Here is a 142,724-nt window from a genome sequence, read left to right as displayed (position 1 = left end):
TAGCCACCAAAAAGAGATGATACAAAAACATGGCTGAAAATGTTTCCAGGAACTTCATGTGCCCTGAAATACCCATTAGCCACCAACACTTGTGATTTTATAAAAATGTTTTCCATTTGAAAATTTGTTTCAATGCCTCCATTGCCTAGTGAAAGACATGCACACACAGAGCAGACCACGAAGGAGGAACCAGTGGAACTTCCTGTATCTGAAGTGCTGTCAACTATACAACATCAGGCTTGAAGATGGCAATCTTAGGTCATTTCTAAAAACAGTAATTTCCAGCAAAGGTTTGATTTTGAAAGAATAATATCACATCTAAGAGGTTATGAAAGAAATAGTTGTTCCTTTGGTGGAAGCAGAAGCTACCCACTTGCTGGCCTATCTCAGCAACTCCACAGAGCGTTTGTTATGAAAATGCTGCTCTACTGACGGAGAAGAGGTAACCGCTGTAACAGGACGAACAGTTAGTTACCTTTTACTTTCGGGTTCACTGGGTACATGATCTGCTCTGACGGTCCTCTTTCATTCTTCCTGGAGCGACGGCTGGAATATTCTGCTGCGAACAAATAGCATAAAAGGGATCACAGGGGATCAGGTGAGCCTGAGGCCGCAAGCAATGCTGTGTAACCAGGAATGGCTGATACTGCGCCAGTCAACTTCTCATGCAGTCAAGGTGATGGTATCAGCATGAATATTTTACCCCCTTCCACTTTTCCTTTGATCCCTGGGCAAACTGGGTCAGGGATCCCTTCCCGCTGTCTTCTGGGATTCAGGGGGCCCTTCCACTACCCTGGGCTCTGAGCACCCACAGTATCTGGCTGCTGTACCGTCTTAACCTACCCGGGAATTAGGACAACGCTGCCGTCCCCTTCTTACAAATGGGGCACAGAGGAACAGCCAGACTGTTCCACAAATTCTTAGTTGTGCTTAATCGGGTTTTGGCACTTTACTATGGGCTCCCCCTCAGCATCACTTCTTGTCTCTAAGGCTTCAGCTGTGAGTTAGCCTCACCTCTTCGGCTACTGGCATAAATGACTTCTTCAGTGCCACATGCAGAGAACATGGGAAGGCTGGATCCAACACTGTCATTCTTGGGCTAATTAAAAGCAGATTCTGTCATGAAAAAATCTCCCCTTTGAGATTGTGTGCCTCACAAATAGTAGTAGTATAACCATAAAGCAGGATTTTCTTGCAAGATCAAGGTAGATGTCATCTACCTTGACCTTAGCAAGGCTTTTGACACTGTCTCCCATAACATCCTCATTAGGAAGCTGAGGAAGTATGGGCTAGACGAGGTGACAGTGAGGTGGATCGAGAGCTGGCTGAGTGACAGAACCCAGAGGGTTGTGATCAGCGGCACAGAGTCCAGTTGGAGGCCTGTAACGAGTGGTGTCCCTCAGGGGTCAATACTTGGACCAATTTTGTTCAGCATATTCATTAATGACCTAGATGAGGGGACAGAGTGTATCCTCAGCAAGTTTGCTGATGATACCAAGCTGGGAGGGGTGGCCGACACTCCAGAGGGCCGTGCTGCCATCCAGCGTGACCTGGACAGGCTGGAGAGCTGGGCAGAGAAGAACCTAATGAGGTTCAACAAAAGCAAGTGTAGGGTCCTGCACCTGGGAAGGAAGAATGCCAAACACCAGTATAGGTTAGGGGCGGACATGCTGGGAAGCAGCTCTGAGGAGAAGGACCTGGGGGTCCTGGTAGACAGCAAATTATCCATGAGCCAGCAGTGTGCCCTTGTCACCAAGAAGGCCAATGGCATCCTGGGCTGCATAGGGAAGACTGTGGCCAGTAGGTCGAGGGAGGTCATTCTTCCCCTCTACTCTGCACTGGTGAGGCCACAACTGGAGTACTGTGTCCAGTTCTGGGCTCCCCAGTTCAAGAGGGACAGGGAACTACTGGAGCGAGTCCAGCGAAGGGCAACCAAGATGATTGTGGGACTGGAGCACCTCCCTTATGAGGAAAGGCTGAAAGAGCTGGGACTCTTTAGCCTGGAGAAGAGAAGGTTGAGGGGGGACCTGATTAATGTTTACAAGTATCTAAAGGGTGGGTTTAAGGAGGACGGAGCCAGGCTCTTTTCAATGGTTCCCAGCGACAGGACAAGGGGCAATGGGCACAAGCTAGAACATAGGAAGTTCCGTTCAAATACACGGAAAAACTTCTTTACAGTGAGGGTGACAGAGCACTGGAACAGGCTGCCCAGGGAGGTTGTGGAGTCCCCTTCTCTGGAGATTTTCAAGACCCGCCTGGATGCAGCCCTGAGGGATGTGGTTTAGGCAATCCTGCTCTAGCAGGGGAGTTGGACTAGATGATCTCTAGAGGTCCCTTCCAACTCTGAAGATTCCGTGATTCCGTGATTCCGTGATCGTGTACTACATTAAAAACAGATTCATATGTTCTAAGGAGAGAAGAGAGAGGTTAAAAAGCAGAATAAATAAGACTGACTAAAAAGAAGCATGCAGTGTGGTATTCAAAAAAAAGCTCAGCAGCAGCTTAACACTGCTTTCAAATTTGTGAAAGGCAGAGAGGAACTCAAATAATTTTAGTCATTATTGCCCATTAAGGCTACGCCTTAATGGCAAAAAAAGCACGTTTTTACACTGAATTGGTTATCCAGCTTGAATCAGGCACATTGTACAGGCACTTTACCCGATCTTTACTTATATGATCCCGTGTCTGTCTTCCACTCTGCTCCACTCAGTCTACAAGGCAGAGATGCAGAGGAACTTACTCTGACCCACCAGATCAGATGAGTCCTATTAGTTCCAAGTCAAGCGCACAGAATGAATCAAAGTGCCTTTTTCAAACAGAAGAGCTCTGCCAGAAAGAACAGTGGGAAGAAATATTGCTCAGGAGAAAACCGAGCCTGAAGACCGGGCAGGAATATTATTAAGTTAATAAGAAAAGCAAACAGAGAGGTCTCGGGGAGAGACGGAAGGAATTTATGCATTAACTTGCCCCATCACTGTGGGGTTTGTCCATTTGTAGGCACTTGGACCACAGTCTTCCTCCCCTCAAAGTCAATCGTAAAACCTCCCTTTGATGCACCGATGCAGGATCAGCGCATCATAAATTGCAATTTATGCCTTGGAATGTACAAGTTAATTAATCCTTCCAGTCTTGGTGAGGCAAGAGATGTCTACATGGCCAAAAGGCTCTCTCTACCACTAGGGAAACTGAAAAAGAGAGAACTGACTTTCTCCAGGTGACTAACTACGTCCTTGGCAGAATTGGGTGGAGGGGAGGGGGCTCAGAATACTGTGGGGTGCAGAAATCCCAGTTCTGAGCTCAGACCATGCATAAATAAATCATAATTTTTAATGTCTGCTGCCAGTCACACTGACAGATGGGTTCTGGGATCTGCTGACTTTGTGTCCTGGCAGTTCCTCTGACAGACTCGGTGCTCCCCTCCCCATGCCATCAATTCACCTGGCAGCAGCAGAACAGTTTCAGGGTAACGAGGAGATATGCAAACAAGGTCATCAGCCCTCCAACTATGAGAAAGGAGAGAAAAAAATATTAAAGTGAAGCATGAGCTAACACACAAGGTTACTGTAGCTTCCCAAGTGCAGGCGGTGCAAGAAACTACTCCATGTTTGCTACAAACAGATATCTCTGTTTATACAGCCTGCCAGATGCACCTAAAATAGACACCTACAAATTATACTCCTGTCTAAAATGAGATGCAATGACGCTCAGCTGGGCAGGTATAATTTTATTTTATACATACCTGGAACTAAACTCAGCCCAGTTGCATGTCAACATATATAAAGTGTCTACCGTGAAGGGTCCTCCTAGAGCTGCAAGGATGGGAGCAGTCAGCGTCATCCCAGTCTGAATTCGTTCAGCAGGGAGATACAGGGACCTTAATGTGGAACACACTCTGCACTGGAAAGGACAACAGGGACACGTTGTCAGCTAGGACATCAGTAACACTGCTAAAAAGCAATCATTTGGCAGCACATGAGCACATAGGTGCCAGAAGAGCTATCATCTGCCACTGTATTTAGAATAGGAAGTAACCATGGTGTATTTTTTTAATAGCAGCCAGTATAGATAGTTAAAACCATAGAACATAGCAGAAAAAAAACCCCTCACTCTAATACCTATCTCTCTTCCCAGATATCACTGTACAATTTAGACGGCGACATTAAATCTTTGCTTGCACACAGCAAGCCCTACACAACAGCCCATAGAAAAACAGGGACACTCCGAGAAAGTGACTTTATTCCCTCTCGTTTATTATTCCGCTTGACTGAATGTCAGCCACATGCCTGTCAGTCTCATCTCTCTGTTGCGTGGACACACATACACACAAAGAAACTGCAAAGAAACCTCTTGGGCTATTCTTAAGTAGCCCGTCCTAGACACAGAAACACAGAGGGCATTAATAGCGCAGATGATAGCAGAAAGAATCCCATTTGCTGCAACTTTCTGAAGTTTCTGGTGATTTATGAGCTGTTTCAGCAGATGGAGCCATTGCAGTATACACCATGAAGTGTGAACTAGGCCAATTCAGCATGTTCAAAGGGAAAAAAGCTTCTGCCTGCTACGAGGATATTTTCAAAAGAATCCTTGGCTGTATCCAGGCAAATGTGCGTCATCCAGGCAACTACATGGTCTTTTAGCAAATGGATTGGCTTGCCCCAAATCTCCTAGGACTGATTTTTAGATCTGCAGGATCATTAGTAATTATACATTAGTATCACAACCTAAGTTTATGGTTTTAACGTGCATTTGAAAGCTGGCAGGTCCCCAAATCAGGCCCACTCAGTAATTCTGGTACACACAGACCCGCCTTTCCCATGATGATCGGCCGGTTCCCCTTACTGGTGCCAAAATCCGTTTTTTAAAAGGTCAGATGTCACTCCCATGGAAACAGCAGGCAGCTGCAGTTGCTGAATTGGTATATTGCAGGATACCCCCAGCTGATGGAGTGAGGCTTTCAGAGTGTTTACACACACACACATATTGAGGAAAGTAATACAAATAAGAATACAACAGTTCAAGTTTCCAGCAATACATTCGTTTTTGAGTGTGGCGCTCTAAAGGTTCTAGGAAGGTAACTACGATCATAAATTTAGGCATAAAACAGCGAGCAATTCACGGTACAATTAGGATTTGAGATAAATGGATTAATAATCTCCTGCTTAAGCGTCTAATTAAGAAGAAGCTGCATTCATCAAAGGCTTCTGTTGACATTATACGTTACTGAAGGGAAATCAGGATTTAACATCTCCTTGGTGTGCAAACTCATTACCATTTTCCCAGATGGAGGCTACACACATATACAAGGGGCAGAGATTATTACACTTAATATAGAAAGACAGAATATAGATAGATATAGATAGAATAGATATAGATAGATATAGATAGGATATAGAAAGATAGAAATACAGAACGCCTTCAAGAATTGACCCCTTATGCTTTCTGTGGTTCACAGACCTGCTTATAAGCTACACAAGAGTTACTTTGCAAGCCTGCCCCATATACTTTTAAATGCTTTGTAATTTCGAGTGTTAAAGGTAGTACAGCAGCTCTTGTACAGCGACAATCGCATTAGTTCTGGGACACGTTGTCATTGTGCTGATGGGCTGACGGTAAATCAGGGTAACACTTCTAGCCCCAGTCTCTCCCTGAATTTATGGCTTTCACTCTACAGACCATGACAGCAGGGAACGTTACAGTGAAAGCAAGTTGAGGCTGCGACACCAAGCCTACGCCTTCATCACCACAAACCCAGGAGGAACATGAATGGTGTGTTACTACATTGCCCAGGGACAGCTTGGCCTTATGAGTTGTAATAAGTAACTAAAGGTGATTTGCTGATCGAACAAGTTAAGCAAGAGGAACGAACCCATTGTGGCAGTCTTGAGAACTCCCTGTTTAACCAGAAGAGACATGTCCACAATGTTATCTTGCTACATCAACATGGGAACTCCTGTTTGACAAAAAGCTTAACCACAATGTTATCAGAATGTATTGTTTTGAGCTGATTCTGTGACCAACATTTTATCTAAACTACCTCAAGCAAGAAGCTACAGAGGGGCGTACCGAAGATGTCGAAACCGACCTCCGTGAAGATAAAAAGAGCTGCTCAGCTTGCTTGAATTTGCGAGCCTTTGGTGGAGCTGTGACTCCCCGGCCGCCCAGCGCTGCTTTTGCCTTCCTACCTCAATAAATATTTATTGAATCTATTTTGGACTCGATTTATTTTAAATTCAACTATAACAAATTTGGTGCCGTGACTTGGATCCAGACAGCCGACTCGGAATTCAACTCTGGGAGGGCGCCCCATCTTCGGATGGTCCCAGAGGAGATTCCGACTTAGCTCACCTGGATTTTCCGAACTGAGATAGGAAAGCAAAAAGAAAAGAGAAAGGAGATACTGCAGTTCCCCGTAATTTTTGTGCACGAAGAGCCGGACGAAGACTCGGGAGTGAGTAAGTATATTGCGGTTCCGTTCGGTCGGGGATTGGGTACCTGGGTGCGAGTGACTGAGACGTCCACTGGGCTTAGTAGCCCACCGGACGAAGTGAGTGTGGACCTCCTAATAGTGCGGTTCCCATTGTCCGCGAGGGCGTGGGCAATGAACGGAGGGAAGTGAGTGAATTTTGAGTGAAAGAAGGCACTTTCGGAAGATGGGACAGAAGAAAAGTAGGACTTCTGGTTCCATGCAGGAGATACGGGGTGGGGGTGGGCTCCCCGATATACCCCAAGATAGCCCGTTAGGCCTAATGATTAGATATTGGGATAGTTCCCCTTCTCGAAAAGGGAAGTCCAAGGAGAAATTGGTCTATTATTGTATGGAGGTATGGGGAAGAAAACAGATAAGAAAAGATTTATATTGGCCAATTCATGGATCCTTAGAGGATTGGATATGCCAACAATTAAACATATATGTTAACAACAAACGACCATTTAATGAGGAGAGCGAATACGCCTTTTTATGGATCCTGGGCACGGCTCAGGCCACTAATTTTTTTCCATTAAAAGAAAAGAAAAATGATAGAAAGAAAAGGTGGGATGTAGACGAACCTCCAGCGTCTCCCCCACCCTATGTCCCCCCTCCGCAAGGTCCTGAGCAAGATCTCCCTCCAACAGCCCCCACAGAACCTGGGGAAGAGGCTCCTCCTTCTAATCGAAGAATAACTAGAAGTCAAACTAGAGAAAGGAGGGAGGAAAACTTGTTGTATCCCTTAAGGGAGACTGCTATGGGGGGACCACAACCCGGAGTTGGATTTGTATCTGTACCCCTCAGCTCCAGGGATGTGAGGGAATTTAAGAAAGAAATGGGACACTTGTTAGAGGACCCATTAGGGGTAGCAGAACGTTTTGATCAATTCCTCGGGCCTAACATTTATACTTGGGACGAGATGGAGTCTATTTTAAAGATCTTGCTCACAAACGAAGAACGAGGAATGATCAGAATGGCAGGCATGAGGCATTGGGATCAGAGGCATCAGCATGGTCCCGCCGGAGATGTAAAATGGCCCTTACAGCGGCCCATTTGGGACAATCAAGACCCCGCACATAGAAATAACATGATTGATCTCCGGGATATGATAATTCAGGGGATTAGAGATTCTGTACCCAGAGGGCAAAATATTAATAAGGCCTTTAATGAACAACAAAAGAAAGATGAAACCCCCACCGAATGGCTGGAAAGATTGAGAAAAAGTTTACAGCTATATTCTGGGTTAGACCCCGATAGCCAAGTGGGTCAAGCCCTGCTGAAAACTCAATTTGTAGCTAAATCTTGGACAGATATAAGGAAAAAGTTAGAGAAAGTAGAAGACTGGCAGGAAAGGGGGTTAGATGAATTATTACGAGAAGCTCAGAAAGTGTATGTGAGAAGGGAAGAAGAAAATCAGAAGAAACAAGCCAGAATCCTGATGGCAGCTGTAAGGGAAGGACAAAATCAGGGCAGGAGAGGAGAAAGTCCCCGGAAGGGCCCAGTAGAACTGAGAAGAAGAAGATCTAGTTCGCAGGACATAGAATGTTTTTATTGTCGCAAGAAGGGACATCTACAGAGAAATTGTCGGAAAAGAATGCAGGATGAGGAGATTTTTAAGGAAGATTAGGGGGGTCAGGGGCTCTATTTGCTGGGGACCCCTAAGGTTACTGAGCCCTTGATAAAATTGAAATTGGGTCCTCAGCACGAAGTGTTCGAGTTCCTTGTGGACTCCGATGCCGAAAGATCAACAGTCCAAAAGTTACCATCTGGATGCGTTGAATCAAAGGATAAACTCCAAGTAATTGGTGCAAAGGGGGAACCTTTTAAGGTGCCCCTGATAAGGAATGTAACAATAGAAGCCCCAAATAAATATGGAGTGGGAACATTTTTATTGGTCCCAGAAGCTGAGTATAACCTCTTGGGACGAGACCTGATGGTGGAATTAGGAATCAATTTGGAAGTAGAGCAAGAGAAATTAAAAGTAAGATTATGCTTATTAACTGCAGAAGATGAAGCCAAGATTAATCCAGAAACTTGGTATAGCCCAGGGTCGGTGGGAAAATTAAATATCAAACCGATCACGGTCTCCATAAAAGACCCAGACCAGCCAATTAGGATAAAACAGTATCCCATCTCTAGAGAGGGGAGAGAAGGGTTGCAGCCAGTAATTGAGAGACTTTTGGCCCAAGGGCTTTTGGAACCCTGTATGTCTCCCCACAATACTCCCATATTGCCCGTAAAGAAGCCGGATGGGTCCTATCGTTTAGTACAAGATCTGAGAGCCATAAATGAACGAACCATTACCCGGTTCCCTGTGGTGGCTAACCCGCACACTATACTTAATCAGTTAAGTCCAGATTATAAATGGTATAGTGTTATAGATTTAAAAGATGCTTTTTGGGCTTGTCCCTTAGAAGGAAAATGTAGGGACTATTTTGCTTTCGAGTGGGAGAAACCCAAGACCCATAGAAAACAACAATTACGGTGGACCGTTTTGCCCCAGGGATTTACAGAGTCTCCGAACTTGTTTGGACAAGCTCTGGAACAGTTACTGGAATCTTATGAATTAAGTCAGGGACTAATTCTAATACAATATACGTGGATGATTTATTGATCACTGGAAAAACTCAAGAAGGAGTCAGAAATGAGAGCATCAAATTATTGAACTTTTTAGGCGTCAAGGGATTAAAGGTTTCTAAGTCCAAATTACAGTTTACTGAAGAAGAGGTAAAATATTTGGGGCATTGGCTCATAAAGGGACACAAGAAATTAGATCCCGAAAGAGTAAAAGGAATTTTGTCTCTAACAGCGCCCACTAATAAAAGACAGATAAGACAGTTATTGGGATTATTAGGGTATTGTCGACAGTGGATAGAGAATTACAGCAGTAAAGTAAAATTCTTGTACGAAAAATTAACTAAAAACGGGTTGGTAAAATGGTCCCCTGAAGATGAGAATCGTTGGGAAAATATAAAAAGAGATCTGGTAGAAGCACCTGTCCTCAGTTTACCTGATATCCGTAAACCCTTTCAACTCTTTATCAATGTAGATAACGGGACAGCTTATGGGGTTCTGACCCAAGGATGGGCAGGGCAGAGAAAGCCTGTAGGATATTATTCTAAAATACTGGATCCTGTAAGCCGCGGGTGGCCCACCTGCTTGCAAGCAATAGTGGCCACTGCATTAGTAGTAGAAGAAGTTGGAAAAGTCACCTTAGGAGGTGAACTAAAAGTATACACCCCCCATAACATTCGAGGAGTATTGCAACAACGGGCTGATAAGTGGCTTACAGATAGTCGACTGCTAAAATATGAGGGAATTTTAATTAACTCCCCTCGACTAGAAATGGAAACCACTTCTATTCAGAATCCTGCCCAAGTTTTATACGGAGAACCTAAAGAAGATTTGACACATGACTGCCTCCAACTAATAAATTTGCAGACTAAAATAAGGGAGGACTTAGAAGACGATGAATTAGACGAAGGAGAAAAATTATTTGTGGATGGCTCCTCACGAGTGGTTGAAGGACAACGGAAATCAGGTTATGCTATTGTGGATGGGTATACTTTTAAGATAAAAGAATCAGGACCATTAAGTAAAGCCTGGTCCGCACAAGCGTGTGAGTTATATGCTATGCTAAGGGCATTAAAGCTCTTAGAAAATAAAGTTGGAACTATTTATACAGATTCAAAGTATACCTTTGGGGTGGTACATACTTTTGGAAAAGTTTGGGAAGAGAGAGGCTTAATTAACACCCAGGGAAAAGGATTAGTCCATGAAAAGCTAATCTTAGAAGTTTTAAAGGCATTAAGAGGTCCACTAAAGATAGCCATAGTCCATGTAAAAGGACATCAGAAGGGACTAACCCATACTGTAAGAGGAAACAATCTAGCCGACGCGGAGGCAAAACGGCTGCATTATTAATGGTTCAGACCTTGAGCGAGGAACCTGAAAGGCTAAAATTAGATAAAACTTTCACTCTCCAAGAATTGGATAAGCTAAAACAAATTGGAGCAAAAAGAGATGGTGATAAATGGCTGCTACCAGACGGCAGGGAAATTCTTCCAAAAGGATTAGTTCGGGGAATACTGAATAAATTACACCATAAAACTCATTGGGGAATTCAAGCTTTAGTGGATCAGTTTGAGACAAACTATGCCTGTGTCGGAATATACGGTCTAGCTAAAAGGATTTTAGAGGGATGTTTAACCTGTCACAAAGTGAATAAACGACAACTTAGGGAAAAGGTTCAAGGAGGTCGTGAATTGGCTAAAAGACCCTTTGAGAAAATACAGGTGGATTTTACCGAATTGCCAAAGGTGGGGAGATATCAGTAGTTATTGGTCTTGGTTGATCACCTTATGCACTTTGTAGAAGCCTTTCCAGTGGTAAGAGCTACTGCAAAGACAGTTATTAAGATTCTCTTGGAAGAAATTATTCCAAGATATGGGACTGTTGTGGTAATTGACTCAGACCGAGGTCCACATTTCACATCCAAAGTAATTAAAGAGACAACTGAATTGTTCGATACAAAATGGGAATACCATACTCCCTGGCACCCACAGAGTTCTGGGAAAGTAGAAAGAATGAATGGGGAGATAAAGAAACACCTAACCAAACTTATGGTGGAAACAAAAATTAATTGGGTTAAATGTTTACCATTGGCTTTGCTTTACATTAGAACTCAGCCAAGAACAGATACTGGTATATCCCCCTTTGAAATGTTGTATGGAATGCCTTATGACTTTGGGTTATTAGTGGAACACCCAAAAGTCGAGGATAAACTTTTAACAGAATATATTTTAGAACTTACAAAAAGAAGACAGGAACTAAGAAAGAAGGGCTTGGTAGTACAAAGACCTCCCTTGGACATTTCCATACACCGAATCCAGCCCGGAGACCAGGTACTAATCAAAACCTGGAAAGAAACCTCCCTAACATCCCGTTGGGAAGGACCCTTTGTTGTTTTACTTACCACAGATATGGCTGTACGGACAGCAGAAAAAGGATGGACTCACGCTAGTAGGATTAAGGGACCTATCTTCCCAGAGAAGTGGACTGTGACGTCAGAACCAGGAGATCTTCGAGTAAAGATAAGGAAAAGCGAGACCGGTAAACAAACCACTCCAGAAGGGAAGTAAGAGATAGTTTATATCAATGGTTCCAAATACCACCAGGAAATACTCTACGAAAGGTATATTTTGCACCTTGGAGTGAAGAAAGGATACCGGACCAAACGGGGGGGGGGTGGATTATACAAACTAACAGGAACTCCCCAGGTTTTTCCATTTTGTTGCAAAACAGAGATGGAGATATCCGAATCACCCAGAATAGGAGATCTCTGGGGAATACCCTGCTTAAAACACCCTACTTCCGGACATTTATGTTGGGTTGTTTGCCGATGTCTAAATTGTAATAGAGATTGGTCCTGTGTTTCATTTAAGAGACAACCCTACTGTATGAAATGTCGCAATGATTTGATACATGCCAGGGGACCAGAGGATTCAGTGGAAATTCGTAAATTATTTTGTGGGTGGGAACTGTCAGTACCTGAACTTTGGGAAGTACATGAAACAGACTGGTATAGAGTTTTAAGACAGTGTGCTATAAGATTCGCCTGGAAACGGGCACAACAACCACATAGGTGGAAATAGATTTGAGAGATAACTAACTCTTTAGACCTTGGAAATTATTGACAGGATAACAGCAAAATTCCCCTGAAGACTATCTGCTGCTGCCGAGAAGATCTTGATATCCCGTTGCTCTCTGCAAAGGAGTAGACGAGGAAGGCAGAGAGGTACTAAACAGTGGGGAAATGAAAGCTGGTATCCTATTAATGGTATTGATTACCATGACTTTAGAAAATGAACATCAACCCTTCAATTGGACCTTAGGTCGATGGGAAGATTCAATGGAAGTTCGGTATAATGTGACAGCCGGAACCCCAGAATTCCAAGTTAAATTGGAAGATTTAGTCTTTTATGAACTAGACCCACCTGGCCGACGAGAAAGAGCAATAAAACCTTTTTATCTCTGCCCCAGTTCGAATCCAGGGAAAAGCTATTGCAATTTCCCTAATCACTATTACTGTGCATATTGGGGATGTGAAACCATAGCTTCAAACTGGGACGCAGCCATTAAAGATAGATTTTTAACTATAACATGGGGACCCAGAGGATGCAACCCGCCAGCTCCTAGCTGGGATGGACACATAGAGGGCCCCCACCTTGGCAACTGTAAGCATGTTATACTAGAAATCCTGCAGCCTAATGACCACGGATGGTTATTTGGACGAACCTGGGGAATGCGATATTGGGAATCTGGAACTGATAGAGGAGGACTAATATTCATTCAAAAACGTGAAGTTAAAATGCCACAAGCGGTAGGGCCCAATCGAGTCATCATAAAGCAAAAAGGGAAAAAGAAGAAGCCAAAGGTAGGAAACTCCACAGCCTCAGTCACCCCAGGGACATACCTAACCTCTACAAATAAAGTGGAGAAAATACCCAAAGACAGTGAACCCTTATGGGCTGTAATGCAGGCAGCCTATCAAGCTTTAAATACAACAAATCCAAATTTTACCATTTCCTGTTGGTTATGTTATGACATAAAGCCCCCTTTTTATGAGGGGATAGCTGTGTCATCTCCTTTTAATACCTCTACCGAGGACAATCCCTCCAGATGTAATTGGAAGGAACGGAAGGCAGGGATTACTCTCCAACAGGTCAGAGGGAGTGGTTGGTGTATAGGAAAGGTAACGAACAAGAGAAGAACTCTATGTACTAACCAGACTCAAAACTTTACATCTAATACTAAATGGGTTCTGCCTAGTCCTGGGGCATGGTGGGTCTGCTCCATAACCGGATTAACACCGTGTTTTGTCCACTGCTGTTCTCAAGAAAAGTATCTCAGAATTTTGTGTACAGGTTACCATGGTACCTAGAATCCTCTTACATGGGGAAGAAACTATGTATTTACATTGGAGCAATTTAGGACATAAAATCAACAAAAGAGAGTCAATATCTACAATTACTATAGCTACTCTACTTGGTTTAGGGGTCGCTGGGACCGCCACTGGCATAACCTCCTTGGTGCAACAACAGCAGAGTCTAACATCTCTAAGAGCTGCAGTAGACGAAGATTTGGCCCGAATAGAAAAATCTATTTCCTATTTAGAGAAATCATTGACCTCATTGTCGGAAGTAGTTTTACAGAATCGAAGAGGATTGGACCTTTTGTTCTTGCAAAACGGAGGATTATGTGCTGCCCTAGGTGAAGAATGTTGCTTTTATGCTGACCATACAGGGGTAGTAAGAGATTTGTTAGCTAAACTGAGAGAGGGATTAGAGGAAAGAAAACGAGAGCGAGAGGCTCAGTCCTTCTGGTATGAATCTTGGTTTAATCAGTCACCATGGCTGACTACCTTAATTTCTACTTTGGCGGGACCCCTCATGATGTTGCTATTGGCTCTGACTTTTGGACCCTGTGTCATTAATAAATTTGTAACCTTTGTTGAAAGCAGGTTAGAAAAAGTGCAGCTAATGGTGATGAAGCAATCAGAACTGGAAATGAAAATTATACCGAACGAAAATCCTGAATTAGATGCAGCTTGTGAGGTATTGTCTAGGTTTGATCAGCAAATCACTTATAAATAAAAGAAGGGGGGGATTGTAATAAGTAACTAAAGGTGATTTGCTGATCGAACAAGTTAAGCAAGAGGAACGAACCCATTGTGGCAGTCTTGAGAACTCCCTGTTTAACCAGAAGAGACATGTCCACAATGTTATCTTGCTACATCAACATGGGAACTCCTGTTTGACAAAAAGCTTAACCACAATGTTATCAGAATGTATTGTTTTGAGCTGATTCTGTGACCAACATTTTATCTAAACTACCTCAAGCAAGAAGCTACAGAGGGGCGTACCGAAAGATGTCGAAACCGACCTCCGTGAAGATAAAAAGAGCTGCTCAGCTTGCTTGAATTTGCGAGCCTTTGGTGGAGCTGTGACTCCCCGGCCGCCCAGCGCTGCTTTTGCCTTCCTACCTCAATAAATATTTATTGAATCTATTTTGGACTCGATTTATTTTAAATTCAACTATAACATGAGTAACGTGCCATAAATCAAGGGGAATTTGGTGAAATCAAGTGCTCGCAGAAGGGTTGGACAGAGATGAGAGTCAGGCATGCAAGGAACTTCCGCCATGCTGTCGTGGTTTGGCCTCAGATGGCAACAAAGAATCACGTGGCCGCTCTCTCAAACTCCTCCACCAGGGGGAAGAATTGGAAGAAAAAGGCAAAACCTGTGGGTTGAGACAATGGCAGTTTAACAGAACAGCAAAGGGAACAAGAAAACAACAACAACACTAATGCGGATAGAGGAATGTACAAACACGATTACGGAACCACCGCTCACAGACCAGACCCGGGATGCCCAAGCCCATTCCCAAGCAGCGACTCCTGCCCCCTCCCCCGGCAGCTCAGCCTGGGCATGGCTCCCATGGGATGGAATACCTGTGTCCCTGCCGGAGCCTGGGGAGAATTAACCCTGTCCCCACCAGAACCAGGACACATGCATTTCTACTAAAGGCTGGAGGTCTAGCTTCTAATGTATCATTCAGTCCCAGGCTCCAAATCAAAGCCTTCTCACTGCATCAACTCCTGCAGTAGTTTTGGATTGAAACAGCTATTGAAATTGAGGCCACAAAACCCTGCTCACTGGGGAATAAATTTAGACCCTAATCTTCAAATGAATGTATGAAGATGATCCACCTCAGTGCATTGCTAATGTTCTTTACAAATATTTTATGTCTTACAGGCATTTTATTTCCCTCAGTGTATATGTGGCAAAGAGTCGGATTAAAAGGATGGATTTTGCTAGAAATACCCATCATTATACAGAGCAAGCACACAGAATCACAGAATGGTAGGGGTTGGAAGGGACCTCTGGAGATCATCCTGTCCAACCCCCTGCCAGAGCAGGGTCACCCACAGCAGGTGGCACAGGAACGCGTCCAGGCGGGTTTGGGATGTCTCCAGAGACGGAGACTCCACCACCTCTCTGGGCAGCCTGGGCCAGGGCTCTGCCACCCTCACAGGAAAGAAGTTCCTCCTCGTGTTTAGGTGGAACTTCCCACGTTCAAGTTTGTGCCCGTTCCCCCTTGTCCTGTCGCTGGGCACCACTAGAAAGAGCCTGGCCCCATCCTCCTGACACCCACCCTTTAAGTGTTTATAAGCGTTGATAAGATCCCCCCTCAGCCGTCTTTTTTCCAGACTGAACTGCCCCAAATCCTTCAGCCTTTATTATTTCACAATTAATAAGGAACCAGTTCACCCAGCTTTTTAAAATACCTTTCTATAAAAACTGCAGGAAGCCCAAGCAAAAGAGAAGCTGAAAAGAAGGAAATAATAAACCATCAAGAAATAACTGTATTATACACTGGTGTGAAGACACCGGTGATATGTATGCTCAGAGGCTGGGCTAGGCTGAACTTGCTGGCAGCAATGGCAAACTATAACTTCTTTGGGGATCACCAGTCAGGCTGCTGACAAGTCAGGAGTTGCATTTATGGAGCTGAAGCTTCTGAGTCCATGGTCTCAAAAGAAGTTACCTAGAACCGACACAGTGAAACGGTTAGACTGCGAATAAGACAAAGCATATGCACGGTCAGCTCCTGTAGCTGAAAACTACTAAAGTGCTAAAAACAGGAGCTAAACTGCTCCTGTAGAGTTGTCTGTGTAGTCGAGGACGGGCTCTTCAAACCTTTTGGCACCAGCCTCTTGAAGTAGGGAAGGGAATCAATGCCATCGCTCTGACATCGCAGGAGGCTGGGTTTCCGTGAGACATTAACTCTGAAACCTAAATGCTGATTTTAATTCGCCGTCTTTAAGGGTGTCACTCCTAATCGGCTTTGCGGAAAGAGCTAACTGTTTTGGTGTGGACAGTCAGAGCAAACTGCGATTATCCCATTACCTTCTCAACTAATTATTCGGAAGGAAACTGAATGCAAGGAAACATTTAGAAGTAGAGGAAGATTCTGCAATAAAAATGTAACAAGATGAGCAATGTTTATTAGGAACAGGAGCTAAGTGTCTGTTTTCTAGTGCTTGGGATGGGCTGACTTCAGCCAGCAGCCAAACACCCACCCAGCCTCTTGCTTACTCCCCTCTCCTGCGGGATGGGGAAAAAATAGAAGGAAGCTGAAAAGACTCATGGATCAAGTTTAATAGGCAAAGCAATGCCAAAAAGAGGAATTCATTCACTATTTCGTGTTGACAGGCAGATGTCCAGTCACTGCCTGGGAAGCAAGGTCTCAGCACGCATAACCATTGCTTGAGAAGATAAAACACCGTGACCACAAACATACCCCCTTCCACCGCCTTTCCCTGAGCTTTTATTGGGGAGCACAGTATTATACGGTGTGGCATATCCCTTTGGTCGGCTGTTCCAGCCATGTCCCTTTCCCCATCTCTTGCCCACCCCCAGCTTACTCACTGGAGGAGGGAGCAGAAAAAGCCTTGCCACTGTGAAAGCACTATCAATAGCCAAAATACTGGTCTGTGCAACATAGGCTACTATGAAGAAAGTTAACTCCATCCCAGCCACACCCAGTACAATGCTCTGTAATAAAATTATTCCTAATGTTTAAAGCCAGTGTAGGCTTGAATGCAAAGGATGTTATAAACAACCGGCTGCAATTTTAAGCAATTGCATCAGACCTTTATCTTCAAGGTCTGACTTGCGCATTTCACATATGCTAACTATGTCTGTGTTGCCACCCTTGGTGGAAAAGGGGCAGCAAACTGCTGTGTGCATCAAGACGTTCCCAGATGCATCCCAGTTCACCAGCCATTCTGACACTGGCCCAAACTGTCTCTGCCAAGACACACCAGCAGGCTGAGATTTTCATCTCCTTTATTTGGTTCTGTTTGTTCTATCATGTGAACAAAGCTCAGCCTTATAGTAAACCAATAAGCCATAGCTACAGAGCTGTGAAGTCCTTCTTCGGTACACCTCGTGTCCTGTTGATAATTACCTCCTAACAGAGTCAGGCGTCTAAGAACTGTTGCAGAAGTGAGCCTTGGTCTGTGGAATGAGCTTGTTAGGAACCACAAACCCCATCATGTTTCACCTGACATTAAAAAACAACTATCGTCCAGTCTGACGTCTCTACTGGAAAGCCATAGAAGTGCGGACATTTAGAAATGAAGCAGAGAAACAACTCTGTACTGCATACCAGTCTCAGAAAGGACATAAGGGAAAGGCTAAAATGTATACGAGACATTACTTAATGCACTCAGAGGCTCCAGGATGGAGACTATTAGTCAAAAGAGAAGAAAAGCAACACATTCACTTCGAAGCACCAATCAAAGAAGGTTTCAGTCTCTTTAAGGACTGATAATTGTAATATTGAAAGATGCTATTGACAAAAAAAAAATCCTAATGGGTGAATGGATATAACTGCACTTTCTGTAGTGGATTTACATCTATTTATGCCATGGAGATATTTGGCCCTGAAATTCTGTGAGGAGATAAGATTTTTGAACTCCATATTTTGAAAATAAGGTCTAAAATCATCACTCGTTTCAATGAGATTACTCTGGGTTCGCCAAACCTTCCCCACTGAATGTGCTTTTCTGCTATTTTACTGGCTGTGCTTGTAAATACAGGATTATAAGAAAATCAAAAGATAGGCGGTCTCTCCTAGAAGAGGTTAAAACCCTGCTAAAAATCCACATCTGAGTTGGTGCGATAAAACCTGCCACTGAGTCCAAGCCACAAAGTCCAGAGAAAACACATTTGCTTTAAAAATACCTCATAGAGTTTTGTCACTTTTGAATATAACATTCACGGAGATTTAGCCGATGACACCTGCACACTGCTGACTTACCAGCAATGAGATATATTGATGGCCAGTTACCAGGAGTTACAGGATCAAAGAGTAGTCCATGCCTGAAAGAGAAAAGCTGTTGGATTTGAGTATACGCTGTGATGTATCCTCAGACGTTCTCCAAAGTACAGAGCCACTCCACTGTCAGATGATGCAAACTGCCTGTCTTGTCTCTTCTCCACACTCCCCCACACTCTGAAGCGCTGGACTTCTTCCACACCGGATGTTCAAAATGAACTGAAACCCCTTAATCCTTTGACCCCAAGGGTTAATATCGCAAACTCTCCCCACGCGCTTCGCAAGCTCCCACCACCTGGGACCACTGGCCTGGTCTGGCAAGTGAGAGTGGGTAGAGAGGGTGGATCCTGCAGGACTCCACCGGCATCCTTTCACCAGCTCAGAAAATGCTGCTATCAGCCCGCCTCTTGAACGGTTTCCTCTCGTTCACAGTTGGTACCCCTCTGTCTCCCAAAGGCACCAGGAACGCAAGCAAGAAACTCTGGTTTTGCTCTGCTCCTCGTGGACCTCCTAGCTGTTTTTATACCAATAGTCTTTCCCACTGGGGCACAGAATTTTTGGTGTGCTGACTATAATCTGACTATAATCCCATTATATTAGCCAAATTCTCAGTGTGTATTTAGTGTAATCTGACATCTCTACAGCATTTTTTACATTGAAGGATAAAAAAAAGCCTTTTCACAAACTACGAACAAGATTCTCTGCTTTTTGACATGACGCAGTGTGCTCCAGAAGGTGCTGCTAGATTGCACTTCCTGTATATGATCAGAGAAGAAACAGTTTGGATCTTTTCCTATTCTAGCAGGCCTCAAAAATGTGGGACAGCCTGACCAGATACCCACAGTCCAGAAATGAAAAGCAGAAGCCAACAGGCAATCATATTTAATACATTCAGAGATTCTGCTGGCCAAAGAGAGCAAGCCATGGGCCAAAAGGAGCATTCACATGGTGACAAAGCAAATGGAGATGCTGTTTCTAAGAATCCTGTAATATCAGCATTCTGCTCACCTAATGCTGACGAATGGAGTAATGCTGGTGACGCTGAAACTATGGTTCAAAGAGCACAGGCAGTTGAAAACATGGCATGACTCTTCATGCTAGTGATCCTGGGATGACATGGCAGATAAACGGGGAAAAAAAAAAAGCCAGAAACAAGAAATCTGAATGAAGGAGGTGAAGAAATCTGTTGCGTTCATGTTTTGGTAACTTACTGATCAACTATTAATTACCTATTAATTGGTAACTTACACTTAAGTGAATTGATATGAACCTGCTCTCCCTGCAATTCAGAATTCAAGCTCTTAATCTAGATCTTGAGAAATACGTAATGTTGCCTTTTTTTTCAGTAACTCATTTAAAACTCTCCAGACTAACGTGAATAAGAGTGAGAACCTAGAATGAAAAAAAGATTATCAGGATATAAAGAGAAAATATTAAAAATGTATGTAGTCAGATATTACAATTGCTTATTTGAGTCTGAAAGACAAAGAATAATCTTTTGTTTTCTTTACAGGGGTAAAATTTGCAAACTTTAGCTTGCTTTTACAGGAAATGTCCTGGATAGCTCAGAAAAAAAGCCCAACATCATTTAAAAAGTGAAGCTCATATAGGACCCCACCCCCGTATCTTCCTTTTAAAAAGGTCATCAGTTTCTAGTTTTTATGCAATTTCTTAAAAAAAATAAATGCTTTCTTCTGTGCACAAAGATTGATTCATTAGATGTTTTTTTGTCTCTGGGCATTGAGCAGCCTTTTGCTGAGTGGAGTTGGAGTGCATGCAACTTAACTGGAAGAACATAATTTCCAACATCTCCCTGGGATATTTACTGCAAATAGTGAGACATAAGAAAAAGGAAATTGCTGATGGTTTAATATTTTACACTGGAAAGGATTAATTGTTTTGCTCAGCAGCTTAAGCACTTCACAGGTAGGAAAGGGTCTACCTCTCAAGAATGAACACAGTACTTAACTTTTCTTTCATCCAAGTCATGTGAGTGGATGTGAATGAAATAAAAATACATGTGAGTTTTCTACTCAGATCATCACAGTCACCCTGAGACATCAAAAGTTCAAGAAATCTCACCCCTTTTGAATTTCCTGCAGATATACAATTGTGCGCAGTAATCAGCAAGGTCATTAATTTCTTGCTGAAGGCAGTTACCACAATTATAGTTTTCAGAGAATTGTTGAATGGTTCAGGTTAGAAGGGACCTTAAAGATCATCCAGTTCCAACCCCCCTGCCCTGGGCAGGGACACCTCCCACCACACCAGGTTGCTCCAAGCCCCATCCAGCCTGGCCTTGAACACCTCCAGGGATGGGTCAGCCACAGCTTCTCTGGGCAACCTGGGCCAGGGGCTCACCACCCTCACAGCAAAGAATTTCTTCCCAATATCTCATCTAAATCTCCCTTCTTCCAGTTTAAAACAGTTACTCCTCATCCTATCGCTTCACTCCCTCATAAAGAGTCCTTCTCCATCTCTCCTGTAGGCCCCCTTCAGGTACTGGAAGGCCGCTATAAGTTCTCCCTGGAGCTTTCTCTTCTCCAGGCTGAACAACCCAACTCTCTCAGCCTGTCCTCACAGCAGAGGGGCCCCAGCCCTCGGATCGTTTTTGTGGCCCTCCTCTGGCCCCGCTCCAACAGGTCCATGTCCTTCTTGTGCTGAGGGCTCCAGAGCTGGACACAGTACTCCAGATGGGTCTCACCAGAGCAGAGTAGAGGGACAGAATCCCCTCTCTGGATCTGCTGGCCACGCTTCTTTTGATGCAGCCCAGGATGCGATTGGCCTTCTGGGCTACAGGCGCACATTGCTGGCTCATGTCCAGCTTTTCATCCACCAGCACCCCCAAGGCCTTTTCCGCAGGGCTGCTCTCTATCACACCATCCCCCAGCCTGTATTGATGACGAGGATTGTCCCGACCCAGGTGTAGGACCTTGCACTTGGCCTGGTTGAACTTCATGAGTTTTGCTCGGGCCCACCTCTCCAGCTCGTCCAGGTCCCTCTGGATGGCATCCTGTCCCTCTGGCTTGTCAACCGCACCACTCAGCTTGGTTTCGTCTGCAAACTTGATGAGGGTGCATTTGATCCCACTGTCTATGTCATTGATGAAGATGTTGAACAGCACCGGTCCCAGTATGGATCCCTAAGGGAGACCACTTGTCACCCCTCTCCATCAAGCCATTGACCACCACCCTGTGGATGCGACCATCCAGCCAGTTCCTTATCCACCGAACAGTCCACCCATCAAATCCATATCTCACCAACTTAGAGAGAAGGATGTTGTGGAGGATCGTGACAAAGGCCTTGCAGAAGTCCAGACAGATGATATCCGTTGCTTTTCCCTTGTCCACTGATGCAGTCACTCCATTGTAGAAAGCCACCAGTTTCGTCAGACAGGACTTGCCCCTGGTGAAGCCATGCTGGCTGTCTCGAATCACCTCCCTGTCCTCCATGTGCCTTAGCATAGCTTCTAGGAGGATCTGTTACAAGATATTCCCAGGCACAGAGGTGAGGCTGACAGGGCGGTAGTTCCCAGGGTCCTCCTTTCTATCGTTTTTAAAAATGGGTGCAATGTTTCCCTTTTTCCAGTCACCAGGGACTTCACCTGACTTCCATGACTTTTCAAATATCACGGAGAGTGGCTTGGCAACTACATCAGCCAATTCCCTCAGGACTCTGGGGTGCATCTCGTCAGGTCCCATAGACTTGTATATGTTCATGTTCCTCAGGTGGTCAAGAACCTTGTCTTCCCTTACAGTGGGAAGGACTTTGTCCCACAGGTCCCCGTCTTGTGGTCCTTCAACTTGCAAGGCATGAGGAGAGAGGCTGGCAGTGAAGACCGAGGCAAAAAAGTTGTTGAGAACGCCAGCCTTCTCCTCGTCTGTTGTTACCAGTTTGCCATTCTTAGTCATCAGGGAGGGCACGCTTTCTTTGACCTTCCTTTTGTGGTTGATGTACCTGTAGAAGCCCTTCTTGTTATTCTTAGCATCCCTTGCCAAGTTCAGCTCCAGCTGCGCCTTGGCCTTCCTGACCTCATCCCTACATACCTGGGCAGCATCCCTATACTCTTCCCAGGACACCTGATCCTGCTTGAACTGCCTGTGCAGTTCCTGCTTGCCTTTTAGTTTGACCAGCAGGTCCCAGCTCAGCCATGCTGGTCTCCTCCCTTTCTTGCTTGATTTCTTACACCTGGGGATCAAGAGCTCTTGTGCTCTATTGAAAGCGTCCTTGAAGATCTGCCAGCTCTGTTCTGCCCCCTTGTCCCTGAGGACCATTACCCGGGGGGTCCTGCTAACTCCTTGAAGAGCTGGAGGTTTGCTTTCCTAAAATTCAGGGTCCTGACTAGGCTCCTCGTCTGGCACGTATCCCTCAGGAGCATGAACTCCACCATCAGGACCAAATCCCCTCCCTTGCCCTGCTGGCCACTTTTCTTTTGATGCAGCCCAGGACGCAGTTGGCTTTCTGGGCTGGGAGCTCACATTGCCGGCTCATGTTGAGCTTCTCATCCACCAGCACCCCCAAGTCCTTCTCCTCAGGGCTGCTCTCAATCCATTCTCCGCCCAGCCTGGATTTGTGCCTGGGATTGCCCCAACCCAGGTGCAGGACCCCTGTCGTGGTTTAGCCTCAGACGGCAAGAAAGAACCACGTGCCGCTCGCTCGTGCCTTCCAAATACAGGAAGAATCGTAAGAAAAGGCAAGACTCTTGGGTTGAGACAAAGGCAGTTTAACAGAACAGCAAAGGGAACAGGCAAACAACAACAACAACAACAACACGGATAGGGGAATATACAAACGCGATTACGGAACCGCCGCTCGCCGCTCGCCGGCCGGACCCGGGCCGCCCCAGCCCGCTTTTAAGCAGCAACTTCCTGCCCCCTCCCCCGGCAGCTCAGGGTGGGCGTGGCTCACATGGCATGGAATACCAGGAAAAGTTAACCCTATCCCCACCGGAACCAGGACATTATCCACCCCTTATTCCATACCATCTATGCCATGCCCAGCAGGTTCCAATGAATTGCCACCACTTTCCCCTGTTATATATATATATATACACACACATATAATGCCCTTAGTTTATGGGTCATCCCTCCAAAGTGTCCGTTGAGTTCTTTTAATCCACGGCTTTGGGCTCCATCTGTTAGAACAGTCTCTCAGGGCAGGTGAGATGCTGGGTGGTGCTGGTCTGTTGCATGCTGTATTTTTTCGGAGCTTGTGACTGGTGCACCTGGTGTGGCTCATGCACGCAGTCCGTGGGCTGAAGATGTAGATCTTGAGGAAACTGCTGGGCGCCGGCTGCTGAGATCAGTTCTTATCCCATCATCCCTGTGCCTTACTTGTAGTACAACTGATAGTAATTATAGCAATGAGGACATACAGTGACAGTGTTACTTAGCAATTAACAGCACACAATCTGATTCATTGGCTATTCTCGCCCAAAATCAGATCTCCATGAGGTACACATCGGACTTCCCCATCCTTCCGCATCACCCACCAAGTGCACCCAGGTCCTTGGGCAAAAGCAATCCCACGGATGGGTTTGCCTTTGCCTGAGGCAGGACTAACCCAGACTGTCTTCCCTAACATATTCTTCATGTGCACTACGGGGACTTTATCCCCTTCTACAGTACGTGGAAGTTTTGATTGGGCAGGGCCAGCCCGATTGTTAGATCCCCTGGTGTTAACTAGCCAGGTAGCTTTTGCTAAATGCGTATCCCAGTGTTTGAAAGTCCCACCACCCATTGCTCTCAGTGTAGTTTTTAACAGTCCATTGTATCGTTCTATCTTCCCAGAGGCTGGGGCGTGATAGGGGATGTGATACACCCACTCGATACCATGCTCTTTGGCCCAGGTGTCTATGAGGCTGTTTCGGAAATGAGTCCCATTGTCCGACTCAATTCTCTCTGGGGTACCATGTCGCCACAGGACTTGCTTTTCAAGGCCCAGGATAGTGTTCCGGGCAGTGGCATGGGGCACAGGGTATGTTTCCAGCCATCCAGTGGTTGCTTCCACCATTGTGAGCACATAGCGCTTGCCTTGACGGGTTTGTGGCAGTGTGATATAATCAATCTGCCAGGCCTCCCCATATTTGTATTTCAGCCATCGCCCTCCATACCAAAGAGGCTTCAAACGCTTGGCTTGTTTGATCGCAGCGCATGTCTTACATTCATGGATGACCTGTGCAATAGTGTCCATGGTCAAGTCCACCCCTCGGTCACGAGCCCATCTATATGTCGCATCTCTCCCTTGATGGCCTGAGGAGTCATGGGCCCACCGAGCTATGAATAGTTCACCCTTATGTTGCCAGTCCAGATCCACCTGAGCCACTTCAATCCTAGCGGCCCGATCCACCTGCTGGTTGTTCTGATGTTCCTCCGTGGCCCGATTCTTCGGTACGTGGGCATCTACATGGCGTACTTTCACAACCAGATTCTCTATCCGGGCAGCAATATCTTGCCATAGGTCAGCAGCCCAGATGGGTTTGCCTCTGCGCTGCCAGTTGCCCTGCTTCCACTGCTGTAACCACCCCCACAGAGCATTTGCCACCATCCATGAGTCAGTGTAGAGATAAAGTACTGGCCATTTTTCTCGCTCAGCAATGTCCAAAGCCAGCTGAATAGCCTTCACCTCTGCAAACTGGCTCGATTCACCCTGTCCCTCACTGGCTTCTGCAACCCGTCGTGTAGGACTCCACACAGCAGCCTTCCACTTTCGATGCTTTCCCACAATACGGCAGGACCCATCAGTGAACAGGGCATATTTCTTCTCATTTTCTGGCAGTTTATTATATGGTGGGGCCTCTTCTGCACGCGTCACCTCCTCCTCTGGTGATATTCCGAAATCCTTGCCTTCTGGCCAGTCCATGATCACTTCCAGAATTCCTGGGCGACTGGGGTTTCCCATTCGAGTTCGCTGCGTGATCAGTGCAATCCACTTACTCCATGTAGCATCGGTTGCATGCATGATGTGTGGTGGGGACCCTTTCTTTGAACATCCAACCCAGCACCGGCAGTCGAGGTGCTAAGAGGAGCTGTGCTTCTGTACCAACTACTTCCGAAGCAGCTCGAACCCCTTCATATGCTGCCAATATCTCTTTTTCTGTTGGAGTGTAGCGGGCTTCGGATCCTCTGTATCCACGACTCCAAAACCCTAGGGGTCGACCTCGAGTCTCCCCTGGTGCTTTCTGCCAGAGGCTCCAGGTAGGGCCGTTCTCCCCGGCTGCAGTGTAGAGCACATTTTTAACATCTTGTCCTGCCCGGACTGGCCCCAGGGCCACTGCATGGACTATTTCCTGTTTGATTTGTTCAAAAGCTTGTCGTTGCTCAGGACCCCATTTAAAATCATTCTTCTTCCAGGTTACTTGATACAGAGGGCTTACAATTTGACTGTAATCTGGGATATGCATTCTCCAAAAACCCACAATACCTAAGAAAGCCTGTGTTTCCTTTTTACTAGTTGGTGGAGACATAGCTGCTATTTTGTTGATCACATCCATTGGAATCTGACGGCGTCCGTCTTGCCATTTTATTCCTAAAAACTGGATCTCCTGCGCAGGTCCCTTGACCTTACTTCGCTTTATAGCAAAACCAGCGTTCAGAAGGATTTGGACTATTTTACTCCCTTTCTCAAAAACTTCTTCTGCTGTGTTTCCCCATACAATGATGTCATCAATGTACTGCAGATGTTCTGGAGCTTCACCCTGTTCCAGTGCAGTCTGGATCAGTCCATGGCAAATGGTGGGGCTGTGTTTCCACCCCTGGGGCAGTCGATTCCAGGTGTATTGGATGCCCCTCCAAGTGAAAGCAAACTGTGGCCTGCACTCTGCTGCCAAAGGGATTGAGAAGAATGCATTCGCTATATCAATCGTGGCATACCACTTGGCTGCCTTGGACTCCAGTTCGTACTGGAGTTCTAGCATGTCCGGCACAGCAGCACTCAACGGTGGCGTGACTTCATTCAGACCACGATAGTCTACAGTTAGCCTCCACTCTCCATTAGATTTTCGCACCGGCCATATGGGACTGTTAAAGGGTGAGCGAGTCTTGCTGATCACTCCTTGAACCTCTAGTTGACGAATCAGCTCATGGATGGGAATCAGAGAGTCTCGGTTAGTGCGATACTGCCGCCGATGCACCGTTGTGGTAGCAATCGGCACCTGTTGTTCTTTGACCCTCAACAACCCCACAACAGAAGAATCCTCCGAGAGACCAGGCAAGGCAGACAACTGTTTAACTTCCTCTGTCTCCAAAGCAGCTATGCCAAAGGCCCAGCGGTACCCTTTTGGGTCCTTAAAATACCCTCTCCTGAGGTAATCTATACCAAGGATGCATGGAGCCTCTGGGCCAGTCACAATGGGATGCTTTTGCCACTCATTCCCAGTTAGGCTCACTTCCGCCTCCAGTACAGTCAACTCTTGGGATCCCCCTGTCACCCCAGAAATACAAATGGGTTCTGCCCCTCTATAGCTTGATGGTATTAAAGTACACTGCGCACCCGTGTCCACTAGAGCCTTATACTCCTGTGGGTCTGATGTGCCAGGCCATCGAATCCACACCGTCCAATAAACCCGGTTGTCCCTTTCCTCCACCTGGCCGGAGGCAGGGCCCCCCTAATACTGATCATAGTATCCATTACTCACTTCTTGCATAAATGACTTGGAAGTTCCTTCAAGAGGATCAGAAGCAAGATCAGGCCTTCTGCTTTGTCTGGGGAACGGCCCACTGGAAACTGGGGCGGCACTTTTCCTGGAGGGATCCCCTTTTGTGGTTGTCCTTCCTTGCAACTCCTGTACCCGTGTCCGCAGGATCGAAGTAGGTTGTCCATCCCACTTCCTCATGTCCTCTCCGTGGTCCCGCAGGTAGAACCACAGGGTGCCTCGTGGTGTGTACCCTCTGTACTCTCTCTCTTGAGTGGGGAAATGCCTGCTTCTAATAGCTGAGATGCTGGCCCGTGCAGGTGGGGAGTAGAACATATTCTCTTCAAGTTGCTGGACCTTCCGCGACAGTTTCTCCACAGCTGAGACAAGGGGGGAAGAGAGACTTTCTTCATATCGCCGGAGCCGGCCAGCTACCTCATCCACCGTTGGTCCCTCTTCACCTTTCCATTCCATTACTGCCAGGGAGTTGGCATATGACGATGGTGCGCTCCGTACAAACTTCCGCCACATGGGCCTTGTGCATCGCACCTCATCAGGGTCTGTGGGTAAGTCTGCATTGTCCAAGTCATAATAAATCATCTCCCGCACGGCTAATTCTCTCAGGTACTGGATACCTCTTTCCATGGTAGTCCACTTGCTTGGCTGACATACAACATCCTCGCTGAAGGGGTACCTCTCCCTCACGCCTAACAGGAGTCGTTTCCAGAGGCTGAGGGCTTGGGTCTTTTTCCCGATCGCCTTGTCAATGCCGCCTTCCCTAGACAGGGATCCCAGCTGCCTGGCCTCCCTACCCTCTAATTCCAGGCTACTGGCCCCATTATCCCAGCACCGGAGCAGCCAGGTGACAATGTGCTCGCCTGAAAGTCGGCTAAAATCTTTTCGCATATCCCGCAGCTCACTCAAGGATAGGGATCGAGTAATTATCTCTGGTTCTGCCTCTTCCTCCTGCTCTCGTGATGGCCCTGGTTCATCATCATCTCTTACTAAGCGAACTGATTTCTTTGTGTACTTCTTCTTCTGTATGGGGGCAACTGATACTGGCATGGGTTGGTTCCCTGGTTCAGTGGCAGTGGCTGCTATGGGGGTTGGAGTAACTGCAGTGGCTACCACGGGGGTTGCAGTAGCCGCAGTGTCTGTCGCAAGGATTGCAGTAGCCGCAGGGGCCGCCGCAGGGGCTGCAGCAGCCGCAGGGGCCGCCGCAGGGGCCGCCGCAGGGGCTGCAGCAGCCGCAGGGGCCGCCGGTCTGGTTTCCATCTCTTCCCCTTGAGGGTGCTGCATAATTCTGAGCAGTGCCTGGTAGATACTGGCCAGGGCCCAGCACAGCGCGGTGAGTTGTGCCTCTCTAGAATAGCCACAGCATTTTCCCTTCAAATATTCTACCACTTTATCAGGGTCCTGTAATTGTTCAGTGGTGAAGTCCCAGACCATTGGAGGTGAGTAGTTCTCTAGGTACCTGCCCATGCTCTCCCACATGCCATGCCACCCCTGACTATCCAGCCTCGGAGCAGATCTCCGGGTGGTAGTCTTAAATAGTCGCTTAACCCTAAATAAGACCTGGAACGTATTCAGGAGACATAGCACTAGGAACACGCTAGTTTGAGTATCCCAAGGATATTCAAAATTCTCAAAAGCTGTCATACCTGACCCGAAGGAGAAAAGGGAGGCAAAAGGGCTGGGGAAATTATTAACAAATTCTGAGAGACGGTGTCCAATGTACGGACAGGACAGAAAAACCACATAAACACCCCAAAATAGCCGTCTGAACAGTGATGTTATCATATCATAAACAGATATCGCACAGGACAGCAGAATGATAATCCTCATCCCTTTTCCAGACATGGTAAACAGCATCGCAGGGAGTACATAAGCCATATAGGAATTTATGTAACACAGCCATGAAAACAAACCAAGCAACATGATGACCAGTGACTACTTACCTAATAAAATAAATGCATACAAAAAAAAACCAAAACCGTTTTTTCCACGTTCTAGTTGGATTCTGTCGTTATCTCAACCCTTCGAGCCCCACGTTGGGCGCCAAAAAGGACTGTCGTGGTTTAGCCTCAGACGGCAAGAAAGAACCACGTGCCGCTCGCTCGTGCCTTCCAAATACAGGAAGAATCGTAAGAAAAGGCAAGACTCTTGGGTTGAGACAAAGGCAGTTTAACAGAACAGCAAAGGGAACAGGCAAACAACAACAACAACAACAACACGGATAGGGGAATATACAAACGCCATTACGGAACCGCCGCTCCCCCGCCGCTCGCCGCTCGCTGGCCGGACCCGGGCCGCCCCAGCCCGCTTTTAAGCAGCAACTTCCTGCCCCCTCCCCCGGCAGCTCAGGGTGGGCGTGGCTCACATGGCATGGAATACCAGGAAAAGTTAACCCTATCCCCACCGGAACCAGGACAACCCCGCACTTGGCCTGGTTGAACTTCATGAGGTTCACACAGGCCCACCTCTCCAGCCTGTCGAGGTCCCTCTGGATGGCATCCCTTCCCTCCAGCGTGTCAACTGTGCCACACAGCTTGGTGTCATCAGCAAATTGGCTGAGGGTGCACTCAATCCCACTGCCCATGTCTCCGACAAAGATGTTAAACAGCACTGGTCCCAGTACCCACCCCTGAGGAACGCCACTCGTCACTGGTCACTCGTCACTTTCCCACACTTCTAAACAAAAACAATAGTAATTTGCCATCTAGGGAGTTCCAAATGCAAGAAACACCACCAATTTTGGCAATATTCCCATCTAAACCATAAAAAGTTTTAGCAAAATGGCACCACTCCTTAAAACAAGAAACCTTCATCAAATGCCTGCCGCTGATTTAACTGTGACTTTCCACTCACAGGCAAAACTACACAACGACTAAAAATGCCTTGGAAATTGCTGAATCCACTCCCGCATAATAACAGAGATTCACAGAGGGAATGACAGCTGGGAAAAAAAATATTGAAGAGTTCTAGAAATGCTTCTGTTTTCACTTTGGTTGCCAAAAATGCTGTTTGCAATACCAGCTATAGTATCCGGTTTATCTTATCACTTCAATACTCCTGTTCAGTAAGTGCTTAAAAGGTTTTGAAATGCATACTACAGGCTGTATGGAGTCCCTGCTGACATTGCTGCCTTCTGGCTAAGAGACCCTTGGCTAGAAACTGAAAGCCAGCAGACCCTTCCCATAGGATGCTTGGTTACTGTAAATCCCTCTGGTGCTTCTGTGGCTGTTCTCCTCTCTGCAAAATGTGACACAGTCCTCCTCCCTTCCTCCACGGGGAAAGGAACGATACTTTGAGATGTAAATACAAATATGGTGTTTCCTTAATACTGTCACTGAATCTCCCACATTTACAGACACACTGAACAGGAAAGTGATTACCTCCTTGGTATAACTACTGCAAAAAATAAAGTTGTACTGGACTGCAGAATCTGTCCCTTGGAGAGCAGTATTTATTCATACGATGCAGCACTTAACTCTCTTATGATAATCCTACTGAAGCCAATTGGCTTACTTGAGTTATATGCCTACATTTGCACAACAAAGGGATTTGCAAAAGCTTGTATCAAAGACACAGTACAGCATTACTTGCAAATAAGAACTCCCACTGCTGCAGGCAAGTTAGCTGATTAGGAAATGCAAATTTGTTGAGCAAAAGTTCCAGGAGGGAAAGGAATGATCTAAATAGCATCAGAAAGGCCAGGGATATGGGTGAAGGATAGGTACTACAGTGTGTTGCCTTCTATCAGCTGGACACCACAAAACAGAAAGCTCCGCTCTCACAAGTGTGCACACCACGTGCCTGAGTTACTTGTGCACTCAGGATCCTTTTGGCCAGGATTAAACAGTGAGATTCTGGCTCCACTGAAGTTAGTCGTCTCATCTAGGGGTCTTAAGACAGCGAAAAACCCTGCCAGCATTTCTTATTACTTGATAACAAACACAAATAAGAAAAGCAAGTTATACTATAATCCTGTACGGTAACTGAGATTCTACGTGAGAGGGGACAATGGCTCAATATCAACCTTAGTTTGTGCTGGGGTTTAGTCCAATATGTAGAGAATGATGATTCCCCTCTCACCTTGGCCTTAAAAACTAAAGTCAAAGGGAGTGGTACTTCCTGCTCCCATCAACATCTTGCAGCTTTTTCAGTTGTCTTAAAGTTACCCATGATGGCGCTATCAGATGGCTCTGTCATCACATACACATGCAGTCATGACACATCTCAGCAACTGCGCAACACACGCAGACATCAGCCTGCTCTGGTCAAATGAAAGTCCCTGGAAGAAGCAAGGAACATAATTTTCCTTCCCTGAATTGATCCGAGACACCGAATTGGCTGAGTTTTGCAGTATTCAAGATTTAAGAAGTACATAGATGGGATGTAACAGCTGTCCCTTGATTTCTAAGTTTTCATTCTTTCCCATACTTTGCAGTCCTGTCTGTATCTACTGTACTGGAAGTGTATCTACGGTCTATTGTATCTGTATCTATCTACTGTATACTGTATCTATCTACTGTATCTATCTGCTGTATACTGTATCTATCTACTGTATCTACCAGTATTCTATCTACTGTACCTGAAAGTAATTTGGGTTTTACCCATCACAGCTCAAACCCACTTCTGTAGTATTTCGCTCTGACATTACTCAGTTTTTGGTCAATGCCTTCGCCTCCTGCCTCTTTCGCTCCACCACCACCTTCTCTCAACATCTCTTTCCCTTTCTTCTTCTCAAACACTTTTGCTCCTTTCTTTACTGTGGTTATTGAGGGATTCTGTTATTCTTTGTCTCTGTAAAGCTACAGGGCCTGATCCCCCTCTCAGACTACATCTGCTAGGGTAGGTCCATGTGACAGAGAGAGTTTTGACTTCACCCAAATGCAGGAAGAGAATGAAGTCTCCAGTTTACAAATCCTCCAAGTAGAAACAGGCTCAGTTACGACACAGGACATTTCTTTTCTTTCAGGAAAGTCTTAAAATCATATTTATGAAAATATAGTAATGTTTTAGGATGCTGGGCTCATTATGCATATTTTTATACTAGGATTCACACACAAATGTTCAAGAATAAGAACCTGCCTAGTACCTTTCTCAGGATGAGAAGGCAAACGTACCGCAAAAAGGGGTGACATAATTCTGGGTACCAAACCCATCATTCTTTAAAATTCTCACAGAAGAAAAATTCTTCAGCTCATTTTACAGTGAGTGTAAAACTCTCTCCCTTTGCCCAGTACCTCAGGCTTTCCACACCTCTGTGCCATATTTCAGTATGACATGCTACAGGCTGAGGCATTCTGGGACACAGGGAAACAGTGTTTTTGTTTCTTCTTTTTCCAGGTGTCTTACTTCTGCACCCTAGAAAAAGAGCATATTCCATTTGCATAGTTGTCTCTTCTCGCTCACAGTGCAAGCTTTCATATTTAGCATATAGATTTGTTTCCTAAATCTGATTAAGTAGGGGATATTTTTTACTAATCCCATTCTGCAAATCATAATTTTACCAGGACTGCCTTTTAGAAAGAGTTTTTGGACATTTCCCTGTAATTTATTTGGAATAGAAGGATTTCTTTTCCAATCAGAACGACTTCATCTCTCATTAAAAACCCACAAAAACAACACAGGACAATAGTTAACAGTGCTAACTCTAACATAATGTCTGTTTTCTGTACCATAGATAAAAATTCAGCATCTTACAAGAAATTACCTTTTGCACTAAGTCTCTTTTCAGAAGCATGCATTTTCCTTACAGCTGTTGTCAGGATTTAATGTACCTGACTAATGGGAAAAGGAGACATTCTAACATCAGCGGCGTGTGGGTGTCACGTTATAAAACACACGTGCATACATTTCTTGTGCTCCTGGGTCTCTATTTCTGATACCTGTCTAACAAATTAACGACATTTAGATTTTCACAACTCCAGCACACTACAGGTCACAAAAAGCTTGCCGTTTCTTTGCTGGCTGGATTTTTGTAGCATATACTGCCATGGTAGCTAAGGGATGTGTAAGTGACGGAAGTACATCATCCTAAGGTCTCAGCCTCCACTGCCTGTGCTTTATTTTTCTTAGTAAGAAATATGATAGTACAAGATCTAATAAACTGGTGCAAATTTGATTACTTTTGCATGTGTTTGATCAAGATATTAAACTACCAGCATGCAGACAGAGCAGTACCAAATCACAATGCATCCAGCTTGAGCAAACAGCAGCATGAAAAATGCTGAGGAGGTAAGAATTAAAAGATAATTGAAGAGGCATTGGCTTATGCCTTAGTCATGGACTGAAAATGTCATTAAACAGATCATCAAATCCCCTATAAATAACTCTGTCATTATTTTTCAGGGATATTGGCAGGTCTCTTGGATTTCAGCCCTGCTTGTTTTTTTGTTTTTCTTCCTTAGCAGAACAAAGACAGAAATATTTACTAGATTATTAAAATGTCATTTTACAGATCACCCTACATAGAAAGGGTAATGCTTTCGGCATATACAGTTTAGGGAACAGCAACAAAACTAACGTGATGAAAAATGAACGAATTTTGAAACAGCAAAACAATAAGGAAAAAAACCCAAACAACAGAAGGCCAGGTTCTAATATGAAAATTCAGATAAAAATGGGGGTAACCACACTTTTTACACTTACACAATCAAACCCAGAATTTAGCACAGGGCATTTGATTCTCCCACCAAAATATGACTTTATTACTTATTTTATAGCACTAAAATAAATTACTTTGAGATGTAGCCTCCCTTTGAAATCTACAGTGTACATAGCTCATTAATACTGACTTCTGACTACCCAGCGCAGCCACGGCTGCCACTCTCATCTACCCCACAAGATGACCCGTGCCTTTAATTGCCAAAAAGAAATCATGGGGATAACTAACCACACAAACAGCACTCGCATGGCTTTCCACAGAGCTAACTGGTAAGTTCAGACTCCTGTATTTAAGCCGCAGGGCAACCCCTTGGCCTGCCAGAATAGCCTCGGAGGGGCCAGACGTGGCAGCGGGCCAGCCCTGGTGGCCATCCGGAGCGTCCTGCTGGGGAATGGGGGCTTTTGTCACCCAGCCACGACCTGGGCACGCCGCTGTCAGGGAGCACCGCTGCAAATTCAGCCTGGTGCCTGTATTTAACAGAGATACGCCTTCGAGACGGCCCTTTTGCGGAGGTCTGCCTGAAAGGCTGAGGGGGAATGGGGGCCGCAGGGAACTGCTCGGGGCCCGATCTGAAAGCAAGCCGGCGCCCTGCCACAGCCGGCCCCTGCTACAAAGGCTGTTGGCGGTGGACACCCGCCGACGCGCTGACTGGGGGCCACGCCGGCGGGACAGGACAAGGCCGCATCGGGCCCGGGGCTCGGCTGCTCGCTGACGAAGGCTGAGGCCTGGCCTCCCCCGGGCGCAGCTCGGCAGCGCGCCCGCCCGGGCCCTGGGGCCGCCGGGCGGCAGGACCGCCCAGGCCGCTGCGCTGCCGGGGGTACCGCGGACACGTGTGCCGGTGCGGCTATGAGGGACAGCCCCGGCGGCAGGGCAGCGCCGCGCCGGGAAAGCCCCGCAGCGCACGGGCAGCGCCACGGCGCATGCGCGGCGGCGAGAGGCGCTTGAGTGGCTGCGCGGGAGCCCGGCGGCGCTCGAGTCGTTGCGGTGCTCGTTCGCCCGGCCATGTGCGAGGCGTATTTCCCCGTGGGCCCCGGCCTGGGCCTGGAGGAGAATTTCCTGTCACTGGACGACATCCTGATGTCGCAGGAGAAGCTGCCGGGCCGCGCCGAGAGCGCCCTGCCGCGCCTGGCCTTCGCGCTGGGCCAGGGGGCCGGCACCGGCGACTCCATCCCCGAGGTAAACGGCGGGGGGGGGGGGAGGAGGAAAACACTACAACTCCCAGCAGCCACCGCGCGGGTTGGCCCGGCGCGGGCGGGCGCGGCGGCGGCGCAGGGGGTGCTGGGAGCTGTAGGCGCGCGTCCCCTCCCGCGGCGTCCGGGGCCGTGGGGGGCTGCCGCGGCCCGCACCGTCCCTTGCCCGTCCCGGGCCCCAGCCGGCACCTCGGTTTTGGGATCACGGCAAGGAAATTTATACTTCTGGCTGCTTTTGTAAAAGTTATTTTTACTTTTATTGCATGCATTTTGCATGGCTTTTTTTTTTTTCTTCCGGTATTTAATAATCTGACGATTATTAGATTATGCAACAGCAATAAACACTTTCAGAGCGTTGCAGTAATAATGAGTGCCTCTAAAACGTGTCTGGTTTATCCTGCTATTACAGTAGGCTGTTCTGAAAACAAAATTGACTTTTTTGTAGCACTGGATTTTCATTAATAAAGTTCACTGTCTTTGGGCTTGATTTACATCTATTTTTGTGGTGAGGACAACTTCCGTTTTTTTCATTCATGCAGGGATCAAAGCTGGAAGTACCTCTGTGGCTTGCTAAAGGTCTACATGACAGCAAAAGAAGAATAATTTCTGTGGAACTGCCAAAGATTTACAAGGAAGCCTGGAGGACAGTGTTCAGCGCTGATGCTAATGTAGTTGATCTACATAAAATGGGGCCATACTATTACGGGTTTGGCTCCCAGCTCCTGAATTTTGACAATCCAGAGAATCCTGAGATAGCTCAGACTATCCTGCAGGCAAGTATCTGAACTAAATCTTGTAATTTGTTTTTACTTTTTTCCGTCTGGCTCTTGTTCTGAGCTGCTCAGCAGTCTTCGGGGAAAATATCCTGTTTTAATCCAAACGACTTCTGTATTGAATATGGATTTCTAGATCAGATGACCCTTTTGGCGGCTGCACAGTCTAGGGGTGGAAGCCTCAAGTATGCATCCAGGAGTGTGATTTTTAGCTTGGAGTTTCCACACTGTAAATATGGTATTTCATAAAATCCTGTGAAACAGGACTAGAGGAGATGGAAGATTATTTAATTACGCATGTGCTGCGGGGCAGAATTAATTCACCATCTATTACTTAAATTTTTCTACCCTGTTTTTAAAGCTCTGTAACGAGGAGACTTCCCACTGCTCTGGGCAGTCTGTTTCAGTGCTTCGCCATCCTGATCTTAGAAGGTTTCCTCTAATGTCTAAACTAAAGCTCCTTTACAGCAGTGCAAGCTCTGTTCTGTTTGTCTCATGCAAAGTAAATGCTGAGGACAGATTATTCTCCTCCTTCCTGCAGCAGGCCCAATTTGTTTGGTATCTCTTTCTGGGTCCTGCTTTCTGACCTCTGATTGTAGTTGTTGTGCACTGCTAGTATCTTTCCAGTTGATCTGCATCCACTGTGACATGCAGTGCCCTCAACAGCGTGCGGCCGCCTGCCCAGGACTTGCCCTGATGATAACAAAAAGATTACTCTGTGAATATTGTACGCCACGATGTTCTTTGCTCATTGTGGTGCAGCGTCTTGTTTTTCACGGTAGAGTGACATAGATACGCATTCAGTTTGTTTTCAAACCACCTGTTTGTTTTCACACCAACTTTGTCGGGATCATTATGAATTAAGAGTTCTGCTCCCCAGCATGCCTGCGGTCATCCCTCCTCCTTCTCCTGCATGTTATTTGCTAATTTAATAAGCGTGACTTCTGTTCCTTTAGTAAACTTGTTAATTTATATTTCAAACAGTACTCGGTTCCGGATAGACCCCTGCTGAACTTCACTCTTTCCCTCTCTTCCCTCCTGACAGGAGCGATGGATAATTGTCTTTACCAACCACCTACGGGTGGTTTAGCTGAATCTTGCAAGAACGCCCCATGACAGATCCCTATCTGCTGCTTTTCCTCCCTTTGTAAGACTTAGCATCCTGCCACAATAGGAGGCTAGGCTGGTCTTGCAGAGTTTGTTCTTGGCAAGTCCCTGTTGGCTGTTGCTCTTCTCTCTATTTTCTTGCAGAAGTTTATGTATAGTTTATTTGTTCCAGTATGTTTCCAGGAATTGATACTGATGGATTGATAATTCCCTGGCTCTTCCTTCCTCCCTCTCCATCTACCCTTTCTCTTTTAAAAGAGAGGTACCATCTTTGCCAGTTTCCGGACTTCTGCGCTCCTTGAGCTTTTAAAGATAACCACTAACAGCTCTCATCACGAGATTTCTTCAGCCAGCTCTCTAAGTAGTCTGGGATGATTGCTATTCTTTTTTTTTTTTTTTTTTTTTTTTTCTTTATTTCTCCATTTGATAAATGAAGGCTGATGCAGAGAGGCTTTAAAGCACTGCTGCTTTCTTGGCGTTGTCCACTGAAAGCTTGCTTTCTGCATTGAGGAGGTGACCACACCTTTCCTTGTCTTTTCTCTTTCTGCTAATGGACATCTTAGGAAAAAAGCCACATCAGCACGCATCACTTGTTGACAGAAAGATCAAAGCACACAAGGTGTGCTTTCTCTTTATTAAAAGCAAACAAGGAGGGAGTTGTGCTGACTTAAACAAAAACACCAAAAAACCCACTCTCCCAAATATTCAGGAACTATAAATGTATAACTATGTGGTGACAAAGCCAAAATTATTAATTTATAATGCATTTATTCTAGAAGTAAATCTCTAAAACACTACAGTTCTAGTAATCGGCTTCTGAAATAACAAAGTACAGTTTTCAAAGAATTTTGACCTCTTTGGTTTTTTTTTTTTATTCCCAAAAGCAAAAGTAAGGGGGGAAATAAAAATCCTTAAATGTGTCTTGTTGCTTAGCTTTTTAAAATGCTATTTATTAGTTGTAGATTTGTTTTTTTCTATTTTTTTCATGGTTAAGTGTTTTTTTAGCATACTGAGTGCTTTACAGTGGCGGTTTGGCTTAACTTCCAGGCCGTGCACCGGCTGCAGCCTGCATGTTACTGCAGCAGCTGCTGTGGCATGAGATTTGTTCCACCCGCTCTAAGGCAACGGTTGCTTGTGAAGTGAGGTGGAATAGAGCATATTTGTGTTGTACCCTGTGGTCTTCTCAAGCCTGTCATTAGGAAGCGGCCAAAATCTAATTCTCTGCTTGCTTCCCATCCGGTGTACCACGCACTCGCTCTCCCAGCTCAGGCAGGAGATGGTTTGTCTTTGTGTCCAAGGCTAAGAAGTGCTACGCTGTTCGCAGACACTTGGCTAGTTGTGAACTACAGCTTACACCTTTGGCTTTTTGGTCTCGACAGCTCAGACCTCTAGAATGTGAGCTGAAGAAGCCCCTGTGTTACCTGTCACTAATGCTGCTTATCTTCTTTAGACATTTATTAGCCGTTTTCGTCGTATCATGGACTCCTCTCAGAATGCCTATAATGAAGACACATCAGCGCTGGTGGCTCGGCTGGATGAATTGGAACGAGCCTTATTTCGAGCTGGCCAGAAGGGGCTGAATGACTTCCAGTGCTGGGAAAAGGGACAGGCTTCTCAAATCACAGCATCCAGTCTGGTCCAGAATTACGGGAAAAGAAAGTTCACAGATATGGATGGTTGAAAACCTGAAGAACGTGCGGCTACAGCTGGGGACACCGAGGGATTTAGAGTCTGTCTGTCACAGGAGAGGAAGATGAATCAGCTTAGGGGAAGGACAGGCTCCCTGTTCATTAATGGGAATTCTTCTGTGTAACATCTTCGGATTAGACTAGTGCAAATTTTAAAGGCAGGTGGCAAAGATATAAAAAATAGATGACATCCCATCACTGGATAGCTCTACAGCTTACTCATACGACTCCTGAGGATTTGCAGTTAAAGTGTTTGCTAGGTGGCTGAAAGGGTATGAAAGGATTTTCTAAAAGGGTAATTAATATTTATTATTCTTTATCTTCCAAACCGATACAATTACAATACCAGATCTGTTTGGAAAAAAGTGTAATTCTAAGTATTTCATCTTGTCCTTCCCATTCCAACCTCCTGGGAACGGCTGCTTCCAGGTTTCCTGTTCTTTGGAGAACCTCAATGATGTGAACAAAAAAAAAGGTGGTACAAACTGCATTGAGTTTTCCCCATTTCTTTTACGCTGAGGTGGAATAGGTACTTTTTGTGAGGCAGGAACGTTTTTCTTTGCTGACTTTTGTACACAGTGCCCCAGAGAAAAATCCCTCTTTTAGCCCATGTAGCAAGTGAAGTGGCTGTGCAGGTCTCACGTGCCACCTCATCCTCTCTCTCCCTTTCAGCCCTTGTGGGCTTGATGCTGCATGGGGTAGAGAACATTCTCATTTGATGCGAGTGGCTTTTGTGATGATGTGTCTTTATGACAGGTGTTAAGCTCCTCTGCTTTCTTACAGAGAAGGCAACAAAGAGTTAGTCCGGACCAGATCAGAAGCAGCAACTTTAATGGAAACTCTACCCCATTATCAACCTTTGAGCCATCTGTTTTCCCATGAAAAATTCTGAGTACAAAATTTGGTTAGTAGGAGGGACAGAGCAAGTGAACTGAGTTTCCTTCCTTCTGATCCATCTAAATGATCCTAGCAAATTGATCCTAGTAGATGTCCTACTGGAGCTGGAACTTGCTAAACAGCACAGTGATTATCGTCCTGTGTGGATGCCCTTAAACGTAGATGATCTGAAGTCCCGTTGGATTGGAGACAGAGAACAGGTGGTTATCTCTGTAGGACTTAGTTCCTGCAGTCATCAGGATGGTCATCCTTTGGAAGCAGGTGTTAGAGGTCTTATGGATGCTTGTAAGCGTTTGTAGAAGGTGGACCTTGCAGAGCACCTAAGTGGAGGAGCCCAGAGGGTGATGATACTGAGCGCTTCCTCTTCTGTGGGAATCACTGGGAGGTGACGGGAAGATCCGAATCATGGAGGAGTTATTACTGGACTTGTGGATGCACTTGGATATCGGATACTTCAAACTGGAAACCTCAAGTACAAAGGGTGCATGGCCATTACTTGGCTGGAGGTGGTGAGAGGGGACAGCGTGCTGGCTTCTTCAGACCTTGGCATCTCCGCCTCCTGCCACAGGAGACTAATTGGAAGCTGTGCCTGACAAAGCGTTTAAAGTGTGTGCCAGATCAAATGCTGCTACACTTAATGGCACGTAGTAGCCTGTGCATTTTCATGAAGCTTTTGTCTGTTGTCCATTTCTGGATTTTTATGTTGAATAAATATTTTGTAAGGGAAGACTCGTAATGCAAAAGGTCTGTTGTTAATTGCCGTGCAGCAAAGAAATTAATGATCGAGTGGAAAGCACGAGTCTTGACAAAACTGTGGCCATGATAGATAATGCAGCCCTGCTTGTATTGTTCCCCTTGTAGGGAACACCATTGGGAGCTACATTTGTGCAGTCACACGAGTGTAGAAGTAGTTCCTGTCTGACTTCGCCCATGTGGGCGATAGCTGTTGGCTCGAATTGTGGGAGAGACGCTGCCAACCAATCAGTAAGCTGCTGATTTTCTGAATTTCATTTTTATGAATCACAGGATGGATGGAGGTGATTCTGTGTTGCCTGGGCTTTGTGGCAGCGTAGTGGGTAGCGGGTGGAAGTCAGCGCTCTCTGTGTGCATATGCTGCTGCTCCAAGCACTGTAGCGCAGACTTCGCGCAGCGTTGTCAAAGCTGCGTTCAGTGCTTCAGCTGCCAGAGGAGCAAGCCCATCTGCGATGAGACGCATTTTTGAATTGGAAAGATTATTTTAATGAGATGGGGGCTTTGAGATCTAGTTGGTTTACAACCAAAATCACTAGTTCATCAGTTTCTGGACTGGTTTTGGTGACTATCCAGACTCATTTGCCTACGTTTGTAAGAACGTTTTTCTTCTTCTCTACTGCTGAGTGCAAAATCCAAGCAGAGGGTTGCTCATTTGCCAACACTTTGTGCAGCTACTTTCAGAGTGGGGAGGAAAAAAATCCCTGAAGTAGTCCTCAGTGTCACTGGCTTTTTGTAAGGAGGCAACGTCACTTTTAGTATCCCTGAGTGTTTAGGAATAAACACCAGTAAGACCTTTTAAAAATCTGATCCTGTAACTTTAAATTACAGCCTTTGGTTGTATTTGGTACAGATTTGGTATTCTGTTGATTTTTTTTTTGGTTTTTGTTTTTTTTTTTCCTTGTTGGCTGGAATGTTTTTGGTTTTTTTGTTTTCTGTCCAGAAATACAACAAAAGAGTGCTCTGTACTTTTTTAAACAGACTGTTCTTTATGATTGCACTGCAGCAAGCTGTAAGTTAGAGAAGTTTGAACATGTGTATTTTCAGAATGGCACAATAAATCATCATTACAGAACTAGACAAAAGAGGTCTGAAAAGGACTTCCAAGTGTCACTTCTCCCCACTTCCATCAGCTTTTGAACTGGAGGACTACTGATGTTTATGGGAAAGCACTCCATAGACACATTTTACAGTATTGCCACAATGGTTTTCATTGCAATCAATTTTGAAATGTTGATTAGTTCTATGTTCACATAAGAATAGCTATTTAGGTTTTTATGGCCTGTTTTTTTGAAAAGAGGTATGAGCTGACTTGGCCCAGCCCTTCCCCTAAAGCGAGGAGCTGGACTCAATGATCCTTACAGGTCGCTTCCAACTTGAGATATTCTGTGATTAGCCCCGTCTAACCCATCTCAGGATGATTGTCCAGCCAGGCCTTTAGAAGCTGCCTCTGCAGGAGAACCCACAGTCTCGCTAGGTAGTGTGCTCCCGTGCCTGACTGCAATGTGCAACGAACAAAGTTGGAGCTGCGCATTCACTGACACCGCAGAAGACAACAGTCAGTCGAGCTTCCCAAGTTGGAATGGTTAGTGAAACTGAAACATTTTCTTCACCTAAGTTTTACATGAACTTCTCGTAAAACTCTCAGCTCCGCTTGTTTATCTCTTCTGTGTTATTTTTTAAGCAGGTGAGGCAGCTGGAGAGGTTTAACCCCCAGTTAAATGCAAATAGTTTTGCAACCAGCACATACACACTTTCTCACCTATCTAACCCTTTCACAAAACATTCATATTTCTTCCTTAGTCTCCTTTGCTCTAAACAATGTCTTAGTTTGTCCTCTGGCATTGGTTTATTTTTGGTCGGTAGAATGAAGCAGTTGATTGCTTCTGCCAGCCTGGAAGCAATAGGTGGTGTCATTTGGACGAAGAGCAACCAGGAGGAGCGGCAGCAAGAAGCGTTTTGAGAACTGACCTACTATAACACCAGATGTTATTTTTATGAGAGAAACAGTGGTACTAACTGAGGTAAGATCGCAAGGCTTTCTGATCTTGATCAGTGATTTTTCTACCTGGTTTTTGGTGACCGGCTATTACAAGAGCTTCATTCAAAATTTTAATTAAACCAGCTACTTAACAGAGATGCGATGTAATCGTCAGAGGCGCAATGTGAATGCTTTCTTCATGTAGAGCTGCTTCTGTTCCCGGATGTGCTTTTTATAAAACACATTGTCTGGTAGCACAGCATATGGCTCAGGAGCTTGTGGTTTTATTTAAAAAACACAATTCATCTAGTGCTGCCTCTGCCTGGCAGGAGGCAACTCAAAGCTGTTCCTTGCCTCAGGTTCCTTTTCTGACAAAGGAAGGTAACACTCCCTCATCAAGAGTGTGTTTTGTCCTCTGGATTGTAGGCAGCGTCTTTGTTACAGCAAATATGCCAGCCAGATTTTCCCAGCTGTGCTGCATCTGCCAGAGCTTAGATGCTTATTTGATAAGTGCTTGTCAGAGCTAAAAGATTCCCCTTTTCAGAAATCACTGTGGTTTCCATGGTCAGTCTGATCAGAAACCCTTACTGCTAAGCTTCTTCAAGACTGCCATATATCTGATAAATTATAAGATAAGTGCTTTTCCCACCCTCCGCCCTTCTCTCATACCTGAACAGCTGCTTGGTCCTGCAGAAGGTGGCTGAGTGGGCAGTTCTAAGCCCAACATTTCTCCCGTTTTCCTGATCTTACCGGCTCAGAAGTGCTTTCACTATAGTTGACGGCAGCCTAAGCGCTAAGTGCTGAGTAGAATTGTTGGTGGGACTTTGGTGCAAAAACTGGTGGAAGGATAGCAGATTGCCCTGATTTCATCATGTCACACGAGTGAGTGGTGGGGGAAGACCATGCACGCTTCCAGCTTATGTATGATGGTTTTGCTTTGCAAGAACTGGCTTTGGGAGTTGAACTCTAGTGGGTGTAACGTGCTTTTCTTTTTTTTGTGCTGACAAGACAATGTGATTCAAGTCTGGGGCAAGCAGGTGCTGCTTTTGAAAGAAGCTGTGCCAGTTTGTGCTTCCCTTGAACATGTCTTCTGGGTCAATCTGAGTACTTCCCTTGAGCTGTATCTTCTACTGCAGTGTTGCTAACTGAGAGATGCTTCTTATTTCTAGGCCCAGAGGGCTTTTGGGAACAGCCTGATGGCTTTTGTTCTGCAACTAAACCTGACAGTGGTGTCAGCAGGACCTTGAGGATGGTGTGAACCTGTTAACATCATGAGTACGTTGCTACAGACAGGATGCCAACCTACTGTGGCTGGGTTAGAGCTGAACATACATGTTCATAGAATCATAGGATCATTTAGGTTGGAAAAGACCCTTGGGATCATTGAGTCCAACCATCAACTCCACTCTACAAAGTTCTCCCTTACACCATATCCCTTAACACCACATCTAAACGAGTCTTAAACACATTCAGGGATGGTGACTCCACCACCTCCCTGGGCAGCCTATTCCAGTGTCTGACCACTCTTTCTGTGAAGAATTTTTTCCTAATGTCCCGTCTAAACCTACCTAGTTGCAGCTTGCAGCCATTCCCTCTTGTTCTGTCGCTAATTACCTGTGAGAAGAGACCAGCACCAACCTCTCTACAATGTCCTTTCCAGTAGTTGTAGAGAGTGATGAGGTCTCCCCTCAGCCTCCTCTTCCTCAAACTAAACAGTCCCAGCTCCTTCAATCGCTCCTCGTAAGATTTCTTCTCCAGGCCCTTCACCAGCTTTGTTGCCCTCCTCTGCACTCGCTCCAGCACCTCGATATCTCTCTCGTATTGAGGTGCCCAAAACTGGACGCAGTACTCAAGGTGCGGCCTCACCAGTGCTGAGTACAGGGGGACAATCACCTCCCCACTTCTGCTGGTCACACTATTTCTAATACAAGCCAGGATGCCATTGGCTTTCTTGGCCACCTGGGCACACTGCTGGCTCATATTCAGCCGCTTGTCAGTTAGAACCCCCAGGTCCTTTTCTGCCAGGCAGCTCTCCAGCCACACTTCCCCAAGCCTGTAGCGATGTTACTAGTGTATTGAATTTTTACCTAGTTTATTGTGTCCTCTGACCCTACGTGCGCAAATCAATCTCTTCAGCACTAAGATATTTCTGTAATGAATCGGGGTCAATGAAGCAGGAAGCTTCGTAGTGCGCTCTCTGCTCAAACAATATTGTCATCTCAGCCTACGTTAGATACACGGTCGGGTTGGAGCTTTGTATCCTGCTGGTGTCGTGCAGTTTTAGAGACACCATCTTGTTCCTTCTCTGCCAGAGTCTGCGGTAACCTCCCTGCTGCTGGCTGAAATGCACATGGTGGGGCTTTCCTAGTAGTTCCTCTGCGAGTTTGAAACGATGACCGCAGGAAGGCCCCTGGGAGGACCTGTGCATGCACAGCTTCTCAGCAGCCAGGAGAGGGGGCACTGAGCTTAAGGCGCTGTTTTTGCGCAGGTCCTGCTGTAACTGCTTCCAGTTGTAGGTGGTGAGAATCCTCTTTGGCCTACGAGATCAAACTAGGTGTCCAAGTGACTTGCTGTTGTATCTGCCAGGCGCAAACACAAGTCAAGTTAGAGTCAAAGCGGAGTTCAGGTCGCGCTACCTTGTGCTAGGTTTGAGCGTACAAGAAGAGTGGATGTCACGGTTGGCAGAGGCAATGAAAATGAAGTACCACTGATTGCTGCGTAAGGAGGGAAGTGGTGAGAAAGCTGCCAAGAAAGAGTGGCAGAGGAGGAGATGGACAGACACTTGCCTGTGCCACTTCAGTCGATATCCCAAGCAACGCTACAACCCCAAGCAACGCTACAGGCTTGGGGCAGAGTGGCTGGAAAGCTGCCCAGCAGAAAAGGACCTGGGGGTGCTGGTGGACAGCCAGCTTAACATGAGCCAGCAGTGTGCCCAGGTGGCCAAGAAGGCCAACAGCATTCTGGCTTGTATCAGGAACAGCGTGGCCAGCAGGAGTAGGGAAGTGATGGTGCCTCTGTACTCAGCACTGGTGAGGCCTCACCTCGAGTGCTGTGTTCAGTTCTGGGCCCCTCTGTACAAGAGGGACATTGAAGTGCTGGAGCGTGTCCAGAGGAGAGCTACCAGGCTGGTGAGGGGTCTGGAGACCAGGTAATATGAGGAGAGGCTGAGGGAACTGGGCATGCTTAGCTTGGAGAAGAGGAGGCTGAGGGGAGACCTCATTGCCCTCTACAACTACCTGAAAGGAGGTTGTAGAGAGGTGGGTGTTGGCCTCTTCTCCCAAGTGAATAATGACAGGACCAGAGGAAATGGTCTGAAGTTGCGGCAGGGGAGGTTTAGATTAGATGTTAGGAAGAATTAGTTTACTGCAAGAGTGGTCAGGCACTGGAACAGGCTGCGCAGGGAGGTGGTTGAGTCACCATCCCTAGAGGTATTTAAGAAACATCTAGATTTGGTACTTCAGGGCATGCTTTGATGGGCAGAGATTGTAGGTTGTTGGTTTTTGGGTTTTTTTGGTTTTTGTTGTTTTTTTGTGTGTGTGTATGGTTGGACTCGATGATCTCAAAGGCCCTTTCCAACCGCGAAGATTCTATGATTCTATGATATGAGACGTGCTGAGCACGCAGCGTGCTGGGTACTACTGGAGCGGGTGCAGGACTTGCTTGGTGCTGGGGTGGTCCTGCGGCACAGCGGTAGGCTGGGAGGTAGTTGGCGCCCTGGCTTCTTGCTGCCTTCTCACAAAGACCTGCTCGCTTATTCCTCCCATTGGAAAGCCTGAGAAGTGGAGTTAGGATTGAGCGTGTGTTTAAAGGCTGTGATTCACAGAGATTGGAAAGGGAAGAGACCAGCAGGTTGTCCGCACGTCTGCTCTCTGTCTGCCAGCCCGAGCCCAGTGCTCAACACGTACCATCTAGAAATTCAAAGCCCTTCTGCCAGGGACAAATTTGACATCCTGTGGGCCCTGGCTGCGGTGGATAGAGCTGTGGCTGTTCTCATTTCTATAATACGCCCTCATGAATTTTTTCGGACAACGAGAGGCAGGGAGAAGAAGTAAAGTTGTATCTGCCCTCTTACCCCCACCACTTGTTTGAGGGAGCTCTCCTAGCTGCCAAGGAGCAAGAAAAGCAGCCTTGGAGAAGTTGCCACCCGTGGTAGCTGTGGAAGCATCTGGCCATGGGAGCAGCGTGCCTGGGAAGGCAGCCGGCCCCAAGGAGTAAGGCAGGGGTTGGAAGCCACAGTGGTCCCTTTGGGTCTGCTTGGGCAGGAGGTGAGAGGAGCAGTATCCAGAGGCTCTCAGGAAGCAGATCAGCGTTCAGTGGGGTCCTCCTTCATTTGAAGGAGTCCCAAAGTGCCTCCACTTTACACCGTAAAGAGTGTAACATCTCAGGGAATAAACTGCAGGCCCATTTCCAGGCTGTGCATCGTTGCATGGTTTGTCTGAGACCAAAGGCTGGGGCAAAGAGAGCTGGAGATGAGAGCTGGGGTGAGGAGGTAAAGGGCAGGAGGAAGAGGAGGAGGTGGCAGGAGCTTGAGGGGAGCTCAGGGAGTGAAAGAGAACCCAGAAGGGGCTTGAGACAAGAGGGAAGAGGAAAACAGTGGGCTTCTACCTCCCCCAGGCACTATTTCCATTGAGTACACTTAATGGATTTTGGTTCACAGAGGAAATTGCTCCTGGGAACCTCTTCTTCCCTGGGCGGGAGGGCTGGCTGGGCTTCCTGCGCAGGTGCCAAGCGTGCCGGGAGCTGGGCAGAGCTGACCCCTCTCCGCTGCTCTTGGGGGGGGTTGCATGCAGGAGTGGGCAAAGAACAGCGCGCTGCCGCTGCCGGGCCGCTCCTCGGCTCTTGTGGAAAATTACAAAGCCCCCAAAAAGCCAAGGCATTTGTTCTGGTTTTCGAAACACTTCATTAATGTCATTGACAATACCAGCAGGTTTCTGAGATTAGCACGCTTCTATTTTTGAAGAGTTATTTCTCATGGCAGGCTGCCAAGCAGTGCCAGCGGCCTTAGTATCCTTCCTATCTGGATTGGCCAGACAAACTGTGGTCTCTCGCCCTTCATTAGCCTCTGGTGGAGCCGTATAGCTGCAGCTCTTTGCTGTGCTGCCCCGCACCTTGGGGGAAACGCACCTTCTTGAGGTTTTCCAGCTAGCCCTGTGGCAAGGCAGAAACCCCTTGTGTTTTAAGATGGAATCCGTGTTTCCTCTAGGTGCTGGTTTGCTGGCAAGGCACAGGCTGAGCAGGGTTTGGGGTGCAAGGAGCGTGTGGGGACATAGACGGAGTTTGCAGAGTGCAGTGTGTACAGCCTGGGGGTGCTCTCTGGCTGTGACGGGGTCTAGGTGCGGAGTTTCAGGCGCAGCTTCTCAGGGGAACGGCACGCCGTGCTGATGGAGCAGGTGAGGGATGTGGCTGCCTCGGTGCACGTTCCTGGGCAGGGCCACAGCTGCAGCACCGCATCCCACAGTGGCATGGCAGGAGTCACGGAGAAAGCAGCTGGCGTTCCCTGGGGGAAGGTGAGGTCGCTCTGCTCGTCAGCTCAGCCTCCTGGGAAACACAAACCTTGGGGCCTGCTTCTCCCCAGCTCCAGCTGGAAGGTGTAGGAGTACAGCAGCACCCCAGGACCAAACCCGTTTCATGCTGGTACTCTCTCCTACGTGTGTCTTTAATGCCTGATGTTGTGACACCAGAGCTGTGCTTCAGTCGTGGCACTCGGATGCATTGCAGACTGCTTTTGCCCCTGTTCCAGGCTCAGGTTCTTGTTGACAACTACTCATTAAAAGTGTTTTACTTTCAATTAGCCTATGAAATGGAGGGGGAACCCCAAGGGTGAAGATTGCTTTAAAGCTTGGAAGCCATCTTCTGTTTGTGCTGGGATCCTGTGAGATCACAGAAAAATAGTTTCGCCATAAGAAATCCCAGTTTGCCTTACCCCAGCCTTATCCCCCTCCAGGTTTCTCTGTGCCTAGAAATGGGCAGTGGTAAGGAGATGCCTCATGAAGGTTGTCGTGGTGCTGTTCCATCTTATTCTGATGCTGTGATGCAAAAAAATTTGGCAAAAAGCAAATGGAGGTTGCAAAAGCCCGACCTGCGCTTGCAGCTTGTGTGGCATATCAGGCTGGGCCTGTCTCTGGCTGTCCTGTTGGTCCCTCAAGGGCTCCAGATTCTTGCTAGGTAAAGCAGAAGCACGAGGAGGATTATTAGATATTCACAAGTCCATGGGCCCCGATGGGATGTACCCAAGAGTGCTGAGGGAGCTGGCAGAAGTCATTGCTGGGCCGCTCTCCATCATCTTTGAAAGGTCACGGAGAACAGGCGAGGTGCCTGAGGACTGGAGGAAAGCCAACTCACTCCAGTCTTCAAAAAAGGCAAGAAGGAGGAGCCAGGGAACTACAGGCTGGTCAGCCTCACCTCCATACCTGGAAAGATGATGGAACAGCTCGTTCTGGGCATCATCTCAAGGCATGTGGAGGAAAAGAAAGCTATCAGAAGTACTCAACATGGATTCACCAAGGGGAAATCATGTCTGACTAATCTGATAGCCTTCTATGATGGCATGACTGGATGGATAGATGAGGGGACGGCGGTAGATGTGGTCTACCTTGACTTAAGCAAGGCGTTCGACACGGTCTCCCACAGCATCCTCATAGGGAAGCTTAGGAGGAGTGGGCTTGATGAATGGACAGTAAGGTGGATAGATAACTGGTTGAAAGACAGAGCTCAGAGGGTGGTGATTAGGGGCACAGAGTCTACCTGGAGGTCAGTGACAAGTGGTGTTCCCCAGGGGTCAGTACTGGGTCCAGTCCTCTTCAATATATTCATCAATGACCTGGATGAGGGGACAGAGTGCACCCTCAGCAAGTTTGCTGATGACACAAAGCTGGGGGGGGGTGGCTGGCACACTGGAAGGCTGCGCTGCCGTACAGAGAGACCTGGGCAGGTTGGAGAGTTGGGTGGAGAGAAACCTTATGAAATTCAACAAGGGCAAGTGGAGGGTGCTGCATCTGGGGAGGAATAGCCCCATGCACCAGGACAGGCTAGGGGCTGACCTGCTGGAGAGCAGCTCTGTGGAAAGAGGCCTGGGAGTCCTGGTGGACAACAGGATGACCATGAGCCAGCAATGTGCCCTTGTGGCCAAGAAGGCCGATGGCATCCTGGGGGGCATCAAGAAGAGTGTGGCCAGCAGGTGGAGGGAGGTCATCCTCCCCCTCTGCTCTGCCTTGGGGAGGCCGCATCTGGAGCACTGTGTCCAGTTCTGGGCTGCCCGGTTCAAGAAGGACAGGGAACTGCTGGAGAGGGGACAGCAAAGGGCTACCAAGATGATTAGGGGACTCAAACACCCCTCTTGTGAAGAAAGGCTGAGGGATTTGGGTCTTTTCAGTCTGGAAAAAAGACGGCTGAGGGGGGATCTTATCAACGCTTATAAACACTTAAAGGGTGGGTGTCAGGAGGATGGGGTCAGGCTCTTTTCAGTGGTGCCCGGGGACAGGACAACGGGGAACGGGCCCAAACTTGAACATGGGAAGTTCCACCTAAACACGAGGAGGAACTTCTTTCCTTTGGGGGTGGCAGAGCCCTGGCACAGGCTGCCCAGAGAGGTGGTGGAGTCTCCGTCTCTGGAGACACTCCAACCCCGCCTGGATGCGTTCCTGTGCCACCTGCTGTGGGTGACCCTGCTCTGGCAGTGGGGTTGGACGGGATGATCTCCAGAGGTCCCTTCCAACCCTATGATTCTATGATTATGACAAACTCTCAAAACCAGGAGATTTTTGCTGGACATAGAAGGCAAATTTTTTCCTGACTTCAGATCAAGAAGCTGCCAACTGCTTAGGATGCAGTGTGGCCTTTTTTTTTTCCAGGCATTAGAGCAAAAGGGGAGTGAGGAGGTGACACAACAACATAGTCCTGTAGCTGGGGGGCTTTGCCGCGATGCGCTTGGGAGGAAGCAGTAAAGCAGGTACAGAAATCAAGGCACCATCAAAACAATCCTTAAATGTGCCCGTTTGTCTTGCGGCAGCGCGGGGGTATCTTGGCGGGTGGGCTGCCATCACAGCAATGGTTTAAGATGAGTTTCTTGCCTTTGCCTCGCTTACCAATACAAGATTTGCAGTTTATTTAGGTGTTTAATCGACACCTGGGAGAGTGGGATCCCGCGGCCCAGTTCCTAAGTGCGTTCCATGCCCGTGGGTGGCTGAACGGCCACTTTTTCTGCTGGGGTGTAGCTCTGTGGCTGGGGTCAGGGAGCAAAGGGTTCGTGGGCTTGTCAGGGAAGCCATGCACGGGCCCTGGTCATCATCATGCCGGGGTCACAGCCTTTGCAAAGGCTTCCAGAGGAGAGTCCCCCCTCACTTGTGCTGGTGGAGACCCAAGGCGTGCTGGTGCAGCAGAGAGCCGAGGCAAGTGACGCCTGTGTTTTCCCGGGCAGGGCTGTACTCCGTTGTGCTGCCTCTGTGATTCTGGGCTGGCTGCAGTGAAACCGGGCAGGGTTACTCCAAGTTTGCACTAAATCAGCAGGGTTTATTGCAATCGTGGTGGATTTACCAAGCCCTGCCTGGAGGCTGAGCTGTGATTTTTCCTTTCAGTTTGGCCTCTCGGGTGCACAAATGCAGCTCTAGCCGCCCGGCTGTGAGTCCATCCCACGCTGACGCAGGCAGAATGGGGTGAAGGGATTATCACCTCCCTAGATGGCCAGGTCTTGTCAGGGCTATGCTGCTCCCCTGATGAGCACTGCTCTGGATTTACACCAGCGTCCTCCAAGGGAGGCCCTTCCTGTGCAGCCCTGGGCGTGCGGTGGCATTTAACCCCTGAGCATCTCCGCAAAGCGATCCCGCCCTCACCCCCAGAGCCCCCTCAGTCCTGGCTGGCCAGGCGGCGCCCAGCACCTTGGGGCTTCACCTGAGTCAGCGGGGCAGGATGGCATGGGGAAATGAAAATCACTCCAAATCGGGCCTTGGGAACAGCATCTGCTTTGTGGCAGAGACCAATTTAATCTCCTTAACCGTCGCCTCAATCGTATAATCAGCAGGATGCTAATTAATTGAGAGGCACTGAAATGACAGACGCTGAGATCCCTCCTGGCTTTACATGGAGCCCTTTTGGGTTCGGCAGTTGTAGCTGGCTGCTTTCTCAACGAGCCGTCTGCCTTGGGGGATGAAGCCCTGCGTGGGGGTCACTGGTCACCCTGCGGCTGCCCATCCCTCTCTGATGGCTCTGGTGAGACGATGCCACATCTGTGCGCTGCTGGGGAGCCACCCACATCAGCCTCATCCTGCTCCTGGGTCTCGTCCAAGGGAGCCAGCAGAAGGGTGGCTGCAACCCACCAGACCCCTCACCCTGCCACTCCCCTGCCCCTCTGGCCTGGAGCCGGCCCCTCGCCTCTACGCTGAAAGCCCACGAGCTCATTAAGCCCAGCATGTTAATTGGCTGCAACAGCTCATTTTGTTATCTTGCAGTTAGTTATTGATGGGGTGCATGTGACTGGATTCACAGCAAAGGTCAGTGCCAGGCTGGGCCGGAGCCCCTTGTCTGGTCCACCCCAGGACGCGGCGTGGGGCTCCAGGAGCTCTGCCAGGACCAGCTGTAAAGCGGCGGTACAGTCGCACAGCCAGCAGCAACAGGATGTCGAGGATGATTTTACCCCAGGGATGTGTGACGCCCTGCTGCGGGAGGATGTGGAGGCTGGAAGAGAAGTGGGTTTGAATGGGTGTTCAGTACCTGCTGGCAAAAACTACATTTTCCAGGGCTGTTTGACACGAGGATTGGAGTTAAAGCCTCCGAGCTGGGAGGGTGCACCGGCCAGGACAGCACCTGGTATTCAGCCATCCCTAAACCAGTTTGGTGATTTCATCTTAGTTTTTTCTTATGCTTCTACTATAAGGGACAGGGCTATAAAGGGCTGGAGCGGACGAGCGGGCAGGGATGCTGGGTTGGTGCTCCCATACATGCACCCCAGCAGTTCTCCTGGTGCCAGGTGGGGTCCAGGCTGCTCTTCATGGGAAGCCACTGAAATTTGGTGCCTCCAGCTTGGGTGGGCATGGTAGGGGCTGGAGAGGCAGCAGTTTGGCCACCCAGAGGGGCTGGACCAGCAGGCAGGCAGACTGGCAGCTGTGTGCAGGGCAGGGGGTCATGTTCAATTCCCCACCCTTACCCAAGTGTCTGCACTTTCATCCTGGCTAAAAGTTGGGTGCCTTGAGAAAAGAGCTCTATGAATGTTGGCTCCTGCTTCCCATTGTTGGCGAGTCAGGGTGTCCTCGAAGCCCCCCCGTCTCCAGACAGGCACAGGGAGTTTGATGGAGGCTGCTGTGTGAAGAAGCAATGAGGGACTGTGAGGACACGTTGGTGGGTTTTGGTTAAAAGCTCCAAAATCCGGGCTGAGGCGCTCAAACATACCGAATGTGCCTTTCCAAGGAAATGGAGAGCTGCGAGAGGAAAGTTTATGGTCCTCCAGTGAGCCATGAGCTGCGGGAGGAAGGACTGAAGACCTGCCTCTGGGGTGGAGAGGGCTGTGTTGCAAAGGGGTGATGCTAAGAGTTAACCCATGCTGTCTTGGGACAGCATGTGATGGTGCCTTTGGCCAACCCTCTGCCTTTCTCCCCCTCCTCCCCCCATCCGTGGCCCAAATGCAGCGCAACAAGAGAGCGCATTAGCGAAAAGCGGGATGAAATCGTTAGGATTGATGGATCCCCCCCCAGAGCTAGAGGTATTGATCAGCTGCGGGCCAAGGAGAAGGTCAGGGGCAGAGCTGGCGGGGCGCAGGCAAGGGGAGCTGAGTGTTTGGCTGCTCCTGTAAGGGCTCTTGGGATAAGCAAGGAGGACGGGCTGCAGGGGGCTGCTTGGGCCCCTCCAGATGCCTTCTCCTGCCTGGGTGAGGGCTGACTGCACTGGAGCCCCTCCTGTGTGTGCTGCTCTGCCCCCCTGCATTCCCCTCCTGACCAGGCCCCCCGGCAGGGAAGCTGATGCCTGGAAAACCCCAGATGTGTTGTTCCCTGTGCTCCAGACTCCTCTCTTTTCATGACTGTGACCCTAGGGAGCCCCCAGCCCTTGGGGCAGAGCTGGGTCCACTCCTGTGAGCCTCCTCCACGGAAGCACGGGGATTTCTCTCCCTGGCTGGTTTTGCCCCAAGCTTTGCTGTCCCTCCTGTGTGACAGCCCTTCCTTGGCTCTGCCACCCATGCAGGAGCCTGGGCCAAGGCCCCGGCCTGGCTCCATCTTGGATGTGCTGATGAGGTCCTGGGAGCTTGGGCAGCGCAAACGGTGGGCTTGGCTCGCCTGGATCAATTTCTGCCTGCACAAGCAAAGGAGTGCCAAAGCCACCCAGGGCTGCCTTGGACTCCCTGAGAGCCCCACCACGGGACTCCCTGAGAGCCTCCCCCTGGGACGTCTATATCGGGACAGGCTTGGGTTTGAGCTTCCAGGGGAAGGTAAGGACGGGCAACTTTGGTCCATCGCAATGGGTGCCGCATAATTGAAAATGATGATTAATGCTGCTTTTGAGAACGTGCCAGTCTCTGGCCTTGGGAGGAGAGAGACCCTGCTGTCTCTGCTCTGTCTCATGCCTGTCAGCTTGCTAAATGCGTCCACACACACGCAGTCACTCTCCAAACAGCTCAGCTCAGCTCTGCTGACAGGTATTTATTTAAAGCCTGGCTTGGCTTGGAAAAGGGGCTGTCGCAGCAGTGGCCCGGCAGTGCTGCCTCCTGCTCCCGCGGCCGGGAGGAGGCAGGGAGGGATGGCGGGGGCTGCTCAGGAGAGGTGGGCAGGAGGTTGGCCTGTGGGCCCAAAGAGCTTGGCAGCTCAGGAGGTCACAGAGGGGCTGTGGGTGGGCTCTTGCAGGTGAGGACCTGGGAAATAGCACCGCCAGAAGCATTGTCTCCTGGTGGTGGGAGATCTCTTCATGCACCATGCCCTGTTCCTATCTGTCTCTCCTGGTGCCTCTCTAAATGTTTTGAGGCACCTCTTGTCCAAAGTAGCACATTTGCTGGTGCTAAGACACCTTGACGCCATATAAAGCATCCCTCATTTTGCGCCTTTGAGTGCCTTTCTCTGTTTGTCCCCGGTGCAGCTCCGAGGGGTGCTAGGGGGGCACACTGCAGTGGGGCTGGAGGTTGCACCCGCTTTGGTGCCTGCAAAACCCAAGGCAGATGGATGAACCTTTCTGTGGTTTATGCGTATTTTGATCAAGGTTCTGGTACTCCCGGAGGTGGTTTGAGACTTTGAGATGGAGACTCTTGGATGCTCAGCTCCTCCCTGGCCGCAGTGGGCTCCCTGGAGCCCAGAGCAGCAGGGGGATCCCCTTAGCACCCATGTCTTCAGCCTCCTCCCCGCTCCTCCTGGGACAAGCTGTTCCCAGGGCAGTCAAGAGGGTGTTTGTATCCACACTCCCTGCCACATGCAGCATCTGATCCCCGCCTGCTCTGGAAAGCCACACGCTGTCCCCTCTGCATGCAGGCAGGAGTGTGAGTGACCACCAGCTCCAGAGGGACCCTGGCATCCTCTGCCTGGCTCTGCAGCAGCGAGGGCAAGTGCTGGAGGGATGCCTGGTCCCATCTGCCCCGCTGGGCTGCTGGAGGAGGAGGAGGAGGGCCTGCTTTTCCACCTTCTGCTCACTTAGGAGCGGGAGCATCTCCCTCTGGCTCTCCAGACCCACCAAGCGCAATGCCTAAGCTGAGATCAGAGTTGAGCAGCTTCATCACAAGGAGAAGGGAGTTCGAGGCGGCACGGTGCTGCACGCAGCCTGCGGGCACACTGAGCTCCAGAGCCGGATCCCTCCCTCTGTAAATCAGCTTTGCTTTGCCATGCTCAGCTGATTGGTGCAGCTGATGGACCCAGACCTTCAACTCCAGGCAGAGGTGCCTGTGCAGAGGGAGCTTTGGAAATGGCTGACGGCAAAGCCCCCAGGACTGCCTTGTTTCTGGCCCAGGAGTGCAGCTGAGCCATGGGAATTTTTCTTTGCGGGTTGCTGGGCTTTTTTTTTTCCCTGGCTTTTGCACAAAATCCTCCCATTTCCCTGAGGCAGAGGGGCTTGTGAGCACAGGGAGGAGCAGGGCTCGGAGGAGCACCCGTCCTTCAGAAGGCCGCCCGAGTGGGTGGCTCGAGCAGCAAAAAGGGTGGGGGGAGACTTAGGGTCTGAATGAACACAGAGACTTGAATGGGGCCCAGCCCTGTTAGAGGGAGGTAGGAGAACATCTCGTTAGGGCAGAGCCAGGATGGAAAAGTACTGGGTAGCCCCGCGTTGGGAGGGCAGGAGGCAGCACAGGGGCTGGCGGCTCGCCAGCCCCAGCACACGCTTTGTGCCGCGGTAGGGGAGCAGACAGGGCACCGCGCATCTCTGCCCTGTGCCAGGTCACGGAGGCGACGCTCCCAGTCCTGGGCCCCTGGGCTGGGTTCCAGGGAGAGGATGCTGGGCTCCCTGCAGGATTGCATCTTCCCTGGCAGCTTCAGGGCAATGTGTGGTGTTAGGCTGGAGATTGGCTGGCTGGCTCCTGCCCGTTGCTGCCGGCAGCCCGAGCCATGGGCTTGTCATGGGCAGCGCCACGCTGCAGCCTCCCCTTGTTCTGCACGAAGCCCTGCGGTTCTGGGGGGGACCAACCCCACCTGGGACCAACCTGGGGGCCCTGGGCAGGGTTTGAGGGGTCTCTCTTGAGGTGCCCAAGGTGTGATTGCCCTGCTGTCATTCTGGCCCTGATTATTTTGGAGCCAGCAAGCCGTGGGCCTTTTGCTGCCCTGCAGACGCAGGGCTGGGGCAGATCATGCCTGCCCCAATGGGATGCAGGATGGGGCCCATCACCAACTGCCAGTGCTCCAGCACCGCTGCTTGAGCCCAAGCCAGCCCTGTAGCCCCCTTGCTACGGCCATGGCTCCACAGCACGTGGTCCCATGCCCATGGAGCAGCTCTGCCTGGCAGACACCTCTGCCTCCGCACAAGCCTGTCCCCACAGCCACCGAGGTCACCCTGTCACTGCTTTGTGTGCACTTCTGGTTTCTGAGAGATGGCTCCTGGGCATTTTTGGAAATAGGCCCTTGGGATATGTGTCACCAACCGCTAATTCTCCTTGTTTCTCCCCATTTTGAACAGCTTGACCAGAACAGCTCATCAAAACTCCAGGGTTGAGCAGGGCAGGGCCAGCAGCCACATGCTCCATACAATGTCTTTATTTAAGGGCAGCAATAAAAACATCACACTCGCGCACAACAAAGGCTAAATTTAGCTTTGACTCCTCTGCGCATCGTCACTGGGGTGCGTGTGCCTCGGGGTGGTGCCTAATCCCCGTGAAACCCTTCAATACAGGCGCATCAGCCGTGCCAATCCCCTGCCCGACCAATGCGGGCAGCCAGCACATCTCCTCCTGCCCCCCAAACTAGCCCTGTGCACAGGGCAGGATGCACCCTGGAGCTGTCGGCCGTGCGTCAGACCCTGCCCTACCTCACAGCTTTGTTCAGATCTCTGCTTCCCTTGCTAGTCGTCTCTACGGTCGCTCTCTGCTGGCGATGGCTGTGTGCTCCATCCATCACCAGCTGTTCTCCACCGGACGGGTCCTTGTGGCGCCGCCAGCACCGTGTGCTCCAGGGGGAAGGGTGGCCGAGGGGTGCGGAACTACCTGCAGTGGGGTTGGGGGTCCCAGCTCGCCTCTGCCAGGTCAACATGGCGCTATGGTCCTTGCAACGGCAGCTTTGGGGAGGAATAGGAGCATTTTTGTTAGATGGGGGAAATGAAAGGTCCCAGGGCCTCGTGTCCTGCCACCTCCTCTCTGCCAGCAGCGGCATTCCTGGGTTCAGCAGTTCTGGCACCTCTGCCTCTCCACCTGAAGGCATGGCTGCTGAGGATCCTGGCTAGGAGGGCTAGAAGGGCAGCCCATTGCTCTCAAAGTGGTGTTGTTCCAGAGAGGTGACTCTTGGAGAGGGAGGGGGGGCCATGCTGGGAGCTGAGCTTTCACTGGGGTTTTGCTCTGGAGCCCCAGCAGCATCTTCATCTCAGCTCCGTTTTCCAACAGATCCTGCCAGAAGACCTCCTACAAGGAGATGCGCGAAACCTTCACGTGGATGTTTCTGGTTCGCGGTGGCTTAACAGCCCCTCCCGTGCTCCCCATGCTGCTGCCATTGGCAGTGCCGTGGAAAATTACTCGGCACTGCTGGCGGAGGGGAAGGAGGGGGCTGCAGAATGACGCTGGCCGGGGTGTGTCCTTGGGAAACACACCAAAAAGCCGGTGTGGGGGGGTCCAGCTCCCGGCCAGGGGGCTTAAAATAGCATCTCCTGCTGCCTGGCTCAGCCCCCTCCACTCACCATGACGGAGGACGGAGGCTGCCTGGGGATGAGGGGGTGAATAGCCCCGGGACGGCACACTCTGCTCCGGCCCACCAAGCCTGCAGCATCAGGGCGGAGGATCGGGTCTGGCAAGCAGCGCAGACCTTCCGTCAGCCTTTCTGCGCCACTTCTGACCCAGCTCACCCCACAGCACCCAATTTCTTCCTCCCACTTCTGGCTCCCATCCTGCTGGGGTGGACTCCTGGCACACCGTGGCATGGATGAGGTGGCTCCCAGGCTGCTCAGGCTTTGTGAGAGCGCTGCCAGGAATCCCCGTTGCTGCTGGGGAGGCCAGCAGCTGGCTGCCAGCACAGGTGGAGATCCCAGCCCTGAGCAGCACAGGGGGACGGCTCACTGTGGGATGTACTCAGAGCTCGGTTTGTCCCCTCAGACCCAGTGGCTTTGGTGGATGGAGATTCAGGGTGTTGGCCTGGTGGCCACCCTGAGCTTGTGTTGACCACCATGCAACTGCTCTCATATGTGTGGCGGCATAAAGAAGGTGGGAATCTGGCCCCAGTCCCAGAAGACCATAGCAAAGCCCAGTTGGGAGAGACCAAGGGGTTCAGCTGTGGCAGCGCTTCGTAGATACTCCTCTTTGGGCGGGCCCTGGGCACTGGGGAACATCCCCTGTGCTTGCCATATCCCTAACAAGATCCCCCTTCTTTGGTGCAAGGGACACGACATCCCTCAGACAGCTGCAGCCCAACTTTCAACGTCATCACCAACACCTCCAGGCAGAGGGCTCCTTGGGTCCTCAGGAAGTGCCGGTGCCACAGCAGCACCTGGAAATGAGTATTGGGGTGTGTGACTAAATACCGGGAGATGACACAAGTCTGCGAGCGGCATCCCTAAACCCCCGGCAAGGTCCTGGGGAGTCCCTGTCTGGGGCCGTGACCTCCCTGGTGCCACCGCTGGAGCTGAGCCTCTGTTCGACTGGCTTAGTGTCGCATGGCTGAGCTAAAAGCACAGGGAAAGCCACATGGAAAATGCTACAGTGACCTATGGCAAAAGCGCAATGAAAAATAATGTGGAAAAATCCGTGCTGTAAAATTCCCTTGCTTCCCTTTAATCATGTGATTCAGGGTGTGGATGGCTCTGTGTGCAGGTAATTTCTGAACCCCCACAAGGGGTGACACCCCAGTCCCACCAGCTTAGAGCACAGAGAGTTTGTGCTCTTCCCGAGCCTAATTAATTGTGCAATTATTTCAGCCACATGGTCCTGCTCCTTTGGCAAGGTAGCCATCTAAAAGCTGTTATTTGATAAAGTTGGACTTCACGCGGAGAAGATAAATCGCCAGTGTGAAAAACCATTTATTGCTGTAAAAATCCCTGGCAATTGGAGGAGGAGGAGGAGGTTTAAATTTGCTCAACATCAGGAAGATCTGAATCTGACCCTACCTCATCTCTGACCAGTTCAGAGGAAACCTCTTGGCTACTGGACCCACAGAAGAGGGTGGAAGGCAGCCCTGAAGGCAGGGAAGATCTGACCCCATTGAAGTGCTGAGTGCTGGGCTGGCTCCTGGTTGAGGGATTAAGGGGTCCCTGTGCTCCCTGACATCCCGGGTATTTTCTCCCTTTGAAGCGAGAAGACAAACACAGCCTGGATGCAGAACTCCTGGTGACTCAGCGGGCGACGCTAAAATCAGCTGAAAACTGGTTGCCATCCAAAAAGCCTGTGACAAGCTGTTAAAACATGTACCGGGGATGGAGATGAATGTCTGTATTAGCAGACATTCCTCTAGCCCCTCAAGAGATGTTTTTAGGATGAGCCGCCTGTGGCCCCTCTCAAGGCACCCCATGGCCCAGCAGTGGAAGGTGCCGTGAAGCACAGGGGTACGGTGGCCACCACGGCTGGCTGAGGGATGATGAGGCTGAGGTCTGGAATGCCTGGTTCAGGCCAGGTGCTGAGAGCAGCCTGTAGGCATCTGCTGCCATCCTAGGAATTTGGAGCTGGGGGCAAAGTTGGATCTCTGTATGAGGGTGGTGCTGTCAAGACCCTGGTTTGACCCCCTTGAGATGCCAACACTGCTCCCAAGGCCCATGGCTGGTGGCTACAGGGACCACCAAGAAATCCCTTTCCAGGGCCAGCCTAGGTCTGCTGCTGGCTGGTCCCCAGGATCTCCAGGGCAGAGGTTGTCTCCGAGATCCCAGCACCCAAATCCTGATCCTCTTACAGGTCTTGCGTGGACCCCTCTTGGTGTAGGAGAACCTGAGCCTCATGCATCCTGCAAGAAACCTTGGCTTTCCGAAGCTGACAAGTAAATAGCGCTGAAACGCAGGATGAAGCAGCATCAGGCCCTGACTCATGCACGCCATCTCTGCAATGGAGATACGAAATCTTTTGCCCGGACTCTCCTGGCAGAAATGCCCAGCAGGGAAGGAGAGCAAGTAATAGCCTGGACACCAGACCAGACCACAGCCCTACCTCTGGGGAGCAGCCCGAGTCCTCCCAGGTGAGCATCACATGGGGCTGGGTTTGACCAAGCCCACGGAGGGGAGGTGATGGGGTCCTCTGCAGTTTCCCCATGGGGATGTTTCGGTAAGGGCCAGTTTTGAGTGGCATGTCCTGTGCGGTTGCCTCAGGCAACTTGGGAGTGGAGGCTGTTACATCCCTAACTGTGGAAAAAATTAATTAAAGCAATACCAAAGTACAGGGGAAGGAACAGCGGCAGGATGGGCTTGCCCAGCTGAGAGGGAAGTGGTGATCAGCCCTTGCTTTAGGGGCAGGCTGGGACCCTCTGTCCTCACTCGACCAGCTGTCCCAATTCAGGACACAGCCATGCTTCATACCCTGCCACCTTGGGAGCCCCTGGCTCCTTTAGAAACCCGGGCACCATTACAAGGGCAGTGGACAAACCTCCGCGGACTGGCTGCCCTGCAGAGCTGTTGGCCCCTGATGATGCAGGATCACAGCCAGGGCGGAGGGAGGCACCACCAGCATCTGTGCCTCACACAGAAGATGAGGGTCCTGCATCTTCCCCACTGTGAGACTGTTTGTCTCCAGCCCCCATCCCCCACTCCCATGGCAGCGTTCACAGCCGCTGGTTTTGACGGACCCAAACAGCCACCCCCCAGTGTCCTGCTCTACTCCAAACAGCTGCCGCCCTATGCTCCCAGCATCAATATGTGGGGGGTCATTACCACCTCAGCCATGGCCTCTACTCCTGGGTGATCCTTCAGACACCATGGCTATCACCATCCTCATTCCCTGGCACCCCCAGACCATCATGGCCCTGCTGTGGGGACCCTCATTGCACAGGTCCCCCTTATCCTGGGACCACCCGGACCCCTTGACCATGACCATCCTATGCTCAGGGGAACATGCACGCCCATGCTCCAGAGGACCGCCAGGTCCCTTGTCATCCTTATTCTTGTTCCTGGATACTCTCACGCCCTTTGGCCTTCATGGCCTCACTCCCGGGGCTCCCTCGTCCCCTTGGCCATAGCGGCTCTGTTCCAGGTATCAGTTTTGCACAGGTTCCCTCTTGTCCTAGGATCCTCCCCAGGCACCTTGATCATCACCATCCCCTGCTCTTGGGGACACCCAGGCCCCCTGGTCCCATACGTGAGACACACCAAGGCTCCCACTGTCCCCTGCTCCTGGGACCCCACAACGACAGGGACCACCATTGGCCATTATGGTCCAGCTCTGGGACCTCCATGATTCCCTACAGTCCCACCCCCAATGGCAATGCTTCATCTCCTGTGTACCTGCCATTGCTCCACCTCCCATGTAACCCCCTGCTCCATCTCTCCAGACCCTCTCTTTGGGTCTGGAGCACAAGTCTGGTGAGGAGCAGCCGAGGGAGCTGGGGGTGTTCAGCCTGGAGAAAAGGAGGCTGAGGGGAAACCTTCTCACTCTCTGCAACTCCCTGAAAGGAGGGGGTAGCCAGGTGGGGTCGGTCTCTTCTCCCAAGGAACAGGCGATGGGACAAGAGGAAACGGCCTCAAGTTGCGCCAGGGGAGGTTTAGGATGGAAGTTAGGAAAAATTTTTACACTGAAAGGGTTATTAAGCATCGGAACAGGCTGCCCAGGGAAGGGGTTGAGGCACCATCCCTGGAGGTGTTTAAAAGACGAGCAGACACAGTGCTTAGAGATATGGTTTAGTGCTGGGTTTTGTCAGAGTTGGGCTGATGGTTGGACTCGATCTGAAAGGTCCCTTCCAACCTTCTGTGATTCTATACGCCTCCTCCATCTCCCATGTAACCCCCCCATCGCTCCATTTCCCCTGTAACCCCCATCGCTCCATCTCCCGTGTAACCCCCCCATCGCTCCATTTCCCCTGTAACCCCCCATCGCCCCATCTCCCGTGTACCTCCCGCCACCGCTCCATCGCCCGCTTCTCACACCCCCCCGCCCCGCTCCTTTCCCGCGTACCCCCCATCACCGCTCCAGCTCACGGTTCATCCCCTCTCTCCCAGCCCCGGCCCGGGCCCGTCGCCCTCCTACCGCCCTCCGCTCCCGGCCCCGTTCCCCGCCCCGTCCCCTCCCCTCCAGCCCCGGCGCGGGGGTGGAACCGGCCCGCGGGGCTCAGCCTCGCCCCTGCGCCGCCCCGAGCGCTTCGCCCTGGCACCAGCAGCAGCCCCGGCTGCGCTCGCCCCCCGCCCGGGCCCCGCCGCCGCCGCCGCCCCCTCCCTCCGCCCCGCCCCGCCCCGCGGCGCCGGGACCCGCCGCCCGGCATGAAGGTGCTCCGGCACAAGATCGAGCTGCTGACAGGTACGGCGGGGCCGGCCGCCCCCGCTGCGGGCGGGCTGGAGGGAGAAGGCTGGGAGGAGCGGGGCGCTGGCGCGGTGGGGTCGTGGGGGGAAAGAGCCACCGGTTCCCGTCTGCGAGATGGAGCTGCCGCCTCCCCCCGCTGCCCCCGCAACCCCCCGCGCCCCCCTTCTACCCCAGGGACGGGCTCTTGGGGGGAGCAGTGGCTTTTTAGGGGACGGGAGGTGATGCCTGGGGAGCTGCAGCGGGGGAAGCCCAGCCTGGTGCTGCTGGTTGAGGGGGGGGGGGGGCGGGGCGGGGGGAAGGGGATGCTGAGCCGGCAGCCTGCTGGTCCACCAAGCCGACAGGTGGGGTGGGGGGGTGGTGATGCTGGAGGATCCCTGCAGTCCCCACTCCTCCACCAACCTCCCCTGGGAGCCTCCGAGCTGCCTGGGTGCCCCGAGGGTGGGACTGGGGCTGGGGAGGGGGTTGCTACTGCGAGACAGGCTGCGCCCCCGCGGAGTCCCCTGTTGCCACCGCCGCACCCCGAGCCCAGGGTGCTCAGCCGCTGCATCGGCACTGGCACTGTCCCCGGTCCCCTCTGGCCTGGTGGGTCTCCCGCTGTGGCCTGCCCACTCCTGCGCTCCCCAGTTGGACCACACCGTTGGGCTGGTTTGTGTGGGCTGCTGGGATGCAGACCTGTGCCCCGCCCCAGGTGGCCAGAGCAAGCCGTGGGTGTTCACCCTGCGCCGGCAGGGTGGGAGGTGGCCCAGGCTGTGTCGCATTGGGGTTTTGCTGCACCCCATCGTGGCTCCTCGGCGGTCCTGCTCAGGGGATGGTGTTGTGGGCATGCTTCCATGTCTCGGACTGGGCTGCAGGTTCCCTTCCTCCCTTTCCCTGCCTTGCTGAAGGCTGCCTTGGCTTCACTGTCTGTCAGGGGGACAGCCCTCTCTCCTCTGGATTTGCCTCCCCAGTCTGTTGCACACTGCTCAGTCAGCCCAGAGAATCCGTGCCGACATCCCCTGGGTGCCACATCTGTGCCAGGGCGGGACACTCAATGGGGAGACTTCCGTAAGGCTGGTGTATCATCCCAGGGACCCCTGCCTTCCGACCAGACACGCCGACCAGTGTTAAACCCTTCCCACAGCCTCGTCATGATGATGATGATCATTATAACAATAATAATATGATTATAACAATAATAATAATAATAATAATGATGAGAATAGTGTATTTCCTTGCCACGAGCTGGTTCTTCTCCCGTAAGCCAACCCTGGGCTGCAGATCCTTGGGGAAGGTAAGCCAACGTGGCTGTTTCTGTCCCTGTCTCTATGTGCAATGCCCTGGCGGGGCAGAGCACTAGTCCCAAATAGAGCACTAATGTCGTGCTGGGGGGTTTGGGACTGGCATGGGGCTCGGGAGGAGGCGTCCCAGCTGTGCCCAGGAAATGGTGGCACTGCACTGGGAAGGCAGAGTGGGAGCAGAGATGGGTGTGCTTGGCGCAGCACCCTGGGGTTGGGCGCTGTTGGGGAGCATTGGAGCCAGCTGCCGGCAAGAGGGCTCGTTGCCAGCCATGTTGCTCTGGCGTGCAATGGGAGCGGAGTTGTTTTAGCTAGGAGACCCGGAACCGTGGCTTCCTCGTCAGCCCTCTGCAGCGATGGTGGCCCAGCTGCACTGGGTGACACTGCCCCGCAGCCCCACCGCTGCGCTGGCAGGAGCAGGGACAAGGGTACCTGTGTGGTGGCATGGGAAGCGGAGCCCCCCTGGGAAGCCAGCAGCGTGGCTGTGATCCTGCTCTCAGGCTGTTGCGCCTGTGGGACTCCCTGACATATCAATCCCTCCTCCGTTCCTGCGCTCAGCACCACTTTTCGGTCCCGCGCTGAGGATGCTGGATGGCACAGGGCTCTGCCACGTCCCTCATGAGCCAGCCAGCAAGGTCACGGGGCCTTTCCTCATTGCTCGGCCACCCTCCCTCCCATATTAGCTGGAGGCTTTAATTAATAAAGGCATTCATCATCGCTAAGTGCTGTTCCCAGCCACCCTGGGGCTGCAGCCACACGGTGGGTTGGCGTGGTCAGCGTGGGACGCTCCTGCTGTCTTCTAGACCCAGCTACCGGTGAGGCTGATTTTCATCCCATTTTTTTAACCCTGGGATCGTGCCCCAGGGGATTGCAGGGTTGTTTGGCTGGTCCAGTGGCTGCGCTGGTGGGCTGCAGGTGGGGGCCGTCCCCTTGCGCAAAGCCATTTCCCCAGCAGCAGCCTGGCCTGGAGCAGCACCACCCCAGATATGTGCCTCTCCGCGGGGCTGTCGGCACCTCTCCCCACTGGGGTTTTGCATGGCCCCTGACCCAATGGGACCTTCTTTGCAGGGGGTGACGTGGAGACCCCTGGCGCTGGGACTCCTGGGAGGCTCAGCAGCGGTGTTTCTCCCTCCAGGCAGCTCTGGTTAGTTGGATGGCTCCCAAGGAGCAAAGCAGAGTGTGGTGTCTGCAGCCGGGTGGCACAGCCTTCTCAGGTTTTGCATGGAAAACCCAGTTGGATGAGCAAAAATGGGCTTTGGAGGGGAGTTCATGACCAGCTCCTGTATTCCTGCTGGTCTTGCAATGCTCGTGGCACTGCTTGGGCTTTCCACATTGCTAGCCTGGGCTGACCCAGGCTTGACGGTGAACAAAGTGTGGAGCAGGCTCGGCAGAGGCTGCAGATGGAGTGGGGTCTGTGTCTGCCATGGCGCTAGCGCGGCCCTGTACTGCAGAGGGTGGGTAGCCGGTGGAGGGGATGTGGGACCGGTGCTGGCCCATTCGGAGCAGCAACTCATCCGAATGCTTGGCCATGGGGAAGGGATGGTAGCAGAGGCTGCAAAGGTAAACCCCTGAGATCTGGATCCTGCCCGAGTGCAGATAATGCCTTTGCACTGGGACCTGCCAGTTACCCACCCACTCTACAAACGGGGGAGCCTGGATTGTCCCCCATGTCCCCATGTCTATCACCTTCTGTGTGCAGCCGGCTGCTGGGGCACTCCTCTCTGCTTTTGAGGCTGGGTTTGTGCCTGGGGATGTTTTTGGAGATGCCGGCATTGAGGGTATGGAGTCCTGGTGCCCTGCTCAGCAGCATCCAGTCTCACTTCTCTGCTGAGTGGCAGCTCCATGGTGAAGTCTGGCCCTGCCAGCTCTGGGGCTGAGCTGCTGGCTGGCCAGCACCTGCTTTGTAGGCAAGGAGAAGAATTTGGGAGTAAAGGCTTCACATTTGGTTTTCTCCCATCATTGCAATACAAACTTCAGACTGTATCTCTGCTCCCCTGCTGCTCAAAGCATCCCTCTGCCTCCCAGCATGGCTGAGAAACATTACCCCTTGTTCTGGCTGTGCAGGGAGATTTCCCTCTGTCGCCTCTGTCTGCAGCCTAAAACTATCCAAAATGTTGGATTTTTCTCTCTCTGACTGATGCTGGAAGCTGGGGTGGAAATTGGCATGTTCTTGCCCTGGGTTGAGTGCTTACAGGGGCAACCAGTGTAGACAGACCAGGTTGGTCTCCCAGTTTGCCTAAGACCATGCCCTGGAGACAAGTCTGGGCCTAACCGGGAGAACTGGACACAGGTGGGAGCTGGGAGCTGAGCTCCTCCAGGCACTGCCTGCCCCGTGCCTGCTTCCACTCCCAGCAGTTCACTGTGGCCCCCGGATAAGCCGAAGCACCAAGTCTCAGTGGTAGATGGGTGGAGTGAAGCTGCTTTGGGTCTTGTCCCCATGGGTATGGAGACCCAGGAGGCTCCAGGGGGCTGAGGCAAAGGCCACCAAGGCAGGTCCCCGCGGGCACTGACGTTTCCCTTGCCCCGGGCAGGGCTGCTGCTGCAGGAGATGACCATGGCGGGGCTGCATGAGCTGCGCTTCACTGAGGAGAAGCCGCTGCTGCGGGGCCAGGACACCGAGCTGGTGAGTCTGGTGACCACGCTGGCTGTGGCTCCTGCACGTGGGGTGCCAGGACGTGGGTGCTTAAGTGGGAGCTTGAGGGAGGGTGCTGGAATTGGGTACACGTGTGTGCACGTGTGTGTTGGTATTCAGTGCGTGTGTGTGTGCAGACATGCTGTATCGCTGCACGTGCATGGGCGAGCGTGGGTTCCGGTTCTGTGTGATGATGTGTGTGTGAAGGTGTTGCACATACGTGCTCATACACACTTGTGTGTGTGTGCGCACGTGCAGGTCTTGCAGATGCGTGTGTGTGTGTGTGCACGTGTGTGGGCATCATGTCCCCCTGTGGCCAGCGCTGCCCTAGGGAGTGGGTGCTTCTGGTGTCCAGGGGCTTCCCGAGTTGGGTGGGAGGAGGGCACTGTGGGAGTGAGGGGCGGTGAGGGGGACATCTCTCTCCCTGATGGCTCCTTCTTACCCCAGGAGAACTCGGATGTCTTCCTCTCCGCTGTGGACACGGACTGGAAGGTAGGAGCAGTCATGGGGGGTGCCCCCGACCCATGGGTCCCGCATAGGACAGCAGCCTGCGGCTGGGGAAGGCTGCGGGGGCGCTGAGCGGACCCAAGGGTGTTGCCGTCCCCCTCTTCCATGGGGTTGCGGTGCCTGGTTGGTGTCTGTGCACGGGGCTGCACATCCATTGCGGTCCCCGGCAGGAGGGGATGGGGGGACGCTGCCAGGCATGCTCGGTGCTGGCTCTTGGATGTGGCTGGCGGGCATTTGGCAACGGGCCGGGGACAAAACCTCTTTAAAACAGGGAATTTCTTCTCAGGAGGGCTGAGCTGCTTTTCCAGCCCCTCTACCATTGCCATGGCAATGGTTTCCCGGGCAATGCCAGCTCCCTGCTTACATAAGGATGTTTGAAAGCCTCTTTCTTTTTGGAGGGCTGGGGCATTGCCCCCCATACCACCCACCTCTCTGGGAGAGCAGGGTCCCTCTGCTTCCCTCCCTACCTCTGTTTTGCCTCCCCACAACGTGGCCTCGGTGCTCTCAGGGGCTCAGCTCATGCCTGGCTCCCATATTGGTCTTCATCGCTTTCACACCTCTGCCCAAGCTCATCCCGCACCAGGCTTGCCCTGCAGAGACCTGGCTACCAGTAGGTGGGAGAGAGGGTAGTGGGGCTGCTGGACCCTCTCCCTAAAGCCTCTTCCCTCCCAGGGGACACGTCCTCAGGGACACCAGTGACTGACTTCAGGTTTTATGTTGCTGCTTTGCCAGTGGCTGAGACTACCAGGAAGGTGGACTTGGCTGGTGCTGGCTGAGCCCTGCCAGGTCCAGCACTGAAGCAGCAGCACCTTCAAGGATAAAATAAATCTGTATTTCATTCATCCTGGGAGAGGGGCAGGGGAGACCAGGTCCCTGTTTTGGCAGACAGAAAGCAGTGCCCAGGCTTGTGGGGCTGGCCCACTCAGTTGCCATCACTTACGTGTGTGGGTGGCAGGTGCAGCTGGGCGGAGGGCAAGGACTTTCGTCAGGATGCTGCGGGGTGGCTGCTGTGGTTCACAGGGTAGGAGATTTCGGGTGGGCCTCTCGGAGGACAAAAAATTATTCCAAAATGGCAGTGGAGGAAAAGAAATGCCACCCTTCCCAGCAGCTCCAGAGCTGGCGGAGATGCTGGGCCCAGGAGCGGCGGGTGTGTGGATCTGGCTGCTCCTTGCTTGGCTTGCTCACGATCCCTGTTGACTGCTGGAGGGGAAACCAAACCTCCTGGTGTCACTGAAGTGAGGGCGAGGAGGGAGAGGGAGGCAAAGAGGGAGAGGGAGGCAGCAGTGCCGGGCTGTCCGGAGCTCCCAGCGGGGCTCTCACTCAGCTCTGCTGGGGCAGGGCTTGGTTGGCATGCAGGGGATGTTACAGAGCAGGACAATTTTTACATACTGATATTTCAGGGACTGGCCTGTGGTGATGCTGAACCGTGTCCCTGGTGGGCACCAGGTAGAGTGCAAATGACACAGCCATGCGCTTGCACACCCTTGGTGCCTAAAATAATGAACCGGGCAAGGACCACGGTGGCTTTTCCCAAGCCAGCCAGGCCCTGCACCCTCTTGTTTCCCTCCAAGAGCTTCAGGACGGGGATGGGATGAACTTCCCAAGCTGTGCTGGGGCAACCCCCTCCTTTCTCCAACCCTGGCACTTCACAGGCTGGTTCCCCACAAAGGCTGGGGTCTGCCTGCCCTTCCTCGGGCAGCTCTTGCCCCATTTTCTTCGCTCACCTCCTTGGGTAATTCAATCCAGCCCCCAGCTTAGCTCTTCACTGTCCCTCTGCTCCTCCCCAGAGCCAGTCCCTGCTCCCTTGCCTGAGATGCTCTGGCCTGGCCAGGGCAGTGCAAGGGACGGGGGTTTCCCACTGCCACCGCCAGCCCAAGTAAAGCCTTTGGGGCTGCTGGCATAAGCCAGGGCGCAGGAGTGCCGGGGGGGGCAGGTGCCTCTGCCTTGGGACCTGGGTACCTTGGCCCTGCTGGAGGTATGGGCCACCTGCTAGTAGCCAATGAGGGGGTAATGCCATTTGATGCCATTCAAGCAGAGTCAGCCTTACTAGCCCTCCCGTCTCCCTGCCGCCCTTTTCCATTCATGCCTTACTTCACCTCGGCTTTTCCACCCCTTCTCCCCTTTATTTTGCTGCCTTGTGTCTTCGCCTGCTCATGCCCCTCTGCATCGTACTTTTTCCCAGAGCCCACATACGCGCTCTTTGGTCCCACAGGTAGCAGGGCTGAAGAAAGCAAAAACGGCACTCAGAGCCGCAAATGGCTTTGTACCCATGTGAGGAACCATCTGGGAGCTGGGCTGCCCCTCATGCCATCCTTCCTTGGCAGAGATGCATCTCTCCAGGCTTGGGGCTGAGCTCCTCGCAGGACAAAGCAGTGCAGAGGAAAGCTTCTTTGGTGGAGGCAAGGTGGATGCTGTTGCACTGCTGATCTGTCTGTCCATCCTTTCTCCCACGTCCAGACCCCCTGGCTGCCCAGCCCTGGCTTGTTTGCAGGACACTGCTTTCAGTGGCTCCACCCCAGCTCTGGGTGATCCTTTGTCAAGGTCAGGGAAAGGGCTCTCCCCAGGAAAAACTGGCTCATCCCTGTTATGAGACATGAGAGACTCTCTAGGAACAAGCCTGCTGGGTGAAGCCGAGGACACAGGGCTTTGCCATGTGGGGAAGCCTGTGCATGTGCTGGCGATGGCAGCCGGACCCCCCTCTGCCCATGGCTGCGGTGCATGCCAGGGCATGGTAGAAGCAAACTGTGGCGAGCTGCCGGGGTGGGAATGATGCAGAGGTGATAGCAGGCTCCAGCTGGCACAGAGCATCCCTGTGCTGTGCGGGGAGGCTGGATCAATCCCTGCTGGAGGCTGCCCTGATTCAGCACTGGCATGTGGCTCTCCGCCCCCTTTGGGCAGGTGCTGGAGGGACCACAGGATTCTTTCTCCATCCATGAATGCCCAGCTTTGTGCTGGAGAGGCTTGGGTGCCAGTTGTGCTGAGCCAGGCAATGGTGCTGGGCTGGGCAGGGGCAGGCAGGGTGCAGGGGGATGGCACCCAGAGCCTGCCAGGGGGGTTTTGGGACAGTCTGTGTGTGTGAGCTGCAGGCGGACAGATTTGTCCTCTTGCGAAGCCTGTTGGAATCAGGTCAGAAACCGGCTGCCTGCGCACACGTGCACAGGGGAATACACATGCGTGTGCGTGTGCACACTGCATGCGTCAGCCCAGGGATGGGATCCAACTCCTCAGCGCTGCTGGGTTGTCTTTCCTCCTGCCCTATTTGCCCGCCACTGGTGACATCCAGGTTGGGGCCAAATCCTGCACATCCCCTGCCTGCAGCAGGCGGGATGACCATGTTAGCGGATAAGGGAATGCAGGTGTCTGAGCAGTGTTCACGCGTGTACAAGTGCCTGCCTCTCCATGCACATGTGCACAAGGTCCTGTGTGTGTGCAGGTCGTTGTGCATCTGTGCGCATGAGTGATGGCCATGGCATACATGCTAAGCACACGGGAGAAGGGTGCAGCAGGTGTGCTCCTTATATGCATGTGACCGTGCCTGTACATGTACAGGAACATGCTCCAATGCAGACACACAAGGCCAGCCCTGTGGTGTGTGCAAGCATTTTGCAAGGTGCATGTGCTTCAGCGTGGGTTGTTGTATTTATTTTTCTGAAGTCGCATGCACAGACATGTGGGGGGACATGGTTTTGCCTGGCCCCTGTGTGTCTGTGCTGGTACGTGTTCCTGTGCATGTATGTGCCTGGTGACGTGCATGTGCAGAGCACGCCTGCTGCATCCTTCTCCTGTGTGTTTAGAGTGCACCCATATCTGTTGGTGGGTGCATGCGTGCTTCCTGGTGTGTGTGTGTTGCTGCAGGGCCTTGGTCTGGGCGGCTGCAGGCTCAAGCGTGATTCTGCATGTTTGCGAGGGGCCGGAGCTGTGTGTGTGTGCATGATGAGTGCAGGTGAGCATTGCCAGGCTCTGCCGTGACGATGCTGTGTGTTTTGCAAGGAGTGCAAGTGCAACCCTGTCCAGCCAGCCCTGACTGTCTTGGTCTGCTGAAAGAGGGAAGATGGAGCAGGTACCACACAGTTCCAGGCATTTTTTCTTCATAAACAAGGGTATTTGGGGCCAATTGGAGCATGAATAATTCCCGCGGCAGCCAATGGCTGAGCGCTGGCTCCATTGCAGCGCTCGCCCGCAATGGAGGCCAAACCTGCCGGGGCTGCGTGTCGCGTCGAGGGGGAAGGGAGAGGGAGGGCTTAGCGCAGGGCTGGGTCTCCGCTATAAATCGAGACGAGGAGCTGAGCCAGTGCAGAGCTCTGCTTCACTGCTGCACTGCTGTGCCCCACGCCGGAATCCTGTGCTTGGCTCACCCTGCCCACTCATCATCGTCCGCCCAGTTCCTCACCATGCCTGAGTGCTGGGATGGGGTAGGTACCACCGTTCCCGTGCTTGCTGCCCTCCCTTCCCAGGGAGTTTTGCTCCAGTACCTCCCCTGCTCACCCAGCCTGGACCTTTGCACCCAGGTGGGCTTGGTGTGGGCCAGGCAGACGTTGGTGTGGGGGGGATCTGCTTCTGGGGAGCCCTTTCTTCTCCCAGCCCCACTGCTGCATCCCCGACCTGCTGCAGGTTTTGGGGACGCATTGTCCTTGAGCATGTCCTCCCTGAGCCCGGTGGAGATGCTGCGCTGAGGCTGAGTGAGCACAGCTGCAGCGGCTGGGACTGACTGCTAATGGGGATGGGGGGGAAGGGGGACACGCTGCCCCTTCCTCACTCCCAGAGCTGCAGAGGGAGAGGGTCTCTTGCCATTTTGAAGCAATCCCTCGGATGCTTTCCAGCCTCTGGGGTGGTGGCAACACCCGATGGCAACAGGCTGGTGTGGAGGGGGGGGTAAGTGAGGTGGGAGCACTGCAGAGGTGAGCGGGTAACCTGGGCAGGGCTGGGCTCTCTCAGGCACCTATGGGTGCTGCGCCCCTGTGCCCATCCTCAGTGGGGCTGTTGGTTGTTGGTGCCCCTCCTCCTCACTGCCTGCATCCCCTGCATCCCTGGCTTCTCCCCTCCAGCCAGCATCCCTGCAGCAAAGGGCAGAGTTGTGGTACCCAGTGATGCTGCAGAGGCTGCACCACGAGCAGGGATGTCCCTGGCTTGCAGGGGTGGGGGTGGGTAGCAGTGCTGGGGAAGGAGCCGCCACCCCGGGCTTGTGATTTTGGGGTGGAATTGCAGGCTGAGCTGTCGGGGCTGTGATGGGGATGGTGGGCATGGGGACAGCAAGGAGGCAGCCCTGTGCCCAGGATCATACCACACGGATGGCTCCTGCTCTGTGACCTTGGGCCAGGCCCTCCCCCTGCCTCAGGTTCCCCACCCCTTGTTGCAGGGCAATGTCCCTGCTCATCGCCTGCTGCGGGGAGTGGAGGGACAGCTGTGGATGAGGGCTGGGGCTAGGATGCCCTTGAGGAGCTGAGCGTTGTCTCCACAGAGCCCTTGAGCTGCTCTCGGGCACTGCATCCCCCCAGGGATGGTGGATTTCGGTTAGGGGAGGCACTTCACTGAGGAGACCCTGTCCTCAGGCAGTCCCTCCCATCTGAGGCCCATATGTCCTTCAGAGTCCTTGGTGGTGTGTAACCCATGGGAGCATCCATGTACCCGCTCCCCTCCCGTCAACCCATCCACGGGGCTGCCAGTACCTGCAGCAAGGACCGCGCCAGTTGGGCACCCTGCCAGCATCCCCTGCCCAGCCCTGCTTGGCGTGCGATACTCCTGCACGCGCCAGATCCCACCTTTGAGGTTACTGCCAGAGGGCTGGCTGGCTGGCAGGCGTGGGCACCTGGAGGGGACCCCTGGTCGCTTGTCCCCACGCAATGCCTTGGCCAGCACCTGGGCTTGCAGCCTCAGTTTCCCTTGCTGGCTGGGGACGATGGCTGTGAAGGCAAGGCTGGAGCCCTCCCAGCCAGGGAAACTGAGGCACGGGGCAGTCCTGGTCTCTGTATGGGGGCACAGCCATTTCAGACCAAGGGATTTTAAATTTATTTCAGCTGTCATTTTGGAATGAGGTTGCAGCATTTCCTGATGTGGTGTCTGGGGTCAGACCTCCGCCTGTTTGTCTCAGGCACAGTGAATCCAGGCCAGCTGGGCCTTGCTGTGATCCCCCCACCCTGTTGTCAAAGCTCCCTCAGTCTCAGGCCCTTGAAGATTTCCTGTCCCATCCTGTGGTCCACCTGTCCCATCCCACAATCCTTCTGTCCCAAGCCTTCTTGGATCATCCCACCCCATCCCATCCCATTCCAAACTTCTATCCCTTGATCCCATTCTGTGATTCCATCCCATGATACACCTGTCCAATCCTAAATCCTGTTATCCTATTCCAAGTCCTCCCTTCCCTTCCCTTCCCTTCCCTTCCCTTCCCTTCCCTTCCCTTCCCTTCCCTTCCCTTCCCTTCCGGTGTTGGTGAAGGCTGGGGGCATTTGTATGTGATTTGTCCTGCCTTCTGCCATGGCCAAGATGCCCAGAGCTGGTGGTTTTCCCAGGATGGCTGCTCTTCTCTCCCTTGTGCTCCCATGGGACCCAGCTGCCCAGGGAAGCAGCAGTGAGGGGTGGGATGGCGGGGCAGGAGACAATGTCTTGGGGCACGCAGGCGTCACCCCATATCTCCTCTTCCCCCAGGAACATGACATTGAGACCCCCTACGGGCTGCTGCACGTGGTCATCCGGGGCTCGCCCAAGGGGAATCGCCCGGCCATCCTGACGTACCACGATGTGGGCCTCAACCGTGAGTGCTGGTCCCTGGGCCCTGGGGCAGAGGAGCAGGGAGGAGTGAGCTGGGAGTGCATGGGGTGCCAGGATGTTGGCCAAAGCCACTGGCTCAGCTCCTTTGCCTCCTCCCATGGAAGGTCCCCAGGCTGCGTTGTGTCTCCCCAGGCATCTGAAAGCACCAGGAGGGTTTGGATGCTCAGTCAAACCTAAAGCCTGGGCCAGGCAGAGCAAGGAGTTCTTGGCTATGATGACAGCTGATGGCTGTCTGCCTGCCTGTGACAGGCAGGGACAAGACGCCGGGGGTGCTGGGTCAGACCCCACTGCCGCCACTGGCCCATTGGTATTCAGAGCACAGACCTGACTGGTGGCAGGGCCTAGTGGGGGCTGGAAGAGTCAGGAAATAGCAGGGAAGGAGCGACCCCGAGCTGGGGGTCTGGATGTGGGGATGGCTATGCTTTCTGTTAGCCTGCAGCCTTGCACCCACACCCCAAACCCCTGTCCTGCTCTGTGCCCCGTGGCTGAGCCAGTATGCCTGGTGCCTTGTGAGCAGGGAGAAGCGTCTCCCCCTCCACTGGCAGCTGAGCCTGAGTCACCGGCGTGCTACATGAGCTGCCTCACCATCACAGCAGCGCTCTTGTGCCCAGGGATGCATCCTGTTGGTTGCAATGGACCTTACAACCTGCCTCGCCCCCACGTTTTTTGGGAGGGATGTCCCGGCAATGGTGCCATGGGGCAGAAGCTGTCCAAGCCCTGGCAAGAGCTGTATCCCACTACAACAGTGGTGGCTTGTCCACAGCAGAGCTGGGGCAGTTTCTTTGACTGTTTCCAAGCAGGGAGATTTGCAGCTGTTTCTCAAATCCCATGTTGGCTTGCGCCCTTTCTGGGGATCTTGGATAGGGCCAATAATACCCCGGGCTGCTAATCCCGCTGCCTACCAGGTGGTCCTACAGCTCCAGGCTTTGCATCCCCCAGTCCCATCCCTCCAAGCAGGCAAGGCTTATCCCAAACTCCTCATCCTCCTGACTGTGTCCATCCGTCCCCTTGCCTCCCAAACACCTTGCTAACAGTGGCTGTGGTCTCTACTGTGGGGACGAGGAGCCTGGAGGGAAGGGGTGGGAGGGCTTTGGTGGCATGTCACCTCCCAGTTGAAGGGCAGTGGGAGGGCAGGTGATCCCTCTCCTTGCTCCCCTGGCCCACCAGGCCCCCGTGCTGGGGCATTTGGTCTCTGATCCCTGCCTGCCCCTTGACAGACAAGCTTTGCTTCAACACCTTCTTCAACTATGAGGACATGCAGGAGATCACGAAGCACTTTGTGGTGTGCCACGTGGACGCGCCGGGCCAGCAGGCAGGAGCCTCGCAGTTCCCTCAGGGGTAGGTGCCAGCTTTGGGGACTCGCTATGCCCGTCGGGATGTCACCTCCCTGCCTGCTGGGTTGTCACTGCCTGGGCAGTTATGCCCTGCTGGTGGGTCTCCCGGAACGGTGTCAAAGCCCATGGCAGCCCAGGGTGGGCAATGGGGTGGTTTGCAGGTGGGTGGCATTTCCCTGCCTGCTTCAGGCAGCGCAGCTGCCCTGTCCCAGCCTTGTGCTCTGTGTGGGCCCCATAACCACTGTCCCGGGCCTCCCTGTGCCACAGGTACCAGTACCCGTCCATGGACCAGCTGGCTGCCATGTTACCCAGTGTGGTGCAGCATTTCGGGTGAGTCATCGTCTCCTCCACGGCTGCCAGCTGAGGGTGCTGGGCAGGGAGATGGGCAGGAGGCAAGGGTGTGGGTCTGGGGGAGTTGTCCCTGTTAAGCTGGCATCCCGCATGTCTCCTTGTGCCCCGTGCTGCGGGTGGAGGGGGGGCGCCAGGGAACCCATGCTGGAGCCCGCTACCCCCCTGTACTTTCTGCTTTCCAGGTTCAAATATGTGATCGGGATCGGTGTTGGGGCAGGAGCCTATGTGCTGGCCAAGTTTGCGGTGAGCCTGGGGCTGGGATGGGCTGGCCCTGAGTTGCTATCAGCCCAGGGCAAGGGGAAGAGCAGGAGCTGACACCCCTGGGCACGCTCCTGGAGGGACGGGGGGGGCGGGCGCAGGACAGCAGTGCCTTGGCCGTGGTGGCTGGGCAGTCTTGCCACAGGTCTCCCATCACTCCCAGGACGGGGCCATGTCAGACCTGTGCAATGCCTGTGCAGTGGGCAGCAGTGCTGGTGGGGGGCTGCCCTGGGGACATCTCCCCTCCCTGCTGAACATCACCCCTCTTGCTGCAGCTCATCTTCCCCGACCTGGTTGAAGGACTGGTCCTCATGAACATCGACCCCAATGGCAAAGGCTGGATTGACTGGGCAGCTGCCAAGGTGGGCAGGGCCCTGACCCGCTCCTGGCGTTGGCGGCTCCCTGGGGCAGGAGCCAGCCATGGTGGTGCCGTAACTCCCTGTGCTCCCTCCACAGCTCTCTGGCCTCACCAGCACGCTGCCAGACACTGTCCTGTCCCACCTGTTCAGCCAGGTAAGGACTGCGCATCCTGCCGGCCCCTGCCACTGGCCCCCTGCCCAGCATGCTAGCCAGGTCAGCTGGCCTGTGCCCTGCACTGCCTGCCAGGTGCCACAGTGCCACGGGGCCTGCCCCATGCCCAGGGATGGGGTTAGTCAAGCCCTGTCTGTATCCCTCCTGCTTTGACGGGTGTGCCACTCACGCCTGCGTCCTGCCTGCTTGTGCTGCCTGCAGCACCGCCGTGCCCAGCCACATTGCCCAGCATCTTCCCTGTCTGCCCCGCTGGCCGGCGCAGCATGGGGCAAGCCTAGGGGAGTGGGGGGCTTGAGCGGAACCCAGCAGTGCCTGCTGTAATCTCCGTCCCCTGCTGGCACAGGAAGAGCTGGTGAACAACACAGAGCTGGTGCAGAGTTATCGTCAGCAGATCGGCAGCGTGGTGAACCAGTTCAACCTCCAGCTCTTCCTCAACATGTACAACAGGTGAGCACCTTGGGTGTCCCTGTCTGCACCAGGGCAAAGGGTTGCAGTGCTGGTGGGTGGCCCTGAGGACACCATGGGAACCCTGACCTCTATAGGGTGCTGCCATCACCCGCCGGCACAGGCAGGCAGCCATGCAAAGCTGGCCACCGGTGCTGGCTGGGGATGCAGGAGTGGTGGCACCTGTGCCAGAGCCTTGCCACATCCTAGAGCCCATGGCCATGGGTGCACGTCCCCTGGTCTCCTGCACTGGTTGCTGGCACAGGTCTGTGGAAGGGGGCAGAAATCTGTCCCATGCACATAGCAGGTTGGGAGCCTTGCCACTCCGACGGGTGCTGCACCCCACAGTGCAGGCTCTGCTCGGTTTATGGCAGAGATGGCCGTGGGGTCCTCCATCCACGGGGTGCCAGGACAGCGGCGCTGTGTGCCGCTTCCCAGAGCCCTTGCTCTTGTGCTATGGTGTTAGTGGCAGCACCTGCCCACGGGTTCACACTGCCCCTCTTTCTCCTCTATCAGCCGCAGGGACCTGGACATCAACCGTCCCGGGACTGTGCCCAACGCCAAGACGCTGCGGTAAGAGTCATGCCAGCACGGCATGGGAGGACCCAGGGCAGTGGAGTCCACCCAGGCCAAGCCCTGACTGTGCCCCTTCCTCCTCTCACTTCCAGCTGCCCCGTGATGCTGGTGGTTGGAGACAACGCGCCTGCTGAAGAGGGGGTGGTGAGCAATGGGGTAGTGCCTGTGGGGAAGCACGCAGGCGGTGCCCATGCATGGACACGCTCATGTTCGCTGCCTGCTCAGACATGTGTGAGCTTCCATCTGCAGGAGTGTGCTCATGTGCAAACCGACCTGCTCATGTGTGTGGGTGCATCTGTGCATGGTTGCCACACCTGGAAAACCTCCCCTTCCTCATACGTCCAGGTGTGCTCACAACATGCACACTTGGGTGTGTCGGCACACAGGCACACTCCCTGCTTGGCCACCTGGACCCAAACAGCTACTAGCACATGCATGTGCTTGCACATATCCACGTAGTTGTCCACACTTGCACAATCAGCCACAGATACTGCGCAGGGGCCCATGTTCGTACGTGATGTCTAACTGCACGCACACACCTCCTCCACCCGTGTGCTTGTACACACATGTGTGATACACAGGATGCCTCACCAGCCCCCTCTTTCCCTCCCTTTCCAGCCCCCACCCTTGCCCAGCCACTGCCTGGCAGGAGGAAGGTTCCCCCCAAGGGGGATGGTGGTTCTGCACCACCAACAGGATGGTGGTTCTGCAGGCTCAGGGCTGGCCTAGAACCCTGTCTCCACCTGGCTGGGTGGAATGTGCCAGCTGGGGGCCAGTGATGGTGCCCGTGGGCAACTTCTGCCAGCCTCAGGGCACCCCAGGGGGCTAATATCTTTCTTCTCACTTTCTTCTCATATCGTTCTTCTCACCCGCAGGTGGAGTGTAACTCCAAGCTGGATCCCACCAACACCACCTTCCTGAAGGTAGGCGGGTGGTTGGGGGCAAGCACGCAGTGCCTGCTGCCCCTGAAGTGCTCCATTGCCCTCTGCCCCAGGGTTGCAGGATGTCCTCATCTCCCCATTCCTGGTCCGTCTTGGGCGTGGGGCTGGGGGGGGGCAGGCAGGGAGAGCCGGGTGGCCCCAGCAGTGGCATCCTGCCAGTGGGTACCAGGGGACAGGGTGGACAGCAAAAGCACCCTTCCAGACTAAGCAGGACCTTCTCTCTGTAGATGGCTGACTCCGGTGGACTGCCCCAGGTCACGCAGGTGAGCCCCTGCAATTTCTGCAGTCAACTGGGTATACTGGGCCCTGAGACATGCACTGGTGCTGTTGCTGGCTAGCAGGGGATGGACTGAGGTGGGCATAGGGGTCTTGCACAGGGGTGCCAGAAGCAGCTTGGAGCTAAGCCAGGGTCTTGGCCCCAGTGCTGCCTCAACTCATCCTGCTCTCTCCCCGCAGCCCGGCAAGCTGACCGAAGCCTTCAAGTACTTCCTGCAAGGCATGGGCTACAGTGAGTGCCAGGGCTGGGCGCGGGGCTGGTGCGTGGCTGCGTGTGCACATTGTGTGTGCGTGCCTGCGTGCGCGTGTGCTGATCCTGCTGCAGGAGAGGAGCCTGGCACCCCTGCATGCTCGTCCTGGTGGCGAGCTGTGCCTGCGACTGTGGTGGTGTATGGGCAGGTGCACACGATCCCTATACCCGCATTCGTAGGGGCGTGGGGCGTACAGGCTCCACGTGAACACAGAGGTGTTTACAAGGCCTCTGTGTGTGTGCGGACAGGGTCTCTGTGCACAAGCCTGTGGGGGCGTGTGTGTGCGTATAGGCCCATGAGCACATGTTGGGGGGCTGTGTGTGTGTGCACCTGTGTGTGCACGCGTGTGAAGGTCCGTGTGCGCATGTGTGTGTGTTTGAACGTCCATGCGCGCAGGCACATGTGTCTGTGTGTGTGTGTGCAGGTCTGTGTGCACGAACACGTCGGGGCTGGGCAAGGGCTCCTGGCCCTGCGGAGCGGCCAGAATGGCTGACGCTCTTTCTCTGCCCTCCCTGCCCTTCTCCCGCTCCACCCCTGCCAGTCACCCACCTGAAGGATCGGAGGCTGAGTGGAGGCACAGGTACCGCTCAGTGCTGCTCAGCCCATGCCCACTGCTGCATGGTGCCCGCCTGGCCTGTGCCCTCGAGCTGCCTGGGCACCTTTGGGAGTCGCTTCCCAGCGACGTGCCCTCTGCCTTGCTCTGCTTTGCCTGAGATGGCACCCTGAGCCGGGGCCCGGGGCTGAGAAATGGCATGGGGAGAAGTCTGCCCCCATGCAGGCACAGTCTCAGCAGTGTGCCCGCTGTGCCCTCCTCCAGGCCAGCCAGGAGATGTGCACACTGGGCACCCTGGCTGGAGGAAGGTCTCACCTTCCCTGTGCACCCTGGGGAGACGGGAGAGCTCCCATCCCTGCTTACTCCTTCCCCAGAGTGTGGTGGCCAGAGGTCCCCACTGCCTCATCGCATCCCTGGGAGATGTGCCTGGCGTGCAGCCTGCCCCAGGGAGCCCCGTCCCTGTCCTGCTGTCCCCTGCCAGCCTGGAACTGCTCATGTTGTCACAGCACTGCATGCTGCAAGCTTGTGCCCAGGGTCATTCGCATCGGGGAGCAGGACTGGTGGTTTTGCTTGCGTGAGGCAATGTCAGCCCAGGTCCTGCTGGCTTTCGGAGGGAGCTGAGCACTCTAGCCATCTCTCTCTGCCCATGCAGTGCCATCTGCCAGCATGACCCGCCTGGCACGCTCCCGCACGGCCTCCCTCACCAGCGCCAGCTCAGTGGATGGCACCCGCCCACGTGCCTGCACCCACTCGGAGAGCACTGAGGCCATGGGGCAGATCAACCACACCATGGAGGTATCGTGCTGAGGTCCACGCCCACCGCCGACGTCTCCTCCAGAGCCATCTCCCATCTGTCAGCAACCCGCCAGCACCCACCCACCTCGTGGACATCCTCCACCAGGGCCCTTGCTCCTTCGGGGTTGACTTGTCTTCTTTGCTGTTGGCCTCATCCCTTTGTCTGGTACCGGAGAGGGAGAGGGGCTTTGCTTCTCTGCCTCCCAGCTCCGGCTCCTGGCTTTGCCCAGCAGTCACACATGGTTCTGCATCGGTCCTCTCCCTCCCTAGCATCGGCTTGGCCCTGGCTTCGGAGGGTGGGTGGCAGGGGGACAGGGCGAGGATGGGGGAGCAGGGGCAGAATGGTGAGATAGGGACAGGATGGTGGGATGGGTCCGTACAGCAGGCTGTGGACAGGATGGCAGGACGTGAAGAGGACGCAGGAGGTAGGTTGGTCCCCCAAGGTCAACCAATGGCTGGCCAAGCCAGACAGGAGACAGGGATGGGGAGCGGTGCTCACTGGGAGGTCACTGGGTCCTTCCTGGGGATGCAGCTCCCGTTTCTCCCAGCCAGCCCTCCCTAGGGAGAGCTAGCATGGGATCCTCCAGCACACCCAGGACCTGCTGCCCTGTAGCTGGATGAGCATTGTGAGAAATCACACCCCAAACTGTCCCCTCGCCCCGGTCATGTAACCCTGAGGGCTGCCCTGGGGCAGGGGGAGAGGGCTCAGGCCTGCTCCAGGAGCCATCAGGGCAGTAGGGTGGCATGGGGGTGCCACTGCCTCTGGCCATGCCCTTGCCCGTGGTGGCACTTCCTTGGTCCCTTGTTGCAGAAGGACAATCACCACCTGTCACCAAAAATGTGCTGGGGGCGAAGGGGGCGGTGTGCCCTGGCTTGCTTGGTCCCTGCTGCACTGGCAGTTCCATTCCCAGCTCTTGGGCTGAGGCCACCAGGGCTCAGAGGCCACTGGGTTTGGGGATGTCGCATGGCAAATCCCCCCCTGCCCCCCGCCATTTTTGCCACAGCCTGTGGGTGTCGCCACAGCCTGTGGGTGTCACCACAGTGGAGCTGTTAGCAATAAGATGAGACACGCCCCCCCCCTCCCCTGCCACAATCCTGAGGAGCCCTCAGCACCCTCTGCCCCACAGGGTGCTGGCAGTGTGGGGTGACCCATGGGACATGGGGAGCACCTCAGTGTCTGGCTTTGACCTCATGCTGGCTTTGCCCACAGAGCTGGCCAGACTCAACATGCCGCCCCCACCAAATCTACACCTCCACCCCCAGCTTCTTGCCTGCGCACCGAGCGGGGTGTCTCTCAAGGGCTTGGCTCCCCCCGAGCCACGGGGCCCCATCCAGCCACTGGCTCTGGCTGGATCTAGCCTCTTGCACTCGGCATGGAGAGCTGCATCACCATGTAACCCCACCGTCAGCCACCCAGCCTCTGCTGCCATCCCTGGCCCACCCCACAGGCAGCAGAGCCCAGCTCCTCCTGCACCCAGGGTAAGGGAGCCCCTGGCCCTGGCAATGGGTGCTCGCGTCTTTGCGGGTGGTCCGTGGGGGACCTGAGCAGGGATCTGTAGGGGACCCACCAGGTGCCACCATCCGGGTGAGGAGAACCAGCCCAGTGGAGGCATGTCCCACCAGCCCCCCAAAAGCACTTGCCCCCCAGACCTTGTCCCTGCTCCCTGGCAAGGGTCGCAGGGGTCCCAGGGCTCCTAGCGGGTATATGAGGGTTTGTGGCCCTGAGACCTGTGCCCTGCCCAGCCCCTCCCATGTTGAATGGCCACCCTGAAACAGCAGTATCCACGTTTGTCCCCCTCTTTGTTTTGCCATGTGCTTCCTTCTGGGTGTGACTCTGAAAGCTACGTAGCTCCTTTTTACTGTAGATACCGCTGTGATCTCTCGTTTTCTCAGCGTGTCCTTCCAGATGATATATATATAAATACCTATACATAGTATATATAAGGGTTTGTCCGGTCCCTGACCTTTTTGGGGTTCATTTCCCCTTGCATTCTCATCCACACGGTGCCGTGTGGTTCCCCTGGAGGTGGTCTGGCCTGCTCGCCTTCAATCCCACACTTTGGTTTTGTTGGTTGGTTTGGTTTTCCCTGGTGGTTTGTTCTTTTGATTTGTGTTGGTTTTCCTTTTTTCTCAGTCGCAGCAGAATTTAACGCATTTTCCTGTCTGAGCGCAACCTGGTTTTGTCATGGCGGCTTCAAGGCCGCAGCACTCACGAGACGGCAATATGTAAACCGGATTTAACTAACCTGTTGTTGTAGAGAGGATTTACTGTGTTGGAAAAAAAAAACAAACAACAAACTAATAAAGCATTAAGAACCTGCTGTGCTCTTTTCAACATGCTGCAGGGAAATGGGTCCGAGCCCATCCTGGGCCTGCCTGCAGCAATCTGGCGGGCAGGGAGGATAGGGGGGACTCCTTGGCCACCAACGCCATCAGGTGCTGTGCTGCTGGGGGAGGCAGACCAGGGCGCCCATGGAGGAGAGCCCACGACCCCAGGGGACATGTGGAGGGGAGCCCTGGGGTGCTTTGGCTTCAGGGCAGCCTTAGGCAGAGTGCCCCATATGGTGGGAGTGGATGGAGACTGGAAAGCTGCCGGTTATGGCCCAACGAGGTTGTATCCAAGGGGTGCCCACTGGGGAAGGAAAGACCCATGGCTGCACAACTCTGGGGATGAGAAGTGTCTTTGGGAGATCCAGCCTCCCTGTCTTCTTCCAGGCCTACAGACTCCCTTTCTTGTTCATCAAGGTCTGAATGTCCCAGACCACAGCCCTTTCCAAGTACATGGAGCCCTCCCTGTGAAGGATCATAGGATCATAGAATCTTCATGGTTGGAAAGGACCTTTGAGATCATTGAGTCCAACCACACACACACCAAAAAACCAGCCAACACCAAAAAAAAACCCAACAACCCCTACAATCTCTTCCACTAGAGCATGCCCCGAAGTGCCACACCTAGACGTTTCTTAAATACCTCTAGAGATAGTGACTCAACCACCTCCCTGGGCAGGCTGTTCCAGTGCCTGACCACTCTTGCAGTAAAGTAATTCTTCCCAATATCTAGGGGGGAGGGATCCCCTCCCTCCATCCTAGCCTTCATCCCTGCTCCAGTGTGTCAGTGTCTGCCTTGTACTGGAGCACTCCAGACCCGTCCCAGGCCCTGAAGATGGTCCCAGAGCCAGGGCATGGAGGGAGAGTGACCATGTAGTCCACATGTATTGTTGCCTGGTGCGGGTGGAGAAGAGCCTGGACACTCGGGGAGGGAATGCAAATCACCAAGACTGAGCTGCAATGTGGGCAGGCAGCCTGGGAGCCTTTCTCGTCTGGTTTGGCTGGAGGGGTCTGCTGGTCTCCCTGCCTTCATTTGTCCCACGCCAGCCTTGAGGCTTCTCTTTTGCTGGCCCCTCTCTCCTTCTGCTTTGGTTTTGGGGGCCTCCCTCCTGCCCCTTCTCTCTCATTCTCGCTTTCCAGCATTAGGCCCTCCCTCCTCTGGTCTTGGGATCTTCTCTGGCAGGGATGTGTATTTGTGTCCCCCTCCCTCTCACCCCTCCCCCTGAGCCTGGGTGAGCCTCATCGGGGTGGGGGGTGACTGGAATAGTCCTGCTGGGGCTGGGATGGGGTGTCTTCTGCCTGACTCTAGAAACTGGAGACCACCATTGTGGTGTCAGGGCAGATGCAGCTGGGACAGCCAAGCTGCTGGGAGGAGAGCGGCCACACGAGGACCCAAAGACCACAGAGGAGCAAGGACCTGCTGCTGCGGGATATGGGAAGGTCATAGCCACGCTTGGGATGCTGGAGGGACTGTGAAGCCTCCCTTTGAGGTGGGGGGTGGCTCTAACTGTGGGTGTAGGATGTTATTAATGAGAGGGTTTTGTTAATTAGCACCTTTGTGCTTAGATGCTGGCAGGATGGAGGGATCTGAGGGTGCATGGCAGAGGCGGCTGGATCCAGGGGATTCGCCCTGAGCCTCCTGCCACCCTCAGCAGCAGTGCTGACACCTGAGCTGCCAGGTGCCACCCGGGAGGGAGCTCAGGTGGGACAGAAGCATCTTCCCTCTTCTTCCTCCCAGTATGAGGCTGGGTAATCCCAGGTCAGGACTGCAGCACCCCCGAGGCTGAAGGTGGGGAACGCCTGCTGCGTGGCCCTGGCTGGAACCAGGCTCTATTCCCAGCCATTCTGCCAAGCCGCCTTGCAGACAGACTTCTCCTGACAACCCCCAACCATGGGTACATACGTGACCATCAGCTGTGCTGGAAAGGTCCCCCTTTTCACAGCTGTCCCGGGGACCCTGATAACACACATCTCCTTGTTTGGCCATCAGCTCCCCAGGGACCTGGTTGTAGCTCCCGCATGCATGGGGATGGGGGGAGTCAGGGGACCCCATGCCTTGCCATCTGTCCCAGCCAGCCCAGACACCCCTGCCTTCCATATCCCTCTCCTTTGGGAAGGGGAACCTTGCATTTGAGTTTGGCCAGGAGCTCCTTCTTCATCCACGCAGGCCTCCTGGCATTTTTGCTTAACTTCCTATTCATCATGATGGAGCTCTCTTGAGCTTGGAGGATGCAATCCTTGACTATGAAGCAGCTTTCTTGGGTCCCTCTTCCCTCCAGGGCCTTATCCCACAGCACTCTTCCAAGTAGACCTTGGCTTGGAGGCCAAAGTCTGCTCTCTGCAAGTCCTGGGTTGTGACCTTGCTTTTCGCCCTCCTCCCTGCCCTCAGGTTCCTGAGCTCCACCAGCTCGTGGTGGCTGCAGCCAAGGCTACCTTTGATCTTCACATCACCAGTGAGCCCCTCCTGGTTGGTGAGGGTGAGGTCCAGCAGAACTCCTCTCCTCGTTGGCTCCTCTGTCACTTGGAGGAGGAAGTTATCATCACTGCACTGCAGGAGCCTCTTGGATTGCTAATGTCCAGCTGTGTTGGCCCTTCAGCAGATAGCGGGGTGGTTGAAGCTCCCCATGAGGATCTGTGAACGTGAGGCTGCTCCTGTCTGTCTGTAGAAGGCCTGATGCCCTTTTTCTTCCTGGGCAGGTGGCCTTTAGCAGACACTGTACCTGTCCCCTTTCCCTGTACTCTCTTTAATCCTAAGCCATAATCTCTCTGGCAACTCCTCTTTCATCCCCAGGCAGCTGCTCTCTCACATAAAGGGCAACTTCCCCTCCTCATCTGACCGTGCTGTCCTCCCTAAAGAGCCTGTCTCCCTCCATTGCAAGGCTCCAGCCATGGGAGCCATCCCACCACATCTCCCTGATCCCAACAGCATGGTAGCCCTGCAGCTGCACACAGATCACTCATTCCTCATGTTTATTCCCCGTGCTGCCTACATCAGCCTACAGGTGCCTGGTAGGCACTTCATTCCTTACGGCCAAGTTATTTCGGGGGGAGCTGGAGGCAGACAGCGAAGCCACCCACTGCTGAACGAGCTGCCTCTCATTGCAGCTGCCTTCATGGGCGGCGTCCAGCCTTAGCGTGTCCTCTGTGCTCCCCCTTGCCAGCAGCAAAGCACAGGAGCTCCCCATGGCAATGCAGCCGGCTCGGAGGAGGCACCATTTTCTTTCTTAGAATGAGAAGGAAAGCAGACCAAACTGATGCAGCAACAGGGTGCTTCTTACCCTGTTTTTACCCCAGAAATTGTACTTTTTCAAAACCTCCTGCTTCCTGTAGGAAGAAAGCAGCGTCCTGTACCTCCACCTGCTTCCTCCCTGGCTCACCTTCCTTGTTCCCTACATTGACGCACCTTTGGCCCTTCTCTGACACATCCCACAGCAAGTTTCTGCATGCTGCTGGCCTTTGCCCTGGCCAGAGCACATGATTGTCGCTTCACTGATTTGTATGGTTCTGTTAATTCCCTCATCCCTCCCAGTCCGGTGTCCTGGTTGGTCTTTCAAGGTGCGGCACCTGTAATTGCTTGATGGCTGTTGTGGCTTGATCATGGTTTTGCAAAGCAAAATACGGAATTCATTCACTACTTCCCATCAGCATGAAGATGTTTAGTCCTCTCCAGGAAAGCAGGGCTCCATCATGTCTAACAGTGACTTGGGAAGACAAATGCCATAACTCTGGACGTCTGTCTCCCTCCCTCCCTCCCTACTCCTTCGCCACAGCTTATATTGCTGAGCACGATCCCGTATGGTATAGGATATCCCTCTGGCCAGTTGGTGTCAGCTGTCCCAGCAGTGTCCCCTCCCAACTTCTTGTGCATCCCCAGCTACTTGCCTCAATGCTGTTCAAGCACTGCTCAGCAATATCACTGTGTTATCAATACCCTCTTCATCACAAATCCAAATCGTGGCACCGTACTAACTCTATCCCAGCCCAAACCAGCACAATCTCCATCCCTTGTTCCATACAATTTACATCATGCTTAGACTCCTCAGGATCCAATACATCTTCATTAATTCTATCCCAGACAAAAGCAGTAAATGGCCTATCAATTACTGAGACAACCCGGGGTTTGGTTTTCGTTACTCTCTGCATGTTTGTTTTGTCAGATCTGTGTCTCAGCATGTTTGCTTATTGTTTCCCTTTCTTCCTTGTCATCCCAGTTTAGAAGTCCTCCATCAGATAACCCTGCTGGAATAAACGTTCTCACACCCCTGGTTTCTTTATCAGTGTAACTGACTAACTTTGTTTCTGGTCGTTGTCTTTGTTAACACTGACTGACTGGGATTTCTGTCTATGTTCTTGTTCTCGTCCTCTCTGTGTGCGAGAGGTGGGGGGAGAGCATCTGTTGTTGGTCATTGGCCAATTTGGACGAAACCACGACAAACCCTCATAGTATATACCACACACCTTAAGCATAGCATCTCAATAAAGACTGATATATTTGTGGTTATAACAGTCCAGGTAGTATGATAAGGCACTTAGTTCCTAATGATGCATCCAAGATCTTTCCAGTCACATTTCTCTGGAAGAGTGGTGGCAAGTCTATAATAATTTTCACTGTTTTCTGCTTAAATGGTGAGAAGTATTCCTTCTCTTGCTTTGCTGTCAAGGCTTTGTAGTTGTTGTATTACTTCACAGTCTCCTAAAGTAGGGTAAGGCACTTTGTTGCTCCCATTTGTGGATATGTCAGTTCCCATTGTTAAGTTCTTTTTGATATTCAGACACCAGCACAAATGGAAAAATTGTCCTTCTACCACATAAATAAGCTCCCTGCTTCTGTGTCTGATAGGTAACACACTTGTTTATCAGTTGTGTTTGCATAATAGTCCCCTTTTCCCAATGGTGGGTAGCATTCCCCCCACCCCCAATAAATCCATTACCCAAATGCAAACCTTTCTCAGCATGTATTGTTTTGGTACAGGAAAGTTCTGGTGGTTTTAAGGACCACCCCCCCCCCCAAATTTCCTGTTCCTATCCAGATTATTCTATCCTGATTCTGAGGATTTTTTATTATGCATCATGATCCATTTGGCATGCACATGGAATTGGGTAATACACTGAGAAGTACGGGAAATGTGTATGCCAAATATGCCCCTCTACTCTACTCTACCCACCTGGAGTGCTGCATCCAGCTCTGGAATCCTCAGCACAGGAAGGACATGGACCTGTTGGAATGGGTCCAATGGAGGGCCACCAAAATGATCCGAGGGCTGGAGCCCCTCTGCTGTGAGGACAGGCTGAGAGAGTTGGGGCTGTTCAGCCTGGAGAAGAGAAGGCTCTGGGGAGACCTTAGAGCCCCTTCCAGTCCCTAAAGGGGGCCTACAGGAAGGATGGGAGGGACTTTGGATCAGGGAGTGTAATGATAGGACGAGGGGTAACGGTTTCAAACTGAAGGAGGGTAGATTCAGATTGGATATTAGGAAGAAATTGTTTGCTGTGAGGGTGGTGAGGCACTGGCCCAGGTTGCCCAGAGAAGCTGTGGCTGCCCCATCCCTGGAGGTGTTCAAGGCCAGGCTGGACGGGGCTTGGAGCAACCTGGTCTGGTGGGAGGTGTCCCTGCCTAGGGCAGGTGAGTTGGAACTAGATGGTCTTTAAGGTCCCTTCCAACACAAACCATTCTGTGATTCTCTGATTCTATTATCCAGGGTCCTATTGATACACTGCATGAAGTCTTTTATTCTTTAACTGATTCAATTTGCAGAGTTGCCACCAATTTGCCTGTAGATTTCAATCCTTGTCCAGAGGATAATCCTCCTTTCATTAAGAGACCCGCTGTCACTTGGAGGCAATTTGCCTGTGCAGATGCATCTGCTATTTTTTTCTGCATTCCACACCCCAAAAGCTGTATTCTCAGCATCTCATAAAGAGCCGAAAAACCACCTGTTATGACCATTTAGCCACTTTGGTGCAATTAATTCCCTTTGTGGTGAATAATTGTGGGCATGCCCACTGTAGGGTGCCACTGTAGTAGCCCTGGTACAGTTATGTTAAGTCAACCAATTAACCAAAATCATACTAGCTGAAAGGACCATAAGGGCCTTCATCTCAGTTTTCCACCAGGGCAGGGCATCTCTAAAGACAGGTCCCCCTTGATGACTGTTCGTCTCAACTAGTAGCTACAACAAACAGTGATGTTCTCCTTTCGGAGAATTATCATCCCAACACATCCAAATAACAAATCTCTTTGTACCCCAGGCATAACTTTGGTGAGTCTCATTTGCACAGTATACATCCCACTCTTGTAAGTGCCCCTTAGTTAAACCATCTAGGAGGTAACACCATCCTGGGATAGCGATGGCTCCATATGTTGCTGAGATGGTGTCACTGTCTCACAAGTGTCATTAATGCCTACTCCAGAATTAAGGTTACCTTGGAACCAGTGAGACTGGAAACGCCTATTCATGGACTAAGTTATCGTTCTTTCCCAATTATATAAATGTATGTGTTTGCTCTTTCAATCCCTAATGGAGTAACCAGTTTTTTCCCCTTTGCACCAGTCCTGCAAGTCCCCACCCGAAGCAGGTATAGGTAGATAAGGTTCCTTTGGTAGAGGAGGGTTTTTTTTTGTGTTACAGCGGTTTTGGGTAGTCATAGTGGTAGGGTTTAGGGTAGAATGTGGGTCAGTTTCCAGGACCAAAGGTAGTGGTACACAGTAGGGTCCAACCTCTCCCTACGCACAATCTTGAAGGAAAATTCCATAGACCACATGTCCCCACTTGCCACCAAGAGATGTATTTACTTTTCCAAATAATCCATGTCTTTACTTTTTCAATGCTTACATATTGCTGATATGGTCACTTCACTGACGCTGTTCTTAAATAATCCCTTGTAAAGCCATGCTACTGATCCTGGCATCGGTGGCACAGTGGTTAGGATGACCTTACAGGGAAGACTAAACAAGCACATCTGTTGAGACATATTGAGTAGATCTGATCCTGTAACAATATAAAAAAATGTAAGTTTCTAATGCAGTTGGTGTTATCATCAGCTTCGGGTCCAAGGTGTGGTTTAACCTGTGCTACTAATGCCATCCACCGCGCTCTGACCTCCTTTCCACTCTCTCTGAGCCACAGACTTTCAGCCATTAGGTAGGATGAGATGTTCTGCGAAGGCGGCACTGGAACAGTGTCTTCACCCCAGCTGGAGGCCTGTACTGGTCCTCACCTTCTATCCTGTCTTGTCTGTGTGAGAGTCTCCACAGCTTGAAAACATGAGAGCCAGGACTCCTGGGCAGAGCATGGAGGCCCCTCTAGATCCCTGCAAGGCACAGCCTTGTGCTTCAACAGCACGGGAGCAGACTTTTAGAGGCCATTAAAAATCCAGTCCTAAACAAAATAACACATTCTTGCTGCCTTTCTGTATGAGGCTGTCAGCTCTTTAATGCCTCTGGCTCTGGGCACAAATTAACTCATGGCATGCCTTTAAGAGGAGCCTCTTGGGTCTCCTCACTACCCTGTGCCAGTCTGGGGAGCAGCGAGAGGAAAGGTTCCCATGCATCCTCCCTCCACCAGCACTGGCCCTCAGCAAGGCGCTGAAGCAAGTAACGCCAAATGTGTGAGCACACTGCAAATCTCAGTTTCCACACCATGGGCTCCTGATGAAACCCAGAGCTATAAAATCCCATTACACATCTGAGTGCCTGCCCGTGCTGCCTGCGCTGGGTGCCACCACCCTGCTGACCCACATTTCCCCAGCTGGGGCAAAGGCTGGTGTCACCCCACGCACATCACTGCGACTTTGCCACCTAAGGCTGGCGGAGACACTTCTCTCAGGCCAAACCAGTCCAAATTCACCTGTGGCTCTCATAAAGTAGCCCACTGGCATCCATTACAGCCTGTCCTTTCTATTTTCTTATATACTTATCCATGCAATTCTGCCAAGCCCAAGTGGAGGGTCTAGGCAGCTGTGAAGGGTGTCCCAGGCTGAGGCAGGGCAGGGACCCTTTGGGGACTTCAGTCTGAACTTGGCCCAAGCCAGACAATGGGACTAGAAGGCAGAAGAAGGATGCCGGGACAGTGGTAATTTGGGGTGCCTGCCTCACCTCTGTGCTTCATTTATTTCTCTCCAGGTTTAGAGTACTCAAGGACTTCTACACATCCTTTATACTTCAGCTGATTTGAGGAGTTAAATGTTTTCTCCTCTGTGTATCCACGATTGCCTGCAATAGGAAGAGGCATCAGGAAAAGGCTGGTAGGAGGTTAGGGAGATGCTATACAGATGATTTAAGGTGATATCCCTGATGGCAGAGCTCAACAGATGTGTTTCTGGTGTGCGTAAGAAAAACAGTGCTCAGTTTAATCCAGCATCACACAAAGGGCTCTATGGGTAGTGGGCAAACAGGGCTCTAGCAATCAGAGGATAGTAAAGAGTTACTACTGATCATATGGGAAGCGGTCTGGGAGAGAACAGGCATGCCCTTCGAGGAGAAGTCCTAATGACAGCCATAGAATTAAGCCCCTGCCACACGCCTTTTGCCAGGGCTTAGCATCCTTAGGTGCAAGAACCTGCCCAGGTTATGATAAATGCATGGGCTTCTGTATCTGAAGCTGAGTGCAGGACTGCTCAGCCAGAGATATTTGCTGAATCTCCCTCATGTGAAACCCTGAGCTGTACTGTAAGTTGCTCCCCTGTGATTTTGGAGGACCACTAACTGAAGACACACTGCTCCCTCTCCCCTCCTCCTCAAATGCTCTTAGAGGCAGAAGCCATGGACACATGGGTTTTTCTGTCAAGTCCTGCAGGAACAGACGTCCAGGAAAGAAGCCAAACAGCACCCAGGAGAAACCCAGAGCAGACAGTGCTCCTTTCAAACTCAGAGGCTCAGGCAGCCCATGCTCTCAGACAGAAATGGGAAGAAAATCTTCCCCACTGGGGAGATTTTTCCCTTTTCTGTCTTTTTCCTTTTATTCCCCCTCCCTGGCCCACCAACAGAACTTTTACTGCTATAGTTGATGCCTGCCATTAGCAACAGATCCTGAGAATAAATCTATGTGCATGTTAGCCTGTGTTATCACCTTTTGTGCAATACTAGGCAAAGCAAATGCAGAGGTACTGCAAGAAGCATGAATCAGGAGGTGGAGCGGGACCATCAGACAAGGAACAAACCAGTGAAAAATGCATTTTTTCAGTTAGGAGTAGATGCTGATGTGATCTCTCTTTGACTAGAGGAGGAGCCACTCACCATAACACTGCTCACACATAAGACTGCTCACACATTGCCAGATCATTGTACGTAACCTGCATTTCTGCAAGCCTCACGTGTGGCTCTGGCAGCAACTAGATCAAGTTCTAAAAGAGAAGTGAACATACCAGTGTAACAGAGCTGCCTGGACATGCCCCCAGCATCCAGTTTGCCCCTTTTCCTGCGTCCTGTGGTCCAACGCCCTCTGCCAGTTCAACGCCATGAGAGTGACGACTGAGGCACCCTGCTGCTTGGATGCCTAAAAACTCACTGCTTCACCCTCTGCAAGTGACACCACAGGCCGAAATGAGCAGGCGCGTTCACCTGTGTCCCAGGGCGATCATGAAAGCCAGGACACCCCTTCCTGCCGTTCCCTCATGACAGAAACCCAACCACTACCAGCTCTGCAGGGTGCTGGCCCTTTGAAACCTTGGGGGAGGGGGCAGCAGGATCCTGCAGCACCCCCGGCACTGTACCCACCCCCTCACCAGTCCCTGGGGGTCAACACGGTGCCCAGTAGCAGGGCTGGGGATGATGAATGTCTCCCTTGGAGCTGATCCACAGCTGTACTGCTCCTATGTGCCTCATCTCACGGATGTGTGTGCTGACACCCCAGCAGACAGCACAACTTATGTTCGTAGGTGAGGGCACGCAATCACAAGCAAAGGGCACTTTAGCTTAGGGTATGTCAAGAAAAAGATACTTATATAACTATCCCCAGAGCCCTGCAAATGGGCTGGGGGGCGGCTGGAGAGCAGGCGATATACTGCAAGATACACAAGTACGTCTCTGAGCCTGCAGCATCCTTGTTTTGCTGCTTCTGTGAGTTCACCGTTGGAGAAGCTTACAACAGTCGGGTTCGCTGGCTCGCTCTGGTTCAGGACATGCCTGCCCACCCCTGGGCATTCCACTGCACAACACAAGGGATGCAGTGAAGAATAAGATAAGAACCATTACTACAGCTGGAGACATTAACTACTCAAACATCACGTGCTGGCATCTCTCCCGGGGCTATCTGCACAGCTGGGGAAAGTGCCACTGCCAGGATTTATTGAAATGAATCTGGAGCAACAACCCACCCTCAACATGCACAGGGAGGAAGGAAAAAAAGGCAGTCACAGAGCTCAGTATCCTGAACAATGCAAACAGCCAAGTCCCATTTATCCATGGAGCCTGTGCAAGAGCAGCTCTGCAGTGAAGCCTTTGCTGCATCCAGCTTCTGTACAGCTTGTGGGGATCTGCCCAGCCTTCTACAGCCCGGCAGGTAAAAAAGCCACAGTGCGGTTAAAGCAACCTGCAACAGAACAGCCCTGCAGCCTGCCTCCACGCTGCAAAGCTTTGCCTCGGCTGGTCTCGCTCCCCCTCCTCCCTTGTCAACCTTTTCATTTTCTGTGTCACAAACATAAAATGGAGACTGCAGGGAAGGAAAACATCCTGTGACGGTACACGCAAGTCTTGCTCAGATTTTGTCTAACCCAGCTGATGCTAAGGCCCGGTGTGCACTGGGAGGAACGCCACCGGGGCAAAGCGAGAGCACCACATAGGCATGATGGGTGGCTGGAAAGAGCTAAAGGGCCACTATCACCTGCAGCTGGCTGTTTCCTGCAGCCACCATCCTTGCATATCACGTCTGGCAATTTCGTCAGAATCTGCTAACTCTTGGAAAGGCTATAGACCAAATTTCCAAGCTGGAAACATCAGCTTACCCAAAAAGCTTTTGAAGATGATCCAACAGCAGCTGGACTGCTGAGGCTTCCATGCTTCCTGGTATGGCACACGGGACGGAGGAGGAAGGATGAGCACTCTCACCATCAGCTTGTTTAAATGTTTTTGCTCCTGGGTGCATGAGTTTTAAGTTATCAGTTGCAAGTAAAGAATGCAAGAACTTGTGAGTTAAGAAATGTCATGAGGTGGCTTATTTGCATCACCCAGAGTGCAAACGTTAGGAGGGAATTTGGACACTTTACTCCCTTGGACACCTGTGCATAGGAGGACTCTCAGGGTTGGTCTCTGAACCCCACCCTGCCACCCCATCAACTCTGGTGAGTTTGGTGCTGAGTCCAAGAACCTCAAATACTGAGAGGAAGTTGAAGAAAGCTCTCAAGAAGTCAAAATCAGATGCAAACTCTAAAATTTCAGAGGGTATTAATGGGTCCCACTGAAGGCCATTACTGACAAAGCCTCCCTAGAGACAGGTTAAAGCAGAAAACTGGAGGCAGTTATGATGGGTAGGCAAAGGCAATGTGAAGGTGGCTCTGATGCTGAGTAAACCCAGATCATAGAATCATGAAATATCTCAAGTTGAAAGGGACCCATAAGGATCATTGGGTCCAACTCCCTGCTCTTGTGGGACAACCCAAAACTAAACCACGTGACTAAAAGCATCGTCCAGGCACTCCTTGAACTCTGACAGGGTTGGTGCCATGACCGCTTCCCTGGGGAGCCAGTTCCAGGCACCGACCATTCTCTCGGGAAAGAACCTTTTCCTGATGTCCAACCTGAACTCCCCCCAATGCAGCTTCATTCCATTTCCGCATGTCCTGTCGCTGGTCACCAGAGAGGGAAGATCAACACCTCCCCTCCGCTGCCCGCATTGAGGAAGGTATAGACTGCGGTGAGGGCACCCATCAGCGATGGGATCACCCCTCAGTGATGAAGTCACCCTTCAGCCTTCTCTTCTCCAAGCTGAACAAGCCAATTGACCTCGGCTGCCTCCTCTTAAGTCTTGCCCTGGAGATCCTTCACCATCTTGGTCATCCTCCTCTACAGTCTGATGTCCTTCTTATATTGAGGCGCTTAAAACTGCACACAGCGTGTGTTAAATTAAGCCAAAGGGCTGAGCCCTGACCCCAGCCCCTGGGAGGGGAGATCCTGTCCCTCACACATTACTCAGGGCTCTTCCTGGGGCAACGTGACGTGGGAATGGGCAATGCCAAGTGCAAGACTATGCTATGAGAGCTCCCAGGCTCCTGGGCGTGGACAAGAAGGCAGTGAAGCCCTAGTGCTGTAAACATATGGTGTCACATGGCACATCAGTGGCAGAGACAACAGCTGTGTTGGTTCTGGTGGGGATAGGGTTAATTATCCCCAGGCTCTGGCAGGGACACAGATATTCCGGTAGCCGGGAGCTGGCTGGGGTAAGGGGCAGGAAGGCGCCACTCAGGAGCGGGCTGGGGCGTCCTGGCTCTGGTCGGTGAGCAGTGGTAGCGTAATCATGTTTGTACGTTCGTCTATCCGTGTTATTATTGTTATTTTTTTCCTGTTCCCTTTGCTGTTCTGTTGAACTGCCTTTGTCTCCACCCACGAGTTTTGCCTTTTTCTTCTGATTCTCCCCAGAGCAGCGCGGGCGGGGGGCGGGGGGAGCGGGCGCTGAGAGAGAGGGCACGTGGTTCTTTGTTGCCGTCTGAGGCTAAACCACGACAATAGCCAAGGACACAAAGACCTTGGCTCTGTTGGGGACTGTCAACCTTTTCACATGCCTCTGCCCTCTCCACTATGTGGATAAAATATGGTATCACATCACCAGCACCTCTTTCCCTGCAGGTCGTAGACGTCCACCCTGCAACCCCACCTTGCTCTCATCTCAGCATTTTCCTTCCCTTACTGATCTCTCCATGTAGTATAAAGGATATCCATGGACAACCCAGGTAGCACCATCGTCCTAGCCCCTCTAAAGATTTTTGAAACCCTCCGTGCATCTGGTGTCATAGATAAATAACCGTGGCAGGACCAGCTCTGGGGATGTCTGGATCAATAGTCAAGCAGCAAGACTGATGATGGGTGATGATGATGCAGAAATATAGTTGCTTTTGCAAAGTTTTACTACCATTAGTAATTGGTGGGGGGTGTTTGTTAAATAGTGATTAGTCAAATACTGTTGTACCTGAATGCTTGAAGGCAATGAGGAGTATAAATACCTATGTGTAAACCCACATTTGGGGTGCCCCGATATGGCTGGAACACCTCATGCACATGAATAAATAATTACCCATGTATTTCTACAACGTGTGCCCCAGCCTCTCCTCAGTTGGCACAGGGCAGTTGTGAATTTTTGTAACAGTTTCATGCCCCACCTGGGACACAGCTGACTCGCCTGACCCAGTGTCTCACCACCGCCCAGATCCCGATGATCTGCACTGGCGGCTTGTGGGTGAGTTTACGTCAAGATACTTGGGTACAGGGTAGTGAAGTGTGGATCTTATTTGGTGGTAAGGAGGTGATTTTTGTAGTGATGGGAGGTGAACAAAGTAGAGCGAAGAGGTCACTGGTAGACGAATTGTTGCAGCACTGGAAACACTTCGATGGGAAGGCCACATCGTCAAAAACCCAAGCCCTTTGTCAGGAAATTCATCCAGAAGTGACCGCCTTTGGTGATGTGTGCCAAACATGGCCACAGTCTGGTCCTTTTGGTGATACTAAGCTGAGCTATTTACACCAGCAATTGGAGAATCAATTCCCAACACTGAAAAGGACTATTGGTATATCTGGGATAATGACAGGTATCAAAGAATATTTTCCCCTCTGGTGCAGTAAAGATCTGCAAACGAGTGGGAAAAATAAGAGCTCTTTACATTCTGGAATTTATAAATATCAGACAGGAGTGTCCCCTTCAGGTTGGAAATTGAGTAAAAATCTCCAGGTGAACAGGAAAATCAGGGATGTCCCCCATTCAGCTCCTTGAGGAAGAGGAGACTATTGTAATTATCACAAACAACAAGGCGATTAGAAATGGGAGTGCCCAGTATGAAAAAAACAAAACAACACAACAAAACTAAAGAAAACAAGCCTCCCAAGAAGACCTCTCCATCCTGTGGTGCAATCTTCCCCTGCTCTGTGCAACAGGGGCAGCTAGATTTCAGCCAGGACTGACAGCAGGGACCTATGGTAGAGTCACTACAGGGGCCTCTGAATGTGAAATATTTTCCCCTTCTTCTTATGAGAATCAGATCTTAAGCCTTTTGACTGATGAACATAATTACTCCTGTCTAATAGATACTGGGGCAACCTTTTCTACCTTAAATCAGTATACCGGACTTTAAATACATTTTTGCATTTACTTGGGGAAAGATATGGCGAACACAGACAAAGCTCCCTCGGGGCTCTTCACCATTATTTTTTTTTTCTAAAAAAATTAATAAAAGAGTTGCAGGATGCTGCTTTTAAACATGGGTACATTTTGATTCAATATGTTGATGATTTATTGGTAGCCAAGGAATGTTGTGTAGCTGTAAGAGAAATGTAAAGTATCTGGGATACATTCTCCAACAAGAGTAGTGTCGTTTGTCTGAGGACTGTATTAAAGCCATGCAAAATCTTCCTCAGTCAGTTACTTAAAACAAATGTGAGCCTTTTCAGGAGCTGCCCCTGGGTAGCTGCTTCTGGGGAAATGGCAAAACCATTGATCAGACAACTGCCTCAAGATTCTGGAGAACCCATTCACTGGACAACAGATTGGGTGAAGGCATTTGAGCATTTGAAGCAAGCGTTAACAACTTCACGTGCTCAGGGATTGCCAGACTACGGTAAGCCATTTACCTTGTAGGTACATGAGGAAATTTAAACTATCCCAGCCAAAACCAGTCCAGCCTGGGAGCTCAAGGATCCTTCGCCCGTGTCCCTAGGACAGCTGCCGCGGCACTCCTAACGGGACAGAGTGAAAACGTGGTGCTTGGGTCCCCTCTAGTGACACAAGTACCACATGGAAATGAAACGCTGCTGTCACAGAGCCTTACCCAGGCACTGTCGCTACAGCCAATACATCGCTATGTGCCCATTCTCCTACCAGCATGTAAGAAAAATCTAAGTGTTGTTTTTGCAGAGGAACAACTTGGCCAGTCTGCAATAATGCAGCTAGAGAACGATTAACAGCACAAAGGCTGATCAAGAGACAGACAAGAATGCTCATCCCTCAGACAAAGGAGAAACCAGTCTATGTCAGATCGGTAGTTTAACGGGAGGATGAATGTTTGAGACCAGCTACCGTGGGCAATAATACCAAAAAAAGGGAAGAAATAAACAGGTGAAGTAAGGGGTTTAGGAGGGGTGATGGGGAGAAGTAAACAGAGGTGGAGTGAATGGAAGTAGTCTGAGGCAAATCGGACAGGCTGTAACCCCTGAAATACCTGGCCAGTGGGGAAACAGGGGAGGGAAACTTCGGCAGGGGACAGGAAATAAAAATAAGTTATTTCGGGAACTCAGGTGTGCCTACCTGCTAGGTCACCCGTTCTTGCAAGAATGTCTAAATAAAATGTGCTTTGTATCCATCACTGCCTAAACCATTGTTAGTGGATAAGGGGTGTTTCTCACAGGCAGAAAACGTGAGAGTTAAGCGATGTAATGCACTGAACCCTCCAACCCTAATCCCTCCATCTGGGGAAGAAACTCCGCACCATGATTGTAAGGTAATAACCCGTGAAGATGAAAAGACTCAAAAATATTTAACAGATGTGCCATTTCCAGATCTTGATCTTGAACAGCCACCGGGTTACAGGTTATCCAGTAACTGCTTAAAATAAAGTAGTGGAGACTTCGCCACTCAGTGCAAAGCTGAGTGCGCAAGGAGCGGAACTGATTGCATTAACAAAGACTTGCCATCTGTCCAAAGAAAAGACTGTCGATACTTATTCTCAGTACTCAATACTGATTCTCAGTATGCATTTGGAGTGTGACGGTTATGGAAGCAGTGTGGGTTTATAACTTCTAGCGGGAGTAAGTACTGAACTGTTAAAAACTCTACAATTGCCAAAGAAAGTAGCTATCATCCATCAGCTAGCTGATACCGGAGAAAGGACAAAAGAAGAAATCGGAAATGATCTAGTGGATGTTGCCGCTAAAGCCATAGTATGACAGCTTACAAGGAGTCCGACGGTCCAACCTGGTGTTGCCCGCTCCTGAAAAGATAGGTTTGACTGTTCCTGCTGAAGAAATTGACTCTTGGAAAAGGTATGAAGCAACCAAAGACTCCTTCGGACATTAGGTCCAGAAAAACCTTCCAATTTTACCTAAGCAATACCTGATTCCCACAGCAAAAATGCATCACCATCCTGCAGTAGCCCAAACAGTGCTGAAGAATTGGCTCACGCCAGGAATTTATGCTGCAGCCAAATAGGTATCTGTATCTTGCACACACTACCTTTAGCCTTAATGAATATTTAGCAAAACTGTCTCCCTATGAAATACTATTCAAAAGACTGATGCAACTCCCTGGAACGAATGTACCTGTATATTTTACAGGTTCGGAAATTGCTAAAATACAGCCAGGCCCCAGCACAACTAATACAACTAGGACCTCTATGAGGGACTCTGTACCCCTTCAATCTAGGGAGTTACGTCTGGGTAAAAGTACACAACAGAAAGGATAACATCTCCTTGATGGGAGGGACCATTTTGGGTATTGCTAACCTTTCTCAGCACTAAAGGCGGAAGAAAAATCTAATTTGATCTATCATTCCCACCTGAAAGGTGTGACCGGGAAACCCTCCTGCCACTGAGGGAACGTCCACCGCTGCAGAGTCGAAATTACCCACAGCCGGGAACCTACAGGGAGTTAGTGGATCAGCTGTGAACTTGCTAACCTTGAGTAAAAATTCAATGACATGGAAGTGGAAGATAATTTGTTACTTATGAATTGTACATGGACTGAACTACAGCCTTACTCATAACTGGAGTGTAATCAAGAGGGAATTGTCTTTGGTTTTTCTTATCAATAAGAATTTAAAAACCTTATACACGAAAGCTATTCTCATGAGACATCACATTTTAGACTTGTTCTGCGACAGAGTTTATTGAACTCCGCAAACTCCGAAACAATATATATGTTCACAGGGAAATTAACTCAGCATTCCGTAAGAAGCCATAATTGAAGTAAAGATAATTGTAAAATTTTATTTCCTATGGGATCCTGATTGGTCTGAGTCACTTAATCTGGGTCCAAGCCCTACTGGTTTACCTAAACAACCCAATCCAGCACATGCTAACCCTTTTACAGGAAATAGTTTACGTAATTAAGATTTACTTGAAGATTATACTACCCTATTGACACAATTACCTGGGCAATATTGGATATGTGGAGAAAGGGTGTTCAAGTGTTTACCCTCAACCTTGGATGAGAAGTGTATTCTAGGTGCATTAATACCATCCGCACAGGTTAGAACTAGTATCTCTTTTGCTTCTGTATCTCATAACTATTGATATATATATGTGAAAAAGCATTACAACCCTCTGATAGCGTGTGGCACTAAGTTTCACCTGCTTGTAAGAGCTTTTATCCCATGGTGAGGTGTGGCTGAACTACAAAGAGCAACTGCAAATGTGTGAACAAAACTGGAAAAAAGACATTAATGAAACAGCAGATAGTATTAGAGTGCTATGAGGAAAAAAAATGAAATTATTATCATGAAAGGTAATAGAGAATCGATTAGCCTTAGACTACCTATTAACAGAACAGGACAGCGCGTGTGCATTATCGAATAATACCTGCTGGTTTTATGTAACTCCAGACTAGAGAAATGAAACTGATATAAACAAGCTAAAGACACATTTAAAAGTATTATATGAAGTAAGGCAGGCATCTCCCCTAAATCTAACCTCTTGGCTCCCAGACTTGGTTATACATCTGAACTAAAAAGATTTTGTTTGCTGTATTTGCTGTCTCATTTTGCTTTGTAATTTTATATGTGTCTTTGCAGTGTTGTATCACCTCCTGCACTCAACTCAGTACTAAATGATGGATAACATAATGTGACCCTGACGGTCAAAAGAAAAGGAGGGACTGTTAAGAAAATCTCCTTCCCTACCTATTGTAACCATCAGTCTTTATAGTATGAAGGTGTATTAACTTTCATAATATGTATTGGTTCACATTATACACTGTAATGTAACAAGGTGGTGGAATTTTACTGGAGACTCTGGTATTCTCATGCTTAAGTAAAACAAACTAAAGGATGCCCAGCCCTGGAGTGAAGGACTTTGCTTCTGGGAAGCTTAGAGCTGTCCATGAAGGATAAGGGATACCCTGGGTGAACCAAGAGAACACCAGCATCCCAGCCCCTCTGACACATCCTGGAAACCCTCCCGGTATCACCTGGCGTCACAGATCAGTATCTCCAGCAAGACTGACTCCAGGGACATCTGCACCAATAAACAAGCAGCAAGAAGGCTGCAAAACTAGAGTTGCTTTACAAAGTTTTGCTACGATTAGCAATCAATCAGCAACATGTGTGTTAGTTATTAGTCAAGTCATGTTGCCCCTGAATGACTGAAGGGTATAAGAACACCGTGTAAAGTCACATCCAGGGTGCTCCAATTTGGCACACACATGAATAAATATTTGTGCTTGTGATTCTATACTTTGTATCCTAGCCTCTCGCCTTGGTCGGCATGGGCCAGTTGTGAATTTTCGTGACAGTGAGCACTGTTCAGCAATAACTAACATGTTGGTATGTTATCAATACTGGTGTCATTACAAATCCAAAATGTAGCACCATACAAGCTACCATGAAGAAAATTAACTCTATGCCAGCCAAAAGCAGCACACAGGATCACTGCTGTAATTAAAGACACATACACGAGTTACACACATACAGTTGCAGATCATAGAATCATAGAATGGTTTGGGTTGGAAGGGACGTTAAAGCCATGGGCAGGGACACCTCCACAATTCCCTGTCCACTGAGTGGTCCATCCATCAAATCCACGTCTCTCCAATTTAGAGACCAGGATGTTGTGCAGGACAGTGTCAGACACTTTGCCTAAGTCCAGGTAGATGACGTCGGTTGCTCTCCCGTTATCCACCAATTCTGTAACCCCATCATAGAAGGCCACCAAATTTGTCAGGCATGACTTGTCCTCAGTGAAGCCATGCTGACTTTTATCAATCACCTCCTCATGTGCTTTAGCAGAGATTCCAGGAGGATCTGCTCCATGATCTTGCTGGGCACAGAGGTGAGACTGACAGGCCTGTAGTTCCCCAGGTCTTCCTTTTTTCTCTTTTTGAAAATGGGGTTTATTTTTCCCGTTTTCCAGTCAAAGAGAACTTCACCAGACTGCCATGACCTTTCAAATATAATGAAAAGCAGCTTAGCAACTTCATCCACCAGTTCCCTCAGGACCCACGGATGGATTTCATCAGGTCCCATGGACTTGTGTACCTTCAGGTTCCTTAGATGGTCTCGTACTTGAGCTTCACCTACAGTGGGCTATTCTTCATTTTCCCCGTCCCTGCCTTTGCCTTCTGCAACTTGGGCGGTGTGGTTAGAGCCCTTGCCGGTGAAGACTGAGGCAAAAAAGTCATTGCCTACCTCAGCCTTCTCCATATCCTGGGAGACCAGGTCTCCTGTTTCCTTCCTGAGAGGGACCACATCTTCCCTAGTCTTCCTTTTGCCACTGACATACAGAAGTTTTTCTTGTTGCTTTTGATGTCCCTGGTGAGATTTAATTCTATCTGGGCTTTAGCTTTCCTAACCTGATCCCTGGCTACTGGGACAGTTTCTCAGTATTCCTCCCAGGCTACCTGTCCTTGCTTCCACCCTCTGTAGGCCTCCTTTTTGCTTTTGAGTGTGTCCAGGAGCTCCTTGTTCATACATGCAGGTCTCCTAGCACTTTTGCCTGACTCCCTCTTTGTCAGGATGCATTGCTCCTGAGCTTGGAGGAGGTGATCCTTGAATATTAGCCAGCTTTCTTGGGCCCTTCCTCCCTCCAGGGCTTTATCCCGTGGTACTCTACCAAGGAGATCCCTGAAGAGGACAAAGTCTGCTCTCCTGAAGGCCAGGGTGGTGAGGCTGCTGCTGTCCTAAGGATCTTGAACTCTACCATTTCATGATCACTGGAGCCAAGGCTACTCTTGAGCTTGACATTCCCCACTAGTCCCTAGCAATGGTGTCTGCAATGGTATTTTTAATGGTCTTGGTATCGGTGTCTGTAACAGTATTGATATGAATACCTGTATGTGTAATAGTTCCTGTATCTGCATCTGTACTATTGTCTGCATCTGCAGTGGTGTCTGCATCTGCAATGCTACCTCCAATTGTTTATATTTTGTGTGGTATCTCCAATTATATCTGTATATTTAATTGGTATTTGTGTCTGCAATTATATCAGTATCTGTGATGGTGTCTGTGAGGCTACCAGTACCTGTATTTCTGATGGTACCAGCATCTGTATCTTGTGTCTGTATCCATAACTGCATCTATATTGGTAATGGCATGTGCATATATTTTTGTAATGATTTCTCTATGTGTACATGTATCAGTACCTGCAGCGGTATCTGCGTTTGTAATGGTATGTGCATCTGCAATGGTATCTGCATCTTTACTGGCATCTGCTATTGTCTCTGCATCTGCACGTGCAATGGCGTCTCCATCTGTTATGGTATCTGCATTGATATCTGTGTCTGCCATGCTAACTGCTTCTGCAATGGCATTCACAAAGATGCCTTCCTCTGAAACGGTACCTGCATCCGCAATGCTACCTCTGTCTACAAGGGTATCTGCAATGCTCTCTGCACCTACAGTTTTGTCTACATCTGCAACGGTATATGCAGAGTATCTGGAGTGGCATCTGTATCTCCAATGGCATCTCTCTCTGAAGTTGCATCTGAAATATTATGTGTTTCTGCAAGGGCTTCTGCAGCGTTATCTGCATCTGCTGTGGCATCTATAATGGCATCTGCATCTGCAATGAAATCTGCAGTGGTGTCTCCAATGGTGTCAGTGTCTCTGCCTATATTGGTTTCAGTGTCTGTAATGGTGTCTATCTGGGTACCTGTGTGTCTAATTGTACCTGTATCTGTTACCTACATGTGTGTCTTCAATTGCATTCGGATCAGCACCTGTTTAATAGCACCTCTACTGGTTACAGTGTCATGAGCTGTAGCTGTAGTAGTAGGTGTAATGGATTGTGTGCTTGTATCTGTGACTGTACTTGTATCTGCAATTCTATGTAATTGTATCTCTCTATGCAATTGTATCTGCAATTCTATGCATAATGATTTGTGTGACTGTTCCTGTATCTGTAATCGTGCGTGTTATGGTGTCTGTGACTCTAATTGTATCTGTAACTCTCTAATTGTACCTGTAATTATATATATTTCATGTGTATATCTCCGGTATTCCTTGGATAAGGAACTGGCCTGATGGTCACACTCAAAGAGTTGTGGTCTCCAAGTGGAGAGCAGTGATGAGTGGCATTCCTCGGGGGTCAGTATGACCAGTGCTGTTTAACATCTTTGTCGGAGACATGGGCAGTGGGATTGAGTGCACCCTCAGCCAATTTGCTGATGACACCAAGCTGTGTGGCACAGTTGACACGCTGGAGGGAAGGGATGCCATCCAGAGGGACCTCGACAGGCTGGAGAGGTGGGCCTGAGCAAACCTCATGAAGTTCCACCATGCCAAGTGCAGGGTCCTGCACCTGGGTTGGGGCAATCCCAGGCACAAATCCAGGCTGGGCGGAGAATGGATTGAGAGCAGCCCTGAGGAGAAGGACTTGGGGGTGCTGGTGGATGAGAAGCTCAACATGAGCCGGCAATGTGAGCTCCCAGCCCAGAAAGCCAGCCTCTTCCTCAGCTACATCAAAAGAAGTATGGCCAGCAGGTAGAGGGAGGGGATTCTGCCCCTCTACTACACTCTAATGAGACCCCACCTGGAGTACTGCGTCCAGCTCTGGAGTCCTCAGCACAGGAAGGACATGGACCTGTTGGAATGGGTCCAGCGGAGGGCCACCAAAATGATCAGGGGGCTGGAGCCCCTCTGCTATGAGGACAGGCTGAGAGAGTTGGGGTTGTTCAGCCTGGAGAAGAGAAGGCTCTGGGGAGACCTTATTGCGGCCTTCCAGTACCTGAAGGGGGCTACAGGAAAGCTGGGGAGGGACTTTTTTGAGGGGCATGTGATAGGATGAGGGGTAATGGCTTCAAACTGGAAGAGGGGAGATTTAGGTGAGATCCAAGGAAGAAATTGTTTGCTGTGAGGGTGGTGAGCCCCTGGCCCAGGTTGCCCAGAGAAGCTGTGGCTGCCCCATCCCTGGAGGTGTTCAAGGCCAGGCTGGATGGGGCTTGGAGCAACCTGGTCTGGTGGGAGGTGTCCCTGCCCAGGGCAGGGGGTGGCACTGGGTGGGCTTTAAGGTCCCTTCCAACCCAAACCATTCTGTGATTCTATGATCCTGTGAATGTCTAGGAGATTGCTGACAGACAAAAGGGCTTATGGTGAGTACTAGGTAGTATCTTTGTATTGCTTTGTTGTGTTGTTGATAATCCTGGTTTTGGGGGTTTGCTGTTTTGTTTGTTTGTTTTCTTGTAGACACAGTTAGAGGAATTAAATAATCAGATTACAAACTTTACAGATAACCTTAAAATAAGTAAAAGCAGGGAGAGTTCTTTGTCTGATGAAAGGGATGAGCTGAACCAAAGACTCCAGAAAAAACAAAAAGCATTTGCTAAAATGCTGAGAGAAACAAAAGAAATGGAAAAAGAAAATGAAGACCTGAAGAAACAGATTAGGAGGCTAAGCAGTAGCATTCAGGTAGAAGTGATTTTTAAAAACACATTCGATCTTGGTCAAGCTCCTGCATAGATGTGCTGGGCTTGGGGGGGAATATTAAGTACTTTTGGAAGGAACGGAGACTTACACTCGATTTAAAAATTTATGTTTGCTCATCAGCTGGGTTACATGTGAGCTTTTGTTGTCGGAAGCATGCCTCAAATAAAATGAAGAGCCTGAAAAATACTTGCTCCTTGAAATAAGTTTGAAAGAGTCTGAGGACTTGAATTACCACTTTTAAAGCTTCTTTGAAAAATGGAATTTCGTGGTGTTCCTTGCTGTCCTTATTTCCCCTTTCAGAAGAAAAGCAAAGGATTTACAGTATTGTCTATTTTGTTTTAAATTCAGCTACTTGCTGATGAATATTCAGTTTAGAATGCAAAGTCACATTCCAACACTTCAATAATTTAAAGACCGTTTTTAAAAGGTCATTTAGGTTGTAAACTAATTCTACCAGCTGGAATTAAAGTCGTTATTTTTTGAGTGGAGATAAACACTTAGGTAGCGGTCATTAAACTTTAAGTTTGTGAAAGGCTGTAATTTTTCAGAGCAAAGCTGACAAAGATTTTATAGGGAGCAGTGAAATTGATTACCTAAGTGCTGTCAAGTGTGCATTTGTGAAATCAATGCGACGATAAAAACATGAAGTACTTAGGAGCAAGAGCGTGAATCCTAAAAGGGATGGTGTTTGTGTGACTATCCCTCACAATAGTGCTCTCCACATACGTGGAGTTCTGAGCAATTGGAGACGTGTTCATTTTGCCAGGTGTTTTGTTTGGTTTTTCGCTTGTGTTTTTACTACCTCAGTAACTAATTAGTGGCTTGTCATAGTAATCATAAAATATACTGGAATATTACAGCATGCTTGTATAATGACATTCAGACTATTTATGATATTAAATATTATTCTAGGACTACAGCTATGCTTCCAATTAATTTGAGGCTTTTTAAATACCTGCTGCTTAACGTCTAGAAATATTTTTCTCAAACTTGGCATGTTTTTCCCTTTTTCCAAGATTTTGCATTCTGTCTGTCCCTTAGTGTCAGTGACTGTTTAGAATGAAGAGAGACAAGGAAGTGCAGGGGCTAGCTGGAGAAAGGAAAAGTCCAATTAAAAAACCAAGAATTGCTTACAGGAATATTGACTGTGATTTTTCAGTAGACATTTATGATCACATAGTTACTGAGTTGTAACTTTAAGCACAGATTCCATTTCTCATAGGAAATATTAAGCTAAAATGACCAATTGTGCAGCCGTGCAGCAGGGGCATGTAAACTCCAGAAGACAGATCTGCTGTAAATTGGCGTAGAAAAATGCTTCTTTTTCTTTAGTCTATCTTTTTACTAACATGGAATTCAAAGTAGAAGGATGGGCTAGCACCTTTATTTTCACAAAAAGTGTCACGCCTTTTTTGTAAAATGAATATTAAAAGCTAAGGAAGAATTTGCTAATAGCATTAAACTGCATCAGCTTTATACCCCAGTCACGGCAGCATACTTAAGGTATCCAGCTGGGCCTGCTGTTTACCTTAGGGTAAATAAGGTAACTAATATATGCCTGCTATGGCTTCATGTTTGAAATTGATAAATGAAGAATACATCATTCTTGGTTTTCTAACGTGTTTGCTTATTTTGCTTTAAGAAAAAAAAATCGAAAAGAAAGACAGAATTTGTTTATGTCCTTCACAGACCTCCAAGAAGGAAATAATTAGATGAGGGGAAGGGAAAAAAAGGCAAATCAGAATGGAAAGAACTGAGGAAGAAACTGAAGGAAAAGGAAAAAGATGCTTTAGCCAAACAGTTTGAATACATTGAAGGAAAATTATACCAAATGAGTTGGTTTTCATAGATTCAGCTACAAAATGAGGACACAAGGGAAATCCAGATGTGTTTGCCACATAATTATAACAGGTTGTTATAAGATTGACGTCTAGAATTTGACATTGCTATTGAGATTAAAAGGATCAGTGAATTTTCAAGCAGCAGGCTACTCCTCTATTATCCTTTCTCCTGTAGAAGCCAACAATCTTTATTAGAATAAACTGTCTGTGAATAAAACTAACTCAAGTCCTTTATTATACTTTTTGTATACAGCATTATGTTATTCTCGTGAAACAAATAACAGCTTTATGAAGACGGGCTGTTTCTCACTGCTGTGTTATTTAATCAGACTGCCAAGATTGGATGCTGTGCTACTCTCATATGTAGTGCTCCTGCGGCACCGATGGTTGTAGCGTTATGAGGTGGAAGCCTTTTAAAAAACACATAGGCACAAACCCTCTGCAAGTGTTACATTTACTTCAGTAGCATAATGGCAGGGTTTTACTGCTAAAAGATGCAGAAGAGAAAGGGAACTGTGATGGCGATTGTAACTGTTGTTAGATCGTGGTTTGAAACTGCTCCAAAATGGCATTTATTCTTAGCAAGTCTTGCATTAATTTCACATAACACACAGGCAAGGCCAGCAAGTGGTTTACGACATCAGGCGGGGGAAGCCTAACCCGAAGGGGAAGAAAGAGACTGGGACAAGAATTAGCAGGGCTTATCCATAAGGCTTTAAACTAGGTTTGATGGGGGATGGGGACGAAACCAGGATCACAAAAGTGGTGCCTGGGAGCAACATAGCAGTGCTCATGGGTATAAGTGATAGCAAGGTCTTGCAGCCTGTCTCAGCGACGGTGGGGGATAGTGAATTGTGTGGCAGCATAGACACAAGGAGTAGTGATAATTTGGTAACTACAGTAGTGTCCGAGAATGATCAGGTGCAAATCAGGGCCTGTCCCCCCAAGAAAGTGGTAGGACAATTAACCCAACTGAAGTGCATCTACACTAATGCACGCAGCATGGGGAATAAGCAGGACGAGCTGGAAGCCAACGTGCAGCAGGGAAACTATGATGTGGTTGCCATCACGGAAACGTGGTGGGAAGACACACAAAAGTGGAGTGCTGTAATTGATGGCTACCAGCTTTTCAGAAGGGATAGGCAAGGGAAGAGAGGTGGTGGGGTGGCCCTCTATGTTAGGGGCGGTTTTGAATGTCTGGAACTCAACACTGTGAATGACAGTGTTGAGTGTGTATGGATAAAAATCAAGGGGAAGGCCAACAAGGCAGATATCGTGATGGGAGTTTGTTATAGACCCCCTAATCAGGATGTAGAAACCGATGAAGTATTCTATAAGCGGCTGGCAGAGGTCTCGCGATCATCTGCCCTTGTTCTTGTGGGGGATTTCAACTTCCCGGATGTCCGCTGGGAATACTACACAGCAGAGAGGGAACAGTCCCGGAGGTTCCTGGAGTGTGTGGAAGACAACTTCCTAACACAGCTGGTGAAGGAACCTACTAGGGGAAGTGCCCTACTGGACCTACTGTTTGTTAACAGAGAAGGTCTTGTGGGGGATGTAAAGGTTGGAGGTCATCTTGGGCAGAGTGACCATGAAATGATAGAGTTTTCAATTCTTGGTGAAGGGAGGCGGGGAGCCAGCAAAACTGCCACCTTGGATTTCCGAAGGGCAGACTTTAGCCTGTTTAGGAGCATGGTTGAGAGTGTCCCTTGGGAGGCAGTTTTGAAGAGCAAAGGTGCCCAGGAAAGCTGGTCATACTTCAAGCAGGTGCTCTTAGAAGCACAGGTGAAGGCCATCCCCATGTCCCGAAAGACGGGCCGATGGGGAAGAAGGCCAGCCTGGCTAAATAGAGAGCTTTGGCTGGACCTCAGGAAAAAAAGGAAGGCTTACATTCTCTGGAAAAGGGGCTTAGCAACTTATGAGGATTATCAAGATATAACAAAGCTATGCAGGGGGAAGATTAGAAGGGCCAAAGCTCAATCAGAACTCAGCTTGGCCACTGCAAGTTAAAGATAACAAGAAGAGATTTTTCGAGTATATCAACAGAAAAAGGAAGACTAGGGAAAATATAGGTCCACTGATGAATGAGACGGGTGCCCTAGTGGAAGACACAGAGAAGGCAGAGTTACTGAATGCCTTCTTTTCTTCGGTCTTCACTGATAAAGCCGTCCCTCACACATCCCATACCCTGGAGGCAAGGGGGAAGGTCTGGAGAGAGGAAGATTTTCCCTTAGTTGAGGAGGACCGGGTCAGAGACCACTTGGCCAAGCTGGACATTCATAAATCCATGGGCCCTGACGGGATGCACCCGCGAGTGCTGAGAGAGCTGGCAGATGTTATCGCTAGACCACTCTCCATCATCTTTGAAAAGTCATGGGGAACAGGAGAGGTGCCTGAGGACTGGAGGAAGGCTAACGTCACTCCAATCTTCAAAAAAGGCAAGAAGGAGGACCCAGGGATGTTGCCTGGGGTAGGCGTGGCGACCTGGTTCAGGAACGGCACGGCGACCAATCACAGGCCGCTCGGTCCATCGACTCGCAGACACCAATGTGGTGGATGGCAAATGGCGTTTATTAGCACGTGGCACAGCCTTATATAGCTCGAGTTTACAACGTCACTTCCGTCTGCTTACATCATCAACTAACCGCCATTGGGGGAGGGGCTCTATCTTTCCGTACAGCGCGATATCTTCCGGCCGCCAGACCCTAACTACCTACATTTCCCCCCTCCCTATGGATAACCAAACCAGCTAAAATAGAAAACTCGAATGAAAAACATAAGGCACAGTGAACAGGTGGAACTTAGGGGGTAACTGGTAATAACGGGGTGTAACTTGAGGTAACCGGGGATAATTGGCAGTAACACAATGTAAACACATTCTTAAAGCAGTTGTCAGCGTTCTACTAACAGAATGTTAACCTTCTCTAGCCGGCTTTTGACAAACGACACGAGCCTATTTAGTATACAGGGTCCAAAGATTAGTGCTATTATGATCATTACGATCGGTCCTATCAAGGTAGATATCACGGTGGTTAACCATGGTGAATGGTTAAACCATGATTCGAACCAGTTTTGTTGTGCCTCTCGTTCCTTTTTCCGTTTTTCTAATCCCTCTCGTAATTTGGCCATAGTGTCTCTTGCTATTCCGGTGTGGTCCGCATACACGCAGCACTCTTCTTTCAGCGCAGCGCACCCCCCCCCTTGTTGTAAAAACATCAGGTCTAATCCTCTTCGATTTTGTAACACGACTTCAGATAATGATCTAATTGATTGTTCTAATGCAGTTATCGATTGTTGAATTCTAGCCAAGTCCTCGTCTACTGCCACCCTCAAGGCATTAAACTCTTTACTCTGTTGCACCAAGGATGCTACTCCTGTACCTAGTCCCGCACCTCCTATGAGCATTAGAGTAGCTACCGTTATTGCTGTAAAGGGTTCCCGTTTTGACAGATGATGTTCCGGGGTGATGTGCGAGTCATAGACAAAGTCGTCAGAATGGTAAAAGATCTTAGGGACTATAGATACCTGGACACAATACTCTGAGGATTCATTAAACTTTTCCAGTGACAGACAAGGTGTAACTCCAATAATAGAACAAACCCACTTGGCATTTTGGGCCGGTATTAACCACTTTGCTGGGGTCTTAAGCTGTGTCCTATTAATACATAGGTGTTCTTTGTGCTTTGGGACTTTGCCTACACACACGCCACTTCCCACCACCTGTGTCAATGTAATGCCTTGCTTTTCTGTGTCCCATATGCACTGGGCCGGATTTGTACCATTTACCTGTATAGGTATGTCCCTTACCCCTACAGCCTCATAAAAAGGTGGCTTTAGTCCGTAACACAACCAACAATGTTCCGTAAGGTTAGGGTTAGTTTTGTTCAATACTCGGTAGCTAGCTTGCATCATTTTCCAGAGGGGCGCTACCGGTGTGGTAGTATATTTACCTGTTGATGTTTCCTGGTTGTTGGTCTTTTTAGTCATGTAATCTTGACTGGGGGTGGTCAGAACTACTTCATCAACAAATGCTTGGTTGGGGCCTACCGGCAGTGGATCGTTCGGGACAACCTCCTTTTTTATGAGGATTAAGCCACCCTCGTCTGTTCCTGGTTCTGCGTACCTTATTCCCCAAATTCTCCCAAGTAACCAACTGTCCTCTTGGGGCTCAGTAACATTTAAGAAGAGGTATCGGCAATTTCCACGTCCTTGCCATGCCTGTGGTGGAATGCACCCATATGGACCCCACTGGACTTTTAGGTGTCTGTCTCTACCGCTACCTGGTATCCAAGCAGGGGCTATGGTCTCACATCCCCAACGGCTACAATAGTATTGATTAGGGTAGTTACAATACCCCTTCCCAGGATTCGAACTAGGACACATATAAAATCCTAGGTATTCCCAACATCGGTCTCTCGGGACAAGCTGGCACAGAGAGGCATTAAAACTGGGCGCACCTGATGTTATTTGGGTTGCGATAACTTGGTGGTCCTCTAGTCGAAGGAAGGACCATTTAAATGGCTGGTGGTGAAGGTGACCTGATTGTACCTGTCCTATGGTGACAAGGTCTAAAATCAAAATCACACAAAGGCATCGCAGTCGTCGTTTGGTTTCTGCCAATGCGGGGCTCCCAGGCTTGGATAGGGCGCCTGCTGGCTTGTCAACTTCTTTTGCCACTGGGGTATACGGGTTACGGGGGTGTCCGATGATCCGGTCCTGTAAACAGAAACTCACAGTTTTCATTAATTACGTTAGTCTTATTCTGAAGGTCCGGTTTAATAGACTTAAGCGGACACCATTTAATTCTGCCGTCTTTTCTGACCGCAGCATACCCTCGGCCTGTCAGGACTAACTTCCACCCTTGTTCCCAGTCTCCCAGCTCATTTCTAACTATGACCGACGGGCCTTCTTCTAGTGCTCGAGTGGCCCAATGTTTTTGGGCGGGACTGTTCATCTCCTCTCCTCTGGGAAACTGGTTTAGTGCCAATAACCCAGTCGCTAGCAAGCGCGCCTGGTCTCCTGAGGGAACAGTGTTGGTAAAACCTTCTGTTTTTGCTAGTACCTCCAATTTAGATTTCAGAGTTTGGTTCGCTCGTTCTACTATGGCTTGTCCTGTGCTATTATACGGGATGCCACGTAATAGAGTAATACCCCATTTCAGAGCGAATGCTCGGACTGACTTAGATACAAAGTTCGGCCCATTGTCTGTTTTGATTTGATTAGGGACGCCGAGCCACGCCATGGCTGTCAGCCAATGTTGGATGGTTGCTTTGGAGTCGGTCTTAAGGTGTTGTGTAGCTACGATCACCCCGCTATATGTGTCTACGGTTACCGCTAGCCACGCCCGAGGTTTCAGCAACTGACAGAGCGTAAAATCCGTCTGCCACACCTCGGAGGCTTTGAGACCTCTGGGGTTAATTCCACTGGACCACAGTGGTACTTTTTGGCAGTGGGGACACGTAGCTACTATGTGTTTCGCGTCAGTGGCTGAAATCCCACATCTCTTTGCTAGCGCTTTAGCTCCAATGTGGAGAGATTCGTGTAGTTGGCGGGCATCTCTTAGTGTCCATAATCCTTTAGCAGCGGCATCTGCTTTGTCGTTACCGGTTTGGAAAAACCCTTTAACTGGGGTGTGGCTGTTGATGTGGATGACCGATATGGTACCTTTTCGGGAAAAAAGCGCTTCTTCTAGCATTAGAGCTACTGTAGATGTTGACACACCGGGCCCTGACATGGCTAGGCAAAGCTTGGCCACGAACATTGAATCAGTTACTATATTGAGATGTTCCGTTGGAAACAGTCCGCACGCTAGTACTACGGCTGCCGCTTCCAGCTGTTGGACTGAAAGCGCACAATCGGTCATTTTAATGCAGTGCCATTCTCCTCCCGATTGCCATACTGCTGCCGCGGTTGTGGTCGCTGAGGATGCGTCTGTGAAGACCGTTGGTCCCGACTGGGGCCGGTCCATGATATTCTGTGGAAGGTCGATATCGACAATTGCCAGCATTTGAGTCCAAGGGGGCCTTGTGGCATACTGGACTTCCCCACCAAATCCGATGAGGGCTATAGCTAGATACTCTGACATTGCCACTGATTGCGTTGGGAGCCGTTTGCGGAAGGGTAGGTATATTCTGGCAGGTTCAATGCCTAGATGTCTTAGGGCGAGTTTTCTGCCTTTCATAATGAGGTTACCAAGGCACTCGACTCCTGGGGAGAATGCACGTGACGGTTTTCCCAGGACTACCCATTGTATTGGTTGGGCTTTTTCGGGGGGGCCCTGGGCCAGTGCCCCTACTCCCCCCCCTTCCGTGAAATGCACGTACAGATCGAGTGGTACAGCCGGGTTCCATCTGGCGAGTGAGCTTGACGATACCTGACGCTCGATAAAGTCAAGAGAAGTCAGTGCTTCCGGCGTTAGAGTTTTTGGTTCCCACGGGTGTTGTCCTTTTAAAAGATCGTATAGGGGGGCCATGGTTTCTGGAGGGATCAGGACGATATTGCGGAGCCATTGCAAGGATCCTACTAGCTGTTGTATGTCATGAAGCGTTTTGATGTTTCGACGGATTTTCATTTGGGGGGGGGTCACGTAGGAGCTTGTGATCCCCACTCCCAAAAAACTAACACATGGTCCTTTTTTAATTTTTGCGCTCGCGATCTCAAACCCGCTTGTTTTGAGAGTCTCTGAAACCATTAGCACCAGCTGGTCCACCTGGCTCCCTGATGGCGCGGCGATCAAAATATCATCCATATGTTGAATGATAGTCGCAGTCGGGTCGCTGCGTCGGACCGGTGCCAACGCCTGATCCACTGTGATTTGACAGATAGTAGGTGAGTTAATCATTCCTTGTGGCAGCACTTTCCACTGGAAGCGTAGGTTGGGGCGTTGGCTATTTGGAAACATGACAGAAAAGGCAAACCATTCCTTATCCTCCTCATGCAGAGGTATTGAAAAGAAACAGTCTTTAATATCGAGGACAGCGCAAGGTTGCCCTTCCGGTATCATAGAGTTCATGGGCAGCAGCGTTTGGACAGGGCCCATTGGTTGGATTCTTTTGTTTACTTCACGTAGGTCATGGAGGAGGCGAAACCCCTCACTGTTCCGCTTGGGTATTACAAAAACTGGGGTGTTCCATGGGCTAGTAGAAGGCTCTATGTGACCTCGTTGTAGCTCGCGATCGACTAGCTCGAGAAGAGCATCCATTCGAGGCTTCGACAGGGGCCACTGCTCGACCCACACTGGATCGGACGATTTCCACGTCAGTCTAATTGGTGGAAATGGGTGTACGGCAGTGGGCCTTAAGGTAAATTTGTCACCCTGGCATTTAATAGGGCTAGAGCGTCCCTTCCCAATAGTGGTGGGACTCCTGGCATGACATATGGGAAAAGGTTGATGGTTTTCTCCGGTCCCTTTTCAGTGTGAAGCGTAATTGCTATTAATTGGGCACTCTTCCGAGCTTGGGTTAATCCCCCAACTCCGCCCACCATGGGGGCGTCTTCCAATTTCCAACATGGGGGCCAGCTTGACTTGGGAAGAACTGTAACATCTGCTCCGGTGTCAATCAAAAAGGGGACCTTAACGGTGGTGCCATTGGGGATATTATAGAGAGAACAGATCCCCCACACCACCGGTGGGTTGTCACACTTTATTGCCAGGGCCACCCCAAGGTCTCGCCCCCAGGGGGTGGTCCTTGCTGTCCCTGAGATAAGGGCTGACTCAGTTGGACTATCGGTTGGGCCATAAAGCTGGTCGCTTCTCGAGGGGGCAACGGGTTCGAAAGCGCCTCGCCCCACCCAAGGTTGGTATGACTGGGCCGCGGGAGCTGTGTGGGAGAAGGCTGTGTGCGGCCCAGGTGCCCTCTCCCCATCCCGTTTCCCTGAATTTTAGTTCTGCATTCCTTAGCGAAATGTCCTTTCTTTCCACAAGACCAACACGGCCCTCTAGAGCGATTCTGGTGTGGGGGGAGCGCTGTTGGCGGGTCCCCCAACCGAGGGCAGTTTGCCACAACGTGGCCCGCTTGGCCACATTTAAAACATGCCATCAGATCAGTTATTGCGGTGCGAACAGCCACTTGAATCGGGGCTAAATGCTCTTCATTCACGACATGCTTAATCATGTCTGCGATAGTTGACCCCGGTGGTAGAGATCGTAAAATGTCTTTGGTTTTCGAATTACACTGCTGACGTAAGCAGTCTGCAATGACTGGGCCTTTCGCTTCCGCGGGCAGGGTCGAGGACTCGACCGCTGCCTGAAGGCGGTCTACGAATTGCGAAAAGCTCTCACTTTCATTTTGTTTTATTGTGGACCATGGCGATGGCTTGGCGACAATTCTAGAGGCTACACGAATAGCTTCTCTGGCCGCACGAGTGGTTGTCATAACTTCATGGGCCCGCATGCCTTGAGCTTGCGCCTGGGGGGTAACCATTGTAGGGTCTGTACCCATTAGCCGCTGCAGGCTGGAGCCGTGTAGCGGGTGGTCCGCTCCGGTTATTTGGGCTAGTTGCTTCGTACAGTTGTCCTCCCATTCTTGTTTAAAAACAATCATCCCTGCTCCGTCAAAGATCAATCTACAAGCTTGTTTTATATCGAACGGGAGCATGTCGTCCCCCCCGAAAACTCCGTCTATGAGGGTGGAAACCATGGCAGAATTAAGCCCTTTGTCTGCGATTGCTTTAACAATCGCTTGTATATCCTTAGGATTTATTGGCGAGTGGACCCTTTGTCCCCCGTCCGCCACCCGGACCGGGAACGCTAGCGTGGCCGATGGGGCCCAATCGGCGCATGCGATCTTTATTTTTCTCCAATCCGTGAGGGGAATTTTTCCCCCTCGCGTTTTCTCTTCATTGCGAATTGGGATATTGTGGCTTTTGACTCTGTCTACCCCTATTTCCTCCTCCTCCGAACTTGAATCGATTGCGCGCCACTCGTTCCAGGTAGTGTCTGACCCGGAGTCAGAACTCGACTGACTGCTCACTTCCGGGTTCCAGTGCTTTTTAGTTGGGCTCTGGCCCCGCCCATTTACCTTGCGGGCGGGCCATTCCCTCCCCCTTAGCTCACCTCGCCTTCTGCCCGGCGGGGTGTTTGCTCTGTGAGGGCATTTGTGCAGATGACCACTCTGATTGGCTTTCCGCCCCTCGCTCGCGCTCCCCTCCTCCCCCCGATCACCCCCGCCTCTTGCCTCTTTCTCATTCTCCCCCTTTCTTTGTCTGTGAGCACCTGTAGGTTTTAGCGCTTCCTCCCTGTTCCTGCCGGGGGCATCTTCGCCCCACCTTTCCCTTCTTCGGCCGGGGCCGTCTTGGGGCGCATAGGGGGGTGGTCTCGCCCAGGGGTCCTCAGACTCTGATTTCCCTGCGGCACCCCTGGCCTCCTCGGCTAATTTGCCCCAGAAGGATTTTGTTTGATTTTGTCCCCCCGCGAGCGGGACGGGGTTCGGGGATTGGGGGGGCGTACCGCCCTCCCGCGAGTCCGTGGGCTCAGCAGGATTACCGTCGTCCGGGGGGCGCGGAGTCTGTGTGGCTGCCCCGACTCCCAATTTCGGGGTAACCAACAAACAGTCCCTTGCCGCCCTCCAGGTATCCTGCTCCTGTATGGCCTTCTGCAAAGCCTGTACGACTTTTCCCCATGACTTAAGATTTTTCCCACAACCCGAAGACATCGTCTCCTCAGCTAACGCTTTAGTACATTTATCCCACACTTCTGGGTGGAGAATATCCACCGGCTGGTCAATGACCCCAATTTGTAAAAGCCTCGCAACTGCAAGGGTAAAATCTTTGAGCTTACAATCAATCCCCCACTGTTTATATACTTGGGATACGACCTTCACAAGGGCTTCCATCCTCCTTGTTGGTCCTGGTCTGGGAGCGTCCTCCCCTGACCTCCCCCGCCGGGCTGGTCCAGCCGCTCCGGCCGCCGTTCACCCGAATCCAGGTGACGATTCCCGGGTTTCGGCACCACTTGTTGCCTGGGGTAGGCGTGGCGACCTGGTTCAGGAACGGCACGGCGACCAATCACAGGCCGCTCGGTCCATCGACTCGCAGACACCAATGTGGTGGACGGCAAATGGCGTTTATTAGCACGTGGCACAGCCTTATATAGCTCGAGTTTACAACGTCACTTCCGTCTGCTTACATCATCAACTAACCGCCATTGGGGGAGGGGCTCTATCTTTCCGTACAGCGCGATATCTTCCGGCCGCCAGACCCTAACTACCTACACAGGGAACTACAGGCCGGTTAGTCTCACCTCTGTCCCTGGGAAGGTAATGGAGCGACTCATTCTGGATGTCGTCTCCAAACACATAGAGGAACAGTAAGTTATTGGAAGTGGTCAGCATGGATTTACCAAGGGCAAATCATGCCTGACCAATCTGATAGCTTTCTATGATGTTATAACGGGCTGGCTGGATGAGGGGAGAGCCGTAGATGTCATCTACCTTGACCTTAGCAAGGCTTTTGACACTATCTCCCATAACATCCTCATTAGGAAGCTGAGGAAGTATGGGCTAGACGAGGTGACAGTGAGGTGGATCGAGAGCTGGCTGAGTGACAGAACCCAGAGGGTTGTGATCAGCGGCACAGAGTCCAGTTGGAGGCCTGTAACGAGTGGTGTCCCTCAGGGGTCAATACTTGGACCAATTTTGTTCAGCATATTCATTAATGACCTAGATGAGGGGACAGAGTGTATCCTCAGCAAGTTTGCTGATGATACCAAGCTGGGAGGGGTGGCCGACACTCCAGAGGGCCGTGCTGCCATCCAGCGTGACCTGGACAGGCTGGAGAGCTGGGCAGAGAAGAACCTAATGAGGTTCAACAAAAGCAAGTGTAGGGTCCTGCACCTGGGAAGGAAGAATGCCAAACACCAGTATATGTTAGGGGCGGACGTGCTGGGAAGCAGCTCTGAGGAGAAGGACCTGGGGGTCCTGGTAGACAGGAAATTATCCATGAGCCAGCAGTGTGCCCTTGTCGCCAAGAAGGCCAATGGCATCCTGGGCTGCATAGGGAAGACTGTGGCCAGTAGGTCGAGGGAGGTCATTCTCCCCCTCTACTCTGCACTGGTGAGGCCACAACTGGAGTACTGTGTCCAGTTCTGGGCTCCCCAGTTCAAGAGGGACAGGGAACTACTGGAGCGAGTCCAGCGTAGGGCAACCAAGATGATTATGGGACTGGAGCACCTCCCTTATGAGGAAAGGCTGAAAGAGCTGGGACTCTTTAGCCTGGAGAAGAGAAGGTTGAGGGGGGACCTGATTAATGTTTACAAGTATCTAAAGGGTGGGTTTAAGGAGGACGGAGCCAGGCTCTTTTCAATGGTTCCCAGCGACAGGACAAGGGGCAATGGGCACAAGCTAGAACATAGGAAGTTCCGTTCAAATACACGGAAAAACTTCTTTACAGTGAGGGTGACAGAGCACTGGAACAGGCTGCCCAGGGAGGTTGTGGAGTCCCCTTCTCTGGAGATTTTCAAGACCCGCCTGGATGCAGCCCTGAGGGATGTGGTTTAGGCAATCCTGCTCTAGCAGGGGAGTTGGACTAGATGATCTCTAGAGGTCCCTTCCAACTCTGAAGATTCCGTGATTCCGTGACATACATGATACTGATTTAATGTTCATTGTGTTTTCCAGGTTTGGGGTTGGTTTTTTTTTTTTTGGTAAAGCTGTACTGTCTATAAGGTAAGCTTACTAAACAGAAAAGGGTTCAGTGAGCAAATAAACTGCAAACGTGGATTCTTTAAGACACAAAATATCTTCTCCTAAAGAAAGCAAGTTAGCATATGAAGTTTTAAATGTAAATATACTGGATGTTGCAGGCCTGAGAAAATTACCGCAGAAACCGAAAAGTAGTGGTGTCACTCTTGACTGTGTTGTTGGAGTAAGAACCTCAGAGACTGAAAAAGAACTGGAAGAACTAATAAAACAGAATCTAGAGTTAGAAAATGGAGTTGCTCACATGAGGTGAGAGGCATTTCAAAAGGATCTTTAAAAAGAAGATTAAGAAAATCATTAAGAAAATCTAAATGAGAAAAAAATCGGTGGAAAGAGATAGATAATCTCTATTAGATCAACTGATTCAATAAGGAAAAAAAACAGATGGGAATTTCAAAAATCCTTCGAGTTTGTGATGAGCAAACTTAAAGCTGCTTGGGAGCAACCGTGCATGTTCAGAGAATATGCAGCACTGGTTCATTATTACAAAAAGCCAAATAACATGAAAAACATCTGTGTCCTATTATACAAAATTATAATTACAATTAAAGTTGTTGAAAGTTACTGGAACTGATCGAGGGAGGTCATCCTCCCCCTCTGCTCTGCCTTGGGGAGGCCGCATCTGGAGTGCTGTGTCCAGTTCTGGGCTGCCCGGTTCAAGAAGGACAGGGAACTGCTGGAGAGGGGACAGCAAAGGGCTACCAAGATGATTAGGGGACACAAACACCCCTCTTCTGAAGAAAGGCTGAGGGATTTGGGTCTCTTCAGTCTGGAAAAAAGACGGCTGAGGGGGGATCTTATCAACGCTTATAAACACTTAAAGGGTGGGTGTCAGGAGGATGGGGCCAGGCTCTTTTCAGTGGTGCCCGGGGACAGGACAAGGGGTAACGGGCACAAACTTGAGCATGGGAAGTTCCACCTAAACACGAGGAGGAACTTCTTTCCTGTGAGGGTGGCAGAGCCCTGGCACAGGCTGCCCAGAGAGGTGGTGGAGTCTCCGTCTCTGGAGACATCCCAAACCTGCCTGGATGCGTTCCTGTGCCACCTGCTGTGGGTGACCCTGCTCTGGCAGGGGGTTGGACTGGGTGATCTCCAGAGGTCCCTTCCAACCCCTGCCACCCTGTGATTCTATGAACTGCTAATTTGCGGCTAGGGAGTGTATTCCTAATCAATGTATCCAGTATCACAGAGGATAGCGTGCCGGAGTTACAGAAGCTGTACACATCTTGAGAGAGCAAATTCTTTTTGCCAAAGTTAAGTACTTTTGATTCATGGGAATTAGTTGAAATGGTGTATATGGCTGACATTGATTTAGAATAACTACCCCAGTAATAGTAGAAAATCCAGTCTAGTAATCCAAAAGCACGTGCTTGTTTTACAGTAAGGGATGTTTTTCTGCATTAATGGCCATCTGTTTGTTTTGGCTTGATTCATTTTTTGATGTAGAAAACATAAAGCAATCCCATGAGATTCCGTTGTAGAAGAATTACCTTTCAAAAATCAATACCTCCAGGAAAAGCTTCGTGCATTGCAGAGACAAAGTTTGAAAGAGACATATTTTAGACCCTTGGTAAGGTAATAATGTAACCATATTACCTAGAGGAATCGCCCCTAACAAAAATATCTGATACTCTACGTCATTTAGCTGACTTTACTTCTAATGACAGTGTTCTAGAACAGTCAGCTTTTAGTGTTTTTTTTAGAAAAAACCAAACAACAAAACTACCCCAAAAAAACCCAACAACCCAAAACTTACGGTTTCTGTGTTCTAAAGTTGGAAGCTGAAATATTCAACATCCTAGCATATGTAGAGAAATAAGGGATATGTATTTTTAAATATGTGAGTCTGCAACTGAGAGAATATTTCTATATTCCATATTGATTGAAAATTTGGGATACACAGAGTTTGGGGACATACTGAGTTGCATTTCAGTTAGATGCTTTTATTGTGTTTTGATTCTTACAAGGTTCGTTATGTTGCAAATATTGCATTATTAGATTATCTTAATCTTTCAAGAAATAGATGTAACAGTACATTCTAGGTTTCTATATTTCTTGTTTTGTTGTACTGTCTTCTGCTTTTCTTTCATGCTTCGTTGTATCTTCAACTTGAATCAGAGTACACGTGACCAAACGGAACTGACCAAGTCTGTTCCTACCAGTATCAGTAAACAAAAGTATTTTAATTCCCTTCAAAAGAAATCTATTTCAAACAGGCATGAAATCAAACATCAGACTAATCATAGCATTACCGATGGCAATGAAATAGATGAGGAAGCAGACATACAAACACGCATCATGTATAATGAAGGCCATGAGGCTACTTGTTTATTTTATCACCAAAGTGCTATAATCAATTAATGAAATTCAGTTACCAGGAGCTACACTATTAAATATTTGCACTATCAATCATTTGGATTAGTTATCTTCAGAAACATATTTGTACAAAACCCAGCAGTTACAGCTCTAATCATGAAAATTATATTCATGTATTTACGTAAATGCATAATACAGTTACAGCTTCACGATTTAAAAGACAGGGTTTTGATCTGATGCAGATGTTAGAAAGTCTAAGTTATTATTAGTGAAGTTTTTTGTTTGTTATACTATGCAGGATGACACAGTTAATTTTTACCCTAGCTACTGTCAACTACTTAAATAGAGCAATATTTCAGAAATTACAGGGAAAAAAGGCTTCAGCAGTGCCCAGTATCTCACTTGCCACTAACTTGTCAAATGATTTGTGTGACCTTTTAAAGGAAGCTGACTTAATAAAAACTCCTAAGTGCCTTCATAGCTCTTTCAGTAAACAAGGAGAATGAGTACTACTTCTGGGTACCTTGAAAAGATTGTATATTTCCCTTTTTTTTCACTTGTACCTTGCATGGACTGCTTGTGTATCAGCCCATCTCTTATGCAGTGGTAGGTTTTGGATCAGTAAATTCAGTTTATAAAACTGTTTCATGCAAAGATTGTGAGGAGGCAGCAAATTCAGAATCTTCCTCCCTTTTCAGACACCAAGATCTGACAGATTTTTCTTTAACTCTGCTGTGCTCCAACACAAACCTCCTAACCCTCCAGTTATTTGAGAGAAGAAAGAATAAGCCATTTTTACCTCCAAAACTTGGTCACTATATAGGTTTATGTAGGGCTCTAGGAAGCAAAATCTTCCCATTCCCCACCGTACTGTGGTCTGTACTTCTGTAGAAGGAAAAGGAGGTATTTCATGGACCCAGAACTAGAAACAGCAGCATCTTTAAATTATTACTGCTAGGGAAAACAGTTGCTACAAAGACACATTTGAACACCCTTTAACACCTTTTCTACCTCATAAATGAACGTAGTGAAAGAAAAGTGGTGATATGACAAGCTCTTTTCCCTTTATTTATCACTCTGCAAGGAGCATACATGCCTTGGGAACAGGAGACAATTTCCTCATGCTTTAAAATGTAGCAGAAGCACGGTTGCTAAAAAAGGGGCCTCTTTTCTTGCCTCAAGCTCCCAGCCATTCATTTGTGGTTTCTTTCCCCTCGGACAGTATTAGCATTCAAGCAATTGCTTGGTCTGTCAGATCAGGGAATTGGTCTCCTAGAAAAGGTAAGGAAAAAAAAAGTAGGACTTTGATTTATTTTCCTAATGTTTCAGTTTAGTTCATAAAGTACAGAAAATTTTGAGACTAACTGCAGCTTTCTTGGGTAACACAGAAAACGAAGGAGCTGATACACTGGCTTTGGGGGTGACTATATCACTAGACATTTTGGGGAGCTCAGTATGCAAGAAAATTTAGGGTTCAAGTCACACCAAAATATAGCATGTGTTTTATAAATATAAATTGTAGTGGGAAATAAACGATAAAGATTTGGAGTATCTCAGAATGTTAAGATGAACTGTTTACTTCCTTTTACTTTTTTTTCTTTCCTCTCTATCGGCCAGTAGAAGTGGAAAGAAAGTCCCAGAATTGGAAGAAACCAATTGGTTTGATGAAAAAATTTACAGAGAGAGTCCAAACAGAAAATGCAGATCTGAAAAAAGCTGCAGCTGTGGTTTTTAATGAAAAATTACTTAGTCTTCAACAGGAAAACGGAAGGCTGAAGGTACTGATTTATCTCCAATAACTATATTTAGATAACAGTTTATAAGCAAGTTGGTAGGAAAATGGAGTAGCAAACCTGTTGTTAACATTGGCACAGAAGTATTTTAAAAGCACCAACTATGAAACATGTGGAACAAAAAAGCAAAACTTCATTTTAGCATAACATACTGCGTGATTTATGTAAAGGTACTCTGTATGTTAAGGATATATTTAAATATGTGATGAAATGTTACATTCAATGTGCCAGGTAGCTGTAACTATGATGTGCTTTAAAAATGGATGTCTGAAAATTTCTACTAAGCAATGTTTATGTGAATTAACAGCCTGTTTCATATTTAGCCTGAAACGGAAAAAAAAAAGAAACTTCATTTGGGGGGCCAGCTGAGTATACGTTATGAATCTAAAACCAAAGGATGATTGGGATCTAAAACCAAATCTAAAACCAAAGGATGACTGATGAAAATGAGAGGCTGCATAAAGAACTAAAAAAGGTATGATCATTGTAATGCAACGCTTTCTTTCCATTAGTTACCAGTTGTGGTAAGTATCTTTTTTTTTTATTTTTAAATGGTTGATAGGGAATCGACACTTTTCTAAGCATTTATAGTGCTACAACAGAATTTTTAATTATATGGGGAGAGCAGACATCCAAGGAGCCGCCCACGACAGAATTTGGAAGTTGTGGTACTAGTGATCTTGGATGTACCATTTTCATCTAATTCAGCATGGACCCTATCTCACCATAATTTTAGATAATCCTGTGCTTCACGTGAGGTTAAGTATTCCGTAAACCTTTGTTTTGATTAATCAGTGGAAAGCTGACAGTGGAGAGCACCTAGGAACAGTGAAGAATAACTTGGAAATACCAAATGAGAAGTTAACCGTACAGCTGGAGGGAACCATTAAGAGGTGAAATTTGGCTGAGAGACAATTTGACAGAGCTGACAGCTCTCACTTGTTACAGTTTAATTTATCGCATGAAAGCCTGTACATACAGATGCTTCAAATGGTCTTAAAATCTTTCTAGCTTGTTCCAGAGAGTGAGTTTGCTGTAGGGACTTCCCTCTTCCTTCCAGGTCATTTTTGGGGGATTGACTTTGCCAGGCTAAAGGGGATCTTCATGCCTATTTCCAATACGGCCTCTTACATGCAGTCCCTAACAAGCCTTACAAGTATTACTTCACAAATGGAAGAGCTGTTGAATTTTAAACTCACTTGATGAATTTCAAAACCTTTGAAAAGAGGTATCAAATTTTGGCCTTTACTCCAGAGATGTAGCCCTAGGACTATCCACCTGGATTAGCTTCCATCTTCTCATTTATTAATACATGCGTGGTTTTCTTCCCCAGACATCTTGTACTGGCTGTTCTCAGCATAATGTATCATAGAATCATAGAATCATAGAATCATAGGGTTAGAAGGGACCTCTGGAGATCACCCAGTCCAACCCCACTGCCAGAGCAGGGTCACCTAGACCAGGTTGCACAGGAAGGCATCCAGGCGGGTTTGCAATGTCTCCAGAGACGGAGACTTCACCACCTCTCTGGGCAGCCTGTGCCAGGGCTCTGCCACCCTCACAGGAAAGAAGTTCCTCCTCGTGTTTAGGTGGAACTTCCCATGCTCAAGTTTGTGCCCGTTACCCCTTGTCCTGTCCCCGGGCACCACTGAAAAGAGCCTGGCCCCATCCTCCTGACACCCACCCTTTAAGTGTTTATAAGCGTTGATAAGATCCCCCCTCAGCCGTCTTTTTTCCAGACTGAAAAGACCCAAATCCCTCAGCCTTTCTTCAGAAGAGGGGTGTTTGTGTCCCCTAATCATCTTGGTAGCCCTTTGCTGTCCCCTCTCCAGCAGTTCCCTGTCCTTCTTGAACCGGGGAGACCAGAACTGGACACAGTGCTCCAGATGCGGCCTCCCCAAGGCAGAGCAGAGGGGGAGGATGACCTCCCTCCACCTGCTGGCCACACTCTTCTTGATGCCCCCCAGGATGCCATCGGCCTTCTTGGCCACAAGGGCACATTGCTGGCTCATGGTCATCCTGTTGTCCACCAGGACTCCCAGGCCTCTTTCCACAGAGCTGCTCTCCAGCAGGTCAGCCTCCAGCCTGTCCTGGTGCATGGGGTTATTCCTCCCCAGGTGCAGCACCCTCCACTTGCCCTTGTTGAATTTCATAAAGTTTCTCTCCACCCAACTCTCCAACCTGTCCGCATCTCTCTGTACGGCAGCGCAGCCTTACGGTGTGTCAGCCACCCCCCCCCAGCTTTGTGTCATCAGCAAACTTGCTGAGGGTGCACTCTGTCCCCTCATCCAGGTCATTGATGAATATATTGAAGAGGACTGGACCCAGTACTGACCCCTGGGGAACACCACTTGTCACTGACCTCCAGGTAGACTCTGTGCCCCTAATCACCACCCTCTGAGCTCTGTCTTTCAACCAGTTATCTATCCACCTTACTGTCCATTCATCAAGCCCACTCCTCCTAAGCTTCCCTATGAGGATGCTGTGGGAGACCGTGTCGAACGCCTTGCTTAAGTCAAGGTAGACCACATCTACCGCCGTCCCCTCATCTATCCATCCAGTCATGCCATCATAGAAGGCTATCAGATTAGTCAGACATGATTTCCCCTTGGTGAATCCATGTCGAGTACTTCTGATAGCCTTCTTTTCCTCCACGTGCCTTGAGATGACGCCCAGAATGAGCTGATCCATCATCTTTCCAGGGATGGAGGTGAGGCTGACCGGCCTGTAGTTCCCTGGCTCAAATACGCAAATTTCAATATAGGAAGTCATATATATGACGTAAGCAAATAAATGCGTTCAATAAATAGAACTTTGACTTGAATCCTATAGAACAATTATTTTGTTAATTTTTGCTTGTTTTCCCTTTTCTAAAGTCAGCATTACTAACATGAAGTGTATACCAGCAGCAAAATTAACACAGAAATAAAATCCTTTTGTTATGTGATATTACTCTGGAGCAACACACTTTCCAGTTTTTTTCATGTCTCAAACACTGAAGAAGGGATTTGGTCAAGGTTAACTACGTTTCAGAGAAACAGAGATCGACTGGGGGAGAAAAACAAATCCTTACCATTTTAGGCAGTAATAGAAGAAAAGCCCATCACTAACAGTAGCCTTATGAGAGTTCATAAATTGTCACTGCTTTCAGAAACTGCGTATAGTCTTGTACTTCAAACACTAATTTTTGGCTCCTGCATCTTCTACTGAGAGGCACTTCTAGAGGGTAACCCTCTAGAAGGAGGTCTAGAGGTCCCTCTCTGGTGAGGGACCTATTCTAAGTTACGACTGCAGGTCATTTCTAGTCAACATACACTCACTTGGGTTTTCATTGCAAAATCAAAGGCTTTTCATACTATGCTTAAAAAGGAACTTGGACACCTAGGTATGTAAATAAGCATGTCAGTAGTATTTTTAAAGCACTTCAACGATTTACGCATATCAATTCCCTAAGCATATGTATAAATTATGCTAATGTAGCTATGTGTCTAACTTTCTTTGTAGATCTAACTTTTGAATACTTTTTTCTTCATCCTTCATGAAACATGTAGCAATGATCTGTACTAACTTTACAAAGGCTGTAGATAATTAGCTTTGTGGAAACTGTCAGTAGATAAACATTTGGGATTTTTTCTTTGTGATTACCTAGTACTTGGTTACATCCTTAGTATTACTTTAATCCACTTTTAAATCCTGTATCAAAGAGAACTCCATGTGAACAGCATTATCCATTGATACTATTTTCAAGAGTAAAACTTTCTTAATTTTTCTGTTAAGATTGTGCTTCTCAAACACTTTCCTGAAGTACCAGCTCTGTGAATGATTTAAGACTTAGCAAGCATCAGTCCCATGGGAAAATCAGAGCACTACAGAGCAGCACACTGCTGTGTGACTGAGGAAAAAACCAGAAACTAACCCTCTTGAAATTATTCATATAATGAACAAGATCCTTATATTATGTTATATCCAAATTTCCTGCATCTAATTCAGAGAAACTGTACCTGTTGTATTTCTCAGACTGGCCATCGGTGTACTGCATTCAATCACAGGAACTAGACACCACCACCTAATTTGCAGAAGAACTAAAGAAAAGCCCAGATGACTTGAACTTTTGCTGGTTGTTGATCCCAATTGGGTTTAGACACTTGAACTGTTTTAGCTTTCAGGAATGCAGATTTGCTGTAACAAGATTATTCACGTCGTTGATTTTCATTACCTTAAATTTCATAACAAATTATCATCATTTTTGCAGGACATACTGAAAGGATAAAAATGGCAAGTTGATGACAGAAGTAACTGACCTCCGGACACAGCTGAAAGCCTCGGAGTTGGAAAAACAGCAATTAAAGTTGAGTTGCATGAATCATCCTAGGCAAGATAATGAGAACAATTACGGTTAGCTAGAGCAAGCTGTTTAATGTCTAAACTAATATTTAATGACAAAGTAAATTTCTAGGCATTATGTTCATGAAATTTATTTTGTTGTTAGTGAATCTGCTGTTCATGGGTAAATTTTTAAATTTTTGTGTCTCTAGAGAACATGCTTATTCTCTCATCATTTAGCCTCTTAAGAAAAATGCAAAAAAGGCTGTTGTTGGTGTGTATTTCCTAAGTTCTGGATAAAGGCGGTACTCCTTCATTCTTTTTACTAGGAAGAAACAAAAAGGCTGGGAACTAGAAAACTTTGACTTTTTTCTTCAAAACTTTTTGAAGAAATTGAGGATCTGAAATATAATTACAATGAAGAAGTGAAAAAAAAATACTATCTTAGAAGAGAGATTAAAGCAGCTTTCTGAAGGGTTTGGTGTTCAAGTGGATAGTCCAGGCAACATTTGTGTTGATTGGGCTAGTGTTTAGTATCGTCAGTACCGATACAAAAATAAATTCTGGGGCAGTTACATAATACCGATTTATTTTTCTGTCTTTATCTTGGAATGATACAAGTCTATTAAAGTTGCAAGAGTTCAGCACATACCTAAAAGAGCAGAACTGGACTAGTCAACAGATTATGGTCAGTATTTATATACACCATTTTGTGTATATAATATACTATTTGAGTTTTACCTCTCTCAACTCCTTTGCAATATTATATCTTAGTTCAGAACAATAATTAAGGTAATACGCGGGTGTCAGGTGAAGTTGAAACCTTCGACTTATCCTAAGAGTTGAGAAACTCCTAAAATGTGCTAAGTATACAAAGTTCCAGATCAATAAGAACATGTAATTTGTTCTTGCTATCTCGTGCTATCGTACTTCTTAATTATGGACTCAGGGTCAGCGTGCTGGATGTCTGTTCTTACATCCATGGTTATTTTTACCTCAATTTTAGAAAATCCAAGAACAAAGAAATGAAAATAAAGTTATAGTATTTCAGCCAAACTAATGGTATTTTTGCAGATAAATGATTTTTTTATTTTGTAAAATTTTATATAGCTGGATGTATACTTTTATAGCACAGATAAAATAAAGCTAACTCATACGATCATGCATTCTCACCTTTATTATTTATGTGTCGTCTTACTTAATATGCCCTTGATGAAGTGTCCTAATTGAAATGAAGCCTGAAAATGGGTATTACTAAGCCGAGTCATGTCTCTCTCTAATTACTAAGGATCTCCAAAACAGAACTAGTGTACTTTCTATTATTTACTGTTTTTGTCCCAAAATAGTTGAAGTACCTGTAGAATATGGCTTAATTAGGTTTTCAAGTAATAGGGTAATGCTGCAGCTTACCAGCTAAATAATGCAGTGAAAAGTTTTTCCCCCAAAGAAACTGTTACAACTTTTAGAAAAAGTATCAAATCTCAGGACCAATTCTGGTCCCACCTGAAATACGTCCTTTATTGTCAAGAAACAACTAGATCCTAAATCTGAATCCTACATGTAACAGTGTCATAATAATCATATTTATAGAAGTGCAACCTATGGAACTTTTAAAGTTGATTGCATTAATTAGATAAGCTATTAGGACCAGCCAGTGTTAGACAACATACTTTCTACACTTAATTATAACAGTTCCTAGAAATTAGTTCAAGAGTTAAGGAATTTTAAGGAATCTGCTGAAAGCTAGAGCTCTGCTCTGGATGTCAGATCTCTCATTATATAAAATCAGTCATTTAGGAAAAAAAAATCATACAGTACCTAGGCTGCTGCCTAAGCTATAAGATTATTTGTAAAGAGTTCTGTGGTAGACACAAGTGCGAGGACACAACTTACAAGAGAAAAATCACTTCAAGCATCAAACTTGATGTCTTTGAGTCTGTCAAATCTTTGACCATCCAAGTTTGAAAAATGGTGAAACAAATTCTTCGGTTCAAAGTCACAGTCATATTTAGTTCTAATAAAAGAAGTTACAACAGGCTGAGAATTCAGGTACATCTCTGCAAGTGGCCAGCGTAAACCAAGACGATGGCGATGGAGCTAAAATAAAAAGAAATAATATCAGTTTAGAGATTTTGATATAGTAGCCCAATAGTTCCCAACTTTGGGGGGTGGGGATGTGTGTGCTTTAACTCTAGGACCCTCTGCATTAGGGTGCTTATAACCATTAATCAGTTGTCTGAATAACATGAGTAACAATGAAGCCCAAAAGGCAAACCAGAAACAAGGTGTCATCACAGTTTCAGATATAATATAAACTTGCTAATTAATCAAAAATCGCATTCTTATTAACAATACTTATTCTATAAGCCAACACTACGATAAATGATTTTTTTTAAAAAAGGAATTTTTTAAAGGTATACAGAGAGTCAAGAAAATATTATTTTATGTTCTCAGCTACTTTAAGTTATTAGCATAATGTAGATCATGAAAAAGTGTAATAGGTTGTCATTGTAGTGATTCACTGGCTTGACTAATTCTGCTGTCACCTGATTTGCTAGGAGAACATTTACTACTAAAGAATTTGGAAAACAAGAGAAAAAGTGAATACCTCACCCTACTTCACACATGATGAATTACTAGAGTGCTTTCCACGCGTCCATCTACATATTTACCTTGATTAAACACCCATCATGGCAGTGCCACACAATTCCTTCAACTGCTCTCACTGCAGCCTTCAAACCAAGACAGTATGGTATTTTGTTTCAAAGTAAGCGGACTCTTTTCTTCAAATGCTCCATGGGGTACAGGAAGATGTACAGGTTGCTTCTTGCTTCCTAACCCTATGTTAAAAGAAAAAAAAATAAATCTTCCTGCTAGTTACATGTGATAACTTAAGATTTTTCTCACGTTTGTTGTTATGGCTATCTTAAAAGCAGTCTGTAAAGGTGGCCTTCTATTAGGCACTACAACGTTGTCCTGCCTTTAAGGGAACAGTTAAATATACTTTTAAGTATTAAATGTAGCTGTCTCCTCTTCATGTAACTTTTTATTTATATAAAATAAACATGACACAGAGATTTGTACAGTTGTCTGCTTTGTCCTCGCGGTCACCTCCTCAGTAACCATTCTTCACGCTTCAGATCACAATCAATAGCACAAACATATTAGTTCCTGAAAATCTGGCCTATTTTCTTATGAATATGGATTAATACTTAAGCCAGGCTGTTAACAAATGCATCGCCTCTTCACTGACTTTTCATCTTCACTGATTCTTCACCTAAGAATACAGCTATTAGAATTTTTTGTTGCCATTCCTTCACATTCTGAGAAAATGTTTAGACCAAATACTACTATTTTTCCTTTCCATCCTTGCAAGTTATCCCAGCACAGCTCAGAAGTTAGAACTCACTTGTGCTCATACCTAATTGGTTTTTTCTTATAAGGCTTTTAAAGGGAGAAGCCACGACCAAACTTTAGTTTAAATTATGTTTCCTTAAAAGAAATAAATCATAGTATTTCGTAATTTAAAACTTGCAATTTATGACTAACTTTAGGGATTAAAAAAATAAGGCTGAATAAAATTTTCTACTTTAACAGAATAAACAGTCTCCCAACAGCAAGTAAAAAAAGGTCAAGAAAAGGCACCAACAATCTTAAAAAATATTTTAATATTTTAATAGTAATAATTAAAATAACTTTTCCAGTCAGAATATTTTTTGAAAGCCTAAAGTAAAGCATTTTTATAGTAACTCCCAAAGAATATGCAGGTGGAAAGACATTTAATAGACATAAGTAGATTCACGACAACTCAGCTTTCTGAAGTGAGTATTTTTGGGTGAGCATTCTTTCTCTCCCTTCTAAAAAGGTCACATTACTAGCTTAGAACTTTTTTTTTAAACTTATACAAAGAAAATGCATAGTCTTCACTCAAAAATATCACTAAATCAAAAAGTATTTAAGAACAGACCACACAAACATACCATATGGATTTGCATTAATATTAGTCCCAATAAGCTCCAGTGTTTGTTCTGAAATTTCCGCTAATGGCACCGGACTGACGGTGTTTTAACACCAGCGTTATTTCAGCACCTATGCTATTTTAGCTTCATCATTTACAGATGCGTGCCAGTCATATTGCTTACTATTTTTCTCCACAGGCACCCAACCTACGAGAAAACATTGCATTTTACCAAAGTAAATATCTGAAGTTTTCAAATGAGTACCAGAACTTTGCATGCATTAAAAAAAAGCAACCCACAGTTAACTACAAGCAGAAAAAGTAACAAGAAAAACAGTGCCACAGAGACATGTCAGAGGAGTGCAAACGTGACAACTCTGCCTTTAGCTGAAACCCAGTAACGTCTGTGCAGCAAACTGCAATTATTTTCAATGTGTCAGAAGATCAAAGCCTTTCTGGATAGTGAATGAATGACACTCCAATTGTTTTCTGAATATGTTAACTACTACTTTTAACTCTGGAACTAATTTTAATTCACTTCAAAAATGGACCCCCCTCCCCTCTATTCTGCATCGTAGGCACCTGGCATATACCCGTTTCCAGTGGGCAAAGGATTGCTATTAGACAACTCTATGTCCTTTGCTGGAATCCTGGATGTCTGGAACAGCCCTGAAATCCTCTTCAACGTTCCAAACAAGTTCTAGACATATAAATGTGACGTTTAGTTCAGGAAAACTGTTAGCCAGTTTTACATTTTGATCATCTTTCAGGGCAAGTATTAAAACACCATTGATCTAAACCTTGTTTTACAGACAGTAGTCCCAGTTACGCTGTACGAGCACCAATATCCGGCATGCTCAAACAGTCTACAATTAGGAGGGTTTAAAGAAGCCTAGTAGCCTTTAAGTAGTTTAAAAGTTCAAAACTACCTAAGAATAAAAAATAGCTACCTAAATAGCCAACATTATATTCAAACTAGAGCAAGACAAGTAGAATAGAATAGAATAGACTATTTCAGATGGAAGGAACCTACAATGACCACCTGGTCCAACTGCCTGACAGCTTCAGGGCTGACCAAGATAAAGTGTGTTATTAAGGGCATTGTCCAGATGCCTTTTCAACACTGACAGGCTTGGGGTATTGACCTCTTCCGGAAGCCTGTTCCAGTGTTTGACCACCCTTTCGGTAAAGAAATGCTTCCTGATGTCCCGTCTGAACCTCTCCTGGTGCAGCTCTGAACCATTCCCATGTGTCCTATCACTGGATCCCAGGGAGAAGAGCTTGGCATCTCCCTCTCCATGTCCCCTCCTTAGGAAGCAGCAGAGAATGATGAGGTCACCCCTCAGCCTCCTTCTGTCTAAACTAGACAAACCCAGACTCCTCAGCCGCTCCTCAGAGGACATGCCTTCCAGCTGTATCACCTGCTTTGTTGCCCTCCTCTGGACATACTCAAGGACCTTCCCAGCCTTCTTAAATGGGGGGCCCAGAGCTTCACACAGTGCTCCAGGTGAGGCCACACCGACGCTGAATACAGCGGGACAATCCCCTCTATTGACCAGCTGGTTCGACTCTGTTTGATGCACCCCACGATGTGGTTTGCCCTCTTGGCTGCTAGGGCACACTGCTGACTCCTATTGAGCCTCCTGTCAACCAGCACCCCAGATCCCTTTCTGCAGGGCTGCTCTCCCTATTTATACTTGTGCCTGGTGTTATTCCACCCTAGGTGCAAAATCCGGCATTTCAACTTGTTAAATTTCATCCCATCAATCATTGCCCAATGCTACAATCTATCTGGATCCCTCTGCAAGGCATCTTTGTCCCTCAAGAGAGTCAACAGCACCTCCCAGTTTGGTATCATCAGCAAACTTGCTAACGGTGCATTCAACTCCTGCATCCAGTTCATTGAACAGCACTGGTTCTAGAATTGAACCCTGAGGAACACCGCTGGTGACTGGACACCAGCCAGATGTAGTCCCATTGACTACAACACTTTGAGCTCTGCTACCCAGACAGTTCTTCACCCAGCACACCGTGAACCCACTCATCCCACAGTTGGACAACTTGTCCAGAAGGATGCTGTGACGAACAGTATCAAAAGCCTTACTAAAATCCAGAAAAACTACATCCACTGCCTTCCCTTCATCCATGAGGTGGGTGACCTTATCATAGAAGGATATCAAATTAGTTAGGCAGCACTCTCTTTGTGAACCCTTGTTGACTGTGCCGGATGATTGCATTATTCTTTAAATGCCTTTCAGTAGCATCCAGTATAATCTTCTCCATAATTTTTCCAGGGACTGAGGTTAGACTCACAGGTATGTAGTTCTCTGGGTCTTCTCTCATGCCCTTTTTGCAGACTGAAATAACAGTGGCTAGCTTCCAGTCAGCGGGGACCTCCCCAGACTCCCAAGACCTTTGGTAGATGATTGAGAGGGGTCCTGCCATGACATCCGCTAGCTCCTTCAGTGCTCTTGGGATGAATCCCATCAGGCCCCATGGACTTGTGAACATTAATCTGATACAGCTGATCCCTGACAATTTCAGCATCCACAAATGGAAAGTCACTGTTCCCACAACTCGTGGCCCTCCAACTCAGAGGACTGGGCAGCCCAAGGTCTATCAAGTACTATTAAAGGCTGAAGCAAAAAACGCATTGAATGCCTCTGCTTTTTCTTCATCCCTGATAGACCATCTTCAACAAGTATCAGTCCAATGTTTTCTTTAGACCTCCTCTTGCTATTAACATACTTAAGAAAGACCTCCTTGTTATCTGAAACAAAACTGGCCAGTTTCAACTCTAACTGAGCTTTGGCTTTTCATGTCTTCTCCCTGCATATATGAACCACAGCTCGAGCTCGGTAATCTTCCTGCAAATCCTGACCTTGCTTACAGAGAACAGAAAATTTCCTTTTCTTCTTGAGCTCCATGAGTTCTCTGTTCAGCCAAGCTGGTCTTTTGCCCCAATTGCTTGACTTACGGCACAGTGGAATTGCCTGTTCCTGTGCTTCTAAAAGGTAGTTCTCAAAGACTGACCAGCACTCATGGACTCCTAAGCCCTCAGAAGCAGATTTCCAGCTCCCTGAATAGCTTAAAGTTTGCTTTCCTGAAGTCCAGTCTTATTACACTGAAAATTTTAAATTCAACCATTTCGTGATCACTGTGGCCAAGGCAGCAACCTACCATCACATCCCCCATGAGTCCTTGTCCATTTACAACCAGCAAGTCTAGGAGGGCATCTTTCCTAGTTGGCTCACTGAGCACCCATGACAAGAAGGTTATTTCCTACAAACTTCAAGAACTTCCAAGACTTGATTGTCACAGCAGTATGATATTCCCAGTTGATATCTGGAAAGTTGAAATCTCCCATAAGGACAAGGGCTACCGATCCAGAAATTTCTCCTAATTGCCAATAGAATAACTCATCAGTGCTTACATCCTGGCTGGGTGATCAGTAGTAGACACCCATTACAACATCCCCTTTGTTTTCCATTCCTCTAATCCTTACCCAGAGGCTCTCAACTACATCACCACTAACTGTAAGGGCTGTACAATCAAACCTCTCCCTTATGTACAGCGAAACACCTCCACCTCGCCTGCCCTGTCTAGCCCTCCTGAACAGCCTGTAGCCCTCCAGCTGTAGAACTCATTCCACCAAGTCTCACTAATACAAATGATATCATAGCTCTGGGAGCCGACAAATGCTTCCAGTTCACCCTGCTTGTTTCTCATACTGCGTGCATTGGTGTACAAGCATTTCAGATACGCTCCTGAGCCGTCCATGCTCCCAGGAACAGCGTAAATATTCCCACCAGCACTGCCACCCTCCCACGATGCCTGACAACCCTCGGCTTACCTACGGCAATCCTGTTGGTATCCCCATCCAAGCACTGATTCCGGTTTAAAGCTCTCTCGAAGTAAAGTTAAGAGTGACATTAAAAAAATTGGAGCAAGATCACTGACATATACTGTGTTAGATTAGAGGCATTCTTCCAACCGGACAACTTACATAGCCAAAAGGAAGGGAAGAAATCTCCACTAAACTCTGCAATCTTCCAATGAATACAAGAATCCTTTCAACCTTTTTTTCACGTTGTTTGTTGGGTTTTTGATCCAGCCTGGCCCATAGATAGGATGGCCCCAGAGTTTCCAGGGGGATAAAACCAGCAGTTTACTGAGGTAATCATACTCTGCAGAGCATGGAAATGTGTAAAAGTCATTACTTCCGGGCCAGAAGTCAGAAACGAGTCGGACTGCACCACAAGTGGCACTGCCCCACCTGCAGGAGACATATTGGACCAGAAATGATGGTTCAAGATAGAAAACACAATACAATCCACCAAAACAGCAAAAAAACCCCAAACAGATAAAACATTGTACACAAAACAAAGACCCCCATCTAAACCTTAAAATGGTAAACAAGCTGAAAAAGAGGACTCTCCACAAAAAAAGACCATGCAGAACACAGGGTAACGTAAAAATAACATAACCCAGGAAGCCAGGGCCAACACACCCAGATCCTGTACCTAACAGTAATACCTGGGTTAAACACTCCTGGGGAGAAAGGCTGAGGCCCTCGGAGACGTTGAACTGGCCAGCCATGGCCACCGGGCTTCAGCTCATCATTTCTGTGTCAGATGACCCTGTCCTCCCTGTGAGACCCCTCAGGGCTGCTGTACCCAGCTCCAGGGGAGTGGATACGGCCTCGGCATTATGGGGAGGTGCTTCCTGGGAGCAAGATCTCTAACGGGGACACTGGGAAACCCTCCTCAGGCCTGGATGCCTGAGAAACATCTCTGCACTGCTCCACATCTCACCAAAACCAGGGACAGAGGAAGGCTGCTGTGGTGGCCCCCAAGAGAACCAGCTCACCTGGGCTGTTCTGCAGCCACCAGGTGCCTTTGCTGTCAGGTGGGTCTCAGCGTTGGTCTGCAAACGGCTGTCACCTCCCTGCAGGATGCTCTTCAGCACACAGTACGTCTGCACTGAGTCTTCCTGGGGATGAAGTCCCAAAGGGAGGAACGGGGTTTGCTTGGCCCCCATTCCCAGGGTGCCACAAGAGAGAGCTGCCACCGCCAAATCAGCTGTGTGACGTGGACACCACACGCGAGCTGCAGACATGGGTCAGGACAGCTTTGGGGGGCAGGCAAGCCATTCTGTGGTGCCCCTGGCGCTGGCAGAAAGCAGAGCTGGAGACAATGGGGGGCAGCCCAGGGCAGCCAACGGCAGGGTGCAGCGCCCGCACAAACACCCAGCTCCTTGAGCCTCAGCCCCGCGGCTGCAGCTCGGGGCTGGCACTGGCTGGGGCTTCGCTGGGAAAAAACAGGCGGGGGTGACCCTGACACCCCGCACATGTACCTCGTCCCATGATCTGGGAATATGTCCCTCTGCCCATCGTCGCCATGGGGTGCAGAACGAAGCGCTGCTGGCCCTGGCGTGGTCCTGAGCCATGTCTCAACAGATGACTCTTTAACCAGCAGGCCTGAAAAGAGGGAAAATTGCCCAGAATTAAGCTGTGCTCAAGTTTTTGCAGGCAGTGGGCTTTTTTATGCTGCCTGGCGGTGCCGCTCTGGAGGAGCGCTCAAGACCCAGGGCGGCTGCCTGTACCTGCGAGCAGGCAATGGAGTGTGCGCAGCGGGAGCCAGCAGTGGTTTGTGTGGCCGTTGGACGGCTTTGGGCTCTAAATGTGCCCAACCTAGTACGCCTGGTCCCTTTCTCCTTACAGGTTGTATTTAGAGCTTAAATGGTATTATTTTAAAAAGCAAAACCAACAAGCAAACAGACAAAAAAACAGCTGGCCGATTCCCCCCCCGCCCCAAGATGGGCTTTTCCCCCACAGTCCCGGCCACTCTGCAGGGCGACGTTCATCACCAATATTAGGCAGCAGGACTGAACCCAGGGAAGGGCTTTTGCAGGCAGCGCATTCCTTGAGGCGCCTGGTAATGCTGCTGCTGGGGGGTGCTCAAGAAATGGAGTCAGTTGCCCGTAGTTGCTATCTGTGGTCCCTCCTCATCGCTCTCTGTCTGGCTCCCTGCCCCCATCTTTTAACTCCTCCCGGCCTGTCTCTAGCCCATCACTATTTTTTCCTTTCTCTTTCTTTCTCTGGCCGGCTCCCTGATCTTCTGTTTTTCATCCCTCCCTCCCTGCCATACAGCCTGGTTTTCTCTTTGCTATTTTTGTCTTTCTCTACATCTCTCTCTCCCACTCCCTGCCCTTCTCTCTTTTCTATCGCTCTGTCCACTTGCCTGGCCTCATCTTCCTCGCTGTCCTGCAGCCTGTCCCCTTTCCTGCCTGTCTGCCTGGGCCTTCCCTCTTCCCTCTGGGCCTCCATCCCGCTCCCCGTCCCCTTTTGCTCTTCTCGTCCTGACCCTGGCCCCTGCCCTCCATCTCTTTCCCGCTCTCCCCCTGCTCCTCACGAGGATTTCTCCTCCCTCCGCTCCCTGCCCAGCTCCCCCCTGCTCTCCCCGTTGTCCCTCTGGCCCTTCCCACCCCTCTCCGCCGCTCTCTCCCTCTCTGCCCTCCTCCTCCTCTCGGCTCCACCAGGGCTCCGGGCTGATGCACTGAAGACAAACTCTCTGAGAAGAGATGGCTAAAAAATACCAGGACGTCTGGGAGGAACGCTTTGTCTGGGCTGGCCAGAGCGGTCTAGCTGGAGTTCAGCTCTCAGGGCTGGGCACGTGGAAGCAGTGGACATGGTCCCTTGTTACCCTTTACATTGCTTTTAACCCAAGGTAAACTGTTTTAAACCACTGCAAAAAAAGACTTGGCAGCCATGAGGACAGCACCGCCCTCATCTTCGCCTGGCCCACTGGCTCCTGCGTTGCCACTTTCGGGTGAGCGGTGGTGCCGTGTGCCGTGGGCGGGCAGGAGAGGTTCCCCAGCATGCCCACGCCGTGCTGGGAATGGCCTCTGCCCTGCCTGCAGAGCCTGGGCAGGGAGCGGGCAGCACGTCGGCAGGGAGGGAGGGAGGCAGGGAGGTTTTGGGGTACCGTTAAGCTCCAGGCAGTTTCTTTTCTTGCTACTAAAACTCTGTAAGATTGGTTGTTAAGCTCTGCTATGGCAACTTAACGCAAGGCTACCTTGCCTTACCCCGTGGTAACTTTTAGTCATAAGGAACACACCATGATGCATTACGGCATCCACAGACACCACTGTCAGGGTAGGTGTGCAAGTGGAGTTCCAAAGTTCAGAATTTCTAAAATAACCGTGCCACCCATACGAAAGGCATTTAGAGATGGAAAATCAAGTGCCCGCAAAAAAGCATGGGGATGAATTGGTGTTCTAGAGGAAAAAGATTCATCAGGTCGAAACTACTGAGGATAATAAAGCTTATTAATTGATCACAGATATTGAGCCACTTCCCACAGAGATGCTACAATGGTGTGATGAAATCAATAAATGTATGACACAAAGCTCTTGTCAGGCCTTATCCTCAAGACTGCGCACTATTTCTAGTCATCTGTGCTCAAGAAAGATGGATTGAAACAGAAATATACTCAAGGCCACACAAACAGACTCATCAAGGGAATGCAGAGCCTCTCTCTTCAGAGCAGATGGAAAGATTTGGCTTTTTTAGCCTAGAGAAACAAAAACTAAGAGAAGAGATGATTGCTCTCATCAGTAGGGCAACTCCCAAAGGAGGGAACGAGGACTTGTGAAGGTAAAGAATGATACTGGCAGAAGAACAAAGAGATGTAGCCTGGAAGTGAATAAATTTGGGCTGGGAATCAGAAGAGAATTTCCAGGCATCAGAGGAGTGAAATTCTGGAACCACACTGCAATAAGAGACCGAGCGTGGTACAGAAGAAACGTGTTTTTAAAACAGCAATTAGTAAGATTAAGAACGTGGTTATGCAGAGCAATTGCTGTGACTATCCATGGCCAGCAGCAGGGGAGGAAGCGGGGGCAGAGGGGCTGCGCTCTAGGTCAAGAAACGGGTAGAGTGTGAAGAGCCGTCTCTGAAGAATAGCCAAGAGCAGGTTGAAAGCTTATGGCTAAGAATTAGAGAGCCAGGCAACAAAGGGAGCCTTGGGGTTGGTGTCTACTCCAGGGCGCCCAATCAAGGGGAGCCTATTGGCGAAGCCTTCTTCCTCCAGCTACAGCAGCAGGCCTCGTGCTCACAGGTTCTCGTCCTGCTGGGGGACTTCCGCCACCCCGACAGCTGCTGGAAAAGCAGCATGGCGAGCTGTAGGCAATCCAGGAGACTCCCAGAGCCGAGTGCCTTGAAGATAACTTCTTGAGCCAGGTAATAGACAGCCCCACCAGAGGAGCGGCCATACTGGACCTGAAGGGCACCAACGCAAATGAGCTAATGGGTGACATCAAGATTGGAGGCAGCCTGGGCTGCGGTGGTCAGGCGCTGGTGGAGTTCACAGTCCCGAGGGGTCTGGGCATCAGGGGAAGAGTAAAGTCAGGACCCTGAATTTCAGGAAAGCAAACTTCCAGCTCTTCAAAGAGGTGGTCAATAGGACCTTCCGGGACACTGAGGAAAATCTAGTTCCTATGAAACTGATAGAAATGGCACTTGCAGATTTGCATGAGGGACATGTAAGTACCAGGAACATGGACTACAAATTCATACCACTGCGCACGTATGAGTTCAAGAGTTTTAAGCAAAGTCTTAACTGTCAGTAACGCTGAGTTTATTTAGAGAAAAAAAATCCCTTCTGTCCACACTTCCACCCTTCCTTGCCCAGCAAGACTACAACGTGCTGCCTCCTGTTCTGCAGGTCATGAGCAACCCATTTCAGAACAGCCTCGAACACGGCCTCTTCTTTCACAGGGAGCTCATCCTTCTCCAGCAGGCGTTCCAGGTCATTGAGGGAGAGCGCCAGAAACTCTGTGGACACCCTGGTCACCTCCTCGAAGTGATGCAGGATGAACTCATGGGCTGATTCTCGCAGGTCAGGACAGTAGTAGTAGCCTGTGAATCTCCAGATGCCGATGCAATTTTCCAAGCACAGCTGGGATTTTAAGTACTCGCAGCACAGTCTGACGATGTCCAGGACGTTGAACTGGTCTGCCGCGATGAGCAAACTTTCAACGTTGTCATCCGTGACGGGCACTGTCCTGGTGTAGGCGTATTCCATAAGGAGGCTCATCATTTCAGAGGAAGTGCTGGGGATTTTATAGACCTTCCTCTCGGCATTGCTCCAGTTGCTGGAGAACAAAGCCCTGAAAAAAGCAAAGCAGCGCTGGGGAAGAAAGCGGCCTTGCTGTGTGACACCCTGACCCCATTATCCCCTGTGCCTCCTTCCCCGGCCACCAATTTGGGCACTAGCAGTAGCCATGCTAGGAGGCCGGGGAGTTTTATGAAGGAATGTTTTACTAGATGGTTGTTTTAATAAGGAGCCACAGGGCAAGTGGGCACCTTGCTTCAACAAGAACACCAGAGAGTAACAGTGTGCGGGGAAGGAAAACCAGGCCCGCCAGGCTGGCCACGCTCCCAGCCCTGCACCATATCTGGGGCTTTGCCAGACAGCACTTCCAGCACGGCTGTTCCGTCTGAGCTTGTGGATGAATGTTGGTGTCCAGGGAGGTACCAGGACTAGGGGGAACTGCTGGAGGAGAGTTTGAGGGCCAAGGGAAGCGCTGGAGATACACGAAGGCACAGTGTGGCACAGAGCAGGAAATACTGTTTGGCCCCATCCCCTCCTCCTTCAAGCACTCACCTGAAGTATGGACTGCAGCTGGAGAGGATCATCTTGTGAGCAATGAATTCAATGCTGTCCACGCTGATGATCCCATCGCCCAGCTTCCCTTCCGGGCAAAGCCCATGGAAGGCGGGGAAGCCACTGCACTCATCTTCCTCTCCCTGGCTGAGGAGGAGTATGCGGCGCAAGCCAAGCTATCACCCACTTCGAAGCCTGGGGCAGTGGGAGATGCTTCTCTCTGGGGTGCTCACAGCACTTGGTCCTTGCCCTCCCTCCAACATCATAGTAGAACCCCTGCCTGTCCGGTGGCTCTGGAACGTGCCCCATAATGACATCACAGGCGTGGGGGGGGACCGGGACCGGCTGTCAGCCCCTCCACAGCCCCTCTGTGGGGCCAAGGTCTCGGTCCCCTCGGTCCATGTTGCCGTTGGGCGGAGCCGTAGGGTCCCTGGGCTCTGTGGACTTCCACACAGGAGAGGAAATAAAAGATGTACACAGCACTAGGCGCCGTCTATAAAAGACTCCAAGCTTTTAAAAGAAAGTAAAGAGGGGGAAAGAGGCATTTGGGAAACAGGAAAATAGACAGAGAAAGCAAGCTTTCAAAACAAGTAGCAGCGTATATTGCTCACTGTAAGGCATTATTGCCATGAGCATCTACCGTAGCTAGAAAAGAAAAATGCTTGCCAGCCTCACCTTGGAAGCTGTGTACCTGAAAATACAAACCGCCTCTTTCCACCAATGCAAGTAAAAATGCCACGAATACAGCAGGATTGGAAGTTTTGTTATAAATACATGAACTGCAACAGAATCCTAATCGTCTGCCCATGTAGTATTTGCATTTTCAACCCCATACAACAAGAAAAAATGCAACTCCACTGGCAGTCTCTAGAAAAGACACAATTCTAGCAGATAGGACCACATATGCAGACATGTACAGGTCTATGCAACTTGGCGGGGTTCCCATGGGTATTTGGGCTTCCCTGTGGGGGATATTGAGGGTTTTTTGGGTCCCGTGGGTGGGACTTAGGAGGATCTTGGGGGCCATTAGATGGTTCAAGGGAGGCTTTGGAGGGCATTGGGTGCCCTTGGTGGAGTTTGGGAGGGGTTCCAATCCTCATGTTTCCAATTTTCCCCAACAGGGTAAAATGCAACTTCTTTTCGGACGAGACAGGCCAGCATATGTGTTAAAATCTTTTGATGTAACCAGGAATAGTGACACGTACAATGAGTTGAAAAGAAATGTTGCAGTAGAAAATCAGCAAGGGCGGCAATCTGGTAAAGGATCAAGAAATGAAAAATTGCACGTTCGTCCCTTGCCTTGGAGCTGCAAGGGTTGCTTTCCCATTTGAAACTCTGAAGTGTCACTAATACTACATATATTAAGAAGGCTGGTACACGGGGAAGGTGGATTGCTTTCGCTCACCAGTTCTTTTCTCGTTTACAAACGTGTCACAATTGGCAGCAGGTCTCCTTTCAGAAGGGATTCAGAGATGTTCATATTCAGATACATCCAAAACTCATTTATTGCTTTAAACTTTCAGTAAACCAAGTCGCTGCTGGGTGCCTGGAGTCGGATCCCTTTTGGTGCAGAAGAGCAGGAGAGGGAAATGGCCGCTGGCAAAGGCAGGGGGCCGCAGGGCCAGACCGCCTCTTTGAGCGTGCAGACGTCTCCTCTTTTCCATCGGTCACGTTGATTTCTCTGCAGGCAGCAGCTCCTTTTCTGAGCAAACATTTTTGGCGCCCAAATTTCAGCTGTCTAGACACAAGTGGGATGGAGGATGCCCTTCTAAGCAGCTGAAGCAAGGAAGCACAGGGAAATGTCATTCCATTGTTAAAGGTGATCTTTTCTCGTTAGACACAGCAAAATCCTTTGAGTGGCCATTTCCAGGTTTGACGAGGAGTAACGTGGGCCAAAGTGCCGAGGTTCTCATGCATGCCAGTGGGATAGAGGGGATGCCCGCGGCGTGATGGAGGAGGAAGGGGGAGCCCTCTCCCCCTCGGGAGGGCACGATTTTGCTCACAGGCTGGTGTGGCTGAAGCCTGGCTGGCAGCTCAGCACCACACAGCTGAGTGGGGTGCAGGGGGAGCATCGGAAGGGGGAAAGGGAGGAAAGTGGTGGCTTAGAGACACGGAGAGTGGAAAAGAAAGCCCAAGGAAAACAAGGGATGCAAAAGAAAGCCATTGCTGACCAGCAAGCCAGCGATGCCCAGCCAGGCCCTGAGCAAGGGCAGCCCCCGCCAACCTTTGCCCCCCACACACAGTTTCATTGCTGAGCACGCTGTGGTAGGCTGTGGGATATCTCTTTGGGCGGTTGGCCTCAGATGTCCCCGCTCTGTCCCCTCCCAGCCTCTCGGGCACCCCCAGCACGCTCACTGGCTTGCAGTCTGAGGAGCAGAAAAGCCCTCGGTGCCACGCAAGCGCTGCAAGAACTAGTGCATCCCGGGGCTCTCCGGGCTCTTTTCAGCATAGCTGCAAAACAGACCCCCCGCACG

At 49.6% G+C, this 142,724-nt stretch overlaps 3 protein-coding genes and 1 pseudogene across 4 annotated transcripts; 2 read left to right on the top strand and 2 right to left on the bottom strand.

Moving 5' to 3' along the window:
• Positions 1–34,601: 34,601 nt before the first annotated feature.
• GINS3 (GINS complex subunit 3) lies at positions 34,602–41,180 on the top strand. Its single transcript, XM_054200503.1, has 3 exons — positions 34,602–34,854; positions 35,408–35,641; positions 38,199–41,180. The coding sequence occupies exons 1-3, from the start codon at positions 34,681–34,683 to the stop codon at positions 38,427–38,429; spliced, it is 639 nt and encodes a 212-aa protein (XP_054056478.1). The 5' UTR covers positions 34,602–34,680; the 3' UTR covers positions 38,430–41,180.
• A 20,830-nt stretch (positions 41,181–62,010) lies between these two features.
• On the top strand, positions 62,011–81,878 carry NDRG4 (NDRG family member 4). Of its 2 annotated transcripts, XM_054200902.1 has the most exons (17): positions 62,011–62,072; positions 65,881–65,972; positions 66,429–66,473; positions 73,131–73,236; positions 74,471–74,591; positions 74,855–74,917; positions 75,121–75,181; positions 75,472–75,558; positions 75,653–75,709; positions 76,071–76,174; positions 76,688–76,744; positions 76,840–76,891; positions 77,623–77,670; positions 77,916–77,951; positions 78,145–78,196; positions 78,757–78,795; positions 79,421–81,878. In XM_054200902.1, the coding sequence occupies exons 1-17, from the start codon at positions 62,036–62,038 to the stop codon at positions 79,573–79,575; spliced, it is 1,212 nt and encodes a 403-aa protein (XP_054056877.1). In that variant the 5' UTR covers positions 62,011–62,035; the 3' UTR covers positions 79,576–81,878. The 2 variants fall into 2 exon arrangements, with proteins under 2 accessions (XP_054056877.1, XP_054056878.1); XM_054200903.1 differs by lacking the exon at positions 78,757–78,795.
• Positions 81,879–128,532: 46,654 nt separating this feature from the next.
• On the bottom strand, positions 128,533–135,181 carry LOC128908656 (uncharacterized protein C12orf29 homolog; annotated as a pseudogene).
• A 3,515-nt stretch (positions 135,182–138,696) lies between these two features.
• Positions 138,697–140,559, bottom strand: LOC128908655 (kelch-like protein 10). Its single transcript, XM_054199302.1, is given in 5 exon segments — positions 138,697–138,743; positions 139,272–139,753; positions 140,251–140,368; positions 140,371–140,397; positions 140,484–140,559. Coding segments are annotated over 5 exon segments (750 nt in total).
• Between the last annotated feature and the right edge of the window lie 2,165 nt (positions 140,560–142,724).

Source organism: Rissa tridactyla, chromosome 4 (assembly GCF_028500815.1).
Source record: "Rissa tridactyla isolate bRisTri1 chromosome 4, bRisTri1.patW.cur.20221130, whole genome shotgun sequence".
NCBI lineage: Eukaryota > Metazoa > Chordata > Aves > Charadriiformes > Laridae > Rissa > Rissa tridactyla.
The sequence above is the reverse complement of the archived record's forward strand: the minus strand, read 5'-3'. Positions and strand labels throughout refer to the sequence as shown.

Bases quoted from the DNA above. Each gene is read 5' to 3' on its own strand.
- NDRG4 (XM_054200902.1), top strand. From the start codon at position 62,036: ATGAAGGTGCTCCGGCACAAGATCGAGCTGCTGACAG. The intron at 74,592-74,854 runs GTAGGTGCCAGC...CCTGTGCCACAG, and splicing joins GCCTCGCAGTTCCCTCAGGG to GTACCAGTACCCGTCCATGG. The intron at 78,197-78,756 runs GTGAGTGCCAGG...CACCCCTGCCAG, and splicing joins CCTGCAAGGCATGGGCTACA to TCACCCACCTGAAGGATCGG.
- GINS3 (XM_054200503.1), top strand. From the start codon at position 34,681: ATGTGCGAGGCGTATTTCCCCGTGGGCCCCGGCCTGGGCCTGGAGGAG. The intron at 34,855-35,407 runs GTAAACGGCGGG...TCATTCATGCAG, and splicing joins CCGGCGACTCCATCCCCGAG to GGATCAAAGCTGGAAGTACC. The intron at 35,642-38,198 runs GCAAGTATCTGA...TATCTTCTTTAG, and splicing joins TAGCTCAGACTATCCTGCAG to ACATTTATTAGCCGTTTTCG.